This window comes from Microtus pennsylvanicus, chromosome 11, assembly GCF_037038515.1.
Source record: "Microtus pennsylvanicus isolate mMicPen1 chromosome 11, mMicPen1.hap1, whole genome shotgun sequence".
NCBI lineage: Eukaryota > Metazoa > Chordata > Mammalia > Rodentia > Cricetidae > Microtus > Microtus pennsylvanicus.
In genome coordinates, this window is record NC_134589.1 from 89232394 (window position 1) to 89354289 (window position 121896).

General features: G+C 49.3%; 6 protein-coding genes and 1 pseudogene across 13 annotated transcripts; 4 read left to right on the top strand and 3 right to left on the bottom strand.

Moving 5' to 3' along the window:
* The first annotated feature begins 13256 nt into the window (after positions 1 to 13256).
* LOC142831639 (small ribosomal subunit protein uS5 pseudogene) lies at positions 13257 to 14008 on the top strand (annotated as a pseudogene).
* A 6715-nt stretch (positions 14009 to 20723) lies between these two features.
* LOC142831379 (interleukin-9 receptor-like) lies at positions 20724 to 30891 on the bottom strand. The gene is made up of 8 exons (XM_075941394.1): positions 29798 to 30891; positions 29369 to 29472; positions 29097 to 29278; positions 28208 to 28353; positions 27656 to 27866; positions 27109 to 27214; positions 26126 to 26210; positions 20724 to 25402 (listed from the first exon to the last, which is right to left on the bottom strand). The coding sequence occupies exons 1-8, from the start codon at positions 30089 to 30091 to the stop codon at positions 24965 to 24967; spliced, it is 1566 nt and encodes a 521-aa protein (XP_075797509.1). The 5' UTR covers positions 30092 to 30891; the 3' UTR covers positions 20724 to 24964.
* Positions 30892 to 39871: 8980 nt separating this feature from the next.
* On the top strand, positions 39872 to 42982 carry Snrnp25 (small nuclear ribonucleoprotein U11/U12 subunit 25). Its single transcript, XM_075989668.1, has 5 exons — positions 39872 to 40105; positions 41108 to 41198; positions 41672 to 41777; positions 42332 to 42406; positions 42696 to 42982. The coding sequence occupies exons 1-5, from the start codon at positions 40064 to 40066 to the stop codon at positions 42751 to 42753; spliced, it is 372 nt and encodes a 123-aa protein (XP_075845783.1). The 5' UTR covers positions 39872 to 40063; the 3' UTR covers positions 42754 to 42982.
* Positions 42983 to 43838: 856 nt separating this feature from the next.
* Positions 43839 to 56526, bottom strand: Rhbdf1 (rhomboid 5 homolog 1). 4 transcript variants are annotated; one of them, XM_075941396.1, is made up of 19 exons: positions 56422 to 56526; positions 50316 to 50455; positions 50116 to 50246; positions 49754 to 49858; positions 49095 to 49308; positions 48591 to 48800; positions 48383 to 48505; positions 48153 to 48310; positions 47453 to 47710; positions 47259 to 47370; positions 47082 to 47156; positions 46835 to 46996; positions 45986 to 46086; positions 45794 to 45857; positions 45346 to 45440; positions 45079 to 45154; positions 44960 to 45010; positions 44651 to 44770; positions 43839 to 44475 (listed from the first exon to the last, which is right to left on the bottom strand). In XM_075941396.1, exons 2-19 carry the CDS (start codon positions 50430 to 50432, stop codon positions 44056 to 44058), a joined length of 2592 nt encoding a protein of 863 aa, XP_075797511.1. In that variant the 5' UTR covers positions 50433 to 50455; positions 56422 to 56526; the 3' UTR covers positions 43839 to 44055. The 4 variants fall into 4 exon arrangements, with proteins under 4 accessions (XP_075797511.1, XP_075797510.1, XP_075797512.1 ...); XM_075941395.1 differs by having other exon boundaries at positions 44651 to 44804; positions 44910 to 45010; positions 56422 to 56525; XM_075941398.1 differs by having other exon boundaries at positions 44089 to 44475; positions 44651 to 44804.
* A 4270-nt stretch (positions 56527 to 60796) lies between these two features.
* On the top strand, positions 60797 to 66802 carry Mpg (N-methylpurine DNA glycosylase). Its single transcript, XM_075941404.1, has 4 exons — positions 60797 to 61040; positions 62079 to 62276; positions 64197 to 64401; positions 66365 to 66802. The coding sequence occupies exons 1-4, from the start codon at positions 60855 to 60857 to the stop codon at positions 66751 to 66753; spliced, it is 978 nt and encodes a 325-aa protein (XP_075797519.1). The 5' UTR covers positions 60797 to 60854; the 3' UTR covers positions 66754 to 66802.
* A 451-nt stretch (positions 66803 to 67253) lies between these two features.
* On the bottom strand, positions 67254 to 107136 carry Nprl3 (NPR3 like, GATOR1 complex subunit). Of its 4 annotated transcripts, XM_075941399.1 has the most exons (14): positions 106888 to 107136; positions 100025 to 100094; positions 96374 to 96412; positions 92899 to 93028; positions 91217 to 91291; positions 87097 to 87250; positions 84632 to 84713; positions 78650 to 78787; positions 76561 to 76717; positions 71685 to 71791; positions 71181 to 71310; positions 69269 to 69458; positions 68418 to 68610; positions 67254 to 67754 (listed from the first exon to the last, which is right to left on the bottom strand). In XM_075941399.1, exons 1-14 carry the CDS (start codon positions 107003 to 107005, stop codon positions 67589 to 67591), a joined length of 1749 nt encoding a protein of 582 aa, XP_075797514.1. In that variant the 5' UTR covers positions 107006 to 107136; the 3' UTR covers positions 67254 to 67588. The 4 variants fall into 4 exon arrangements, with proteins under 4 accessions (XP_075797514.1, XP_075797515.1, XP_075797516.1 ...); XM_075941400.1 differs by lacking the exon at positions 96374 to 96412; XM_075941401.1 differs by lacking the exon at positions 78650 to 78787.
* A 10612-nt stretch (positions 107137 to 117748) lies between these two features.
* On the top strand, positions 117749 to 119237 carry LOC142859505 (hemoglobin subunit zeta). 2 transcript variants are annotated; one of them, XM_075989669.1, is made up of 3 exons: positions 117749 to 117843; positions 118796 to 119000; positions 119109 to 119237. In XM_075989669.1, exons 1-3 carry the CDS (start codon positions 117749 to 117751, stop codon positions 119235 to 119237), a joined length of 429 nt encoding a protein of 142 aa, XP_075845784.1. The 2 variants fall into 2 exon arrangements, with proteins under 2 accessions (XP_075845784.1, XP_075845785.1); XM_075989670.1 differs by lacking the exon at positions 117749 to 117843 and adding an exon at positions 118073 to 118086.
* The last annotated feature ends 2659 nt before the right edge of the window (positions 119238 to 121896 follow it).

Below are 121896 nucleotides of genomic sequence, written 5' to 3' on the forward strand. Positions count from 1 at the left end.
GAGAAGGCAATTTGACAACAAATCTGTCCTGGCTAATTTTATGTCAACTTGACACAAGCTAGAGCCATCAGAGAGAAGGGAGCCTCAATTGAGAAAATGCCTCCATAAGGTCAGGCTATAGGCAAGCCTTGGGGCATTTTCTTAACTAGTGATTGATGTGAGTGGGCTCAGCCCTTGTGTACGGGGCGACCCTTGGGACCGTGATCCTGGGTTCTATAAGAAAGCAGGCTGAGCCAGCTATGGGAAGTAAGCCATAAGCAGCATCCTTCTGTGGCTTCTGCATCAGCTCCTGCCTCCAGGTTCCTGCCTTCTATGTGTTCCTGCCCTGGCTTCCTTTAATGATGGACTACAGTGTGGAAATACAAGCCAAATAAACCCTCTCCTCCCTAACTTGCTTTCTGGTCACGGTGTTTCATCACTGTGGTATAATCCCTAAGACAACGTCCATCTAGCAAAACAACACTCGGTAGGTTCCCACTGGGAGTATGCCCTCCACAGCCCTGGGCTTTGACCAGCCTAATAGTGACAAGTATGAGTCCCTCCTGCGCAGCGGCCAAAGCGGTTGGTTACCTCTGAGAAGGGCCGTGCCTCTGCTGCACCAGTGGGTACATCCTCCTGGCATATTGATACTGTAGCTCACAGAGTTCAGCCGACACTAGAGCGTCCCCCCGACAGGCTGTGTAGCTCCTCTGTCACTCTGAATGCTAGCCAGCCGAGAAGAAGGTTCCTGCTCATTTTCTGCTTAGCTTCTCTATATCTTGCAACCAAAGCAGGTGATGTCTTCAGCAACAGGGCCTCATCATGAAATTCTGGTGGCAACCAAGAAGAATGGCAAGTGCCTGCATTGCTTTGAAAGGTTTCTCTGACCCCCAGCTGGAAAGGAGGTGACCCACTCCTGGCCCTGGAGTCTTTTTTATTTGAATGCCCAGGTCTTGCAGAAACAACATGATTCAGTCATGCAGCTACTCCCTTTTGATTTTAATTTTTATTCTTTTTTCCAAATATTTATTTATTTATTTAATATGTACAGTGTTCTGCTTGCATGTATGCTTGCAGACCAGAAGAGGGCACCAGATCTCATTACAGATGGCTGTGAGCCACCTTGTGTTTGCTGGGAATTGAACTCAGGACCTCTAGGAAGAGCAGTCAGTGTTCTTAACCACTGAGCCATCTCTCCAGCCCCTAATTTTATTCTTTTTTTTTTCCTGAGACAGTTTTTCTGTGTATCCCTGGTTGTTCCTGAACTCGCTCTGTAGACCAGGCTGGCCTCAAACTCAATGATCTGCCTGCCTCTGCCTTCCTAGTGCTGGGATTAAAAGTGTGTGCCACCACCACCCAGCTTAAGTTTTTTCTTTAATTGGCTTATAGATGGCAGGTTTCCGTAGGGCTGAGATATTTGTTTTTTTTAATTTATTTATTTATTAAGGATTTCTGCCTCCTCCCCGCAACCGCTTCCCATTTCCCTCCCCCTCCCCCGATCAAGTCCCCCTCCCTCATCTGCTTGAAGAGCAATCAGGGTTCCCTGACCTGTGGGAAGCCCAAGGACTGCCCACCTCTATCCAGGTCTCGTAAGGTGAGCATCCAAACTGCCTAGGCTCCCACAAAGCCAGTACGTGCAGTAGGATCAAAAAACCCACTGCGATTGTTCATGAGATCTCAGTATTCCTCATTGTCCGCTATGTTCAGCTAGTCCGGGTTTATCCCATGTTTTTTCAGACCTAGGCCAGCTGGCCTTGGTGAGTTCCCGATAGAACATCCCCATTGTCTCAGTGTGTGGGTGCACCCCTCGTGGTCCTGAGTTCCTTGCTCGTGCTCCGTGGGCTGAGATATTTGAAACCATGAACCAAGACAAATGTTCCCACCTTTACGTTGCTTTCCTGTGTTATCTGTCATAGCCACTCAAAAGTCTCACTAATATACATGAGAAAGCGATCCAGCCATTCTATGAACTCCAAGAGTGCATGCCTACACTCAGCTATCAAAAGTCTCTGGTGACCATACTCCCTGATATAAAATGGCAGAACATTTGCATCTAAATACATCTTCCTGTACATCTTTAATCATCTCTGGGTGACCTGAGATACCTATAAAATGGAAATAGCTGTTATACTGCATTGTTGGAGGGAGGGGTGACGTTGGGGGGGGGGGGAGTCTGTCCATGTTCTGTAGAGGTGTGCTTTTTGTTTTCTAAGTATTCTTGTCATTGTTGGTTGAGTCTGCGGCTGTTAATCAAGAGGGCTGATTGGAGTCATACATTGTATCCACCGGGTAAACAGCAGTGGTGGCCAGCTGCAAAATAAAACACCATCCAATTGTAAGGGAAGAGAGGACAAAGAGCAGGTTCCAGGATGAAGCCGGGACCCTGGAAAACCTCCCAGAGAGAGCAGAGAAGGTTCCCCAACTGGGGCCTCTCAGTCTCCCCCAGTGAAAAGGACATGGCAGGGCCATTTGAAGATGGCACAGCAATGATCTCCAGGAAAGAGGACAGCTCCAAGCATAGCTAAACCCAGGGTGAGATGGACTCTCTGTGATGGGGTTTAGTGGATGGCGGGGACTCAGGTGTAGCGGGCCAGAGGAGAAGGGGCTCACCTATCCTGAACTCCTAGGACCGGGCTTTCCAGTCCAGGAGAAACGCCACTGCTAGAGGACAGACAGACAGAAAGGAGCCTCCTGGCTCTGGAAACGCACACAGGCTTAGCCAACAGGGAACAAGCTGGAAGCAGAGACGTAGTGCAGAGAAGCTGTGCTTCTGGTCATGGGGTGAGAGGTGATGGTGGGAGCTGAGGGTAGAGGTCCGTAATGAGATCAGTACGCGGCACTGGCCTTTGTCCAGGTGTAGGAAGCCCAGATGCCTCTGAGATTCTCCAAGTTTCCTCTGTATTGTCACGGGCATACTCGGTTCTATATTCGCATGTTACATTTAACACTGGAAAACGCCATCACAGCGGAGTGGGAGGCCCAGATTCGGGCAGGCGGGACTGGGGCGGAGGCACCCGGCAGTGGCCAAGGATGCCTGGCTCTGTGTGTACAAAGAAGGAGGGGTGGGCAGAAAACGCCGCGAGCTAGAAAATCAATTCTTTCGCTTTGCAAGAGAAGGAAGACGGCCTAGGGAGAGGGGCGCTAAGGCACCAGCGACAAACGCGTACTGACGCCGGTCCACCGCACCCAAGGCGACCGTGCGCTTGCGCTGCCCCCTGGTGGCGAAGTGGCTCTGCTCGTGCAACGCGCAACTCCTTTGTTCTGAGACTGCTGTTGTGCTGTTCGCAGGAAGTTCCGCAGGGCCTGGGCAAGCAGGACCGGCTCGCAGCTGTGCCGGGAGCGTGTGCTATACAGCCCGTGAACCTGAGTTCCAATCACCCCTTCTTGTTCGTTGACTACAAGCCTTGACCTGCTCACCTGTCGGCTCAGAGCCTCGGTTTCAGCAAGAATAAAATAGGGGTGAAGAGCACAGGGTTGTAGGGTAGGCAGGGAAATTGTGTTACAAGAAGCTGGTAGCAGTCACCGCGCTGCTTGCTCCACCCAGTCACAAGGCCATTCGTGAGCTTGAGTGTAGCGTTTTAGAGGGCAGAGGATTCCCCCAACCCACCCTCTGCCAGTTCATTCTCATAACTGGCTCCTCTGCCTCCTTCCTTTGGAAGTCAATTTAGTAAGCAAAGAGCACCGTTTGCAGCTTGAGGATGCGCCTGGGGCCTCACAGACACCTCCAAACACTGTTTCTAAGCAATGCCCCGCTCTTGAGAGGCCTCTCAAAGAGTGACATATCTCCTAACTCGCTGGCATCCTGTGAGGTGTGTGAAGGTGGGCTTGCCTTTCATCTTTTTCTAGAGACAGATCTGCCACTAATCCACCCTGAAGCCATTATTTTCTTCTTTAGTTCGATTACTTTAGGTTCTATTCTGACTTGGGAGGGTGGGAGGATGAAAGAGGAAAAAGAAAGGAAGGATAAAATAGGAAACGAAAGAAGAAGAGAAGAAAAGACAAAAGATACCAGCTTCTCAGGGCTACCAGAGCAAAATACTGTAGACCTAATGACCTTGGGGAAGCCGGTTCTGACCACCGAGGCTGAAAGTCTAGCTTCGGTGCAGGCAGCCTGGGTCCTTTTGAAGCCTCTTGGCCCAACTTGCAGATGATGTTGTCTTTCTGTGTCCTTGCATGTCTGCCCCGCCTCCTTGCACTGCCTACCAGTCTCCTGTCCTCATGAGGAGGTCAGTCATGTTAAATAGAACTCAATCAACTTTTTTTTTTTAATTTAGCTGCCTGCTTGAAGGACCTGTGTCTAAATTCAGTCACATCTTGAGATGCCCAGATAAGAACGTTGGCACCGGACATTTCGTTGGGGGTACAACACAGCCTATTCCAGGAAGGGAAGCAGGGAGGGGTGGAGAGTCGAGCCCAAACCCATATTATCTAGTACTGCCTCTTGCCAGCACTTATATGACCCAAAGACCAGAAATCTCTACCTGTAAATGTCACTGAGAACCTCAACATCAGGAAATTCCTAAAGAGCATCTGGAGTTGGTTCTGTCTTGAAAATGATGCGCTGGATCCATTCACGTTCCAACCCAACGGAGCTCACTTTCCACTGCGTATTAACACTCCTGTCCTCACACTGTTCACTTCCTCCCTCACTGATGTTGATGACCCGCCTGAGGCCTCCAGGTGACTGAGCTGGAGATCTCTAGGATGTGAAAATCATGCAGCCCTCTGGAGGAGGCGTGTCCACAGAGCAGTGGAGAAAGCTGGGGTTTAGGTAGAGCCCCGAGTACAAATCCAAGGTATGCCATCTAGAAGTTATGTGTTGTTAGGACATGGAGCTGTGTCTCCTGAACCACAGGGTGTCTCCCTTTGTGGAACTGCCATTGTAATGCCTGCTTCTTAAGATTAAACTTAAGGAAGTGGAGCTGAAGAAATAGCTCAGCAGTTAAGAGCACAGCCTGCTCTTTCTCAGACAACCCAAGTTCAGTGTCCAGTACCCAACAGCCTGGAACACCAACTCCTGGTGCTCTGACGCCCTCATCTGGCCTCTTCAGGCACCTGCACTCATGTGCATTTACATGGAGACACACACACAAATACATATCATTAAAAAGAAAATATTTGCTTAATTTTTTTATACAAAAAATAAATCTAAACCAAATGAAATTATTTTTGACCCAAGAGCCTGACCCAGGAAGGCCTCAATAAGTATTACTCTGTGAGATGACTCTGATTTCTGCAGATGGCACAGAGTCTGTAATTCAAATTCAGTCACAGTTCTCCTCACCACCCCCAGAGCTCACCAAGGAAACCAAACACAGGCAGTCTTTTCCGGATCACGCTGGCAGTGGGTGGAAGTAGGTGACGGTGGTGGTGGTGGATGGGTTTGGGCCTGAAAGTCAAGAATTTGAGAGTCACCAGCTTCTGTGTTGCAGTTAGCCCCTCACGTGCAGACAAGAGGGTTTGCTCTCTTGCCTGAATTCCCCACAAGGGGCAGCATGGGGCCTGCAGTGGAGTGAGAAATGTATGTTTATCAAGTGTTCCTCGTGACTGAGTACTCTGTGGCCATTCAGCCTGCAGAAGGCCACCCCCAGAGGACCTACCCATGGGTCACATCACCACAACCCATCCTATGCTGGTAAGATTGGCTCTACCATGCGCGGGGGAAACTGAGGCTGGGACAGGTAGATGCTCACACAGATGAGAGACCAAAATCTGAGATCTGAACCCAGGAATGTCCCTGATGAGTTTTTCATTTTCTGTCAACAAGCCTGCTTTTGAGGGAAGAACGTTGCTTCTATGATGATCACGGACTCACCCTCTGAAACTGCAAGCAAGCCCCTGGTTAGATGCTTTCTTTGGTGAGAGTTGCCGTGGTCATGGCATCTCTCAGCATCAACAGAACAGTGCCTAAGACAGTGCTCAGAATCTGAAGAACGGCTTTCGTCTTGCAGTCGTTGGTGGAACCTCCTTTGTGGTAAATCCTAGATCTTGTCTCAACACTCAACGCCTCCCATTTGATAAGCTCCCTTTTTAGTGACTCTAAATCAATAATCTCTGTGTGAAAGGGAAGAGTTCCGTGCTGAGACGAGAATGACTTTCTGGTAAGTTTTGAATTCTTTATGTACAAATAAGAGAGAGTGGGGGCCTGAAGAGACGGCTCAGTGGTTAAGAGCACTGACTGCTCCTGCCGAGGACCCGGTTTCAGGTCCTAGCCTCAGAGTGATTCACAGCCAACTGTAACTCCAGTTTCAGAGGATCTGATGCCCTCTTCCGAACACGTGTGGTGCACAGATACACGTGCAGATCAAATACTCATGCACATAAAGTAAATAAATCCTTAAACAAGAGAGAAAGGATAGCAAATGTTCCTGCGCATTAAAGCTTGTGTTAGTTATGTGAAAAGATGTTAGGAAAAGTGGGTGCTCAGGAGACACTCAGAGAACTCAGCCTGAGACGAACATTCTGTGTAGCCTGAATAAGTCTTTTCTAGACACATATCCCCCTAGTTCTTAGAAATGAAAGAAAGCATGCTAAAGCCATGGGAAATTCATGATTAAAATCCATTTTTTCTTAGGTTAACACATGTATATGACACATTCTGTCACATGCACCCCTTCTCTCTTCTCCCCTCCTTTCCTCCCTCTCCTGCCCCTTCCCCCTCCTCCCAAATCCCCATCCCTACTTTTCTTTCTTACTCTGTCGCACCGTGATGTCCCAAGGGACCATTGTGACGTCACAAAGGGGCGCTGTAAGGTCAAAACGGAGCTTTGTGGTGTCACAGTCGAGCACTGCGGTGTGACGGTACAGCTTGGCGATCGCACAAAGGCCTCTCCGTGACACGCCGACCTGCTCCTTAACGTCACAGTGCTCCTTAACGTCACAGAGCTCCACGTCGCCCGCACCGCGCTGCACCAGGACACCAAAGCTCATTTGACGCCATGATTCTGTTTTTCATCTTCATGCTTAACTGTAACACTTCAAAATGAACTGTGACATCACAACGCTGTTGCTGCCATTGGTACTGCACTATGACATCATAATGCTTTGCTTTTACATCACAAGCTCGAGTGTAACAATGCTGAATTTGCCACCATGGCTCCCCACTACAGCGTCACAGCACTCTACTGATAAGACCTAATGCCCCATTGTGACGTCACAATACTGAAGTGTTACAGCGCAATATTCCCCTGTGACACACAGTGTTGATTTTTGATATCACTTTGTCTGACTGGCACATCATTGTGGCCCCGTGTGCCACACTGTGATCTCAAAATACTCTATAGTTACAGTTCCCGTGCATGGCAGGTGAGGTGTCACCAGGCCCCAGCCACCCAGGCTGCTCTCTCCAGCCTGCCTAGGCTCTGCAGTTGACAAGTGAGGGCCTGCGAGGCTCCAATCATCTGGCCCAAACTTCTAGAGCTGCCCAGCTCCAGCTGCTGATAGGGGACGGCTCCGCCAGGCCCAACCACCCAGCCCATACTTCCCAGTTGTGGCGATCTGAATGAAAATAGCCCCCATAGACTCGGGAGTGACATTATTAGAGGTGTGGCCTTGTTGGAGGAGGTGTGACCTTGTTGGAGGAGGTGTGTCACTGGAGGGGGGGGGATGAGCTCTGAGGTTTCACACTTTCACACTTTCTCTCTCTCTCTCTCTGTCTCTCTCTCTCTCTCGCTCGCTCGCTCACTCGCTCGCTTCTACCTGCTGATCCTTCTTCAGCACTATGTCTGCCTGCATGCTACCATGTTTCCCGTCTTTATGATAATGGACTGAACCTCTGAACTGTAAACCAGCCCTAATTAAATGTTTTCCTTTGTAAGAGTTGCTGTGGTGGCCTGGAGAGATGGCTCAGAGGTTAAGAGCACTGCCTGCTCTTCCAAAGGTCCTGAGTTCAATTCCCAGCAATCACATGGTGGCTCACAAGCACCCTAATGAGATCTGGTGTCCTCTTCTGACCTGCAGAGACACATACCGGCAGAACTCTGTATACATAATCAATAAATAAATCCGAAAGAAAGAAAGAAAGAAAGAAAGAAAGAAAGAAAGAAAGAAAGAAAGAAAGAAAGAAAGAAAGAAAGAGGGAGGGAGGGAGGGAGGGAGGGAGGGAGGGAGGAAGGAAGAAAGAAAGAAAGAAAGAAAGAAAGAAAGAAAGAAAGAAAGAAAGAAAGGAAGAAAGAGTGAGTTACTGTGGTCATGGTGTCTCTTCACAGCAATAGAAACTCTAGCTAAGACACCAGTCTACCCAGCTCCTGATAGGCCCAGCTCTTAGTGCTGGCCTGTAAGTGGTCCCTGATCAAGAAACCCTTTCCACAGCTTCTCCTGGTGCTAACAGGCGAGCCACCTCCAGACTGTCAACATCAGGCTCACGCTCTCCATCAATCAACTAGCTAGCTGCAAACACACAAATCTCAGTGCAGAAACACGTCTTCTCAGAAATTACCATCTCTATCCTGAGGGACCTGGAAGAACTTCCAGACGAAGGATTAATAGGAATGACTGAGTATAATCATGTTCAAAAAACACAAAGAAGATGGGGAGGGGGACACTGGGGCTGAAGAAATGACTCAGTGGTTAAGAGCACTGGCTGCTCCTATGGGGAACCAGGCTCCATTCCTAACACCTACATGGTGACTCACAGCTGTCTGTAACTCCAGTTCCAGGGGATTCGATGCCTTCTTGAGCCCTCTGCAGGCACCAGACATACACATAAGGTAAAATAAATCAATCTTTTTTAAAGGTTAAAGAGTAGGTTCACCTAAGTGGTTATAGTACAGTTATAACACCCCTTAAGACGGTGGTGGCACATGCCTTTAATCCCAGCACTCGGGAGGCAGAGGCAGGCGGATCTCTGTGAGTTCGAGGCTAGCCTGGTCTACAAGAGCTAGTTCCAGGACAGGAACCAAAAGGTACAGAGAAACCCTGTCTCGAAAAATGAAAAAAAAAAAAAACAAAAAAACAAAAAAAACTAAGACAGCCGGGTGGTAGTGGTCCATGCCTTTAATCCCAGCACTCAGAAACAGAGGCAGGTGGAGCTCTGTGAATTCGAGACCACAGAGTGAGTTCCAGAACAGCCAGGGCTATAGAGAGAAACCCTGTCTCAAAAGAAAAAAAAAAGGTGAGACAATTTTACAATTTTTGCAGAGAGACAGTGAGCGTGGCTGAGAGGTGAGGAGACGTTCCTGGGTCCGTCCCGGATGCTGTAACTAAGTCTACAGCCAACTACATGCACCCAAAAAATGGGATTGACCGCTTTCACAGGACGCGTGGGTATGGGTACCGCCGGGTCCGTCCTGTACAGGACTGTCTTTCACAGGACACATAGGTACTGCCGGGTCTGGTCCTGCACAGGACTGTCTTTCACAGGACACATAGGTACCGCCGGGTCTGGTCCTGCACAGGACTGTCTTTCACAGGGTGCGTGGGTACCGCCGGGTCTGTCCTGCACAGGACTGTCTTTCACAGGACACATAGGTACCGCCGGGTCTGGTCCTGCACAGGACTGTCTTTCACAGGACACATAGGTACTGCCGGGTCTGGTCCTGCACAGGACTGTCTTTCACAGGACGCGTGGGTATGGGTACCGCCGGGTCTGGTCCTGTACAGGACTGTCTTTCACAGGATGCGTGGGTACTGCCGGGTCTGGTCCTGCACAGGACTGTCTTTCACAGGACACATAGGTACTTCCGGGTCTGGTCCTGCACAGGACTGTCTTTCACAGGGTGCGTGGGTACTGCCGGGTCTGGTCCTGCACAGGACTGTCTTTCACAGGACACATAGGTACCGCCGGGTCTGTCCTGCACAGGACTGTCTTTCACAGGACACATAGGTACTTCCGGGTCTGGTCCTGCACAGGACTGTCTTTCACAGGGTGCGTGGGTACCGCCGGGTCTGTCCTGCACAGGACTGTCTTTCTCAGGGTGCGTGGGTACTGCCGGGTCTGGTCCTGCACAGGACTGTCTTTCACAGGACACATAGGTACTTCCGGGTCTGGTCCTGCACAGGACTGTCTTTCACAGGGTGCGTGGGTACCGCCGGGTCTGGTCCTGCACAGGACTGTCTTTTGGTTCCCAGTCTGCCAACACCTCACTGTCCTCAGATAGGGGAGAGGGAGGCAGGTTTCAGAACCCTGTAAAGATGCTGAACTCCACCCTCACGATCTAATTCCTCCTCAGGGTCACTTTCAGCACACACCAGCACGTCAGGGTTTGGACTTCAGCACAGAAACTCTGGACTAAGACAAGCACGGGTGGGCGCCTCGCCGCGGCTCCTTTCTGTCACATGTGGAGTCTACAGTTGCCCCCCAAAACTGAGTCCACAACAGAGAGCTTTTCAGTAATGTGTCTTTGTTTTATTTAGGAGTAATATTCTCGGGCTAAATAAGAAATTTGCCAATATCCTCATCAGAGATATTTTCCATTGCAATAATCACATTTCATTCATTGGCTACATGACTGGCGGGCCTTTCTGTTAGCCGACAACTAGAGATTTGGGGTCTCCCAGTATCATTGCTAACTTCATTATTATTATTATTTATTATTATTATTATTAGTCATTCTACTGCTCTGTAGTCAGTAGGCAGATCTGAAAGAATCACACACTGAATTCTGACCTGAATCGCAACTCCTTAGACTTTGTATACACGTACATTAATATTCCATTTATTTTAGCCTGTCACAGAAGGGCTGGGTCCTCAAAACTTTATGCAATTTATCCTGAGATGGTCAGCAGGACATCCCAGGCCCTTTTCCCACCACAGAAACCTGCATAATGAGAATATCAGGGTGAATTGTATTTTTTAAAGAGCCAGAGAACTTGAGAGGGTACAGAGGAAAGGCTACAGGCAGTCAATGGCTGCTGGAGGAGGAACAAACTTCGGGCAGGTTTCCCCATCTGAGGGGTCAGCCTTAAACCTATGTGCATACCGGCAGGATAAAATGTATTCAGTGGATTGCATCTGACAATAACAACAGCAAAAAGTGATCATGAGCCCTAGAGGGCGGTGTGGGGTACGGAAGAGGTGATGGAGGAAGGACGGGTGGAAGTGATGTAAATACAGCCGAGTCAGTTGTGAAATTCCCAAAAACGTAAATTTTTTTTTTGTTTTGTTTTGTTTTTCTCTTAAAAGGGAGTTAACAAGGCCAATCGAAGCACCCCAGAGCCAGGGAATGACGCCGAAGTCTGCTGGAAAGTTCCCTGCGTTTGTGCACTAGTCTCCTCTTCTAGCGAGCAGACTGACGTTCCACCTCGCAGCTCCTTCCTCGGAACAGAAATAGGGTTTGACGTGCAGTCAATGCCCTGTACTTGGGGACCGTGGGAGGACACAGTCTCTGTCCCTACACAACTGAGCTCATGAAGGAGCTCGCAGAGGTTGGTGGTCCGCTCTGTCCCCGGGGCCCAGGGTGCTGCATTACCACAGGGAGACACTAGAGGGAGACAGAGATCATGAGTTAAAAATTAAAAAGGCTGGGAGAAATTAGACAAAAAAATACAGAGAAGACCCAACTCCACCACGAATCTGTGGTCCCCAGAATCTCTTGCGTGTCCCTGTGTGAAGGACAGAAAAGACTGTTTTCTAAATCGGAGATGCCCAAATATCAGCAATTTTATACACACACGCACGCACATGATTTATCCTGAGCTCAATGGAAACAAGAAAATAACCATCCAGAAACTTACCCCAAACACATTAACGTGGCAAAACAGTTAAAATACCTAAGCAAATGAAAAGAATCGTGTTTGCAAACCAGGAACATCACTTCACAAAACTAATAAAATTTTCTACTGTGCTGAGCCAAGTCCATCTAGAGTTTACTTTTTACAAATGTTATGTAGACATATTTAAATATTAATATAATAAGTGTTTGACTGACTACATAGACAGATACGACATGGAGGTTTGGGGGGGTTGGTTGGCTTTTGTGTTTGGGGGGTTGGTTGTTTGTTTGGGGGATTTTGTTCTATTTTTTGAGATAAGGTTTCTTCGTGTAGCCTTAGCTGTCCTGGAACTCACTCTGTAGATCAGGTTGGCCTTGAACTCACAGAGATCCGCCTGCCTCTGCCTCTGCCTCTGCCTCTGCCTCTGCCTCTGCCTCTGCCTCTGCCTCTGCCTCTGCCTCCCAAGTGCTGGGATTAAAGGCATGGGCCACCACCGCCCGGTCAGACAGGAGGTTTTTAGATGTATTTATTTGACGAGTATGAGTGTTTTGCCTGCCTGGTGCCCACAGAGATCAGAATGCATCTGGTCCCTGAAACTGGATCTATGGACCTTTGCAAGCTGCTATGTGGGTGATAAGACCCAAACCTGGCTCTTCTGCCAGAGCAGAAAGGACTTGTAACCTCTAAGTCATATCTCCAGCCTCACGATTTGATTTTTACATGTTGTCTATCTCCTAAAGTGAGGTTTTTGATTTCCTTTTAAAATTAATTTAAGTTGGAAAAAAATCAATGTCTCAAAAAAAATTTGAAACACATTGTTATGGATTACCCAACAAAGAATTCAGAATAATTATTCTCAGATGCACAATAAATCTAAAAAAAATCATGTATCTAAACAAAATCAAGCAACCCATGCTGTTAATAAGAAATAAACACAGAACAGTGGTAACACCAACATCAGTCCCAGCACTTAGGAGGCGGAGCAGCTAGATCTCTGAGTTCAAGGCCAGCTTGGTCTACAGGGTGAGTGGCAGGAGTAGGGACTACACAGAGAAACCCTGTCTCGAAAGAAAAAAAAAAAAATATATATATATATATATATATATATATATATATATATATATATAACCTTACAAAGTCTGTGTCCCACCTGAGACATCCCGTGGACCTTTCTCGCAATGTTGACTGATTGGCTACATGTTGACGCCGTTCCGTTGTATGGTGGCTTTCTGCTGACTGTCCCATTCCCCCGCCCCCTGCACACCATGTACAAGATGCTGCACTTCTTAATGTCTTGCTCTCAGGAGCCATCAGCTCCTGCAAGGCCCCAGAGATGCTGTCGTCCTTACTTCTCATCCCCCAGTCCCCTCTCAGGACCCTGTCACGGAAGAACCACCTGCTGTTCCGTGTCATGGCTGCATACATCACCTCACAGTAGCCTTGTTGTCTGCACAGGCCTTCACAGGATGCAGGAAGTCAAAATTCCAACAGGGCCTTCTTCTTCAGGAAACACCAAATGGCAGGTGACGCCTGTCCTGCAGGAGGGCCTGGAGGATGGGGCGCAGAACTAGGAGGCCACGGTGGCTTCCACAGAGGATTTGGCAGTGGTTTGAGGGGCTGCAGTCATGGTCAAAGCTGTGGCTATGGTTCATGCTGCAGGGCTCATGGGGGTAAAGCCAAAGATACCTGCCATCTCGCTGGGCCACTTGGTCAAGGACGTGAAGATCGAGTCCCTGGAGATCTACCTGTTCTCCCTGCCCATCCAAGAATCCGAGATTATTGACTTTTTCTAGGTGCACCCCTAATGGATGAGGTTCTGAAGATCATGCCAGTGCAGAAGCAGACATGGGCAGACCAGCGGACCAGGTTCAAGGCTTTCGTCGCTATTGGGGACTACAATGGTCACGTAGGTCTCGGTGTCAAGTGCTCCAAGGTGGTAGCCACTGCCATCCGAGGGGCCATCATCTTGGCCAAGTTTTCCATTGTCCCTGTGCGGAGAGGCTACTGGGGAAACAAGATTGGCAAGCCCCACACTGTTCCTTGCAAAGTGACAGGCCGCTGTGGTTCTGTGCTGGTGCGTCTCATCCCTGCCCCCAGAGGCACTGGCATAGTCTCTGCTCCTGTGCCCAAGAAGCTACTGATGATGGCTGGCATCGATGACTGCTACACATCAGCCAGGGGCTGCACTGCCACCCTGGGCAACTTTGCCAAGGCCACCTTTGATGCCATCTCCAAGACCTACAGCTACCTGACCCCCGACCTCCGGAAAGAGACTGTGTTCACCAAGTCTCCTTATCAGGAGTTCACTGGCACTGACCATCTTGTGAAAACCACACCAGAGTCTCCATTCAGAGCTCCAGCTATGGCCACCACATAAGGGATTTTGGTTTGGTTGATTGGTTGGTTGGTTGGTTTTTTGGTTTGGTTTGGTTTGGTTTTGGGGGGTGGGGTTTGGTTTGGTTTTTTCAAGGCAGGGTTTCTCTGTGTACATTTGACTGACCTGGAACTCACTCTGTAGACCAGACTGGCCTCGAACTCAGAGATCCGCCCGCCTCTGCCTCCTGAGTGCTGCCACCACCCGGCCACATAAGGGTTTTTGTAGAAGAAAAGTAAAGTGAATTAAGTTGGTTTTTAAAGATTTGCCAGGTGGTGGTGGTGCACGCCTTTAATCCCAGCACTCCAAAAGCAGAGGCAGGTAGATCCCTGTGAGTTCAAGGCCAGCCCAGTTCACAAAGTAAGTTCCAGGACAGTCAGCTGTTATACAGAGAAACCCTGTCTCAAAAACAAAACAAAACAAAACAAAAAATTCTGGAAGGCATGATAGTCCACCCCTCTGTCTTATAAAGAAAGAAAGAAAGAAAGAAAGAAAGAAAGAAAGAAAGAAAGAAAGAGCAAACAAAAAATCTTTTTTAAAAAAATATTTATTGTATAATATTGTATACAATATTCCGTCTGTGTGTATGCCTGCAGGCCAGAAGAGGGCACCAGACCTCATTACAGATGGCTGTGAGCCACCATGTGGTTGCTGGGAATTGAACTCAGGACCTTTGGAAGAGGAGGCAATGCTCTTAACCACTGAGCCATCTCTCCAGCCCCCAAACAAAAAAAATCTTAACAGGCCTGTATCTGAAGAGAAGCAGAAGAGGAATAGTGGGCTGGGTGGGGGTAGATAGAGAAGAGGTGGGGGAAGGAATTAGAAAGAGGGGAGGGGAAACTTTGGTTGGAATATAAAAATAAAAACTAAATAAACAAACAAAACTACCAACAGGGATGGAAGAGGAGGCCTCAGCCCCATTGGAGGCACTGTTGGCAGCCCCTGGGAAAGTGAGAGACATTGTTATTTGATGTGGCTATGAGAGGTTGCCCACGCCCAGTCAGGGGCCCCACACGTGTGTGCACAGAGTCAACACTAAAAGAACTCAGGGAGATATTAATAATACACACAAAATAGAGATGTGAAGTTGGGAGGGAGACAGGTTGGGGGGATCTCATAAGGAGCTAGAGGGGAGTAGTGGGGAGCTGATATGATCAAAATACATTGTCTATATGTACAAAATTTTCACCGGATAAATAAAAAATTGTTTAATTATATTGATTCCAGAAAGGAAGAGAGAAGGGGGTCAGGAATTCTAGGAGTGGTTGAAACTTCCACAGATTTTAAGGAAGATGTAGACACAGTCCAGAGCGTGGGGGTCTCCAGAGAAATAAAGCCTCGAGGCATTCAACAAACTGTCCACAGTCGGGAGAAAGCAAATGGCTCAGGAGATCTCACCTCAGTGAACGGAATGGTTTATTCCTGGTTACAGGGAATGCACTAAGAGGCTATCTGTAAAGAGGAGAGAGAACAGTAACAAGTGTCTGTTAATACCCCCAGCAGTGCAAACCTCAGCTACACCCACAGCTTGGAGTTTAGGATACATTTTTGCTTTCCTTTCCTTTAGCCTCTGAAGCTGTCACAGCAGGGATGATGTGTCCTTTGTGCCGGGAGGGCATCCTGATGCAGCTGAGAAGGTCACTCTCTAGTTAAAGCGCTCCCTCTCTCTCTCTCTCTCTCTCTCTCTCTCTCTCTCTCTCTCTCATCATAACGTGGGTGCACCTTCACGTCCAATACGGAACCCCACTGTTTAGTTTCTCTGCTCAGAGAACAGAGGATCTCCCACAGGGCTGAGATACAGGCTTTAGGACTTGACTGTCCGAGATGGACCATACTGCCGTCGACTCCACCTCATCCTACCTCCATATCACAAATGTGTATTTTATTACTATCTTTCGTTTTCAACCAAAAATTTATATTCTACCAAATGTATTAAAATTAGAAATTAAACCGCCAAAAAATGATAAAAAGGAAAACATGGAAAAATAGAAAACTATAGCTTTTCTTTATTTTTCTCTTTAAATGTGTCTCAATAGTGTCATTTTTAAAACCACAACGACATCATCTCCAAATATATGCATGTGTTTTGCACAATTGGACAGATTTTTTGCGTGTGTAGGCGTGGGCATGGGTGTTTTTCCTCTCTGTGTGACTGTACTCTATGAACATGCCTCATACTGGTGGAGAGCAAAAGGAAGCCTGGGTCTCCTGGGACTCGAATTAAGACTGTTCTGAGCCACTGTGTGGGAGCTGGGAAGCAAAGAAGCAGCCAGTGTTCTTAACTGTGGGCCATCTCTCCAGCCCTCTGTTTAATGCTTTATTGTGTGTGTGTGTGTGTGTGTGTGTGTGTGTGTGTGTGTGTGCGCATGCGTGCGTGTGTGTGTCCACACTCTACCCAATGAGCCATCCTGCTGGCCTGGGACATGTCAAGACTCTCTCTGACTGTGACTTGTAGAACCTTAGGTATAATATGCCTCTGCCTCACTTTGCATCTGTCTTTAGCTACAGATAAGCGATCTCCTTGAATTTCTTTAGATTTTAGTTTGGTTTTAGTTATGTGTATATGAGGGACAATGTGGTAGTTTGAATGGGAATGGCCCACATAGGCTCATATACACAAATGATTAATCACCAGGGCATAGGGCTGTTTGGGAAGGATTAGGAAGTGTGGCCTTGTTGAAGGAAGCATGCCATTGAGGGTGGCTTTGAGGTCTCAAAACTCCACACCAGGCCGTGTCTCTCTCTTCCTACTGCCTGTCCAATCAGGATGGAAAGCTCTCAGCCGCCGCTCCAGCACCATGCCTGTCTGATTCCTGCCATGTTGATCATAAATTAAGCCTCTAAGCCAGTGTTTCTCAAGGTTCATGACCCTTTGGTTAAAAAAAAAAAAAAACCTTTCACAGGGGTTGTCTAAGATCATCAGAAAACACAGACATTTACATTATCGTTCACAACAACAGCAAAACTACAGTTAGGAGGTAGCAACAAAAATAATATTATGGTTGGGGGTCTCCACAACATGAGGGACTGTGGTGAAGGGTCGCAGCTCTAGGGAGGTTGAGAACCACTGCTCTGAACTGCAGACAAACCCCTGCTCAAATGCTTCCCTCTGGAAGTGCTGCCTTGGTCTCTGCACAGCAAGAGTACAGCAGCGGCATGCACACCCGGCTGCAGAAGCCCACAGAGAACAGAAGCATCAGATCTCCCTTCAGCGGGACTTACAGGAAGCTGTAAGCATCTGCTGCGGGCGATAGGAATCAAACTGTGTCCTCTGCAAGAGCACGAAGTCCTCTTAACTGCTGTGCCATCTCACTGGCCCAGCATTCTTGCGTTTTTATTTTCTCCATCACGTTTCCCACTTTGTCTCTCTTATTTCTTGCTGACTTATTGTCTGTACAATTAATTACTGCTTGCCTCCATGTAGACTGTTTATTTCCTTGCTTATAGTCTTCGTTTTATTCCGTTTCCTGTGTTTCAGCTCTGTGGGCATCTTTCAAATGGCTATTTTCAATTCTTTAAGCAATTCATAAACCTTAGCTTCCTGCTGACCAGTCTCTAGTGTTTTGGTGTCATGGCCGCTGTGCGGTTGTAGCATGAGTCTCTGCTTCTTTGTGTGTTGCGTTATCCTTCATGAAAATGTGTGCATTTGAAAACCAATCAGCAGTATATCCCATGAGGAAAATTAAGGATAAGATAGAAATTTCTCAAAGCACTCAAAATAGAACGGCTGAAGTCTGGCAAGGCTGAATTAGACAACAGACATTAATGGTCACGGTTGGATACCTGTTATCCATCTCAGTGTCAAAGCAGTAGACGAGAGGCCGCCACAAGGCATTTGCTCAACCACGTTCATAGCGGCATTACTCGTAACCGCCAGAACCTGGAAACAACATAGATGCTCCTCAGCCGAAGAGTGGAGGGAGACAGTGTGCTGCATTTACACAATGGAGCACTGCTCAGCAGAAAAAAACAATGACAACTTGAAATTTGCAGGCAAATGGACGGAACTAGAAAAAACATCCTGAGTGAAATAACCCGGACCCAGAAAGACAAATACAATATGTACTCACTCATAAGTAGATACCAGACATAAAGCAAAGGATAATCAGCCTACAGCCCACAACCCCAGAGAAGCCAGAACCCTCATCCAGAAACAGACGGAAGCGGATGCAGAGATCCACAGCTAACCACAGGGCAGAACTCCCAGAGTACAATCAAAGAGAGGGAGGAGGGAGAATATGAACAAAGGGGTCAAGACCATGATGGGGGAACCCACAGAATGAGCTGGCCTGAGCTAGTGGGAGATCACTGACTCTAGACTGACAGCTGGGGAACCTGCACAGGACCGAACTAGGCCCCCTGAATGCAGGTGACCACGGTGTGGCTTGGACAGTGTGTGAGGTCAGTGGCAGTGGGACCAGGATCTAACTCTAATGCATGAACTGACTTTAGCGAGACCATTCTCTATGAAGATACCTTGCTCAGTCTAGGCACGGGATGGGGGTGTGAGGTAAGAGGGTGGCAGGAGATGGGGGGAGAGCCTTGGTCCTGTTTCAACAAGGTGATGGGAGGCTTAGACTTCCCAGGGGAAGCCTTACCCTCTCTGAGTAGCTGATGGTGGATGGGGTAGAGGAAGGGAAAGGAGTGGGAGGAGAGGAGGGAGGGGGAACTGGGATTGGTATGTAATAAATAAATAAATAAAATTAATACTTATAAGGAAAAGAGGAAATTTTTTCTGTTTTTATTTTATTTATTATTAAAAAGAAAATAAACTATCTTTTTTATTATACATACCAATCCAAGTTCCCACTCCTTCCCCTCCTCCCATTCCCCCCCACACCTCCCACTCCACTGCCGTCTAATCCTCAGAGAGGGTAAGGCACATTGCCTTGTGGAAGGTCCAGGACCCTCCCTACTATATCTAGGCTCAGCAAGGTATCCATCCAAAGAGAATAGGCTCCCAAAAAGCCAGTACAAGCAGTAGGGATAAATCCTGGTGCCGGTTGCCCCTCAGTCTGCCCCAGCCATACAACTGTCACCCACATTCAGAGGGACTAGTTTGGTCCTATGCTTGTTCCTTCCCAGTCCAGCTGGAGTTGGTGAGCTCCCATTAGCTCAGGTAGACTGTTTCAGTGGGTGAACCCATCATGGTCTTGACCTCTTTGCTCATATTCTCACCCCTCCCACTCTTCAACTGGACTTTGGGAGTTATAAGGAAAATGTTTTAAGAGATGAGCCAGTTGACTGGGAGCAGCGCATTCTAAACACCGGGTGCTAATTATAAAGTAAGGGCCAAGTGGCTAGATTTAGCTTTTATAACCACTTATATGCTCTGAACGTGCTGCATATGGTAATTTTTCAATAAAATCGATACTTGTTTAATCTCAAAAGAAGTTATTTGACCCCCATATCTGTGGGTTACCTTCATCCAGGCAAGACTGCTAGCATTCATCTGCTCTGGAGACTGCTGGTCCCTCTCATCCAGTCTTAGGTCACACCAGTCCTCTCCTCTTACCGTTGTGCTAGGGCAGACGCAGACGCCCCATGCCCACACTAGGAAGCCACGGATGTGTGGGAGGGCCTCCCTTCCGTGGCTCCTGAGGAAGTGGGAAGTTCAGAGATTTCTCCTACTATTAGAAAAGAGCCCCAGGGACAAGGGCTGCAGGCTTCAGCTCCCTTACGCTTCCCCCGCCATCCTGGCCACTGTGAGTTCTTGACCGGCTCTGGAAGCTTTCAGGTCACATTGGCCTGTATGCTGTGATGTTCATGTACCACTTAAACCACGGGGCCTTTACTTTACCCTCTTCTGCTGGTGTCCCAGGCATGGCACAGCTCTAGGTGTTAGAGCATAAAGTGTACCCACAGCCTACTGAGTGGGATAATTTTCACAAGAACAGAGCATAGAGCATCTCTTCCCGAGACCTAGAACAGCAGCTTTGCCAGGCACACTGAAAGGTGAGCAGTCAACACTCCCTCTGTGGTGGACATAACCTGTGTCCGGCTGCTAACAAAAGCAAGTGTCACTGCTAATAGAGACCAAGAACAGAAAATCTGAGACACACGCTCATGTCTGGCCAGTTTAGCTTGGATGAGCCGTGTCACAGCCATTCTGCAACTGCTCCTCCTTTAAAATGGAATTTCAGGAACCCACAAAAGGATCCCAGTCCCTTTGGCTAATAATCTGAACAACGTGTCGTTGGGAGGAGCTTCCACTCAAGCGTTTCTGTAGACAAGAGCTTTAGAAACAAGGGCCAGTCTGCAAATGTGATCTGTTGCTTCTGCAAGGGAGAGTTCCCAGCCTGCGGTCAGCACACGGGTCTTCCCTGTGCCAAGATAACAGTGATGGACATTTGCAACACACCCACTATCAGTTCCAAACTCAGATGTTAGACAGATGGCTCAGAACTAAGTCACTGGCTGCTCTCGCAGAGAACTGGGTTTGATTCTCAGTGCCCACACAGTGGTTCACAACAGTCTGTGACCGCAGTTCCAGGGACCTGATGCCCTCTTCTGGCCTCCTTGGGCACGCTATTCAACCATGGTGCACAGACATTTGTACAGGCAGAACACACACACACACAAATAGAAAATTAATAATGATTTGGATTTTCAGAGACACGGATACTCAGAACACCCAATATACATACAAAGAAAATAATGAAGCTTTTGTTTTATTTTTTAAATATTTATTTATTATACATACAATATTCTGTCTGTGTATGCCTGCATTCCAAAAGAGGGCACCAGACCCCATTACAGATGGTTGTGAGCCACCATGTGGTTACTAGGAATTGAACTCAAGACCCTTGGAAGAACAGGCAATGCTTTTAACCTCTGAGCCATCTCTCCAGCCCAAGGAAGCTTTTATTAATGGATCTAACGTAAATAATTTCAGAATATTTATATTGCAAAGGACACTTATCAATGTAACAAAATCTATAACAACTTTAACAACAGCTCAAACCCTAAATACTAGTGTATTAAAATTTCAAAGAACAACTACAGAAAAAAAAATGCTTCATCAACCTTCAAAATGTATTCTTCTTCAATAAACTCACACTGAAGGCCAGCCTCGCTAGAGGGGAGATTGAGACAGAGGATTTTTCTTCAAAGTTCAAACTTTATTGAAGAGTTCAATCTGGACAGAAACTGGAGAAACGCAAGGTGTGTGGCCAAGTCTCCAACTACTGTTCAGCCCTTACAAGACAGCAGAAAGCCCACACAACAGAGATACCTGCAGGGGTAAAGAGTGGCAAAAACCTTAACCAGTGTTCAGATCTGACAGAACTCCACAGGATTTATACTGGAGAGGACCCTACAAATGAGAGGCTGTGGCTTTAATGAGAGTGTAAATCTTTCGACATCAGAGTTCATTTTAGAAAGAATTCTTATAGATATGCTGACAGTAAAGGCCTCTTTGGGGCTGGAGAGATGACTCATCACTTAGAGACACCAACTGCCCTTCCAGAGGACCAGGATTTTGTGCCCTGCACTTACATAGAGCCTCACGCTTGGGAGACCTGATGCCCTCTGCTGGCCTCTGAGGGCACTGCACAAACATTTTTTTAAATGGAAAAAAAAGAGACTTTTTTCAAATGTACACATAAAAAAGCAAAATATACATTTATAAGACAAAATAATTATTTAAATATATAAGGGTATAGAAAGCCTTTGTCCACACCAGACCCTAAGCTAAGGGCTACGGGAAATGAACCGTGCACACACACAGGACTCTGGGATCACGCGTCTGACTGCGCTAACTTGGGCTTCCCATCTGACAGGGCTAACTCGGGCTTCGCGGCTAGATAAGCCCTCTACCTTTGAGCCACACCCAGCCCAGCAAAACCTCCACTGCTTTAACTTTTCTAGATACCATGAGTTGATGTAAATAAGCCTCAGACTCAGAGAATTATGCAGACATTCCCTCTAAAATGATCTGATTGTATTATGTATCTGAGGTTTCTCGATAGCCTTGCTCCTTGTCACTGGAGGAAACTCTGACGTAGGCTCTTTATAACCAAACAACAAGATTCATCCCTGAGAATTTGCCGTCTGTATGCAACACAGCCCAGACAGTGGATTCTGAAATGCTTTTATTCAGATTATGTACAGCTTCACTAAATGAAGATCAACCTTTCCTCTTCTGGGTTTTTTGTTTGGTTTTGTCATTGGTTTTTGTTTGTTTGTTTTTGTTGTGTTTTGGGGGGTGGGATGAGTTTGTTCATGTTAGTTGTTCTTGGGTTTTGTTTTGATTTTGGGTTTTTTTGTTTGTTTGTTTGTTTGTTTTTTCTTATGTTTTTTGGTTTTTCGAGACAGGGTTTCTCTGTGTAGCCCTGACTGTCCTGGAACTCGCTCTGTAGACCAGGCTGGCCTCAGACTCAGAGATCCTCCTGCCCCAGCTTCCCAAATGCTGTGATTAACGGTGTGCAGCCACTGTGCCTGGCAGAATAAATCTTTCCAATGAGTTGTTACCTTTGTGTTTTGAGTGCATTGACATGGGCATCAAGTTTTTCCATCCTTCTTCAAACTTCTAAGTCACATATACTAACCACACACCCAAGCAAACGGAGTGATGGCTGTCTAGTAACCATTGCTAGGGTTAGTTACTACACCTTGAAATAATTGGTGACTATTATTTTCATCAATTACAACTTGCTTCCTTTTGTGAGAGTAGTGACAGTCATGGAAATGTTATTACAGAGGTACAATAAAAAGTCCCGATTGCCAGGTGGTAGCACACACCTTTAATCCCAGACTCCAGAGATAGAGGCAGGCAGAGTAAGGCCAGCCTGGTCTATAGAGTGAGTTCCAGGACATGCTCCAAAGCTACAGAGAAACCCTGTCTCAAAAAACCAAAACAACAACAACAAAAAAAAATCCCAGATTCCAGAATCTTAAATTATCTTTTGTGAAATTTTAGTAGTTAATTGTTTTCACAGATCATTCCATGACCTATAAAACACACAAACCTTAGTTCGAGGATTGCCTGATCTACAAAGCGAGTTCCAGGACAGCCAGAGCTACACAGAGAAACCCTGTCTCAAAAAAAAAAAAAAAAAAAAACCACAACAACAACAACAACAAATAAATATATAAAAAGAAGAAGCAGATGGTAGAGGCCAGAGTAGTATTTATGTAAGTGTATATGCTGTGTCTATTCAAAAAGGGTAATTATTGAAATGAAAAAATAAATTTAAAAATAAAATTAAAAGGTAAAATTAGAAATCTCCTCTACCTGAGAAATTGTTATTCCGCTGAAGGATTTATTCTAAATCGGAGCCTAATCCTTGATTGAAAATCTCTGCACGCCAGCACAGGTAAGGCAGGGAACCAGACTGGAGGGAGATCCCAGCTCTCTGAGCTCTAACTAGGCCATCATGCCGTGGAGGATCCAGTGAGCCAACAACACTCCCTGGGTCAGCTGTGTGAGCCCTCCGGAGCACCAGCTCTGACCCACAACACCGCGTTCCTACCCACTCACCACGCCCACCACGCAGTAGTTTCGCTCTCTCGCACATTGTTATGGCCTCAGAAATCATCCTCGCGCTACCATTGTTTCTAAGCTTATCCCTTAAAAATCTCAAAGGATCAAGAGGGCTCCTGTTGGGTCAGTGCTTTAAGGTCCCAAAGCTGTGCAAACGCGTCCACCAGCTCAGTTCTGCTCACTGGACCACAATCTCTGCTCACTACGAGGGTCTCAGGCAGACCCCGCCCTTCCATTGGGGTAGCATCTCATCTCAGTACGGAAGAGGTCGCTCAGAAGGAAACAAGACTTAAAGCAAACTCTTCCCTCCAAGGGAGCACAGCGCTCTTGGCATCTGCAACCCAGACCCCTGAACTTCAGTCAGCGAGAAAGCAAATCTTTAGCCGTTGGGTTCCTGCTGCTCTGTCAGGGCAGGCCTAGGAAAATAACAGCCACAGTCTGGACTGCCCGTCATCTGTCCGTCATCCCCTCTGGAGCACTCCACAAGGCAGTAGGGGATTGGTGCTCCTCTCAGGCCACAGTGGCTGAGGAGTAGCCACTTCCAATCTGTCTAGTGGCTTTGGTCTTTCTCCTAGGAACAGTGAGGTGGGTTGCATGAGAACGTCCCCCATAGGCTCACTCATGTGTGCAAACACTTGGTCCCCCCGCAGGAGGCACTGTGTGGGTAGACAGCAGAATCTAGGAGGCAAAGCCTTGCTTGAGGAAGAAAACATCACTTCCAGTTCAGCCTGATTCGCACTTTTAAGATGTGAGCACTCAGCTTCCTGCTCCTGCTGGGACGTCTCTGCACTGATATATTCCTCGGCCTCTGGAACCTAAAACCAAAATAAACGCTTGCTTCTCTTAGTCACTTTTGGTCATGGCGTTTTAACCAGTGACTAATACAGATGGTAAGACTTCTTGGAATCATTCAGCAAAACTCCATCTTGCTGATCTCAGAGATGGACAGCCCGCTCGCTCAGAGTTCCACCGTTCGCCCCAACCCCCGTCATCCATAGTCTGGAACAGTCAAAAATATCCCTTTCAGTCCTAGTGGAGAAGGCACCTCAGGAAGGGACAAAAAAAAGGACACTTCACCTGTTCATACTGTCTCAGCAGGGTCCCCTTGGCCCAGGCTAACCCTTAAAGGTTATGAGGACAGACCAGTCTACCCACCACATGCTCCTTTCCGGACTGAGACAAAGCCAAGAAGAGAAGAGAAGGAAGCCTGACTCAGGGGCCGAGTGTGGAGGCCTCCCCACCACAGGGCAGGGCAGAGTCGTGAGGAACAGTCTGCTGCTTCCATCCACATGGCCTCTGACCAATGCACAGCTGCCTCCTCTCTGGGGTCCCACAGACACCCAAGGGTCAGTCCCAGGGTCTTTAGTTCACCTCCCCAAAGCAGAAATGGCTCATCCGGCTGAGACAGGCTGAGACTGAATCTAGTGTCCTCCCAAGATAGGAGGAAAGAAAATGCCCACACCCCTCGGTAGGGGTCAGGTCCTGCTGGACACAGGAAGGGCCACAGGCTGGGGTTGTGTGAACTCAGGGCTCTGGGTGTGTTCTGGGAAGGCTGAGGGGCGGAGCTCCTCACAGGAGTTCAAGATGCAATAGTCACTGCCGCCCCCGTCTGAGTCCAGAGGAGGGGGCCGGACAGAGACCACCGGAGAAGCCCAGCCCTCCTGGGGTAGGTAGGCAGACGGCTGTCCTTCCAGCTCCAGACACACTGCGGGCAGCACATGCGCCAAGCCTGGTGGCCCTGAGAAGCCAAGCCCTGCGCCTTCCCACGGCAGGCTGGAAAACTGCACAGGGCACGCTGGGCTGTAGGTGAGGGATGTAATGGCCTCCCAGATGCTGGACTCTGAGCCTCCTGATGGAGTGCCGGCATCATTCCGTCTTGGTTGCAGTCCGGTTCTGTGGGCCCCTGTCCAGGTCTGCATCAGAGCAGGAGGCAGGAGAAGGGCTTAGGTAGTATGTTCTGGACTTACCCTGGGAGCAGCAGAACCCCCCCTGACAGCCCAGATCTCCTCCTCCAGGAAGTTCTAACATGTGCTCCCAAAGCCAAGGCGTGCCTGGGCCCAGAGCATTCTACCTTTCTCTCATGCATGAAGCACTGAGTCTCTCCAGGCCCCTCAGGTCCCCCCTCAGCCCGAGGCCACAGAACCAGGTGCCAAGGAGAAAGGGGAAGAGTGACAGGTGCCAAAGACAAAACCATGGCAGAACTATCGTACAGGGCCACACAGCAGGGGCAGATGGGGGACACCACCACCCCCAAAAAAATGCAGCAACACACAAAACTAGAGACACAGTCCGGAGCCTCTGCAGAGCCACAGGAGGGCTGAGCCTCCCGAAGAATGCTGTCTCTCAGCGGGACTAGAAGCCTCCCCTGTGTCTCACAGTCCACTACTGCTGTGCCAGGGAAAGCTGGCCCACAACACCATCCCATAAATACAGCAAAATATGTGCCCATTAGAGATGGGGTACAAATGTAAACCTACTCTATAGACAAAAGAGACTCGGAGCATAGACAGGCCCCCACTGCTCGTGCGCCCCAGTCTAGGCCCAAACTTTGCTTACACAAGGCAGACTTCTAGGCCATATCCTGCCCCTGTAGTGCCAGACTTGGCCCTGCTTCCCTGAAGTTCCCCGGCACACACCTGGAAGTCCCCATTGTACACACTGTAGAGAGGAAGGAAGAAAGGTGCTGGAGAGGGAACGTTTTGGTAGATGATCCTCTTCACCCTGAAACCAAAATAGAAAAGTCAGGACCAAAGGGACCGAGATAGAAGCCTTTCCTAATGCCACACTCCAGAAGGCTTAAGGTCACTGCCAAGACTGGAACTTCTACCTACCAGATGCCAGCCCACTACACACAAACCTGTCCTCAAAGGCCACTAAGCACAGCAACACATGACTATTGTTTCATCTGAGATCACTTCAGCCCATTTATTAAGGGCCAAAGTCAGCAATGCAATAATATCAATCAAAAATAAATACATAAATAAAACCTCTGAATGAACCCCAGAACGGGAGCCAATGTGGGTCACTGTGACCTCTTTGCTTAATGCCCATATTTACACCACAGCCTGTGTGTGTTCTCCAATAGTGGGTTCAGGGCCTGGAAGCAACCAGCTGTGTCCTTAGCTCTCAGATGAAGCCAATAGCTCCAGAGATAACATCTGTGCCATCAGCAGGCAGCCGTGTTTCCCCAGTCTCACATACTAATACATGTGTGCTGTGGGACAACGGTCTTGTATTGCTTTAATAAAATGCTGATTGGCCAGTAGCCAGGCAGGAAGTAGAGGCAGGGTGATGAGAACAGGAGACACAGGGGAAACCAGACACAGAGGAAGCAAGATGAGAATGCCTCACTGATAAAAGGTACCAACCCACGTGGCTAGTACAAACAAGAATTATGGACTATTTTAAGACGTAAAATTAATTAATAAGAAAACCTGAGCTATTAGGCCAACCAGTTTATAATTAATATAGACCTCTGTGTGTTTCTTTGGGGCAGGACCAGGTGGGACACAAACCTCTGGCAACACTCGTGTATCCCAGCACACTTACATGCATGTCCACAATTCATTCACACACACACACATGTACATGCACACACACACACACACTGGCTACCTACCTGGGTGACAGCTTGAACAGAAGGCGAATAAGGCCGGTCAGCAGAAGAAAGATGGACACAGCAACAAGGACACTATCTGACCACCGCCAGGATGGGAGCAGGAGGTCTGTGGGCAGAAAGGTCCATGGCTGTGAGTAGCCTAAGTGCCAGGACGTTCCCCTAAGACCACATGGTGTGTGTGGGGGGGGAGTCACTGTTAGTTCTCCGAGCCGAAACAGAAAGAGTTTAGGATGGGCCTTGGGGCTTGTGTTGTGAACCTCTGATGTTCCTGGGATGACCTCATCTGTACCCCTCCTTTCCCACTTGCCATATGGCCAGTGGTCACCACTGCACAAAGGAAACCCAGGTCTTGTCCAGCCTCAGACAGAAGCAGCCAGTGTGCAGTCCCAGACACCCTTGCTCCTCATGGTGGCCACTAGCTATGAACTAGCACATCCGGAAACAAGGGGAGGGGCTGTAGGTTGAGGAAAGAGAGGAGAGGCAGAAGGAACCAAGGAACAGAGACTCAGCCCAGGCTGTGACGAAGCACCCACCACACAGCACCTACCCTGTCTCCATCTCTGGGGAGAAGGAAAGGACACAGGCTGACTCCACTCACTCCAATGGCTCTTATAATATCTCTCCTCTGCCATGTCATCCTCCTCCAACAAAGTCATCTGGACACGCAGTCTGGCCTCGTAAATGGAGCCAGGGTTCAGCTCGACGGCTTCAAGGCTGAGCCAGGTCACTCCAACAATACGGTCCTTGTGCCGGGCCTGCTGCAGGGTTGGGGGCATTTGACTGAGCGCAGGGCCCTAAAGAATGGACATACATGTACCCACAAGCCCACATATATACACACACACCAGTGGGTACATGTACACCTTTACCACATTTACACACTCTCTCCAGTTAAACATTCAGCCAGAGACGCACAAAGCAAAGCTACTCACACATGTACAAATGGGCACACACACACTATGTTCAAAGACACACACACAAACACGGGTTTGTATGTAGCCAGCACCTACATGCACATCTGATTCTGACTTCCTCTGTCCTCACCACTGACTCGAGCCAGTCCCAGGAGAGAGACCTCAGAGATCTACCACCAAGTTACCTCCCAGGGCTCTTCCTGCTTCTTGAAGGCCAGCTCATAGTTGAGGTCTGAGCTCCAGGGCTCCAGAGCAAAATGGATGCTCCAGGTCAGGACACAGCGCCCAGAGCTGATGTTGCTCTGCAGATCCGAGGGAGGATCCAGCTTAACTGAAACAAAGAGGGGCCCAGTGTGGCTGCAGCTACCATTGTGTCCCTCAGCATGGCCAGAACCAGGACCAAGGACATTCAGACCGGGGACCTCATCTGGAGACTACGTCAGGAAAACTGCTTGGTGAAAGACAGTCAATGACTTCCTAAGTCCCTGCAGCAAGGTAATTTCCTTCACAGTAGGCTGCAGGAAGTTCTTCCTGGTGTCCTTCCGGAATTGACAGGAGTGCTGGTGTGGAAGTCCCCTCTGTGTGCTGCGATTACCATTAATGAATAAAGAATCTGCTTTGGACCTGTAGCAGGGGAGAACTTAGGAAGGTAGGGAAAGCTAGGCTGAATGCTGGGAGAAAGGAGGCGGAGTCAGAGAGACACCATGGAGCTACTGCCAGAATCAGACATGCTGAAACTTTGCCGGTAAGCCACTGCCACGTGGCGATACACAGTTAAATTAATATGTAAGAGTTAGCCAATAAGAAGCTAGAACTAATGGGCCAAGCAGTGATTAAATTAATACAGTTTCTGTGTGATTATTCAGGCAGGAAGAACAAGCGGCCCTGCCTCCAACAGAGGGGCATTTCCAGTAGCTCTCAGGCTGCATCTCTACCCCCACCTAACCACGTCTTCTTTGCCCAGACCCTGGCTCTGCAGCAGCCATTATGCCACTTCCCAGGGTCCTATCTGCTTCCAGGACTATGTGGTAAGGATTCTCACAAGGGCACTGGCGGCAGGGCTGTCCTACTCACTGTGCCTCCACGGCTGGAACTGTGAGTCCACCAAGCTGACCTGCTCCTCCTGCCCCATGACACGGCGGTGCAAAGTGATGTTGAAGACATCAGTGGGCACCAACACCTCCTCAAGGGGCAGCGTGAGGGTGCACACACTGCCCTGGAACGGGCACCTGTGACTGATATCTGTCACCTGGTTACTGGAAAGGCTGTGTGTTAGCACCATGGATGCTGCTACCACCACGGGGACCCTGTACCCTCCCTGAGCAGGCCTGGCCCTCCGTCCTCACTTGGTAAAGAGGAGCCAGGCCCTGGATTCCAGGCCCACTTCTGGAGCCGACCAGTGACAGTCAATCCTGAAGAGGCTGTTGCTGAAGCAGGTGAACGTCCCAGCCTTCGGCCCTGGGGATGGGGATGGGGGAGCACACAGTAGGGCCTCAAGGCAGAGCTGAGGTAGGTGGGGGAGATCTAGCCAGAACGTTTCCAAAAAAAGTACCAAGAGAATGTGTCAGGGGCAGGATGAGAGGCTTAGGGACGGCTGGGTTGTAACCACGGTAGCAGGGTCATTCAGACCTGAGACCTTTGTGGGGTGGGAGGCGGTGGGACACTAGAGGACAGGTTCCAGCAGTGTCTGGGCCCATGTTTCCCCTAGGTTGTCACAGATGACAACTTGTCCCCAAATCCCCTCTCTATCCTGTTACCTCAGGGAGATGTGGCACCAAACTCTCACCTGCTCCCTGCTCTGGGACAGGGACTCCCCAGCAGATGCAAAAGCAGACACAGGTGTAGATCAGGAACCAGGGGACCAGGACCTGCTTTACTGCCATCCTCTGCAGGGGCCAACCTGCAAAAGACTGAACTGTAGGGCCTGTGGGAGGCGTCCCCTGTGGGAGGCGTCTCCTGTGGGAGGCGTCCCCTGTGGGAGATGTCCCCTGTGCTGGGTGTCCCCTGTGTGAAATGTCCTCTGTGCTGGGCACCCCTGTGGGAGGTATCCCCTGTGCTAGGCACACCATGGGAGGTGTCCCCCATGCTAGGCACCCCTATGAATCCCTTGTGCTAAGCACCCCTGTGCAAGGTGTCCCCTGTGCTAGGCACCCCATGGTAAGCCTGCTTACCGTGTCCTGTGGACAGGACTGAGCACAGCTCTGCAGCTTCAGTGATTAACTGAAGCTTAGAAAAGCCAGCTGACTCAACCAAATACTGGTGCCTTCGGCACTAAACTGTCCCCTCAGACTCAGATCTCCTGAATCCTAGGCTCTGACAGCATCACGTCCACATTGCCAGCCATCCATCTCAGAGTGGTACCCTGCAACACCTGTGCTTTGTCTTGGCTCTTGTTGGTCTGTCTATCTGTATGTCTGTTTTAAGATGGAGCCACTCTATGTAACCCTGGCTGTCCTGGAACTCACTCTGTAGACCAGGCTGGCCTCGAACTCACAGAAATCCTCCAGCCTCTGCCTCCTGAGTGCTGTGATGCTGGGATTAAAGGCATGCGCCATCACGCCCAGTTCTGCCTCGGTTCTGACAACTGTCCAAGGAAAGGCTGCTCATTCACAATGCAAAAGTGAAGTCACATAAAGGGCCAGGGCTCTTCTCAGGGGCACAGGACAAGCCTCTGTGCATTTTCTGGCCTGCTACTCCTGAAACAGACTTATCCCGGGGTTCTGCCCTGGGGACACAGACGAAGACAGCAGCAAATGTCTATATAACAGACAGCTCTTCCCAAACAGCATGCCACGCACTGTCCTCAGCTGTCCCACAAAGGGAAGTCCCTGAGAAGAGCAAGACCTTGAGCCCTGGGATCCCTGAGGAACCAGAGCGGATGGGGACCAGAAGCTGTCTCTCAGGAAGTGCCTGACTTTGTGACTCTACTGAGGCCCTGTCACCCCATTTACATCTACAGATGGCTCCTGATAGCCCCTGAGCAGGAAGCAGGGCCACCCTGGTTATACAAGCCTGATTAGCGATAAGAAAGAAGAAAACATCCACGCACAGAGACCACAGTGCTGGCCTCCAGAAGCCAATGCCACCTCAGCAGACAGCACCCTGACCCACAGACCCAGAAGCCTGTCTACACAATCCAAGACAGACTTCTTTTTTGTTTGTTTTTTTGTTTTGTTTTTGTTTTTCGAGACAGAGTTTCTCTGTAGCTTTGGAGCCTCTCCTGGAACTAGTTCTTGTAGACCAGGTTGGCCTTGAACTCACAGAGATCCACCTGCCTCTGCCTCCCAAGTGCTGAGATTAAAGTACCACCACCACCTGGCCCAAGACAGACTTCTATTAACTCCAACCCACCGCCAAGCAGTCTGTCTGTCTGTCTGCACCTCTAGACAAACGACTGAAGCTTTAGGACGGAGCATGCAGCCTGGGTCACCAAGGACATGAAAACGAAACTCCCAGGCACTGTATGTCTCCTCTCGTGGTGATTATTGGCAAAGTGGGGACAAAGTATATATTCTCATATACTCCCAGGGTATCTGAGAACAGGATCCTAGACTCACAGAACCTGGAAGGAGAATGTGGGATGCCCTTCTGTATGCTGTGAACATGTCTTTATTACCATTGGTTAATAAAGAAGCTGATTTAGCCAGTAGTAAGGCAGAATAGAATCAGTAGGGAAAAAGAAGCAGAGATACAGGGAAAAAGAAGGCAGAGTCAGAAGGACACCATCCAGCTGCCAAAGGAGAAAGATGTCCGAGCATCACCAATAAGCCATGGCCACATGGCAATACACAGATTAATAAAAATGGGTTAATTTAAGTTGTAATAGCTAGTTAGTAAAAGTCTGAGCTAATAGGCCAAACAGTTTGAAATTAATATTAAACCTCACTGTGGTTATTCCGGAGCTGGCTGGCAGGAGAGAAACCTTCCGTTACACAGTACTGCCACAGAACTGGCACAGAACTCAGGGACTTGCCGCCACTGGAGAGAATCGGCTCATTGCAGCTTCAGGTTGGCCCACGAGCAGATGGCTTGAGAGCAGGGAGCAGAGTGACTTCCAGCCCAGTGTACCCCGTTTCTAGCCAGGGACACCAGAGGCAGGTACACCAGAATTGATGTATCTGGATCCGCCTGATACAATGTAGCTATTGTGTGGCCGGGGAGTGTTTCCTCTGCGCAGGGCATCTCTATCTGCACTGGGTGACTCTGGGAGGGTGGGATCACTACCCTTCTAATAATGAGAAAATAGACCCAGAGAAACCAGAGTCTAATCCAGCATGGGACTATAGGCCCCTCTGTTTTAGGAAGGGGTCCCACAAACTGCCACAGCACCCATGAACTTTCTGAGTGCACTGTGTGGCTCCTGGGGCTTGGCCTCACCAAGGAGGCCAAAGTCTTGGGCATCACAAGCCTCTCTCTCCCGAAGCTCTACCAGCACAGGCTGGCACTGACAGGAGGTCTCCCCTCCTTGACAGACAGACCTTGGGCCAGGTACTTAGGACTGAGGTAGGCAACTGAACACTCACTGGTCCTTGAGCCCAGGCTGGCCTGGGCCCAAAAATATCTGACCACAGCAAAGGTTATAGAACCTGTGAGAACCTAGAGGAACCAACACCCGCCATCTTGGATGGATGCTCCCGGGCATGTAGCCCTGACGTGAAGCCCCCACCACTGCCCAGCACACCCCACCACATCAGGTGTGAGGATATAGCCCTAGCCTCCCAGACTCTCAAAAGAACTAATATTGAGCTGGAGAGATGGCTCAGAGGTTAAGAGCACTGACTGTTCTTCCAGAGGTCCTGAGTTCAATTCCCAGCAACCACTTGGTCATCTATAATGAGATCTGATGCCAACACTGTATACATAATAAATAAATAAGTAAATCTTTTAAAAATATATAAAAAAAAGGTAATATTAACAACAACAACAATATAGCTATGGGCAAGAACACAGCTAGGTAAGTACTCTACAAGAAGACACACCCAAGCCCTGCTCTGTGTGCGTCTGTGTTTGTGTGTGCGCGTACATGCCCTCATGAGGTACTACCACTGAGCTGAATTCCAGGTCCCGTCCCCCTCACCCAGACAGGGTTTCTCTGTAACAACTCTGACTGCCCTGGAACTCAGACCAGGCTGGCCTCAAACTCACAGAGATCCACCTGCCCCTGCCTCCCAAGTGCTGCAATTAAAGGTGTACACCATCACCGCCCAGCCAGAAGCAAGTGTCCTTAACCACTAAGCCATCTCGCCATCTCCTCTTTTCTTTTCTCCCCAGCACTGGGCATTGAAGGCAGGGCCTTGGCATGCTAGGAGGCATGCACCTACCAACTGAGTTACATCCCGAGGCCCTGTTTTCTGTCTGACAGGGGCAGGGGAACTCCCTATTCTCCTGCCCACTCACAAAGCCCACAGAAGAGGATGGTAGGATTCTGCTCTTTAAGCAAACCTTGTCCAGTAGTGTCTTCTCTTCTCTCTGGAGGGAGACACCACGCTCTCCAGCAGCAGCAGGAGCCTGTGGCGTATGGAAGCTGTGCCAGGAAACGGGGCTAGAGGTGGACACAGCATCGAGTTTCCCCTTTGGAAAACCCCACAGAGTGTGAGGACCTCCTCTCTCACCAGGGGGATCCCAGAGCCTGCTGTGCACAGGGTGTATGAGGGCACTCACGATGTTGATGGAGTAGGGACGGTAAGAGCCGGAAGGAAGGGGGCCAGTGGACCAGCTGGGTGACAGCCAAGGTGACAGACTGGAAGGAGCAGAGACATTGAGGCAAAGAAAGAAGCCCCCCAGGAGCACCTTCCCGCATACTTCCCGCAGGAAAGGCAGCTAGTGGGCAGGCGTCCGTGGCACACTTGGCTGGACTCATACGAGGCTGGATCTAGAAGCAGTGGGTGACTAGCACAGGGAAGCTGTTGGGGAGGTGGCTAGGGAGTTCCTCCGGGAATTCTCACTCTGTCCCTCCAATGACTTTTTTACCCATCCGAAAGCACTCACCCACCCTCTATCTTAGCTTCCTCGCCCCAACCCAGGCTCGGCCAGCTGTGTCTCTCGGCACCCGAACCAGAGGTCCTGGCTAAGGCGGGTTCAAGCAGATGTACTGACACTGTACACTTGAAGGGTGAGTGGGTGGGTGGGTGGGAGGAAATGGTGCCCCACTACTCCCACTGCCTTCATGAGGAAGTGCCTCTGTGCCCTGCAGCAGGGGCCGCCCCTGAAGCCACCTGCAAGCAAAGCCAACTAAGCCAAATGGGCAGCTCGGGGCGCCTGATAATGCCCCAGCCCAACTCCTTAACAAAGATGCATTCCCACATCACTACTAAAGCTACCCTGCCCCAGGGGGTATCCAGGACTTTTCACCAGAGTGGAAGTCATGGGTTCTAGTTCACTCCTAGGAGGCTGAGGCCTGGCCAAGAGTAAGCCCAGAGGAGCATCAGTGTCCTGGAAGATCAAGTTAGAGAAGAAAGGCAGAATCCCAGCAAAACAGCCTCCTGCAGCCCAGTAACCCAGAAACAGAGAATGCTGCTCACCCCTACACTCCTCCTCTCCCTGCTCCCAACCTCAGCACCAGCCTCTCCCAACCCTGGAATTCCACCCACATACGCTGCCTCCCATACCTTCTTCTGCCATGAAGCTTTCAAAAGATCTGGAGGTCTAGGGGACTTTACCAACCCTGGGCCTAGGTCATTCAGTTTTGTTCCCCCAGAAAGTTAGCTCAATCGAAGAAGCTTGAGAAAGCAAGGCTTCTTCCACAAGTACCAATACTTCCTGTCCTTCTCTCTGTTGCCTTGGGGCCTGGACACACTGACACCACCACCACCACCCCAGCCCTGAACACTGCAGTGCAGTTTGGCATCTCACGATTACCTCTGCAAAAATGCCATCTCTGGGAGATGGTCAAGACCAATGCACCAGACAAGATCAAACGAGGGCGTCACCCACGTCACCAGGGACACAGCACCTCTCTGCCTCCTGAAGCTCATGTTAATTTGAGAAGAGGGGAGCCCCAAGCACGACTCACCCTCTGAGGCGCATCTTCTCAGGGCCATAGAGCGTTGCAGGCAACCCCAGCCAGGAGGTGACTTACTGCCAACTGTCTCTGTGTGAACTGCAAAGCCCCTTACCTGATCCAGGAGATAAGTCTGAGCAGGCGGACACGGGCCACCCACATCTGAAACCACAAGCACATCACAGAGCTACTGTCCTCCACGGAGCTCAGAGGTGCCTGTTGCCACCTGTTGCACGCCAGAGACTGGTGAGGAGGAATGAGATTTCACTCCACGACACCGAGCATCGCCAAACAGGGGCGGTAGACATGCATCTAAGGACGGACAGCGTAAGCGGTGTCCTCCCAGGAACCCCACAGGAGCAGCACAGACAGCAAGGACGTGGGACAGAGCAGCGTTTGCGCAGAAACCTTCTAGGTTTTTCCCCTTCGAAGTTTTCTGAGACACAGCACTGGCAGCGAGTGTGAGTACTAAACCTAAGTAAAACCTCAGTCAAGAAAAACAAACAGTCTGGGCGGTGGGTGGGGGCACGCCTTTAATCCCAGCACTTCGAGGTAGAGGCAGGCAGATCTCCGCGAGTTGGAGGCCAGCCTGGTCTACAAAGCGAGATCCAGGACAGCCAGGGCTGTTACACAGAGAAATACTGTCTCAAAAAACAATACATAGGTAGGTAGGTAGGCAAAAAAATTTCACAGAAATACAAAGAAAACCAAACAATACAACAGGCAACAGGGATCTCAAAACATGAGATCTTTACCTCCTTCCTCACAAGTGCCCATGTGAGAAAGGACACTTTTGTAAATTTTATTTAGCTTTTGTTTTTTATTTTTATTTGTTTTTTGAGACAAAAATCTCTTTATTTATGACTCTGGCTGTCCTGGAACTCACTGGAAGCAGGCTGTCCTCAAACTGACAGAGATCTACCTGCCTCTGCCTCCTGAGTGTTGGGATGAAATGTGTGTACCACCACACTCGATTTTAGTGGGGGTTTTGGTTTTTGTTTTTACGTGTATGAATATTTGCCTGCACATTTGTCTCTGCTGCATTTGTGTTCCTGGTGCCCTTGGAGGTCAATCAAAAGAAGTTGGATCCCTGTTGTGAGCCACCATGTGGGTGCTAAGAATCAAACCAGAGTACTCTGGAAGAGCAGTCAGGGCTCTTAACCGCTGAGCCATCTCTCCAGTCCCCAAGCACAGTAGGGCTCTTAACCGCTGAGCCACCTCTCCAGTCCCCAAGCACAGTAGGGCTCTTAACCACTGAGCCACCTCTCCAGTCTCAAGCACAGTAGGGCTCTTAACCGCTGAGCCACTTCTCCAGTCCCCAAGCACAGCAGGGCTCTTAACCGCTGAGCCACCTCTCCAGTCTCAAGCACAGTAGGGCTCTTAACCGCTGAGCCACCTCTCCAGTCCCCAAGCACAGTAGGGCTCTTAACCGCTGAGCCACCTCTCCAGTCCCCAAGCACAGTAGGGCTCTTAACCGCTGAGCCACCTCTCCAGTCCCCAAGCACAGTAGGGCTCTTAACCGCTGAGCCACCTCTCCAGTCCCCAAGCACAGTAGGGCTCTTAACCGCTGAGCCACCTCTCCAGTCCCCAAGCACAGTAGGGCTCTTAACCGCTGAGCCATCTCTCCAGCCTCAAGCACAGTTGTTTAAACTCACACAAGATTATTAGAAACCAGAGCTGGAGAAGCCACCCTGAAGACAGTGGGCCAGGTATGGTGACTTGTGTCTGGAACCCCAGGAGCGAGTCAGGAGGCTCAGAGTGCAACCTTATTCTCCTCTACAGAGTGAGTTCAAGACCATCTTAGGCTGGCCCTGAAATAAAACCCTGTCCCAAAAATAAGAAGAAAAAGATCAGAAAAAGGGAATAAATCATATTACACGAAGCATTAACTAAAATAGATCTTCTGGAATTTTGCTATAGGCCTTCTGTGAGGACTACATTTGTTATTATTTTTATGAATTAGTATTAGCATCGTTAGTTTGGTCCTCCTTGAAAACTCACAAAGAAAGAGCAAAGCCATTTGGGCTCTCAAAGCCATTTGTTGGCCAAATGGATCGGTACCATCTCTTTGTTTTATTTACTTTTCTACTGTTCATTGCCTAATACATAATAGAGTTTTTATGCAAGAAAAGGTGGCATATTCATCCATATCAGTCAGGGCTCTAGAGGAAAAGAACCAATAGAATCGATACATAATAAAGGGAGTTGTATTAGCCTGGTTTACCCAGTACCTTCCTGGTATCCAACAATGGCTGCCTGCACACTGGAGAGGTGAGAGCCCAGCAGATGCCCAGTCCTCAGGGCTGGATGCCTCAGCAATTCTAATCTGATGCTGAAGGCCAGGAGAATTCTTGGAGGGTCACTTGTCTTAAGTCGATATGGGGAAGCTGAAAAGGCTGAGTCCCAGTGTCCCTGGAATAGTGACAGCCACAGAATAGACAAACTCGTGCACAAAACACAAAAGCAAGCAGGCAAAAATCTTTCCCTACAGACTGCTTCATATGAGCATCTAAGCTGCCACCAGAAGGTGTGGCTCACATCCCAGGGAGCCTTCCCATCTCAATCAGTGTAACCAAGAAAACCCAGATACCAGAATGGCCAAATACTTAAGGTATCAGACTTAAGAAAATCCATCACAGGCATGCCCAAAGGCTGACCTAATCTAAATAAGACCTCACAGATAAACCAAACCTGTCTCACAGGCGATTCCCTGTCCTGTTAAGCTGACAATCAATATTAATCATTACAAGGCCACCCTTGTCAACTTGACACCCAAATACATATCCACCCTTACACCATGCTTAATTTCCAAGCGAAGACAAGATTGTAATTCTGCCTGACGTAACAATCCCAGTACAACCACAAACACACTACCTTTCTCTCAAAGTAGGTCAGGGTCCCTTTAATGCTTAGTCTTGTAGTGTCCCAAAAGGCAAATACAATAATAAATATTTACAAGACTTAGTAACGGATACTGACTCTGCTTAACAAATGTGTGTGGATGTGGACATATGGAGATACAAATACAGACATGAGGCAGGACAGAAGGATATGAAAACTATGGTGGCAGAGAAAGGAAAACAAGGAAAGAAAAGAAGCCACCATCTCAAGATCTGTTTGGTCTTTTCTGATGATAAAGACAGAAAACTCAATGCTGGGCGGTGGTGGTGCATGCCTTTAATCCCAGCACTCAGGAGGCAGAGGCAGGGGGATCTCTGTGAGTTTGAGGCCAGCCTGGTCTACAAGTGCTAGTTCCAGGACAGGCTCCAAAACCACAGAGAAACCCTGTCTCGAAAAACAAACAAACAAAAAGACAGAAAACTTGACACAACTAACAAAGCCAAGATTGCTGGCCCCTTACAGGTTTGAGAGGAGACATTGCAAACGAAAATGTCAAAGACAAGAAAGAAATTGTGCTTCGTTAGGGCCAAATTACTCTATAATAGAAGAGGGTTTGTTTGGTTGGTTTTAATCTGGTTTGAGACAAGGTCTCACCTTGTAACCTTTTTTGTTTTTGTTTTTTAACTTTCTTCATATCTGCTGTGCAATCCTGGTGGACCTTGAACAGATTCCACTGCCTCAGTCTCTCTAAGGGCTGGGATTAGGGGTGTACAACAGGCTTGGGACAAGGGCTGGAGTTTCTTTTTTGTTATATATTGCTTTTTGTTTTCCAAGACAGGTTTTCTCTGCATAGCCCTGGCTATCCTGGAACTTGCTCTGTAGAGTGGTCTGGTCCCAAACTTACAGAGCTCCTCATGCCTCTGCCTCCTGAGTACTGGGATTAAAGGCATGTGTCACCACCACCCAGCAAGAGCTGAAGTTTTAAATAAGGTGATCATCATTTTAAAAAAAAAATGTGAAGAGGGGAGATAGCTCAGCAGTAAGGACCCAAGGCTGCTCTCCTAGGGAACCCAGAGCCATTCCCAGGACCCACATGATGGTTCATAACTGGCTATAACTCCAGCCTGAAGGGATCTGATATCCTCTTCTGACCTCTGGCCACTGAACACACAGTGCACAGTAGAAATAAATGAAGACAAAGCACCCATACACACGTGATCTGACAGAGAGAGAGAGAGAGAGAGAGAGAGAGAGAGAGAGAGACAGACAGAGAGAGAGAGAGACAGAGACAGAGACAGAGAGACAGAGAGAGAGACAGAGTTGTTACAGGGAGACGGGAGAAGGTAGCGAGCAAATGAGAGCCTGGCACTGCCACCATGCACGAAGGACTAAGGGTTTCGCCTGGATTTTTTGTTTTGTTTTTCGAGACAGGGTTTACTCACTTCTTGTAGCCCTGGCTGTCCAAGAACTAGCGCTGTAGACCAGGTTGGCCTAGAACTCTGCAATAGGGAGAGATCTGCCTGCCTCTGCCTCCCAACTGCTTGGATTAAAGGTGTGCGCCACAACGCCCGGCTCCATCTCACTAGGTTTCTGGCCACTTTTTGGCATTGAGCCTGAGGAGGAATCCCTGAGTGACTGAGACCTGGCTGGGGCAAAGACACAGAGGTAGCGACGACTGGCCCCGAGCAGCAGGAGGCACCCACCTCCTAGAGTCACATTGTGAGCAATGCTGTGCTTAGGGGCAGATGTCGGGGGCGAAGGGATGGCAGTGCCGTCCCCTACTGATGACCAGCCCAGAAGAGCAATCTGGCTGCAGCTCGACCACTACGGACCCGACTGAATTGTACAACAAACGACCCGCGCTGCCCACACCACGCATGTGACCTGCCCATCCGGCCAATCGCCTGCTGTCCGCGCGCTCCCAGCCTACCCCGTATCTCGCACGTCTCATTGGACACTGAAGCCACGCAGTGCACCAATGACCGAACTGCCTTGCCGGGGGCGTGGCGCAGTCACTGCGCACGCGCTGGAAAGCAGGGGCGGGCTGGAGGAGCGACGGGAAAGCCAGGCTTCCCGGTAGCTGGCAGCCCTGGAGGACCCGGAGCCTGTGGATCGGCCGGAAGTGCCTGAAGACGACGAGGACGATGAGGAGGCATTGCCACACTCCGAAGCCGTGGACGTGTTCCAAGAAGGTCTCGCCATGGTGGTGCAAGACCCGCTGCTCTGCGACCTTCCGATCCAGGTACGCGACAGGTCTCTGAGGTGTGGATGGGCACCCATGGTCCCACCAGCGAAAGACGCTTCTGCTCAAAAGCCGAAAGTTCTGGGTGAGGGGACTCCAAAACACTCCCTCGCAGCGTAAAAAGTTAGAGTTAAACAAATACTAAGATTTTAGCTCACGAACAGTGTGACCGGTCTTTTCCATTTGCTTCAAGCGTCAATATTCGTGGGCACAATTCTTTAGTGTATTTTTTAACCTCACCCCTCAATGGTTGTTTTAATTTAACATCTGTGTGCACAGAGAACTAGGCATCAAACTTGGAGCCTTTTGAATACTAAGCAAGTGCTCTACCACGGAGTTACATCACTTTCTCAATTTGCACGTCCCTCAGTGCTTTTGGTTTTTCGAGACAGGGTTTCGCTATAGTTTTAGAGCCTGTCCTGGAACTAACCCTTGTAGACCAGGTTGGCCTCCAACTCACAAAGATCCGCCAGCCTCTGCCCCCCAAGTGCTGGGATTAAAGGCGTATGCCACCACCGCCTGGCTTCCCTCAGTGTTTTATTAAAACATCTCTTGTCGCCAGGTGGTGTTGGCGCACGCCTTTAATCCCAGCACTTGGGAGGTGGAGACAGGCGGATCTCTGTGAGTTCGAGACCAGCCTGACCCACTTAGAGTTGCAGACCAGCCAGGGTAACTAACATAGTGAGTCTCTGCCTCAGAATAAACAAACAAAAAAGATTTTGTCATCACTGCTTTTTGGTAGCTGGTAAATTTTGCACCCCTGCCCTTACTCCACCTAGTGCTCAATGCTCTTTATGGAGGGCTCTCAGAATTATAATATTCTCCTCTTGTGAAACTCCATCTCCATGCCTGTTCCTTTACCCCCTTGGGGGCCTTTCTAATAGAAAACCCTATTGCATAGCAGGCAAGAACTCTTCATAATCCAGGGCACCATGAGCTTGGTTTCTGTTGTTGTTCGGGTGGTAAGAGTCAGTATCTCTCCCTCCCTTTGGTCTTTCCCAGGTCACTTTAGAAGAGGTCAACTCTCAGATCGCACTGGAGTATGGCCAGGCAATGACTGTCCGGGTGTGCAAGATGGATGGAGAGGTAATGCGTAAGTACCATGGACGTCGTTGCTTTCCTCTCGCTGTAAAGAGGCACCGCGATCAAGACAGCTTAGTGAGGAAGATGTTTGTGAGGGCTCACAGTCACAGAGGGCTAGAGTCCATGACCTTCGTGGCAGGGAGCATGGCAGCAGGCAGGTATGGTCCTGGAACAGTAGCTGAGAGCGAGCTAACTGCAGTGGTGTGGGCTTTTGAAACCTCCAAGCTCACCCCCAGTGTCCCCTCCTCCAACAAACATTCGAATACATGAGCCCCTGGGGGCTATTCTCATTCAGACCACAGCCATCCTTCTCTCTGTAAACCTGAGCATTCACAGCAGCAGGATAGTAGCGGAGCTCGTCTGTGAGAAACTCGGGCCATGCCTGGGTGTGTTGAGCCAGAGCAGAGCCCTGGGTGTCTCCCATCGCCCGGGCCTTTATGTGTGCGTCCCACACGGATCTTTCTCCTGTATGTGTTCTTGCAGCTGTGGTCGTCGTACAGAATGCCACGGTCCTGGACCTGAAGAAGGCTATCCAGAGATACATGCAGCTCAAGCAGGAGCGGGAGGGAGGCATTCAGCACATCAGCTGGTGAGAGGGGCAGCTGTGCCTTCCCTGTGCCGTCCCTGGGATTGCGTGGGGGGCACTCCAAGGAGGCAGCTTCAGCTCCTTTGTGTGTACCGCCAGGGCTCCGCTACCAAGGAGCGATGGTTGGGCGATTCTGTGCCTAGGGGTCCTGCCCCAGTTGTCCTTTCTAGACATAGCCTTTCACAGACCTTACCCTATCCGCACTGCTGGATATCTTCATTGGGAACACCTGACGCCTCAATGTCTCCCTAGTTATAGATGGAATACCTGTCAGTGGCCTCCTTCACTCCTCACCAAGGCGCTGTTGGCCCTGCCTCTCGTATTGGATCAAATTTCCCGTGCTCTGACTCTCCCCCTGTATCACCTATTTCATTAGCCAGATGAGTTCAGTAGTCCTACGACTGCCTCGGGCCGACCGTATCATGTAGGGAAAACGTCCAGAAGGGGAATAATCTGTCCTGGGTGCCACAGGCTGTGTGCCGGAGCCTCTGTCATCCCAGCTGCTCAGCCCCCCCTCCTAGGGGTAACGTGTGCATCACTTAAGTCCTCCTCCGCAGGTCGTACGTGTGGCGGACGTACCATTTGACCTCAGCTGGGGAGAAACTCACAGAGGACAGGAAGAAGCTCAGAGAGTAAGTCTTGTCCACTTCCTGAGCTGTAGGTGGCCTGTGTGCCCCCAAAGGGCTCTGATGGGAAGGTCCCTGACTGGCCTGACTGTCCGGTGGACGTTTCCTTGGGGCCTCCCACTTAATGCTAGACAGGGAAACAGCCCTGCTGTTCTCACAGTGGTCTGGGGCTGCATGAAGGAGACCAGATTGAGGAGGAAGAAGGCTCTGGCCGTCTTCACCTGCTTGTTCCTGATCCGTCATAAGCCCAGGTGGTCCTTCTGTAGATCAAGCACTATACCTTTGTCTTTTTCAGTTATGGCATCCGGAATCGAGATGAGGTTTCCTTCATCAAGAAGCTAAGACAAAAGTGAACCCTGGACAGAGTGATCATCACATCAAGATGGCGCCCTCCCCTTGTCCTCACAGAAAAGGGTATTGGGTTAGCTGTATCCCTAGTTTGCCCGGGTGGAACTGTCAGCATGAGACCTAGAGCCCTCAGAAGACAGAAAGTTCCTCTGTCCCGCACTTTCCTGTGAACTCGGCCTGAAGGTCCTACACGGTTGTGGGCCTGACCTACTGAATAAATCTGTTTGCTTTGTATTTGGAAAAATCAGAAAGTCACTCCGTGTGGGTGACTCCCATACCAGAGGGAGGTGAGGGCAGACATACCTAAGCCCTGGGTCCACACTGCTCACCTCTCTGCCATGGCCCTCACATGGAGTGACCCAAGCTGAGTCGAAAGCTTTGTTTCTGGGGGTGGAGGGTGGACACAGGAACCTGCATCCCAGGGCCTGTGATAGGACCTAGCAGGTGACAGTGGGAGTGGAGGTCTCTAGCCTCCACCTACAGGTTCCCGATAGCCATGTTTCTCCCAGGCTCAGTGGAAAAAGACAGTGATGAAGAATGAATCACAGGGGTGCAATATGCTCCCCGCTGCAGAGATACAGCAGCACTCCAACACTGGCTACTATGGAAATTCACAGAGAGGTGACAGCCAGTGATGTCTGACGCAGGGCAGTGGTTCTCAACCTTCCTAAAGGTATGACCCTTTAATGCAGTTCCCCATGTTGTGGTGACCCCCGACCATAAAATTATTTTCGCTGCTACTTCAGAACTAATTTTGTGGCCAGGTGGTGGTGGCATGAACCTTTAATCCCAGCACTCGGGAGGCAGAGGCAGACAGATCTCTGTGAGTTCGAGGCCAGCCTGACTACAGAGTGAGTGCCAGCATAGCCAAGGCTACACAGAGAAACCCTGCCTCAAAAAAACCAAAAAAAATGATAATTTTGCTACAGTTATGAACCATAATATAAATATTTTTGGAGATACAGATTTGACAAAGGGGTTGCCACCCACAGGTTGAGAACCACTGACAAAGGGAATTGTATGTCCAAGGTCTTTGTGGCCTCCCCCAACAGCCCCAGCCAGAAATCAGGAAAGGCGACAACAGCCCTGGTCAAGTTAGTGGCAGCTAAAACGCTCCCAGCCCATTTATTGGCCACATGAAGTGGTCGTCGGGGACTAGTTAGAAGGTTATCATGGGAACTCATGTAGTAAATGTCCAGCCGTATAAGGGTTCAACAGGAGCGAGCAAGGCACAGAGGTCAGAGTTCAGGGAGCACCATGTGTTCAGCCCCGGGAGGCTGGGGTGTCCTGGGGCGCCCACAGCTGCTTCAGTGGAGCTGAGCGTCCAGTTCGTACTTCTCACAGAACTTGTCGGTGAAAGGGATGCAGGTGAGAAACTCGCACCACTCACAGCGGACCGGGTAGAAGTAGAAGAGTACCACCAGGCCAGCCAGCAGGCCCAGGAAGACCGCCTGGAAGACGATGATCTGGCAGCGCTTGCGGTACAGGTCAAACTTGCCAAAGCTGATGTACGGCAAGAAGGCAAAGGAAAGGAAAAGGCCACTGATGAAGCCTGAGATGTGGGCGAAGTTGTCGATCCAGGGCAGCAGGCCAAAGGCAAAGAGGAAGAGCACCACGGCCAAGAGCTTGAAGAAGGCACGCCAGGGTCGAGCCAGGATCTGCCAGCTCTGGAACAGCTCCACGAAGAGGCAGGCCAAGATACCAAACTGCGAGCCAGCCGGACCTACCTGGTGTTGGGGGTCGGAAGTTGTGGGCTAGTGGGCTGCAGCATCTCCCCACCCCCCTGAAGCTCAGGCCCTCATCTTCCCAGCCCACCCCTCAACATACTTTATCTCAACATAGATGGGTTCACAACAGCCACAGGCACACATCGAAGGTCCCCACCTTGGGAAGCCACCTTACCTCCGCCCGGTATGGCAGGAAGATGGCACTGGCTAGGTTGCCCGTGATACCACTCAGCAGGTAAATGATGGCTATGCGGTGCCAGCCTGCCAGCTTCTCCAGGTCCCGCAGGACTGTCATCTGGAAGCAGACGGATACCAAACAATGCAGGATCCTGTGGGGAGCGAGTGGCACTCAGCAGGAAGGTGGCTTCTCTTTCACCTCCAGCCCACCGCTCCTGGGGAATGAGGCCACCCACCCAGCCCCCAGTCCCACTTGCCCAGCGTGCAGGAAGAGGGACAGCCACAGGCGGTAGAACTGGTCAGGCACCTCGGGATTGAGGAAAGGCAGGAGGCCACAGACGTCGTCCATGCAGTGCACCTGTGCAAAGTGGCCAGTCAGCCTCGACAGTGGCCGGAGGTGAAAAGGGGCGTGCCCTCAAGGCCTACCTGAGAGCAGAGTGTGGCCTCCTCGTGGAAGTAGCCCCTCATGAAGTCACAGTACTCCCGGGAGGTGATTTCACACCTAAAGGGTCATGCCAGGGATTGGAGGGTGCCCAGAGTCTACGGGTACCTACCCAATCTACCCCAGGCAGATTTCAGCCCCACCCACCTCCACTGGCCCAGTCTTAAGTCCCGGTTGCTGGAATCAGATTATTGCAGGCTTTAGTGAGGGAGAAGAACGCTGCCAGAAGCCAGCTGCGCATGCGCACCCACCTGCCCTTGGTGCCGATGCAGCAGGGCCGGCCTGTTATGACACAGTCCATATGAGGGTGGTTAGTGTGGTTCCCAGCACTGTTTTTGGTGCAGATCTAGGTGAGAAAGAAAAACAAATGGGCCAGGGTCATTTTCCACACACACCCAACTCTTGGCCTATTGGAGACCAACACAGAAGCAAGACTCGGATAGAAACCAGCAGATAACACCCCAAGCCCGAGCTGGGCCGCCTGCAAACTAGATTAATGACACTTTGATCTCTCAAGTCTCCACCCCATTCTCTTGCCCTGACCCCTTGCTTACAGAGGCGAGCCTTGTCGGCCAGGTGAGGCAAAGGCTAGGGCAGTGCAAAGCTGTGGAGGATCCAACAATGAGAGTCTGCAGCACCATTAATGGCAGGTGCAGCCACCTCCCCCTTTTGACAAGCAAGCCAGAGACCCCAGCTCACCGGCCACTTGGTGATATCTTCTGGCCACTCATGAGGATCCTCAGAGGAAGGCTCGTCACACACCCTGCATGAGCCCACATGGTTAGAGCCTTTGTCCCACCGCAATGTCACCCTTCTGCCCCAAACTAGGAATCCTCTACACCCCTCAGACACAGCCAAAGGTATTTTAAGAGGGTAATCGGCAATGCTCACCTGGGGTCCTGGTGGCAGACAGAACCAAACTGCCTCTTGTTGCCTGCAAGGTCTGGAGCACTGGGATGAGTGGGCCACTTCACCCACACTGCCAGCGTAGACTGTGGGGACACAGGGTCAGCCCTAGTCAGATCCCATGCACTGCTCAGCTCAGAGCAATGTGCTGACTCAGCCAGGAACCAAAGACAAAGCCCCATGAGTGCTTTCTGCCTCCACACAGCTGTTAGGTTAAAACCCCAGACACACAGGGGAGTGTTAAAAGGTGCCCAGTGGCATAGCAGGGGCACAAGAGACACAGCCTCTGTCCTAAAGTAGGGAAGTGACATCAACTATGGTGCCAAAATCTGGATGAGTCTTGCATAGCCCAGGCTGGCCTGGAATTTAACCAACCTCTTACAGCTGCGCTTACAGGCATGCACCATCAAATAAGGCAACATTCACTTAAGATAGAAGGCACAGCCGGGCGGTGGTGGCGCACGCCTTTAATCCCAGCACTCGGGAGGCAGAGGCAGGCGGATCTCTGTGAGTTCGAGACCAGCCTGGTCTACAAGAGCTAGTTCCAGGACAGGCTCCAAAGCCACAGAGAAACCCTGTCTCGAAAAACAAAAAAAAAAAAACAAAAACAAAAAAAAAAAGATAGAAGGCACAGAGGTGCTGAAAGGGCAGACCCAAATCAAGGCCAAGTTAAAATCAAATGGCTATCCTCTATAGGAACTGAGTGTGAAGAGCAAGATGAGAGGGGCCTAGTGAGGTACCACACACTGCCAAAAGCCAGAGTAAAGATGTTGTGAGGCCTAAATCTGAAATAAGAACGGGCAGCTCAGACAGAGCAGGCGCTAAGACACCCACCGAGCACTCCTCCTTTGAAGTCTGCACGCAGCCAGAGCGGTCATTGCGTACACAGCAAGCTGAGTGCTTCTCACGCTCCCGGGCAGCAAGGATGAAGCTGTGCACCTGTGGGTCCTGGCGCATGCAGGGTGAAAACTTGGCCCCCAGGTGAATGAGGGCCTCCTGTGAAGGGGGAGACAGCAGCTGTGGCCTCAGGCCCAGGCACTGATGGGACAACCCCAAGCTCCACCTCCAGCCCTGTCCTCACCGAGCTGGGGCCGATCCAGAAGTTCTCCTGCTGAACGTATTTGACATTCTCATAGACGCCCCGCTTCCTTAGTACCTGGAAGGTAGGGAGTGAGATCAGATCAAATCTGAAGGGCTTCATCCTCCCACAGAGCCTGGACTTCAGTTATCTGGGTGCAGGAATTGTTGCTGAGCTCACCGAGTCCACTGTCTCGTGCTGCGAGAAGCCCACAGGCGCAATACCGTAGATGCACACAGCCAGAATGGTGACCAGTGAGTGCACAAAGGTGAGCCAGTAAGTGAAGAAGGGCCTGTGAGACAGAGGTATCAGGAGGGGGCATCCGTGACTTGGATTCCTAATCCTAGCCCAGCCTCTATCCCAACACAGCCTACCTGTGATCATCCATGTCCTCAATCTGCCGCTTGACATAGCTGTCAATACGTTTCCGGTAGGTGCGGTTGGTGAGCCTTCCCACCATTCCCAAACCATAGGGCCGCTTTTCCCGGGCGAAGAGCTTGCGTACTGGTACAGCGATGCGCTGACCCCTCCTGGGTCCAGCCGCACTGACCACCTCCTGGCGAAGCCGCACCTTGGGCTGTGGGGCTAACGAGCTACCCTCCTTCTGCTTCCGCCAGCCTCGCTCCAGGGGCCTGGAGGGGGCCAGCATATTAATTTCCTGCCTAGACCCTACAACTGCCTTCCCTCAGGCAGAGCCAGAGCACTGCTGCCCTCCCAGGGGTGGAGGCACCAACTAGCCACCCCTCTTCCTTCTCCTCCTTACAACAAGCCCGACAGCTTGGCGGAGAGGGAACGGGGAGCCAAGACTGAGGCTCTATATCTCAACAGTGTATACTAGACCATGGTCTTCCTCCTACCTAGACTCTAGCCTCTGGGCTCTGGAATTTCTGTAGCTGGGCATCAGAGTCTAGGGATGAACCTCCCCCGGGTCCTCATTCCCACAGTGGTCAGGCCATATTCCCAATTCTCTAGTCAGCCCCAGCTATGACCAGGGCAGCATCGCACCCAAGGGCCCAGCTACTCCCCATGAGGCAGATGCTCCTTCTGAGCCCCTCCCCCACTGCCCGTACTCACAGCATCAAGTGGCTTCGTTCAAGCTCGCTGCGGTCCAGGGCCCCGCCTGTGAGGTCGGCCTGCTCTGGGGCTTTCTCCCAGTCCTTGAGCGCTGCCTCTGATGGGGACTCAAACACCTCATCTGGGTATGTGGACAGCTCCTCATGGAGGACACCTTCCTGAGCAAATATGTGAGGTCAGGGTGGACCCAGAGACAGAGGAGATGGGGCGACACCCCAGGCTCCTCTTACCCGGGCGAAGAAAGACGTATCCAGCTCATCAGGGAAGTCCACCATGTCTTCCTCCAGGAAGCTGGCAGGGGTAAAGCTTCGACGCTGTCCCCTCCGTAAAGTGCCATCCCTAATAGACCGACCCTGAGGACAAGGAGGTGACCTTAGGATCCGGAAGTGGACGTGGGTGGGCTCAGCTCTCACACCTCCACCCGTGCCCGACACTTGCCTTCACCAGCGCCGCAGCAGCCCGGAAGCTCATCTTGGCCACTGATTCACGTTTGCGCCGCCGAGGGAGTCGGTTGAAACCTGAGCGGGAGCTGGAGAAGGAGCAGAGGGAGGCGGCACCTGGTGTGACCGGAGTGTGGGGGGCGCTCAGGCCATCGGCAGTGTCATCAGCCATGCGGAAGGCCCGGCCACGGGCCAGAGGGTCAATGATCTGGTGGGGTCAAAGACGCTACATCAGTATACAGACCCAGGCAAGCCTTCTGTGATAACAGACACTCCCAACACACTAAGCCTCACTCTCATCCACGACACCTAGAGGGGTCCCTCTCTCCTTGACGTTGGCAATCCAGAATCTAAACTGGTACAATAATCTTAGGACACTTTTCCTCTTACCTGGGAGTATCTCAGGAGCCTTCCTAAGCCCACAGGCTTGTAGGAATACTCTCTCCCAACCTTCCCCACCAGCTACAGGAGCAGAATAAGGAGCCAATAGGAGGCAGCACACCTTCTGCATGCCCAACTGGCATGGCCCCACATAGAGCGGCGGTGGCGTCTCAGTGCTGGTCAGCGACACATTGTCCTGGCTGGGCAGGTCCAGCTCCCGAATGACCTGTGGTTTTAGCTTCCCGTACCGCTGGCTGCAGTGACGGATGCTCTTGCGCTGCCACTTCTGGGTGCTGTCACTGTCCTTGCTCACTCCGAACCAGTCCGCTGTCCCCCTGGCATAGGAAGGACTCAGCAAGGGGAAGCCATGGATCCTGTCCCCCTACACCAGACAGCAAGCCTCAAAGGCCAACCCCCTAGGCAGGCCTCCAGTCACCCCAAGGACACGGTCTAGTTGGCAACATCTAATTATAAGGACATGGGAGTTCCAACTCTGGCCACCCCAATTCCCACGACAACATTCTTCATGCTTGTCAGCAGAAGGTTCCCAACCAATCCAGAGAGAGACCTTGGCCTCAGGCAGCCACCGCCACCCCAGGGCACTACAGAATCCAGCAGCAGGAGCTGTAAGGTGGCCATGGTCTCTGGACATGCAAATAAATACACAGCCAGCCCCTGGCATCAGCAGCCAGGGACCAACAAGTCAAGCGCTCCAACAGCCCCAAGAGGCTACATAACATGCACATGCCAGAGAGCACACTCAAGACCTGCGTGAGGTACCTGAGCAAAGACCAAGAGAGAGACTGGCGCTGTGGGAGGGCCTTGCAAGCAGCCCGGGACCCCAGGAGAGGCAGAGTGTGGACACGCCCAAAGCGTACCTGTCGGCTGTGAGGAGCCAGGGGATTAGGGTGGGGAGAAGGGAGAGCGCATGCCCGGGGAACAGAGAGGCAGATGGAGTGCCCACCATAGCCCCCAGAACAGGAGGATGATGAAGTGTTGCTGGGATTAAGATGGAGGACAAAGCTGAGAGAGAAGGGACCTTTGCCCCGTTCCCATCCCCAGGACCTAGGGGAATCCCGTATGCCTACCTCTAGACTCCCACCCTAGCCCCAGTCTGCAGAACAGCCAGGATGGTGTGGTACCTGCGGATGGTCTGCGTGATGGATGTCTGACGCTGTAACACCAGCCGCCTGGGCTCATGGTGGGGTGATGGGACACGGGCTGTCTCAGCTGGCATACTCACACTCCGCAAGAAAGCCTGCCGCCTCAGGGGCTGGACGACAGAGTCCTGGTGAGGAGCCTGGCCAGGGAATTCCCAAAGCCCCTACAGGCCAAAACCTACCTGCAGGAAGCTGGGATCTTCTGCTGCTGGGGGCGCCACGGCTGGGATGTCCAGCTTGAGCCACGGGGGCTTCTTGCGCTGCAGGCTGCTAGTACTGTCTCTTCGGGCCTCGCTCATGGTTCCAGCTGCAGGAGGCAGGCCTGGGGGAGGGGGTTCTGTTGAGCGACAACCCTGACAAGTCCCAAACCTAGAAGGAGCAGTACAAGCCCAGCAGAGGTGCTCACAGCTCTTGCTATATGCTGGCATGCTCTGTGCCCGATCTCATCACAGACAGGTCCCCCGACAGTAGGAATCCAAGGGGCGATACTGCATGCACCTACTATGAGCAAGACGTGATGCTTGGCACATGCTGGTAGAGGGTTCTCACCCTCTTGAACTTAAAGCCTGGTTAACAATAGCCTTATAAATAAGGAAATGCCTGGTGTGTTGGGCAGAAAGCAAATTACAGGAGCTTGGCAGGGGGTAAGGAGGACTCCCCAGCAGCTGGAAGCAGCAGGGAATACAGCAGAGAGTGTGCGGCGGGCACATACAGGAGCAGCAGAGCGCTAGCCGTCTGTCCCAGGCCATCTTAACCACTATGACCTCCACCTCCCACACTATGGGGTTTGTGATCAATTACACAGAAGACTCCCCATGTTTAGAGAAAAAGATGACTTTCTCGGACTACAGAGCAACAGCTAGGACACCAGACTCCTGTGTGCAAAGGACTTGACAAAACTTGGTGCTGGGTAATCCCAGTGCTATAGAGACAGGGCTAGACGGAGAGACCATGTCCAAGCAGCAGAAAACACGACGGATGACCATGAGGTGGCGCCAGCTGCCAAAAAAAGACTATGAAGTTGTTAGGCAGGGGAAAACTCCCAGAACACCTAAGACCCTAAACCTATCACACAATTGGGCCCTACAGACAGCTCAGAAAATGAATCCACAAAGTAATCTGATTATACACACACACACTCTCACACACACACACACACACACACTCACATCTGAGCCAGGCACACTGTTGCACACCCTTAATCTTAGCACTTGGGAAGCAGAAGCAGGCAGATATCTGTGCGTTTGAGGCTATCAGTGCAGAAAGGCCTGCTCAAGACTGTCAGGCAAGTCTTGACCTCTGTGGGACTCTTACTTCCCCCTCTACAAGGACAGTCACAGCAGATGTGCACCTGGCCCTGCTCCAAGTGAAAGGTCTCACGTGTCCGGAAAGCGGAGAGAAAGCAGGCTGAGGGTGCGGGTAAGGGCTCCCCGATGTAGGACTCAGGGCTAAGGATGCGAGTAAGGGCTCCCCGATGTAGGACTCAGGGCTGAGGATGCGGGTAAGGGCTCCCTGATGTAGGACTCAGGGCCGAGGATGCGGGTAAGGGTTCCCTGATGTAGGACTCAGGGCTGAGGATGCGGGCAAGGGCTCCCTGACTAGGACTCAGAGGGTAGAAGACACAAATTCTAGACCTTCTTATCTGCAGACCTGAGCAGGCTCTGGGCTCTGTAACCCACCTGCTTCAACTCAGGTCTCTCCCTCTCCATACCTGGAGGACACAGAAGCTTCATCCTCACTGTACAAACAGGGGAAATGCAGCCTGGAAGGCAGTGAACTCCTAAGGCTGGGCTGGGTCCTGTGAGGCCCACTGGGTAAGGGGCAGGTATCCGACAAGATTCAGGATGCCTTACACGAGCTACCTCTGGTTCATCCTGAGCTGCCACTCAGGAGCTCCAGGAAGGACCACGGCAAGAGTGGTCTCAGGAACATGGCGAATGCCGAATGCTGGGGACTGGCCTTTCCAACAAGTTGGGTACCTTTGCCAAGGTATTGAAATGATGCCTTTCTCAGGAACACAAGCTGCCATTCCCAGCAGCTACTAATAGCCAAGGCTTCCCCTCCCTGACCAAAGACTGTCCTCGACCTCCCTTTCTCCAATATCGAAGTCCTGTAACGTGCTTCATGCTAGCCTCCAGGACTATCTGTCCACTGGTGCTGCCTCACCTGAGCACAGATAGAGAGCACCAGCTCTCCTGCGTGGGGATGTGGGGATGTGGGGACTCTGGAAGGAGCTGACTCTTCAGCAAGACCTGGAGACAGCAGCTAACCAGTCTTGGTGAGTGTGAATGGGAAAAGCATAAGCTAAGAGAATCATAAGCTCTGGGAATCTGACCCCACAACCTGCTTCTGCCTGAGCATCTGGGTCTCCCGGGTCCCCATCTACAAATCTCCATGCTACAGCGAAGGAAAACACAAGGGAAGCCACATACAACTCCAGGCCTGCAGTCTGGGGAAAGGACACCCACCCTACCCGGGCAGGCGCTGAGTTCCCAACTTGCCCCACCCTATGCTCTGTTCTTACCAGGGCCTCAAGCTAGTGGGATTCACAAGGCCTGGGGGAGGGGCTTTCCAGGCCAGACAAAGAGTCTAGGCCAAGGAGCAGCACACTGCCAGCCCACAGTGGCTCAGTGTCTACATCTTCCCCAGGCACACAGTGGGCTCTTGTTCCCTCTCCTTTCTCTCTCCTCTGCTGGCCCCAGTGCAGTGGGAAACCATGGCCCATGGAGAGACTGACTGCCTGGGGTCACACACCATGAGTCACCCCAGAAGCATAAGGAGCCGCCCAAAAAGGAACTAGAGTTAAGTGGGAAGTGGTGGAAAGCAAGCGCAGTGGTCAGAGGTGGGATGGAGTCAGGTCGGGCAGCAGAGCCGTGTCAGGGCTCCAAGCACCTTGAGTGAGATGCCAGTCGAGGGGGATGGACAGGGTGGACCAGGGAGCTAAGGAAGCAGCGCACATCGAATCCACTCCGATTGCCCGTGGGAGGCTGTGGAGGAGACAGGGGTCTATCTAACTGCAGAAGAACTGGGGACCCTTCGGGCGAGCCCTGCTCATCAGTACGGTTAGAGCCAGGAAGTCAGAAGGCAGGTAGAGCAACGTGAGTCAAAACTATGCCCACACCATTGTCCCCACCGCTTACAAGCACGAACATGCCTAGACTCTCTGTTCGCGGCTTTTGAGACAGGGTCTCATATAGCCCATGCTGGCCTCAGATTCCCTCTGTAGTTAGAGGAATGCCTTGAAATGATCCTCCTGCCTCCACCTCCCAAGTGCTGAGAGTACCGATGCGCACCACCACACCTGGCAAGCCTCCATTCTCTCATCTGAAAGGAGTGGCAAAAGTGCCTGGCACACAGTAGGTGCTCGATAAGTGGCAGCTGAATCGACAGAAGGGGCGGTTGCCTGAGTGGGGAGAAGGCAGCCAGAGCTGAGGTGTGATTGCGGGTATGATGGCGGTACACACCCGCAATCCCAGCACTCAGCTCAGCAAAGGAAGATTCTGAGTTTGAGGCCAGTCCAGATTAAACGGTAAAAACCTGTCCCAAACAAAAAAACAAGATAGCAAAGCTGCAGGTGGGAGAGGGACCTGAGGATGCGTCCCGCAAAGGTAGACTGTAGGAAGACATACGACCCCACAGCTGGCGTGAAACTGCATCCTCAATGTGGGCTATGGCCGCCTCTCACTCCAGCATCCCACCTGAAACCTGTCCTCTCTCTAATCTAATACCCAGCCTCAAGCTGGGAGAGGGTTTCTGTGGTTCCTGGGAGGAGGTTCTGAGTTGTAGGCTATCGGGAGTCAGTCAGCAATTCTGGGGAACTCTGTGCCTCCTCCCTCCATTCAGAGACTCAACTGGACTGCAGATTGGGACCAGAAGTGTCCATCCTAGTGGTCACAGCTTTCTACAGCCTCTATGCTGGCCCATCGCCACTCACCACCATGACTTCCCTCACCCACATCGTGTGTTTGCTGGGCCCTTTGTGAACCCTAAGGAGACTGCGACCTCCACTCTGGCTTCTCCATTTTCATGTAGGGGAAACCTAGCTCAGCATGCGGCGGGGCAGACCTTTACAGTGCCCTCCCTCACCTGTCATCATCTCAGAGACGCATACACAGAGCAGGCAGCAGAGCAAGGTATTCTCCCCTGCAGACAGTCTGTGGGAAGCTCCTGGTCCTAGGGATGCAGGAAGCCCTGGGGACCAAGGGGTGGTGCAGCACACAGGAGGAAAGAGGCCCTCCTTGGGGAGAGGCACCAGCCATGGCTAAAACCACACACAGTCCAGGGGTCTCCGATGGCCAGCCAAAATCCCTAATTCAGTTGGCGCTCAGAGGGAAAGGGGGCCCTGACCAAGTCACCCAGTCATAAAGGGGCTTGGAGTCAAAAGTTAGCTGTGACCACTAGGATGGACACTTCTGGTCCCAATCTGCAGTCCAGTTGAGTCTCTGAATGGAGGGAGGAGGCACAGAGTTCCCCAGAATTGCTCTGACTGTCTCCCGATATCCTACAACTCAGAAACCCCTCCCAGGAACCACAGAAAACAGGACAAGACTAGAGAGGCTTCACAGGGGTAAACTGAGTCTGCAACAACAGCTTCATTCATCAAAAGTCTAGGACGCCTGCCTCAGAGCCAATCCTAACTAATCCTGTTGACAGTATAACCTAGGGCAGGAAGAAGTCAGTCTTGTCCATTTTACAGATTAACTCGCAGGGGCCATTCACACCCTGAGGTCATGGGGCCTCGAGGGAGTTCAGCACCTCGGCCAGGTCTGCCAGGGAACTGGGAGGGATCCAGCCGCTACAGAGCTTCTGGGGCTGAGGGAGGCTGCTGTGACTCTCTGGGTGAACCCCCATCCTCAGGCGAGGGAAGGAGTCACCCCTAAGCACAACAAACTCAAAAAAAAAAAAAGGTCAGAAGGCAAAGAATCTGATCCTGAGTGAGACGAGGGAGGGCTTCACGTCTGGGAGGAGGGTACCCTGAGGACAGCCGAGAGCTTAGAGGGATGGATGGGGCCAGGGAATTTGGAGGGGAGGGCTCTGACGGTCCTTTAACTGGAGACCAAGACCAGGGCCCCTAGACCACCTCCCCAAGGATATCAAGCGCTCACCCAAGAGGACTTCCCAGTAGGGCTCCTGCAGAGGAGCTGGCCAGCCATGGAGGCTGCCTGGAGGTCTGTGGAGGGTGCGAGAACCTGTACCTTCAGTCTAGGCCTATCCGACATAGCCTCTTAGCAGGTCTCTAAGCAAAGAACCCAGCACGCCCAGAATGACCTGGTAGCAGAGGACTCAGCCTCTGGAGCCTCTTGAGAACCGGCCAGCTGCTGAGTTCCCCAGCATCCTCCAGGCTTAAGGGCGGGGGCAAGGGGCTGAGGCTCGCCCGCCCGTGAAGGTGGGGAGCACCTAGCCTGGGACTGCCCCGGCTTCTAGCTGGTCTAAACCTGAAAAGCCAGTTTCATCCTAGAATCTTCTCCCAGCTTCAACAGGAAGTGGGGAGGGGGGGTTGTCCCAGGACAGAGCGGGGGGCCTCCAGATCCAGGCCCCGCCCACGCAGACAGACACGCTACCCCAAGAGGCACACGGAGCAGGAACTCTGATCGGGACAAACTGAGCGGAAAGAAAGCCTAGGGGGAGTCCCCTGTCCATTCTCCACCCAGCTCTTCAAGCATGCTCCCAGCAGGACAGACAGGCCCTCTCGCCTATCCCTGAGCACCTAAGGTCGGCGGTCACCCCACCGCGCCCAGGCCTACTTCAAGAACCCGACTGTGGCCCTAGGGGTCACTGCACAGGGCAGGAGCTGTCTTTGGAGGCAGTTCCCGGGTTTGTTGATGTGAACCGGGGTGGAACGGGCCGAGCAGGCCCAGCCGAGCTCCCCAGTCCGCAGCTGCTGCTGTTACTCCCGTGAGCTGGGAGGACACGGACCGGGTGGCCCGAAGTCGCGCGCTCTGCGCAGAGTTTTCAGATGCCACCCTTGGGGGGTCGGGGGCAAGGAGAGCATGGGGGAGGGGCTGGCAGCCGAGGGGCCGCTCGCTTTGGGCGGCTGCGGACCGAGGACCTCCGGTCCCGACGACCCAGCGGGGCCGGTGTCCGTCTGCCCCGCCCGCCAGGCCGCGCCGATCCGACCACGGGCTATTTCTGTGGGGCGCCGGGCTGGAATCCGGGCCGCGCCGCCTCCGCGGGCGCTCGGCAAACTCCGTGCACCGTCTGGCAGCGATCGGCGGACACTTGCGCCAGAACGCAAACCCCGCACCCGCCCGCCCTGAGCCCCGCGCCGAGAGCCGGGCCGCCACTCACCGCCGCGGGGTCCTCGGAGGGGTCTGCACCGGCTGCCGCCGCCGGCCGGGAGGGCGCCCGCGCCTAGTCCCTGCCTGCGCCGCCCGCGCGCTGGCCCGGCCCGTCCGCCTGGGAATGCCACGGGCCGAGGGGCGTGCGCGCCGGGGGCGGGCCCGGTAGAGGGGCGGCCGCCTGACTCAGGGCTGAGGAATGCGCGCCGCCCGCCCCGGGCACCTCCTCCGGGAAGACCGCCGGCAGCGCTCTACCAGGCGTCCCGCAGAGACTCCTGTGGCTGGGAGTCGAGCTCGCCAGTGCTCATTGTTGGTCCTGGGCTCGCCTTCCCCTAGAGCTGCCCCTAACTGTACCTGGGGAGGGAGGGAGGAGAGCTCCAGAGAGAGAGGGGGTGGGGGGTGGGAGGCACCTAAAGATTGAACGCCCCTTTGGAAGGCACTCACTGGTAACTCACTGAGGCTCGTCCGGAAACCCACACTTCCCTCATGCACACCCTCCTGATCCTTCCTAGTAAACACTCAGGCATTCGGCCCCTAAACACCTGTTTACACAGACACATGCGCACACGTGCATCTCAAATGTACTTTCGTGATGGGCTCATACTCTCACCCTAACGCATTTACTCATGTACACACTAACACTCCAACCCTGATACACTGTGTCCCGGGAATCCTAGCTCGGCAATTACCCCAGCCCAGCAATTACCCCTTCCCCTACTTCTTTCCCTGCAGGTACAAGGGCCAGACTGCACCTGCCACCCCTTAAGCCATTGTGCATAGTGACAGCAACATTCTGCACACCCTTCTCTTCCCTCTGCCTCAGCGCCCAACTGTAAATGCTCCTTTATCCTCAGCTGAAGCCACAGGCTGAGGGAGGAAGCTGTCCTGATGCAGGGTTCTGGACTCCTGTAGCCCACAGATGCCAGACCAGAGATGGGACAGTCTCCATACCTAGCATTCTTGGCCCCTGCTAGGAATAAGCAGGGTCTGGATGCCCAGACTGGGCTAGCTTGGATGATGTCCTTTCTGGACAATCAGGAACTGGCCACAGCTGGGCATCTGGTATCTGTAGGTCCCTCCTCCTGTCATGGATGCTTCAGGGGTCCACCTAGACCTATGTTGAGACATAGAAACCTATTCCCAGACACAAAAAGTCCTACAGGAGATCCACGGTAAAGACACACCCAGTTCCACAACTCAGTCATCCTTTTACAAAAAAAAAATATATATTCTGTTTATTTATATCTCTGTGTGTGTGTGGTTGCAGGTGCCTACAGATGCCAGAAGGGGCACCAGCTCCCCCTGGAACCAAAGTTACAGACAGTTGTGAGCTGCCCCATGTACGGGGGGGGGGGGGGGGGGGGATAAAATCAAACTTGCAGCAAGCTCTCTTAAAGGCTGAGCATCTCTCCAGCCTTTGAGTCACCTTCAATGCAGCCATTCCACAGAGAAGGCTGCCTGTGCACAGTGACAGAAAAACAGCTTTCCAGGATTCATTGCCCCAGAGGCCTTGCAGTTCCCACGCTCCAGGGGAGCCTCTTGCAAACCCTTCCATCTCCGTCCACTTACACAGGTGCTGTTCCCAAGAGCATGATTCCTGCAGACGAATGCCCACCTCAGCACTTGGGGAACCTCAGGATTTCCCAGACACAGCCCACCCTGGCCTTCCGAGTAAGGGCGTGAGCACAGTGTGAGCGAAGGAGTATGGACGAATGTCCAGTCCCAGTACCTCCTGCTCGCCTTATTGACCCGTGCTTTGGTGCAAGAGCCTAGTACTTGGCATCCCAGCCCCTGGCTTCTCTCATTCTTTCGTGGGCTATGCGGAACAGGAAGTTGGCTGCAATTCCTGAACACTCTGGGAGCTGGTGAGCAGGTGGTCAGTGTGGACACGGCCTCCAGATCTTGTATAGCACTCTCCCACACCTGTGTGGATCCCTGAGCAGTCAGAGGACTCCCAACAACTACTTCTGGGACCTTCAGCTAAGCTTCCAGGCCCTACATGGAGAGAAGATGTAGGGATGAACCCAGGACCCTGGCAATTTGGGGAGAAGGCCTAGCTAGCCAAAGGCCTGAAACCCTCAGCTATTTCTGAGGCAACCCCCTCCCCATAGTCCTGGACTTGGCAAGGGGGTCCTCTAAGGTCCTGGGCCTAGAGCCTAGCAGCCTGGACAGTGTACCTCCTCTTGGCCTGCCTATGTCTGCCCTCTGCCCCCCCCCATTAGAGAGAGTCACCCACCGAGGCCTGTCAGGATGTCAGCAGTCACTCTGCTGAGACGCTGCTGAAAGGATGCGAGTTTCCAAACGAAGAGCCAGCTGGCTCCAACCCAGCTCCTCCTTTATCCATGTGAGAAAGAGACCGAGCCAGTGTGTTGGGCCCCTGAGACAGTGAAACTGAAGCCTGGCATCTGTAGCCTATAGAGCTAGCAAGGACTGGCAGCCCACACCACCGCTGCTAGAAGCAGCTCCAACGTCCCCACAACCTGTGGGGGGCTTAAAACAGCTCACACTAGTGTCAACTCCAGACTTGACCCCTTTCAAAAAATTTCCCAAAGGCTTCTTTGCCACCGACCAGCAGTAAGACACACTGGGAACAGAAGAGGTCCCAGCTCCTTCGGTTCCTTCCTCTTGGACATTCTCCTACTCCTGGCCAGCCTGCTGGCAAAACACAGCAGGGAAGCCCAACCCCACACTTCCAGCCTGTGGTGGGAGCTTCACACCACAAACCAGGAAGTGGGGAGGAGGGGGCAGACCTTGCGCAATCCCACACTCAGGCCAGAACATCTGGAGCATAGGATGCTGGCAACACCCCCATCTCCTCCTGGGGCAGAAGCCAGACTGCCCACCAGAGAAGCTTGTCATTCACACAAAGGTGGGGGATGAGTTAGCGCCCTAGGAGGCTTCACAATGCCCTCTTCCTGCCCTTATCAGGGAACAAGAACCCAACTGGGGTCTCAGTTTTCCTCCTAGATTGGGAAGGGGCATTATTCCCACAGGAAGGGAGAGTCATTGTTTGGACAGAATGGCTGTAGGGGATAAGGAGGAAGGGGGTGGGAGCCACATCCAGGCCAATCTCATTAGTTCAAATTTACAACATATTGCCCCTACCCCACCCCCGGAAACAGCACAGAGTGCCACAAACAGCTGGATGACTTCCAGCAGGCAGCAGGCAGGCAGAGAGGCTGCCCCTCCCTCCCCAGGAAGTTCTGGTTGAGGCCCATGAGAGGGGATGGCTGAGCCCCAGCCTGACTGACCAGTGGAGAAGCAGTTGGGGACCAGAATCCTGATGAATAGCCTAGCCTTGGGCTGGGCTAAGTTCCTTGTTCATCTAAGGTTCACAAACATGCGACCTGTCCCTCTGTGCTGTCTAGATCTCCTGTTCTCACACCCAGTTAGTTGCTCTTCCATGCCAGGGTCAAAGAAATCAGACAGTTGTGACAAGCAAGCCCTCCAGGGTTCTGACAAGGCAGGGGCAGAATGTGAACGGGGAGGTAAGATTGTGTTTGCCAAGAAACAGAGCCAGACTACCCGTAGAATGGTAGAAGAGGGTGAGGGTGGCTCTGCTGGGTGTGGGGGCTGCCACGGAGCCGACACAGTAAGCCAGATCCTGGAGCATCTTACCCTGTCCTAAGACCTCCCTTCCCTTACCATTCCTTCCTTTGGGTCAGTCATTTCCCATTCGAGGCTCAAATCTCTGCCACCGCTGCGCAATCTCATTTGAGAGGCTACAGATAGGGTGGGTAGCAGGCCTAGGTCCTGGAGAGGGAGTCATTAGAGGTGCAGGGCAACTGTTACCCAGTTAGATGGGTATTCCCAGGTCCCTGCAGCCTTGGCCCTGCCCTACAAATTGGCTCAGTTTAGGTGGTGAGCCCTCTTCGCAGGAATCCCAGGCATCAATGGGTTAGGTATCAGGGATGTAAGCGGTGGTCTACTGCCAAGGCAGGATTCCCTTTCTTTCCTCTCTATCAACTGTGATGACCAGGGCAGGGGCCTCCAGATGGGGCATGCATCCACTTCCGTTCAGTTCTCCCCTATCGCCCCCCAATAAAGTTGGGGAAGGAGAGTTCCAGGATCAGAGATTCGTCTAAGGTTCCAAAGCCTCATGTTTTTTCTCCACACTACCAACCGCACCCGCTGTGACCCAGCCCGTCCCAAAGCAAGGCCTTCCTGCCCGGGACCACCGAAAATTCAGTCCAGGATCTGGTTTGGGGTGGGGGGGGGGGAGTAGACGGCACTCGGCCACTAGGATAGAACCGGACTGGGGTACTTGGGCTCAGGCCAGAGTGGTGAAGGTAAATTCTGACACCCGCCCCGCTCCTCCCCTAGACTCCTCGCTCCGCCTCTTCGCACACTCGCCCCACCCCCGAACTGTGTGCCTTCTGCGCAGGCTCCAATCTCCGCCCTCCTCGCGCTTCCGGCTGCGCGGCGCATCCTGTAGGCGGCTAGATGCGAGCCCGCGGCCGGGCCGGTCTGAGTGCGCGCCTGGGCCGAGGAGCTTTAAAACCGGTGTCCGTGACCCTGCCTCCCGACACCGACCAGCCTCTGTTTCCTGGACGAGCCCGGCGCCCTGGGAGTGCCAGAGCAGGATCCCGAGTGACCGGATGTCGTGAGGCCGGTCAGATGCCAGCGCCGGTGAGAGGGGGCGCAGCGTCGCGGAGTCTGAGCCCACGGCGAGCTGGCACAGCGGGTCGGGCTGCAGAGACGGTCACGTCAGCATCCATTCCTGGCAGCCTGGCAGCCTCGGTCCAACCTGGACGTCAACACAGCAGATAAAAATAATGGGTCTTACCCGGGCATGGTGGTGCACGCCTGTATTTCCAATACTTGGGAAGTGCATGAAAGCAGGAGGATCGGGAGTTCAAAGCCAGTGTGGTCTACATGGGACCTTGTCTAAAGAAAAGTAATGGCTCTTTAACCCAGCTACGGAGCCGTGGTCATAGCTGAAGTCCAGCTTGGGCTGAGGACAAGTCTTGGCTCTGGCCCCAGGTTCACGGCCCAGTTGTCCCTTTCATCTCCCGTCTGTTGTACCACAAAAGCTGAAGGATGTAGTCAGATTTCCCTACTTCGTTTATCCGGCTTTTGGTAGACTAAGGCCTGCTGTGTCTTACCCATAGACTTTTTGTTCCAGTTCCTAGTTATTCTCATATCCAGCCAGTCAGAGGTCAGTTGGAAGCCAGCAGGGTTGTACCCTGAACACTTAGAACAGGTCATCCCCATGTGTACTCACTTCCGGTCGAAACTGAGGGGGCCTAGTGACCTAGCTTTTGAGCGGGACAGGACAAAACTCAGTCTGTTTCTCAGCTAGGCCCTTCCCAGGTTCTGGCTGTATTTTAATTCCTGGCCAGGATTAGGAACAAGGAGTCAGGTTCCAGAAACAAGTTTCCTTGGGAATGGTGTGATGTAAGGGAATCAGAAAATGCCAGCCCTTCTGTATCAGACTCGGGCACCCAAGCTTCTGTGTGCAGCAGGTGTGGGTAGAGCATGCCCACCCACCTGGCACCACTAACGGCCTGTCATTACCCGCACCATGTCCCAAGGCCCCCTGAGGCTATGTTAGCTGTGGTATTCTGTTTATGCCTCAGAATGAACCACACAACGGGAACCCCACTCTACTGATAAAGAAACCCAGGCAGGCAGACAGATGCTTACCTTTTCCCCCCCCCATTACAGCTTTCCCGAAAGATTGGGCAAAAAAAGCAGCGACTAGCAGAATCCCAGCAGCAGCAGATCCCTAAAGAGAGGCCACCCTCAGCCCTAGGCCTGCAGCGGAGCATCTACTTCTCCAGTTCCGAGGACCACCCTGCCCGGCTGGGGCCAGAGTTTTTTGACCAGCCAGCAGTCACCCTGGCCCGTGCATTTCTGGGGCAGGTAATGTAAATGCTGGTGCGGGTTCCAGGACCCCTAGTCCTGTCACTACTTGTTCACATCCGTGATACGGCCTTCCTTGTGCTCACATAAGTAGCTGCTTTGTCCACATTGGCCTGGGACAGTGTGACTATTGCTTGGGATCACTACAAAGAGAAATTTGATAGTGGTGTTTCTTGGTGCAGGTAGCAGGACCACTGGAAACTCTCCTGCTTTGGCAATCAATTGTTAGCCTTTCCCATCTGTCTAAAATCCCCTTAGGACAGGTTGTTTGCAAGGACTATGGACGATATTAGGTAGGTAAACCCTGTTCCCTGATGGCTGGGACCAGGGATGCCATTAGGCTGCATGTCTGAATCCCTTGAAAGAGCTGGTCTTCTCGCTGCAGGATCTGGGCTGTGCCAGGCGCGCTTAGAGTGGGAATGGGGACTACTCCAGGTCCAGCCTGGTGTGCCCTATAATACAGCCTGTCACCTTCTGAAGTGCACATCATGGAGCTGGCCGGGTTCATCTGGAGCACCCACTATTCTTAGGTGCCAGAGCTTTGACAAGCTTCCCTTTAGGATAGCATGGCCAAGGACAGCCAGTTTCTCTAATAGAAAAGATGGTGCTGAGAGTCCATGTTAACAGGAACAGACCCTGACCTACAGCAGAAGGCACTTAATTCTGTTGCCAGGCTGTTTTAAGCTGCAAGGCTCTGTGTTCCTTCTAAAAGCACCAGAGTATTCAACATCTAAGATATAACAAAACATGGCACAGATTCATCCCAGGTTTAGGTAGAGGACCCAAAGGTGGCCCAACGCCACCACCATACATCTGCCACTATTCAGCATCTTGGGCATGTCAGCTGGCTCCCTGTCATTCCTGCTTGAGCCCACGTTGGTAGACCAGATGATGTCTAACAGGGCAAGGGGTATTTTAGCCTGTGTATCTATTCCTTTGTTCAGGGAAAACTCAGGCGTGGGTCACAAGCTCAGTAAAGGTTCTGCAGTGAGCTGCTGGGACAGCCATCTGCTCTGGCCTCAGGAGCATGTTACCTTCCCAGGCCCTCCGCCAGAAAAGTGCTAGGGGCTCCCTCCAGCTCAGCTGGGGTTCCCAATATGCCCCTTGGAGACATGGGAGTATGGTTGAAGGCACACTCCCTGACCTTTTTTCTCTTCCAAAACGCTCATCTCTGTCTTCAGTGTTTTGGGTTCCTGAAAGGATTTCCAGGCTTCCATGACAAGCTCTGGCCCCTCTTCCTCCACCCTGCCTGTTATACCAACCCTGAGGCACCATGGGTCTACCTGGACTGAGATAAAGGTGCCTTCCGACCAAATAATCCCTCAACCCTACGGATATGAAGCACTGTGGACATGGATCCTAAAATCTTCCTATGAGCCCTGGCTAAGAGTGCTGGCCATTCTTAGGCTCGTGGACCAGGCTAGGCATTGCATGAGCTGGCCCCACTGGCCCTGTTTCTCATTAAGGCCTTAGCATTCGTGGGCACAATCTGAGATGTAGATCCTTTGTGGCTAGCCTGTTTTAACAAGCACACCACAGAATCTGGAATTCCCAGGAAGCTGTGTAAGGACCCCTTGGGGCCACTGAACATTTAAGGCTCTCAAGGGAACTCTGGGAGAGGATGTGGGAAAGCAGAGAACACACTGAAGGAACTTTGAGGTCAGCCTGCACAGTGAAGCTCGAGATGTGGTCAGAACCCCGAGTGAACAACTGTAGTTGGTCAGGAATGGCTAGTCACCTTAACAGCGGCATCCAGGCTCCAAGCAAGAGCAGAAGAGGCAGAATGGAGAGCCAGGTGGCTAGGTCTGGCTGGGCCTGGGTTCCTGGTCCATCTTGAACTTAAGAGAGGAGGTCTAGGTAGGGACTGTCCAGGTGGGTTGACCCCCATCCCTATGGTCTGAGCAGGCTCAATGCCCACAGGTCCTTGTCCGGCGACTCTCTGACGGAACGGAACTCCGTGGGCGCATTGTGGAGACTGAGGCATACTTGGGGCCAGAAGATGAAGCTGCTCACTCAAGGGGCGGCCGGCAGACTCCCCGCAACCGTGGCATGTTCATGAAACCTGGGACGCTGTATGTGTACATCATCTATGGCATGTACTTCTGCTTGAATGTCTCCAGTCAAGGTTAGTGGTACTGGGCTTGGGGAAACAGACAGGGCAGCAGCTGGCCAACTCCCTTGGAAGACTGAGGTAGACAGGCATTTGAGCAGGGCGATGCCATTGCCAGGGGTTAAGTTGGGATTTCAGGAGCTTTGACTGCTCTTGACAAGGCAAGCCTGGCTAAAGCAGCTGAGTTTCCACAAGACAGAGGCTACAGGGACAGCTTGAATGCAGAGCAGTCAGGTTCTGTGGCCAGAGTTCAGAAGGATGTTTTTGATTCTGGGTTAAATTTGGAGTGGGCCAGCAGGTAGGGAAGGGGAAAGCAAGAGACTGGTTTGGGGTAATCTGGGCTCATAAGGGAACCTTGCCGAAAGTCCTGTTATGGGATCTGGCTCAGTCATTCTCATCCAGGAGCATTTCTGCCCCTTAGGAAACATCAGGCAATGTTTGCTGACATATTTGGTTATCATAGCTGGCTAGGTAAAGGCAGGGATGCTTCTAGAAACCCTACAGTAACCACAGAGGACCTTTTGGCCCCAGATAGCATTTGTGGAGGGTTACTGATGCAGTGTTCCTGAGAGAAACCAGCTCTCCTCTGGGGTCCAGCTCTGTCTTGACAAGCATGTAGCATTGTCCCCAGTGGTCAGAGTCTGAAGAAGAACCAGTATCATCCTACCAAAGCCACCACTGGCCAGGAACATGATTGGCATATCTCAACATATGTGCTTAATACCCTCCTGCTTGCCCACAGTGACCAAATGTTCTTGGTTTGCTGGACAAGTACTTGTACTGCAGGTTGGCCTTAGCAGAAGGCTAAGGTGTCCAGTGCATGGGGTTTGGACGCTAGAGGTGACCACAGAGCTGATACTGAGGACACTATGAGAGGAGGCTGGAGAGGTAGATCTGTGGTTAAGAGCATTGGCTGCTCTTGCAGAGGACCTGGGTTCTTTTCCCAGCTTCCACATGGCAGCTCACAACCATAACTCCACTTCCAGGAGATCCAGTGCCCTCTTCTGGCCTCTGTCAGCACCAGGCGCACAAGTGTACAGACACACATAAGCAGAATTTCAATACACTTCTTTTTTTTAATTAAAAAGAGAGAGAGAAAAAGATGACAGAAGCCTTCTTGGACAGAACCAACCCCGCTAGTGTGGCCTAACTAAGGAAACAAAACCAGAGATGTTGGTGCTATAGTTTCTGAGGGGGGAAAATGCAGGTTCCTGAGACATGGTGAACAAGGCAGAGGCAGGGGTGAACATGTAACTGAAACACCCCAAGAACATACAGGTTGGAGGCAAATTCCCACAAGGGTGTACATGGTATTGGTGAGGGTCATCCATGTTGAGAGAGGCTAAGGACACGGATACCACTGGCACTTGGGAGTTAGGCAAGGACATGGAAGTCAAAGGTGTTTGCATGAAGATGAGAGGGAGCCAGGATAGGGCAGGATGATAAAGTGGCCCTGGGAGCTGAGAGTAGGGATCATGTGCCCTGCACTCACAGGGACTCTGTGTCCTGCTTCTTCCTGAAATGGCAGAGGCGGTTCCAGTTGGTGAGCTAGGTACAGCACGGGACTGCACCTTCTAGTCTTTCTTGACTTACCATTTTCTAGTAGAATGGCGTCCCTTCTGCCCCAGAGGTGCTGGTTCTCTGGGGCTTCCTATGCCATCCTAATAGCCACCACCAGTCAAGACTAGGAGAAGCTACAGAAAGGACTGACTCACACTAGATGATCATAGTTCTGACTTTGGAGAGCAGTGGTGGGAGTCTCGCTGTCAGTCTTGCCAGGTAGAGGCTTCCCAAGGAACTCAGGGAAGGCAGAGCAGCCTAGCTGGTGCTACAGGGAAGGGAGTGCAGATGCAGAGGGGTCTGCATGTTTGGATGCAGTAGGTACAGGTTACATGTGCAGGAGGACGGCAGCACCACTGCCAGTGGGTGTGTGCAGGAGATCTAAAGTTTACTTCCAGGCTGTCTGTCTGTCCCACAGGGGCTGGGGCTTGTGTCCTGCTACGAGCACTAGAGCCCCTGGAGGGCCTGGAGACCATGCGGCAGCTTCGCAACAACCTCCGGAAAAGCACTGCTGGCCGTACACTCAAGGACCGTGAGCTCTGTAATGGTCCGTCCAAGCTGTGCCAGGCCCTGGCCATTGATAAGAGTTTTGATCAGCGAGACCTGGCCCAAGATGAGGCTGTGTGGCTGGAGCGTGGCCCTGTGGAGTCCAGCAGCCCAGCTGTGGTGGCAGCAGCTCGCATAGGCATTGGTCATGCAGGGGAGTGGACCCAGAAGCCCCTGCGCTTCTATATCCAGGGCAGCCCGTGGGTCAGTGTGGTTGACAGAGTGGCTGAACAGATGTATCAGCCTCAGCAAACAGCCTGATGGGATTTTTTATTTTTTTAAAGTAGAATAAATATCTTGTTTGTGGGAACTGTCCAAGTCTCAGCCAGAATTTGTGTGCATGAAGTTAATTCTTCATCTGGGTCAGGAAACTTGGGAAGCCCGTATGTATGGCACTGGAGAGGGGAGAGTCATCAGTGTATGGGCATATACACCTAGGAGCAGGAATGAGTTAAATGAGTTTCTGGACACTCTCAAGGATGACTGCAGAAGAGGCAGGTTGGGAAAGGGGTCAGAAAGACACAACTGTGTGTGTGTGAAGGACTTGGACTTCAGAGACACATCCTGGAAAATCTCCTCCAGCTCAGCAATGTTAAGATGCTGTAAGGACCAGACTGAAGAGATGGCAATGGTTAAAAGCTTCCTGCTCTTCTAGAGTTCCGTTCTCAACTCCACACCCAGGGGCTCACAATCTCCGTAACTCTAGCTCCAGGGTATGCTTTCTTCTGACCTCTGGGGACCCACACATACAAAACCATAAATAAAAATAAATAAACATATATTTTTTAAAGTAACGTTGGTGGCACATGCCTGTAATCCTAGCATATGGGGACAGAGGCAAGATCAGGAGTTCAAAGTCATTCTTGGCTACCTAGCACATGTGAGGTCTAGGCTACATAAAACTTTGTCTCAAAAAAAAAAAAAAAAAGAAAGGAAAGTCCAGCAGTGGTTGCCCCATAGCTACTTCTGACCAGATGGACAGCTGGAACAAGAACCGGTTCTGCTAGACTAGAGCTGCCCATCCTCCTAAGGCCAGTCAGAAGCCCTGGGCAGGGAGTAGGCTAGTTCCCATTCCCACTAGGCATGCTGCCTGGGCTCATGTGAGCAGTGCTTGGAAGACAGCAATGACAGGGTCCTCATGGGTGGTCACCACCAGCACACTGCGGAACTTGTCAAAGAGCGTGAGCAGCTGGGAACGCCGTGTGTTCTCATTGTACATGATCTCCTCCAGATGGTGACGGCCACGGAAGTAGTGAAGGAGCCTGGAAGAGAGAGGGTGGCATGAGCCTAACCCAAGACAAGGAGTAGGGACTACAAAAGCCATTGATGGGTGGATCTGTAAGCTGCCTGCAAGCTTGTGAAGAGCCGTGTGACCGGCGGTGGGCCTGAAGGGAGTCCACAAAGCAGCACGGCTGTGCACCCGATGAAGGGAGAAGTGCTAAAGGCTTCTTTATTCTCCTATGACACTGGGTTCAGTCTGCTCCAGGGAACAGGTCAGGCCTGGATCAGCACTTGAAAGAGTTGTAAATGGTCCTCCAACAATCTGCAGTGTGATTTTCAACACTGAACATGACAACCTGACCTCTCTCATAACACCATGCCCTTACCACAACTAAGTCAGGATGGACATGGCAGACATTAAGCTACTTAATTTTTCCCCAGGGCCAAGAATTAGGATATATTCGTGCCAAGCCCCAAGCGGGTCAGAACTTGAGAGTAGCTGCCTCTCAAGCAGTGACAAGGTACATCCAGAAGTTCTGAGTAAGCTGCCCACTAGACCTAGGGGCTTGGCCAGAGCCTGCATCCCCACACCTGGACAATAGCTCCTGCCCTTCACACACCAATCCTAGGTGGAGACCCACCATGAGCTGTGCAAGGATACCAGCGTTCCTATACTATGTCCCACTCAGTCGCCTGCTCCCTACCTGGCAAACATGCGGAGGTCTTCGGGGTTTTGGGCCGCAGGCACGTTGAGGATAGCAGCCCGCTCATGCTCGGAGAGGCTAGCCAGTAGGTTCTCTGTCATCCTCTTGTTCAGTGGCGAGTCCCCACTGGGGAGCAGCTCTGCACTGGAGTTATCCATACTGGGGCTGGTAAGGGTCATGTCATCACTGCTGGCTGTGGGTTGAAACAGCCAATTGATGTCAATTATGCCAAGATGGGGAGCATTGAAGGCACTGACAGCATCCAGATCCTGAGGTCACTGCCACACTCCCCTTCTGGTGCCCAACTGTACCATGTACCTTCATGCAAGAACTCACTGCCACCCCACCTCCTAAGTGTGTAGTATGCCTTTTATGTGGCTAACCTGGAACACAAGGAGCTGCCCCATAGGAACAGCTTCAAGGGCCCAGAATAGAAGAATGCTGCATGCTCACTATCCCCTAAAGCAGGCATGGGTATCATGTCCCACCTCAGCCAACATGGGGATGAAGCACTCGACAGAGTTCACATGGACCTAACAACAGACAGCTGTGGTCCTTGTGTTGACAGTATGAGGCCCTGCTTTGAGCACTGGCTGGAGTAGGGGAGTCCAGCTGTGCTTCAGTGGGCAAAGGCTGCCCCTAACTACAGCCAGCCACTTGGGGGTGAAGCCTTCCCCTCAAACCCAGGGGAGGCAGGAGGAAGAGGTCTCCACAGGCAGGGACAGAGACAGGTGAGTATACAGACGTGTAAAGACATCTCTTATTCCAGCAGTGCCCAGGCTTCCTGGATGCCATCACCAAAGTCTCCCAGCCTCCCACTAACAGACAGGTGTCCTGGATGGGGATCCTACTTGGGGAGCCGAAGCTTAGGGCATTGGGCGTGCTGAGGCTGCGGCCACCAACTCGGGCAGTGAAGGGGACATCATCCTCTCGCAGTCTGGGCTCCTCTTCACTGGGTGAGGCCATCAGACAAACGTAGGTGTGCAGCTGGATGAGGAGCCGGCGCTGCAGCATCCACACCACCATCTGGATGAGCTGGGTCTGTGGGTGAGCAGGGCAGACAGTGTGGGCTGGTTCCCTTACTCCACTTTTGACCCTGTTCCTAGGGGATGAGAGAGCTTAGGCCCTTAACAGCCCCAGTACCTAAGTATGAAGGCCTCCTGTTTGGAAGAAGGGACCCTCAGCTGCTGGGAAGGTCAGCTCAGCCCAGGGGAAGCAATGGGCTAGAAGAATTCCCAGACCACACTGGCACTAGCTCCCATCACAGGCCTGGGCTCCCTCCCTTCTCCCTACAGCAAGGTCCGTTCTTACCTCCCTCCTTCCAGCCCACTGAGACCTGCTGCCATTAGACAGTCCACTGCTAGGCAAGCCCACACACTGTTCAGAGAAGCAACTGCCCTATGAGTCCTTGGCTTTTCCTGAAAGTCTGCTCCGAGAACAGAGATGTTTCCAGAGAAAATGGGAAGGGGACCTACTGCTCCGGCGTGCAGCCAGTGGCTGGCTCTTCCTTGATAAGGCACATTCAGGCCTTGTGAGCACTGGCCAGGCAGTACCCAGCACCACGGAAAAGCATCCTCAGGCAGACACCAAGCTGCAAGGTGTGTGCAGACTGTACCAGTGCACTCATCTTTGGAAGGCCCAGAAGAGCTGCTGCTCAGGAGGTCACTCATGGGACGGGGCTGGGTTACCATGGTCAAAACCAAATAAAATTTTATTGGAATTCAAGCTATTGAAACACAAAACGTAAAAACTAAAACACAAAAGCTTTGCAAGCATTAGACAGTATTCCCTGGGATATGGCAAACCAAGCAGCTCCATCCCAGCCCCCAAAAAGGCCTGAAGCAGCTGCTCAGCATGGAAGATCAGCCGTTATCCAGACAACTGGGAAGTTTCTGCTGGGATGGGAGCACTGCCAGACCCTCCCCCAAGAACTGCCTGGGGGAGAGAAGGGAGGGTACAGATGTAAAGTGTATCTTTCATCCTCCTGGCTCAGTTCCTGGAAACCAAGGGCTCTGTGAAAGGCAGCTTTAAACTCTGGCACACTCAGCATGTAAATGAGCTGAAAACCCAGGATCTTATTCCCATTCACAATCTGAGAAGGGGAAGTATTTGACTTTAAGGACCGATTCTGCCAGTGTATCTGGCATCTACTGAAGATAAAGCACGGAGATCACCCAGCTTGTTTCAGACACCTGTCCTCTCCCCTGGGTCCCCTCCTAGAGCTCAAAGCACTTAATAGAGGGGAGGGGCAAAGCCTCTGCTCCAAGTCACCACTCCCCATCTCTTGAGCATGGGGCTGTGAAAAGTGACTGATCTGCAGCACACTGCACCTTCAGAAGCACCCACTACAGCCAGCCTCCAGCTACCAGCCCCTGCCCTGACCCAGGCCCTCCAGGCAAGACACAGTCCTAGCCTGATGTACTGTAGGTCTTAGGAAAAGGACCATAGGCCCAGAGACCCTAGGATTCCACACCAAGATCCCATGGTTTCTAAGCCCCCAGAGGAAGGGAAAGCAGGGCCTAGGCTTAATGAAAAACAAAGCCGTCTGCAGCCTCCATCTGTGAGAAGCCCCTTGTCCAGGGGTAGCACAAGGAAAAGCCAATGCTCTTCCGGCAAACTTAAGCCAGTCATGGACTTGAGGATACCCATGGTGGCTCCATGGACCACAGGAAGCCTGCAGTATTCACCAGCAAGTCCCCCAAACCAAGCCCAAGGTCAACAATGCTAAGGGCCTTTGAGTCAAGGGGGGCTGTAGTGACTCACCTCCTGTGCAGGGGGAGCCAGAGGGCTCCTGAACTCCGACAAAGAAACAGGCAAGGAAAACTTAGCCAGGATGGATGGCAGGTCATGGGACGGGAACTGGCGGGAGAACTGCTCAGCCAGCGGGGAGTACCTAGGGCAAACAACCGTGGTCACAGTGCAGTCTCATGCTCACAGCAACTGTCTGGGTGGGCATAATGACAACAGAATGAAGTATGGTGACCTGGCAGGCCTTCGGATGGACAGAGTTGCAGGCATCGTCCCTTAAGATGTGTCAGGAACCATAGAACCCCTCTGATCTCAGCCAGGAAGAGACAGCCTTAACATGGGCAGCACCAAACCTGACTGGGATCTATCTACACCTAAGCACGCCATTGGCAGCATCAGGATACAGTTAGAGCTGGCCTCAGGGCTTCAAGGCCTCTGGTCACTGGGGGTGCCACTAGAAGGGCCTGCTAGACTCTTCCTAGCTCTAGACTCTAGATGTTGGCAGCCAAAGGTACTCACAGGCAAACACTGGCATTGGGAGACAGGACATAGACGTTGTTCTCACACAATGGGTAGATGATGACCGCCTTGCCCCAGTATACCAGGTGAGCTGCAAGCTGGAAGACCTGCAAACCAAGGGGAGATGGCAGGACTGAACTTGGAGGCCATGGTCTTCCTGCCTAGAAAGGATGCACTCTGGAACTCCTCCAACCTAAAGTAGCACTGTACCACCCCAGCCTTGGGGCCAGTGAGTACCACCAGCACTGTGTTGTGCACTGTTTTGTACACTGTGAACAACTGTCATTCTGACTGCTTTAATAAAAAAGGGAATGGCCGATAGCAAGGCAGGATTTTGGGGGCAAAGAGGATGCTGGGAAGAATAAGAGAGTCACCAGCCAGATGGAGAGGGAGTAAGACATGTAGGACAAAAGGTAAATGCCACGAGTTACATGGCAACACACAGATGAATAGAAATGGGTTCATTTAAGTTACAAGAGCTGGTAGGACAAGCCTAAGCTATAGGCCGAGCTTCCATAATTAATAAGAAGACTCTGTGTGGTTATTTGGAAACTGGCAGGTGGGACAGAGAAAGACTGGCTATAGCATTGGTTCTGTATTCACAGCTCCCTGTGCTGCCTGGTACCACTGTTTTGCTAGGCAGTTGGCACACGAACACAGGGACACTGAAGTGCTGGGGAACCTGATCAGCCCACCCGGGTTGGATGATCCCAGAAGCATAGCGTTCCCATGTCAACTAGAACTCCAGCACCATTCTCCAAAGTAATGATTATGGAGTCTCTTATTGTATCCACTCCAGTGTACTCAAAGTTCCAACTCATCCCTGTGCACCTTGCTTTCCCCAGAGACCATCCTGCCCTGCTAGGCTCTCATATACCAGGAAATACAGACACCAGAAATCCTTTCTAGGGGTGGCCTCCAATACATGCTAACTTCATGAGGCCGCCAGACCTGCAAACACAGCACCTTAGCCCTTCATGAAAACATGTGTGAAATCCAAGCAATGACATTCTACCTAGATCACCAATACCCCACTCCATCCTTTCAGCAGATGGGCCCAGGGTGGTGAGTTCTCCTGCCTGAACACAGTGCCTGTTATATTGTTGAGGGCAGGTATCTGCCAGCAACCAGCTCAAACATGGAGGAAACAGTGAGATGGTTGTTTCCACACTATTTCTCCAAGTGCCACTGACATGAGCTCTCAGGCAAAGCCAGGCCCACTTTCTCTATTTCTGCCCTTCCCATCCTCCCTCCGCCCCTAAAATATTTTTCATTAGGCAGCCAGAACACCATTTTGGGGACTAAAAGTCCAAAATCAGCATGACAGGGCTGGAACCAAGGTGCCAGTAAATCTGTGCCCCCTTGGTGGGGTTCAAACAAACAATTTGTCTTTGTCTATTCCAGCTGCTGTCATTTCTTGGCTTGTAGCCTCCTTCTCTTTTGTAGTCAACTTTCCTTCAAGTCCCTTCTTAAAAATATTTTTTATTTTGTGTGTGTGTTCATGTACCTATAGAAGCCAGAAGAGGCTGTAAGATTCCCTGGAGTTGGAGTTACAGGAGACTGTGAGCTGACCAACTTGGGTGCTAAGAACCAAATTCAGGTCCTCTAGGAGAACACAAAGTACTCTTAAACCTCTAAGCCAATGAGAGGGTCCCAACCTTCCTAATGCTGCGACCCTTTAATACAGTTCCTCACGTTGTGGTGACCCCAACCATAAAATGATTTCACTGCTACTTCGTAACTGTAATTCTGCTACTGTTAAAAATATCTAATATGCAGGATATCTGAGGCTCAGTAGTAGAGTGCTTGCCTAATCAGTCATGAGGCCCTAAATTCAGTCTCCAGTACTGCCAAAAACCACGTGGGTATACATTAAAAACCTGAAGAGGGCTAGGCAGTGGTGGTGTACACCTTTAATCCCAGCATTTGGGAAGCCAAGGCAGGTAGATCTCAGTGAGTTCAAGGCCAGCCTGGTCTACAAAGAGAGTTCCAGGAGAAATAGGACTGCTACACAGAGAAACCCCGTCTCAAAAAACAAACAAACAAATAAACAAAAAACCCTGAAGAGAAGAACTGAGTGTGGTGACATACCAAAGAGGCTGGGCAGGAAATTACCAGCTTGCAAATACAGTAGGCAGGCCAAGCAGTGTGGTGCACACCTTTCACCCCAGCACTCGGGAGACAGGCGAATCTCTGGGTTCAAGGCCAGCCTGGTTCTAATGAGCAAATTCCAGGACAGCCAGGGCTATGCAGAGAAACTGTCTCTAAAACAAACAAACCAATCAAAAACCCTCAAAACCAAAAAACAAAACAAAACAAAAAAGTCCACCTAAGGCTACAGAGAAGACATCCTATCTCATCTCAAAACTACAAGTCTGGAAGGGCTTTTAATTCAGCACTCAGGAGACAGAGGCAGGCAAATCTCTTAAATTCTAGGCCAGTCCGAGCTATATAGGAAGATGCTGATTAAAACAAACAAACAAACAAACAACTTTAATACTGACAGGATCTTCAGTGTTTATCTCTGGAATAGAGGATTGTGGGGACTTTCTGATCTGTAATTTATGTTATATTTGAACTTTCATGACTGTTAATAATTTTTCATTTGTATTAATTACATGTATATGTGTGTATATTCAGGTGTCCTCAGAGACCAAAGGCATCAGATCCCCTGGAACTAGAGTTCTGGTCAAGCTGCCTGATCTGGGCGCTAGGAATGCAGCTCAGGTGCTCTGCAAGAACAACACAATGAACCACCTCTCCAGTCCTACTTATTAGTAATTTTATCAAGACAAAACTCCCAAAGTAATGGGAGGCAGTGGCGGGGAGGAGGCAGAAATCTTTAATAAATAAATAAATTCAAAAAAAAAAACTCCCAAAGTGTTTCCATTCTCTGGATTGATATGGTATGAGTGATTTTCTAATTGTTTTGTCTTGCTTTTTGGAGACAGGGTCTCCCTTTGTAGCCCAGGCTAGCCTTGAACTCAGATCCTCCCACCCCAGAATTATACACATGTACCACAAGGCCCATCAGAGTGATCTTATAGTATGTGTGACATTCACACCCGAGGCAGATGTTCCCCCAAAAGTCCAGCACCACCCTGGGGCTACTGTACTCACAGGGACACCTACAGGAAAGAGCAGCCCAGAGCACGTGAGGAGAACCACCAGGGCTAGAACTCATAGGGGTTCGCACAAGCACAGCAGCAGTGAACTATTTATATCAGGTTCAGCAGGGAGTTGGTACGGAAGGAAACAACACCCTCCTCCCTGATCCCAGACAAGGCCCAGGCAAGGAAATGGAGGAGACATCAAAGGTTTATCAAAGAGGACTGTGACGGTGAGGGTCAGGCCCAGTCCTAGCACAGACTCTATCCAAACTGGGACTAGGAAGTGAAAATACACCATCACCCATGTAGCCTGAACTCTTTACAACAGTAGCACAACCCCTCTCTGTGGAGGTTCAGAGCAATAAATATATTCAAAGTTCTGAGTCTTAGATGCTACAGAGGGAAGCAGAATGTGGTCCTTGCCAGGTCTTGTCCAGCTTAGGAGGCCAAGGTGAAATACAAAGGCAGGATATGCTAAGTGCTCTCACAGAGCCCAGGGAGAGCCAGAGATAGAGAGAAGGGATGAACTTATTCTGAGAATAGAAAGGATTTTGAAAAAAAGTAACCCAATAGGCCCATAAAGCAAAAACTACCTGCAGTGCCAACTCACTTCTCACACAGAGCTAGGAGGCCTAGCTAGAGGGGTCCAAGAGGGCCTGCCTCAGACCTGTGGCCACTTCATTCCACTGAGAAGTCTAGCCTTTGAGAAAACAGAGGACCCCGGGTGAGCATTTGCTACCCCCTGGTGGCCACAGGGTGCACACCACTACCAGATCTGAATATTGGCATCCATTCACTTGGTCCTGCCTTAGATCACCTGGATGGCACTTACAGCCCTGGCATAGGTAACCTGGTAAGCACTCCAAGCCCCTGGCTTCTTCTATGCTTTTCCTCCATCACACTTCAGCCAGAAACACAGACAAGACTGAGGGGCCCCCCTCTGAGCCCAGAGTGGGATCCAGCACGTGATCTGGGACACAGTGCTACCCTGCAGGTGGAGCACATTTCTGAGGACAACCTCATCAGTTGTTTCTCTCTTGTCTCTACAGCTCTGCCCACAGCCTCTTTGAGAATGAGGGTATTTTGATGAGTCTGGGACTGAATGAGAAACATAAAAGGGGGTGGGGGCAGTGGAACAAAAGGGATACATGTGGACCAGTAATGGGCTTAGAGACTAGTCCCGCAGGCATCAGAGAGTGAATTAAACAAATTCTCAGTCCTATAGGGAAGGCTTTCTCTGAACATCTGACTGGACTTAAATGATCTCTAGAATAAGGCTGAATCTCTGCATGTCTCTTTGTTAAAGACATACTTTATTTAAAAATAAATAAATAAAAGGTGGGGAAATGTGCAAAGGAAAGAAGCACACACAGTAGGACAAGTTAGCAGCTCAGGTCCAAGCTCTCACTTCCCACACACATGCGCATGTGTCACTGCGACTGTCCTGAGCTATGTGCTGCCCCTCCCCAAGCTGTCCTCCAGGCCTTTGCTGGGACCATCTCTCTCCTTCTCTCATAGCTTGTCTCACGTCTGCTCAACAAAGAAGGGAGTCATGCCAATGCTCACAAAGACAGCTCTAGCCAGGTGTGACTCAGAAGTCAGAACCCCAGGCCTCCCACCCAGACTACCCTGATCTGTGGCAGGTCATGTATGTAGTATCTATTTGTGTGCTAGACAAGGGTCCCTGGAGATTCAGCATGGCAAGCAGGCTGCTTCCCTAAATGTACCCATAGGCCTCTTCCCACTTCTCCAGGTCCCCGGCATACCTGCAGCAAGGCCAGATCAGCGTCCTGGGCTAGCTGCTGCAGGTTCTTCACAGCAGATGTGGTCTTGATGACCCGCACCAGAGCCGGAGAGCAGTCAATGGGAAGCTCACCCAGCAGAGACTTCTCATCACTGAGTAGCAGCAAGGCATGGTACGGGCTGAAGGACAGAAGTACATGTCAGCGGAACATGAAGGGCCATAGGCCCTGGACCACCAGGTAAGTGCCTGGAACACCAAGGCATGGTCAGAGTTCATAGGCACTGAACTGTGGGCAGGAGAGGCTAAGGGAGAAATCAGAGAAAACAGTGATGTGTCCAGGAGCTTTGACAAAATCTGCAAGGATTACTGCTGTCCTGGGGTAGGGGTGGGGATCAGAACAAAACTACTATGCCCAGCTCTCTACCTTATCTTTTGAGATAGGACCTCTCATTGAAACTGAAGCTTGCCAATTTGGCTAGAATGGTCAGCCACCAAGCCTTTGAGGAGATCTGCCTGTCTCTGCCACCTTATACTTGTGTACACACTCATGCACATACACATATAAATAAACAATATTGGGGCTGGAGAGATGTCTCAGAGGTTAAGAGCACTGACTGTTCTTCCAGAGGTCCTGAGTTCAGTTCCCAGCAACCACATGGTGGCTCACGGCCATCTGTAATGAGATCTGGTGCCCTCTTCTGGCCAGCAAGCATACATACAGACAGAACACTGTATACATAATAAATAAATATTTAAAAAAAAACAATATTATAAAGTAAAAAAAGGGGGGGGGCTGGAGAGATGGCTCAGCAGTTAAGAGCACTGGCTGCTCTTCCAAAGGACCTGGGTTCAATACCCAGTACCCACATGGCAGCTCACAACTGTCTGTAACTCCAGTTCCAGGGCTCTGACACCTTCACATCAATGCATATAAAATAAATTTAAAAAAAAAAAGCTGCCCGATGGTGGTGGCACACCTTTTTTTTTAATCCTAGCACTCAGGAGGCAGAGGCAGGCGGATCTCTGTGAGTTAGAGGCCAACCTGGTCTACAAGAGCTAGTTCTAGGACAGGCTCCAATGCTACAGAGAAACCCTGTCTCAAAAAAAAAAAAAAGCCAGTTGGTGGTGCACACCTTTAATCCCAGCACTCAGGAGGTAGAGAGGTAGAGGCAGGAGGACCTCTGTGAGTTTGAGTCCAGCCTACAAAGCGAGTTCCAGGACAGCCAGGGCTGTTACACAGAGAAACCCTGTCTCGAAAAGCCAAAAAAAAGAATTCCAATACCTGGGAGGCAGAAGCAGGTGAATCTCTGTGAATTCAAGGCCAGCCTGGTCTACATAGTAAGATTCAGTACAGCCAGGAAGACAGAGAGACCCTGTCTCATGAGGGAAGAAATATGTGTGTGTGTGTGTGTGTGTGTGTGTGTGCGCGCGCACGTGCATGCATGCATGTAGTGGTAAAGTGCTTGCCTAGCTTGTGAAAAGTTCAATCATTAGTACCACAAAAAAAAAGAAAGGGGGGATCTTTCTAAAATAGGAAAAACAAAGCATCCACCAACTATGAATAGAACTACACAAATATGCACAGTGAGAAAGAAGGCCATTTGACTCCAGCACAGATGTGGGAGGGTGGGAGGACTGGGCATTGCATGCTCTGCTTCTGCCATTTCCAGTGCTGAGGAATGCACCCAGATTTTTCTCCATCTTTTTCTTCTTTGTAGTGCTCATGTTCCAGATTGTCCTTGCAGGAAATCAATTAATCTAAGAAGCTACCTGGGTTCCCATGATTTCGGACTGAAATGCTGACCATTACTGAGTGTAGAGTACCATGAAGACAATCTGCTAGAGTCCTAGTTTAGACCCATGCTGCCCTGCAGGCCTGGGCGAGGCCCTTGGCCAGTTCTACTCACCCAGACTATGCTGGGAGGGCCCAGAAAAAAAACTGGGATGGGTCATTTCTGGGCAGAACTGGATATAAAATCATGTGGTTTTACTAACAGCAAAGTCCTACCTACCAACTTCTGTGGCAGGAAGAAGGGAATTTCTGGAACAAAGTAACAAGTAAAGTCCCAGGCAGCAGCTGCCAGGAAAGGCATGATGGGGTTGGCTCTCACCGGATGGCTTTCAGGCTCCGCTCAATAGCCTCAGGAGGGATCAGACTTGAAGCTGCATAGTGGATCTTGTGGGGCAGACAGAAGCTCACTTCCAGCCAGCTGTTAATGTGAAGCCGCACCACACCAGATGTGCAGAGGCTGTCAAGAGTGGCACCGTTAGTACAGCAGCCACCTGCCCATTCCCTAGAACAGCACCCTATTCACAGATGCGGGCCTTACACGCTGCCCTGCTGGCTATAGGAAGACATAAGGGAGAGCTCAGGGGTAAGAGAGGATCTTTTCAGATCTCAGCAAGCCTAAGTACATGTTAAGAATACACACACACACACACACACACACACACACGAGCCCCCGTTTCTTCCTCCCTCCCTCTCCCTTCTTCCCTCCCTGGAATATAATCCAATCAGCCTGTCAGGACTAAAGGAAAGTGCTTCTGTCTCTCCTGGGAATTCAATGTAGCAGAGCCATTGGCTGCCTGCCTGGGCCTATAGCAGACAGACACCTGGCATCCACAGCCCATCCTCTCTGAGATGACCCAGGCACAGGTGGGCAGTTGGACAAGAAAGGACCTATCTCCAAGGAGAAGAGATGGTAGAGGAGGGAAGCTGCCAAGTTCCACAGAACACTAATGGTAAGAAGCACAAAGCACCTGCCTCCATGACCCTTGCTGGTGGTGGGAGTGACGCAGGTTAGAAGAGAAACAAGGGACCATGCAGCCCCAGCATGTACCACCGCAAACCTTTACTGACATGTGCAGGTCAAACATGGCAGCACTGTCCCTAGCTCAGCATGGGACATGTCCCTAGCTCAAACCATCAATAAATCCTATGTACTCTACGTGCAAAGACATTCAAAATCCAGACCTCTCCAGTAACACCAGACCAGAGCTGCCCGGACAACCAGCACCCAGTCCACTTTCCTCACAGGTTCTACCTGGGTAGTACCATCCAAGGTCTTCCAACATAGAGGACCTGTGTCCTGTACACACTTCCTGCTCTCATTTCCTGCCCCATCACTCAAGTCTAGCCACTCTCAGGACCCTGGCACTCGCGGCTCTCTCATGACTTCAGTCTCAACTGAAGCCACTTTCTCCATGAGGCACTCCCTGGTCCCACCTTCACTCTAAGCCCTCACCCTGCACCCATGTGCTCATGGCCTGTCTGCTACCTAATGCTGTCCTGACCAACCACACCCTATACATACAAAGCACAGCACTCATGAGTAGAGGAGGGGGAATGGTCTTCAGGAGAACTGTCTGCCCAGAAAGCCCTTGCTGAGAACAGGCTCCACTATGGACATGTGGAAGAACCACACACAGAGGAGGAACGGGTTGTGCAAAGGGGGAGACCCGCCCCATGGCTCAGCCACACAGTCCTTGTGTTAAGCTCCAACAGCACGTGCTGATTAAACAGAATCTGTTCAGGTCTATATGCTATGTGGGCAAGAAGCATGATAGCACATTTCTGCAGTTAGCTGAATGACATAAAGGAAGAAAAGCAACTGCTTAGGCAAAGTCCCTGTGACTTTATTTATTCTGCATGAGAAAGCTGTTTCTGGTCATCCGCCCCAACCCAGTCAAGCTCAGAGCAAACCAGGCAGGTAGCCTCCTTCACCCAATGTAGGAAATACAACCTAAAGCTTCATGGTAACTTCAGTTCTCAAACAAGCATACAGGATACATCACTTGGTTTTCAAACTGCCAATTTCTATAGCACCTTCCCCCCATCTTGTTTTCTCTGCTGCCTCCTACCCAGAAGAGCAGCCAAGAAATACTTTCCCATCACCACCCACCCTGCTGCTATTCTCAGCACCCAGTATGGGAATGGCCAAGCCTAGGGCAGGCCAGCAGCTCAAGGAGGTGTGGCAAGAGTTCTTCCTGCCTAGGTCAAAGGTGTAAATGTTGGGTACTGTGGGAGAAACAAGGTCCTTGCTTCAGACCCGAGAAAACACACTTTTCTCCCCACTCCTAATTCTTTTCCTGAGACAGGGTCTCTGTATGTCCTGACTGTCCCAGGTCTCAATATGCAGGCTGGCTTCAAACTCACAGACTCTGCCTGCCTGCCTTCCAAGAGCTGAGGGTAAAGATGTGTGTGTCGCCATGCCCATGCCTTGTTTTGAGAGAGGATTTTGCTGTGTGACCCCGAGCTGTCCTCAAATATGTATTCCTCCTGCCTCTACCTCCAAAGTGCCTAGATTCTCAGCATGTATCATAATATAGCTGCGGAGGACTATTATAGCCTCTTCCCTGAAGCCTCCAGCAATAAACCAAGAGTCTTAAGTTCCTGAATTTCTCCAGGAACTCTAGCCAACAGTTTCAAAAGCAAACTACGTCTTTTCTCCTTCAAGCAGGGACTAAGCACGAGGAAAGGAAAATGGAAGAACATATCTGTGAGCCCTCACTCCCCCGGATCCCTGCAGCACCGACTGTTCAATGCAAAGCAGGCCATGGCTCCCAAACTTCTATGTGTGCTTCTCCCAGAGCCTCAGCACCTCTGAGGAAGGGTGGAGGATGGGTACCACGCTGTGGCTGAGGGCAACTGTGGTTCACATTCCCTCAGGGAGAAACAAACTAGATGGCTTAATAAGTGTCAAGATATGAGTCAAAGACCCAGGCTCTCTGAGGAACTCAATATTCTTGGTCTCTTCTAGAAATGGGCCCTGACCAAAGCATGTCTGAGTGCATGGAAAGCTCACAACCAACCTTGAGAAACCACCTAAGGAAACACTGCATTGTGATAAGATCTCGGCATCCATACACAGATGGAAAAGGAAAAAGAAGGGTAAGAGGGGAGAAGGTTAGAGTACGCTGCATGGAGTCACGCCCATGCAAACACTAGCCTGCCTCCTCCAATTAGCTTAACTCATGGTCATAAAGGGAAGAAATAATAGGTCCTATTTTTGAACTCTCTTATTTAGGGGATAGCACAGGGTAGCTGTTGGAACAACGTGGAATCAGAATTAAATGCCAAGACTCCTATCATTTCAAATACAAATGATTCTGCTCCACCAAGGACCTCAGTGGTGCTGTAACAACCATCTGGTAGGTGCAACTCTAAGTACTGTTTCAGGTTCCTGGAGTACAGCAAGAAAGGAAACAAATTACAGCCTTGCACTTGGGAGAATCTCTGGCTAGCACTAAGAAAGACAACCTTCAGCAAGTTGTATAAACCAAAGAGTTACAGAAAAAGGCACATCAGAGACTTGTGTATAGGCCAGGCTTAAATGCTAGCTGTAGGCATGAGGGAAACCAGGGACACATTAAGGCCTTCATAATACCTTCACAGCTCAGGAGTCTCTGCCATCCTCATGACAGATGACTTTGGATCCCCAGCCCGTGACTTTCCCTCTGAATACTTTGCGCTGAGCTGGAGCTGTGGGGCAGAGACACTGAGCGCTGCCATTAGGAGTCCCCCGAGGACCAGATGCACGTCTAGACAAACCTCTGGAGTACACTGGAGGATAAGGAACATCAGAAATGCCCAACTTTAGCCTGTAGCTCTGGAGAAAGTCAGGTGAATCCTTCACAGTAAGAGGGAAAACCAGGGAACACACTAGCGTTCGTTAAGAAGGGAAGAAACAGGACTGTCCCTACTTCTATAATCTGCAATTCAAGACAAAACCAGGGTCTACACCAGAAAAGTTTCCTGCTAAGTTTGTGTTTCTTTTTGCAGGTGTTTAATTATTTAGTCTGAAAACACTCTGCAGACAAACACTATCCCCAAGCTTATCCAGTCTTCACAGCAGAAGAACCCAGCCCTTTCTGTAACAAGAGATAATGCTTCTGCCGGAGCCCTGCATCTGCACACCATGACTGTGCAGAGCACCAGGACCCTGTGGTCCACACCCAAGATGGGCCCTGTGCAAGCTTATCTCACTCCTCACTCAACTCATCTCAACTCCTACCTTTGGCTAAGAACCAAAGGTCACTTTTTGACTCAGCTCAGCTCATCCTCTTCCTCCTTTGAGACTCTGCCATGTGTGCTGTGTCCTCTGACCCACACAGCAGCAGTCAATCTTCCTGCACATGTGGTAGGATGCTGCACAAACCAGGAGACATGGGTAGGCTTCAAAAGTCCTTGAGACTTCAAATGAAACTTTACATATAGGTACACTCTCATGAAATAAAGACTGTGACTCTCAGAATATCAGAGGCATCCACAGGCTTGCGCTTGCTCTTGAGCAGTGCCTGGCCAGGCCTAAGACAGAATTCCCAAGAGCTAAGCCGCCCAGACTCTACCACAGTCCGTTAACTCAGAGAATTACTCAACAGAACACTTCTTCACACCCCAAGGGATTTAAATCATCACTTCTCCTGCCATTACATATTCTTTTAACTCTCAGTGGATGATGAGCTAGGCAAAGGGTTATGTACAGAAAGTGAAGGGATACCCCTGCCCTATTGAGGGATGGAACCCAGGGGTCACATGGGCTTGTGAGTTCCGTAAGGAGACAGGTAGTGGGACAGTCAGGGTGACCTCCTAAGAGGTTCCTACTTCCAATCTATACTCACAGACACATAGGGACCCTGGCTTTGGATAGTAAATCCAGAACAATTCTGTTGAAAAGATGCTCTCAAAGCTCTACATCAATTAAGCCCACAGCTTCCTGTCCTTTAGGTCTTCTCTGAGAAGATCTTTCTCAGGAATCTGGCAGGAACCTGCTTTCAGGAGACAGCCAACGTACAGTAGCCACAACTTTTCATTGCTGAGGGAACAGGACCTTGAGACCAACCACAGACCTAGTGAGATGAGGCTGAGGGAAAATCAAGCCAAGAGGGCTACTAGGCAATTACAGAACTGTGCCAATACCAGATGGGTGGGAACAGAGGTTACACCTGCCACATCCTGCCAGGAAGTGTTGCTCTCAGCCTCCCCAAGGCAGCTTCTAGGACCCAGGATTGGCTGGTGTGGAAGTTCACCTGGAGAGTGAGACCTTGTGTACTAACAAACAGGTTATCTGGCTAGAAGAAGAATCTTGAGTAGCCTTTCTGGTGAGAAATTCCAAAAGCTCAAATTCCTGTGCTCCTCCAAATTGGTCCACTAGGTGGCGCTGGGAGGCATGAAGCCCTGAGCTGTGCCTGGTGGATGACAAAACTATGTGAGGTCTTATTTCCTTCCAACTTTCCACCACAATCCCGGTCCACTCTTTTTTCTTTAGAAACCTAAGGTCCCTGGTTTTCCTTTTACTTTGTTTTTTAGATGCTATGTAGCCCAGCCTTGTCTATATAAATGAGTTAGTTCCAGGCCAGTCAGGGCTACAGAAAAGAACCCAGTCCAACAAACGAAAGAGAAAAAGCTAGAGTCACACTCCTGTAACCCCAGAAGAAGGTTCTAAAGTATCAAACCAATTTAGACTACTTAGTGAGACTCTATCACTCACACACACACAATTAAGTATTTTGTTTACATTTTAATAGAGTATCCGGCCACCAATATAATCAAATCAACATGAGGTTTCCATCGTGTCCCCAATACTTGTTGACCCCATATAGTCAGTGTCTCAAACTCCAGCTTCCCCGGAGCCCAGATTATGACACCAGTTCTATCCACTGAACCTTGATTTCCTCATGTGTGAAGAGACTCACCTCATGTGAGACTCACCTCAATATAGATGGCAAAGAACTTGGTAGCAAGTTAAGCTCAATAAAATGTTTAATGGTTTTAAAAAAACCTTTCAGGCTTCTGTGCATAACTTTGCACAATCTTCTGTTTTAAAAGGGGTCCGGAGTGATGTATCCCTGCTGAGTACACACTACTCAACAAAGGGGCTGACGCTTGAAAAATGGACACCAAGGTGACTTTTCTGAAGAGTGGCCACACAGCCGTCCCTTCCCTGCCCTCCCTTGTTCTACCTCAGCAGAGCTCCAGCACACACACCAGAGCATCTCCCAGTCTATGGCAGCTCTGTGGGATGTTTCAGCTCTGGAGGCTGGGGGAAGGAGACCCAGGAAGAGGAGATTAGACAAGCATAATCCTGTCTTACCTGTCGTAAGCTTCTTTGAGGTCCCTAGCCAGCTTACACTTGGGCAGGATGTGGTGGAACGGGGACTGAGGACCTTCATTTGCTACAAGAATCACAATAGGTTAGGATTTACCTGATTTTGTTTTTTGTTTTTTTGTTTTCTGCTTTTACAAAGCAAATAAACATGCACAGGCCAGAACAGGAACTATCTTTAGAACAAATTCAACATTTCAACATTAACAAGTAATGTTAAAGCAATGTTAAACTAACATCAAGAAACCCCTTGCAGTAATAATAATAACAATAATAATAACAAATCAATGTATCCCTGATCCCTCTAAAATAAAAACAGACTCAGGTGATCTGTGAAGTTATTTCTATATGAAATATCTGCATTTAAACTTGTCACTGGCCTACACAGCCTTGCAGCCACAGGAGCCTGCCATGGAAGGAGTGTCTCTTAACTCATCAGACCCCACCTTCTGCTGCAGTGACCGGTACTCCCATGCCATATCCCACTCCTCTTCCCACACTTGTATGCTAGTGAGATTTGTTTTTATGACTGAAATATCTTTTATTAATCTTCATGAATCACTAATAAAAATATGAACAATTAAGATCTTTCTTTTGGGGGGCTGGAGAGATGGCTCAGTGGTTAAGAGCATTGCCTGCTCTTCCAAAGGTCCTGAGTTCAATTCCCAGCAACCACATGGTGGCTCACAACCATCTGTAATGAGGTCTGATGCCCTCTTCTGGCTTGCAGGCATACACACAGGAAGAATATTGTATACATAATAAATAAATAATTTAAAAAAAAAAGATCTTTCTTTTGTTGTTGCTGTTTTGAGACAGGGTTTCTCTGTGTAGCCCTGGCTGTCCTGAAACTTACTCAGTAGACCAGGCTGGCCTCAAAGTCACAGAGATCTGCCTACCTCTGCCTCCCAAGTGCTGGGATTAAATGTGTGTGTCACCATCACCTGGTGAATGTGGTTTTTTTTAACATTTAATTTTTTAACAGATTTTGTTGTTGTTTGTAAGTTTGTCTGTTTCTTTCCTTTTGAGACAGGGTCTCACTATGTAGTCTTGGCTAGATTGGGACTCACTATGTAGTCCAGGCTGGCCTCAAATTCACAGAGATCCACCTGCTTCTGCCTCCCCAAATTAAAGGTAAGTACCATCAAAGAAGAAGATGAAATAAAATTTCTGAATTGTTAACTATTATAATTAACGAAAATACAAAATATAAGTGGGGGCTGGAGAGGTGGCTCAGAGGTTAAGAGCACTGGCTGTTCTTCCAGAGGTCCTGAGTTCAATTCCCAGCAACCACATGGTGGCTCACAACCATCTGTAATGAGATCTGGAACCCTCTTCTGGCCTGCAGGTAGACATGCAGGAGAAACACTATATAGAATAAATCAATAAATCTTAAAGTGTGTGTGTTTGTTGTCATTTTGTTTTGGGTCCTGGGGCTGGAACCCAGAGCCTCACATATACTAAACAACCACTCTATAACTACTTTCAGGCCCACAATACAAGTGATTTTGTTTTTCAGACAGGGTCTCTCTATCCCTGACTGGCCTGGAAATCAGAGATCCACTGGCCGTTGTCTCCCAAGTGCTAGTATTAAAGGTATACACCACTTTAGCTGGGCAGTGGTGGTGCACACCTTTAATCCCAGCACTCAGGAGGCAAAGGCAGGTGGATTTCATTCTTTCTTCTGTAGCTGCTAACCTTATCGAAAGGAGGCCAAGGTCGTTACCAGTTTCTCTCCTGTATTTGATCTTTTGGGCACAACAAACATTACCATGTCTATCAGCAAAGACTATTTCTTATAATTGATTAGGAGATATAGTTATATTCTTCTTCAATTTAACAGCCAAAAATATGGAAATCACCCATTTTACCAGCTGACGATCTTAACCACTTCCTGAGTTTCCCAACCCAGGGCAAATTTGTCTAGCAGAACCAATGCCAGGCAGAGATTCACAGCAGGGTGGGGGGTATTTCCTATAGATATCAATTCAGACCCATCCATTTAGGGAAGTAGATCCATATGCAAATGCCTGGAAGAGCCTTCCTGTGCCCCTGGTCATGACCAGCTCAGTGTGAAGACACTGTAACTTCTCTGACTAGTTTCTGCTTACCAGATGTTGTAAGAACTTCCTCTCCAGTGTCCAGTTCACCAAAAGCCAAAGCTTTGGTTAGCTTCTGACTGTTCTGTTGTGGTATGGGAGAGGTAGAAAGATTCTCTGTTCTTAGTCCACAAAGAGAACTGGCATGTGCTCAAACCTGCAATCAGGCAGCAAGCCCGCCTTTTCTACATAGAAGTTCTCTTCAATAGTGTCCCTGAAACTAGAGAGCCAATTAGTAGCACTATCTGCAACTGCCTCGAATCAAAGCATAGTGACCAATTGGTCCTCTAGAGATACGACACCAAGAAGTCATCAGCCAGAGCAGACCCATGCTCACCAGGCAGCCGCACTTACCGTCAGCCATAGCAGATACCTCATCCTGAAGTGCTAGTATCAGCTTGGCCTCTCGAGTGAGGTACTGGCAGCGGCGCTCCTCATGCTGCAGGACAGTGGCAATGCGCCGGGACAAGTTATGTAGACAGTTTATCACTGATGGGTCAGCGTTGGCCTGTGTGAGAGAGGCCAAACGCTCAAAATATGTATACAGAGACATATTATTTAAAAGGAGCTTATACACGTGCATAGCAAAAGTGCAGACCACAAAGAAGGTCCTCTCCATTTCCTCCACTAGGTTCCTCCTCATAGTAATTACTGTCCAGAATCCCTGTGCATGTCTACAGCCTACCTACACAAATGCTGGCTGACACCCCATCTTATTTTTATATCTCAGGAACAACTGTAGTGACTCTATGGGAGTCCTCTAAGGGTAACACATTCCCACTATGCTAGGACTATATAGAAAAGAAGGGACAGCTAAGGGCATGTTATGTGATCTGGGTCACAGGTCATCTGAGGAAGGACACCCAACGGAGCAGAGAAAGCTAGTCAAACACATACAGCACTCAGAACAGAGGCTGCCCTGAGCAAAATCTTGGAGGTTTCTGTAATCACTGCTGTGCACTGGCCATTCAGGAACATGTCTGGCCTATAGTATATAGGAATTTATTAACAACAGGCTGCATTGTTACAGAACATGTAATACAGAAGTATTATGCTATTTTCTGAATATCTGTCAGGGGTGAGTTCTTCCTAGCAAAGAAGACCTAAGTTAACCAGAATACCAGTAGGCTCCAGGTCCAATCATCCTGCCTCCCCACCCCCCATTTTGCATCCACACTGACTAAGTCAAAGTGGCATGCAAAAGTTCTCAGGTTAGAAGTGTCCCTCACCCCTCTGAAACCTATCAGAGACTACAGTCAACCAGCAGGTGTACACACCCAGACCAAGGGTGGAGCAGGCCACTGTGGGATCTATGGAGATGCTTGAAGGAGCAGATAACTGAGCCAAGCATGACTCAGCGCTTCTAGGGGCCACCAGGATTGCTGAGTAATACTTTGGAGTGCAGGGTTAGAAGGAAGAGGGACAAATGGCACTACTGATTAGGCCCTCTGATGCTGTTTTCCCATCCTGTGTATTTTCCAGATGACTCTGTGCCTGTTACTTTTAAGTAAAAATCTTACCCAGACCACACTTTGTTCACCTGGAGTTGGAGATTTTCCATACTGTCAGTAAGTCCCATCTTCACAAAGAGAACTAGCACACGGGCATGCTTGCAATCAGGCTGTCTACCCTGACTCTGCAGGCCTACGGCATCCCCTGACCATGTCCTAAACAGGATGATTTACAGGATATATGCAACTGCCTCAAAATAAAACACACATTTAAGAGAGTCTGAGTGAAAACATTTCCACTAGAAAAGCAGGGAGAAAATAATCTTGGACACAGAAAACTCCTTTGAGGAAGGACTGAAGAGGAGCCACTAGCTGAGGCACAAAAGCATCCCTACATCAGCTGCTGGGGACCAACTGTTTATATTTCGCCTTTGTGCAAAGTGGCACAAAGTAAAATTTTTCTTCTCCCTACCCATGAAAGGCTCAATGACATGCACTGAAGGGATATCTGGTATGTCTTGTTTGCACAGGCTAACACTGAGCAAGCTGCCTTCAGCTCCAAGCTATGCAGGGACATGCTGAGAAAGCAGCCACCCAGAACATGCCAGACTTTAATACGAATGCTTATAAAGTACATACTTGCAGCTAGGTGTGATAGCTTATCCCTATAATGCTAGCACTTGGAAGGCAGAGGTAGAAGGATCAAGTTTAAGTCTACATATGAAGTTTGAGACCAGCCTAGTCTACATGACACCATCTCAAACAAACAAAGTGAACTTTCACAGTACAGAACAGGAAGCAGCACGAAGTGACTATGTCATCATCCATGGGGCTTCCTGCCAAAAGCTTGTATCCAAATGAAACACCTCCATAGTCACTTCCAGTCTGCAGGGTGCAGAAAGTCGGGAAGCAAGTCTCACAGTCTACTCAATGAGACAAATCTGGATGTGGAAAATGTGATGGGACAATGGGACAGCCAAGACTAGAAGAGAAAGATACACCACTCACACTGAGTGGAGTCTGCATCATGGCTCATACAGGCCAACTGGAAAACTATGTTCTCAATCAGAAATTTTTAATAGACCAGGTACTAGTTAATACCAACTTACTGTGGTGAATTCTTATCAAATTGAAAAGCGGATTACGGCATAAAATAAGAACCATTACTTTAGCTTTTAATCCCAGTCCTTGGGAGGCAGAGACAGGTGGATCTCTGTGAATTCAAGGCCAGCCTGGTTTATGGAGTGAGTTCCAGGACAAGCTCTACAGTGAAACCCTGTCTCGAAAAAACAAAACAAAAACAAAAAAAATTTTTTTACTTTATAGATAAGTCTTGTAGTAAAGGAATAATGAATAAAAATACAACAGACATGAAGCACATGCCTGTGATCCTAGTAGAAGAATCAGGAGTTCTAGGTCATCCTCAGATATATAAGAGCTTATGGCCAGCCTGAGACGTATAAGACCATGTCTAAAAAGAAACAAAAGGTAGGCGTGGTGGTACACACCTTTAATCCCAGGACTCAGGAGGCAGAGGCAGGCAGATCTCTGAGTTTAAGGCTAGCCTGGTCTACACCTGTCTCAAAATAAAAATGGATGTGGGAGGGGCAGGACAGAAAGACGGCTCAGTAGTTAAGAGCACTTATGCTCCTCCAGAGGTCCTGAGTTCTGTTCCTAGCACACATCAAGGGGCTCACAACTGCTTGTAACCTCAGCTCCAAAGGATCTGACTCCTCTTCTGGCCTTGGACAGATACCCATTTACTCATGCACACATAAAAATAAATCTAAAACAAAAGAATGGACATGAGACCCAAGACTTGCTTTAAGATATAGAGGCAAGGGGCTGGAGAGATGGCTCAGTGGTTAAGTGCACCGGCTGCTCTTTCATAGGACCTGGGTTCAATTCCCAGCACATAGCAGCTCACAACTGTCTGTAACTCCAGTTCCAAGGGATTCAATATCCTCACACAGACTTACACACAGGCAAAACACCAATAAAATAAAAATAAATAAATCTTTTAAAAAAAGATACAGAGGCATAAAAACTGCCATTGGACTTCTCATGGGTTTCCTGTTAAGAGGGATAAAATATAAATCTAGATAGCAGTGATAAATAAGATGAATGATACATAGTGGATTATATTATAAATGTATTATGGATAATTAAATTCTTTGTTTTATTTATGATTTGATGTTTTAGGTCAGGATCTTACTATACAGTAGAACACATGTGCAATTATGCCTGACATAAATTGTCTATTTTTTTATTTTTTTAGGGTAATAGGGCACTAAAACAGGGCTTCATTAGCCCACGCTGGTCTCAAGCTCCCTGTGACCTTGAATTCCTACTTGTCCTGCTTCAGCTCCCCAGGTGCTGGGCTATAGAAATGCACCGCCTGCTCTAGCTGAGTGCTCATCGGTCTTTTTCAGACAGATGGCACTCTGTGGCATAGGCTGGCCTCAAATCTGTAGCAATTCTCCTGCATCACCTTCCCAAGCGCTGGTGTGTGCCACCACATACTTTTTGTTTGTTAAATTTATTTAATTTTGTTTTATGTGCAATGGTGTTTTGTCTGTGTGAGAGTGTTGATCTCCTGGAACTGTAGTTACAAAGAATTGTGAGCTGCCACCTAGGCGCTGGGAATTGAACCCGGGTCCTCTGGAAGAGCAGCCAGTGCTCTTGACTTCTGAGCCTTCTCTCCAACCCCCGCCACACACTTTAAAATGGGAAACATTCAGGACTAGAGATGTAGCTTAATAACAGAGTGCTTGTCCAACATGCATGAGGCCCTGGGTTTCATCACTACTGTTTATAAAGTAAATTTTGTTATAAGTATGTATTTTACAAAAATGTTCAAGGAGGAAGAGGAAGGAAACACGATGAGCTATGCTCCACCTGCACACCAAAAGGGTAAGTACCATGCCCATGGTCTGAGCTCTGGGCCAATGAAAAACTCACTGGAAACTGGCTCTTCTCCCTCAGGTCCCCTTCCTGATCTAAACACTCATGTAAACACTCACCCTGAGTGCAAACACCACATTAAAAAGAATCATGGTGGGTGCTTCCCGCTTTGGAGATGGGTCTGTTTTGGAGACCTGTAAAAGAGCATAATTCTAATAAATCCAAAGACACAGCATCCAGTCTGTCTATTTGTTTGTGACAGGCTATCACTATGAACTGCAGGGTGACGCTAGAATTACTATGGATTCAAGCTGGTCTTGAACTCACAGTGATTCTACCTCAGGCTCTCTAACTGGAATTGGAGGGATGAGACACCACAGCCAGCAGACAGCTTTAACTTTCTACAGGAAGTTGTTAGATCTTTCTACTCCAGGCATGGAGAAAGGCTCCAGAGCAGGGTAAAATGAGAGAAAAACATTCCCCGGGGTCTTTGAGGTGCTGGTGCTTTTGCTCAGTCATCCATACAAACCGACGAATTTCATGTGAGGAAGGAGAAGAATGGCTGGGGCTAGAGTTCCATGACTGAAGGAATCAACTGACAATGCCCAAAAAAGACAGGACAGAAAGGGATGTAAGTGGATGGAGAACCCAGACCATGCCTCTGTTGCCATGGCAAGTACTCAGGACATTTAGAGATAGGACAGTGCTCAGCAGCCATCACTGATGAAAGGGGGCAGCCAGTCTTGCTACAGAAACAAGTTGCTCTCTCTTCCCATTCTGGCATCCAGGCAGCTCCAGTCACAAACACCAACAAACACCAAAGCATCCAAAGGTACCACCCTGAGCTCTTCGAGCCCAATTACAAGTGCTGCCTAGAGAGGGAGTTAGAACTCTCCCTATAACATCCAGGAACCGTACCCATCCCTGCCGGTCACCGCAATTCTACAGGAAGTGATCATCAACTCTCCTCACCCATAGACAGGAACCCAAGCCCGGTCATTAAATACCATTGTAAGGAGGGAAGGTATTATCAAAGGGGCAAGATACTTCTCGTTGCCCTCAGAAGCTCCTCACATTGATAAAGCTTACAAGTCACAGCACAGCCCTTTATACATTCCTGGATAGTACACCATACTGACACCTTCTGAATCTAGGTGATGCTGCTATGGATCCTGCCTGGATTTAGAGCTGACTGGCTCTAGTGGACAGGCTCCTTTGGGTAACAGCACATTCCACCTTGCTAACACTCCTCAGTACCCAAATACTCGTTTATCAGAAAACAAATATAAAAAGGTCAGCATGACAATACATACGTTGGCTATTAAAATATCATTTAACAGAAGTGTTTGCACCATTTTTTAGAAGGTGCAGGAATTAGACAATTGTTAGTTAACTCATTCTATTGCCTTTTCTGGACACAAATACCCTATACATCAGGAAAAGCCACAGAGGAGGCACAGAATGTAGTCAGCAAAAGCTAGTGACAGAGAGCTGGGGATGGAGCCCAGTGGGCCAACAACCGCATAGCACATTGAAAGGCTTGAGTTCCATTCATCACTAAATGGAAAAAAAAAAAAAAAAACCAACTAGTGGCAGGGACTATAGACAGGGCAAGTACCCCCTGTCATTCTCTACTGGATTCCCAGGACCTACAAAGGTACACAATTCATGGCAAGCAGCTGATCAGGTCTGCTGCCCCAAGGGCACATTCACCAGCATCGATGTCAGCACAGTCCTGACCCTCAGGGCCAGAAGCCAGCCCCTCCCACCCTAGAAAGATCCTACCTGCTGAGGGCCATACCTGCCCCAGACCATGCTGCAGCAGTGTCGGGTGCCCAACAAACCGTACGTTATCAATCTTCAGTTCAAATTTTTGGCCACACATTTCAGACTTGGTTGCCAAAATTGTTGCCAGAATAACATCCGAGAACCTTAAAATTTTAAAAAGGTAGATGGAGATGCATTAATGAAAATCACAGCACCATGCCCAGGTACCCGAAAGGGGGGAGTGGCTCAGGAAATGACAGTTCTGTGGAGCTACTTGTCCCCGGTGGGTGGCATTTCATCAGTGGCTCTCTTGCAGCAATCCCAAGGTTAGGGATGTGAAGTCACCAGAATTACAGGTGGAAGGCAGGAGAAGCACAGGCTGAAGGCACATGCTGTCATTTATTGCATGCTGTATAAATTAGAAGAAAAACAGCTGTGGTTTGCATTTAAAAGATCAGCTGGGGCTGGCACTGCCCTCAGGAGCCACTCATTGAGGCTCACAGGCAGAAGGGCCTCTCCTGACTGTACTTTGGTTTGTGGAACTGTGCTTCTCAATCTCCGTGACCCCAAACCATCCATAACAGGGCCACAAAAAGGACCAGGGGACAGAGCTCAAAGACGCAAGCAGTATGCTAACTATATCCCTTTCAGTATAGCTGCTCAGCCCTTCCCTTATCCTGAATACTTAAACTTCTCAGTTCTTCTTGAGGGAATGTGATACAAGACATGCAGACACACTGTTACAGGAACACGGGATGCACAGAAACAAGTGTCATGGGGAAGTAGGAATGGCTGGGGTGTGAGAGCTCACCCCTTCCAATATGCATCTGTATATCTGTGCCCCTGCTGGCAAGCCTAGTCCTCCATGTCTGGGGGATCTGGATAAGTGAGTTGCCTGAAGGGAGGAGAGCACTGGGGCCTGGTGTTGCCGCTTATCTCCGAGACCAGGGACTGAGGGCCTCCACTGTAGACACACGAGCACTGTTTCTGATCTAGCCCTGAGGAGAGCAAGCACCTACACTCACCTATCTACTAAGGAACGCTTTCTAATATCTAGGAGGGTAGTTTGGGGAAGACAGCTAGCTCTAGCACTATCAAGACCATAGTCTGCCCCGGCAGGGGGACCCTTCAGTCCTGAAAGAGTCTATCTGGGATGACATTCCACTGTGGGACCTTAGTCTTGTTTCTTCTAGAGACATTCTCAGTTGTAGGAAGGGAGACAGACTGACATCACAACTCCTCCATTGCAAGATGGAAAAGGTCAGCTTTAAGCACCTCATGTGGCTCAATCCAAAGCAGCAAATGACACTGAGATAGGACGTATCTAAGAGGGGCATCCATTCCTGGCCACCCTACACAGAGCAGGGCCATAAGAAGAGTGACCTGGAGACAATCGGGAACAGAAGCCTGGCCATGGCCAACATGTAAGACAAGCAGCTGTGCATTTCTCCCACTTCTACCCATGCCAGCAAAAAAAGTCCAGGCTGCTGTGGCCTGGAGGGCTTGCACTGGCTCCCTGCAGAATGAGCAGGATCCTCCAGCTGCTACAGGGCTTCTGGGCCCCCAAATACACCCACCAGACACAGACACTTGGTCAGAAAGGGCTTCTCTGCCCTTTGCAATGAGGGTTTGGTCAAACCTTTTAGCACCAGTCTCAACACTGACATTCTGGAACCTGCAGGACCCATAGCCAAGTCCTTAGTTCCTGCTTTTCTGGAACATTAGTGGCTGGGGTGAACAAACAGATATGGAAGACTCCAGCATCTCAGACCAGGGAGTCTACATAGCTCTCTCTGCCCTACTCCATCTGTTTGAAGGACACAACAGGATATTCAAACACTTCAGCTCTGATCCAGCCAACATTTCACATCACATCTAGACAAGCAACACCCGGCATTCTACCATCCAGTGACTTAGCACACAAAAGTAGCAGATGGGAGAATGACCTTAACTACTCCACAACAAAACTCCCTTCCCAGTCAAAAATCTCCACTAAAAACCCTGCTGTCATCAAGAGCCACAGACATGCCTTAGCTCAGGCCATGGATTCCCAGAGGAAGCAGTGGTATCCCAGCTTCCATTCATAAATACCAAAATCCAAATAAGCCCTTGAAGGAATCAAATCAAATCTTTCCCCAGTAAGAGGCACAGAGCTGTGTGTGCTTAAGTTAAGCCACAATGCCTTAAGGGCTATCATAGAAGTTCCTGCGTAGCTGACCTTTCTGTTCATCCAAGCAGGTCTGAGCTGCATGCTACCTCTTACCATTATACATTTATGATGAAAACTCACCTGCTTGGCTGTGGAATTCACATAGTGTTTGATGACATAATGTGCACAAAGATAAAGTCATCTTGAGGCCAGGAAAGGGGTACAATTTACACACAGCAAATTCCGAGGGACAAGGTTTACCGTTTCCAAAATTTACAAAAATCCTTTTGATAAAAACATAGTAAATGTAATATAAAACAATAAAACAGTTGCTACAAAAACGAAAAATTTCTACCTTGAACATCTAAGAAAAGCATATTTAGGAAGACATGACAGTCCAGTTGAAAACAGGCCAGGATTCTGTTTTTAATAAATCCTTCTGGAGTAGGGTTACCCAAAAATAGAGAGGGAGAAAGATTGGAAAGGATTCAACTCTATGTCCTCAACTTGCCCCCCCTTTTTTTTAATGTATATGAATGTTTCTTCTTGCATGTATGTATGTAACCAGTGTGTACCTGAGGCCTATGGAGGCCAGAACAAGTCACTGGATCCCCTGAAACTGAAGTTACAGATAGTTGTGAGCTGCCATATGGGTGCTGGGGATTGAATCCAGGTCCTCTCAAGAGCAAGTGTTCTTAAGCACTGGACCTCTCCTCAGCCTCTCAGCCCACCTATTGATGGAAACTCACATACACTGTCTGTGCATCCACAGCCCACACAAGACACCTGTTAGGGGGCAGGACAGTGCAGCCTGCAGAAGCTCCATATCACCTTCATGGGGACATTTTTGTCACTACTTAGTTTCATCTAATCCTGAGTACCTAACTAAACACTCAGAATACTCAAATGCTGTAAATAGTATGTCTGTCTGACTCTCTCCCTCCCTTCCTCTCCCTCTCAAAACTAAAGGCAAGAAGCAATGATCATGGCCCCCTGCTGTGGCAGTAGAACAGGGAGATGAGAAATCCACACCTGTTGGCCCAACACCACAGGGCTACTAGCTCCTATTTGGGGAGGAGGTTTGCACAGTACACCTGGTCCAGAAGTCTCTCTGGTGCCAGCCAACCATGCTTTAGGTTCTCGGGGGATGTGAAATAGCTAACTAATTCTGGGTGGGAAAAGGGCAGAGGCTGTGGGAAAATCTGGGCTTTTGAGAGGCAGGGAGGGTTCCAAGCTAGGGCCTATGCACCTCGTTAGTCATTCTTCAACATTGGGAGAAATTAGGCAGTAAGCACAATTACAAGAAGAGAAGGCAGCCAGAATCAAGACAGAAAAAAGAGAGGAGAGATCTTGGTCTTACCCTGCAACCAATTGCTCATCGGTTGGAGGACATGGCTTGCTGAAATGGGAACAGGACCATCAAGACCAAACAAAACATTGTTTCTTCAAAACCACCAAAAGTTATGTTACAAGGCTGTTTTATAAAAACAGTACTAAAGTCTAGCAGAAGCACCATTACAAAGTATTAGCTGAATTAAGCGACTTACCAGATGAGAAAGAAAACATACATACCCCAGATGAACACTTACATGGGATTTTTCTCACTAAAGCTCAAATTCTCACAAACAAATCCAGGCCAGGAGAGAATGAGAGTCACTGTTCAGAACCCAGGACAACATCAACAGGCTAGACCCTAGTGCCACAGACTCAACTGGACAGCTGGGGACAAGTATCTGATCTTTCCAAGAGACCAAATAAGATGCCCAGACAGAAAAGTCTTCCAAACTGGGGTGTCATATGAGTATGGTCCAGCCCCAGTTCCTGAAACACTGTGGACACCTGCATATTGACCTCCCTGAGCCTCTACCCCAGCTGGTAAGGAAGTCATAATAGAATCAAGCAAGCATGCTTTTGTCAGAAAACTGGGGGTTCTGTACTATCTGACCTGGGCTTTAGGAGTTTAATATTTCATGTTCCTATGAAGAGCTCTTTATTCTAGAACATGCTGTGTTCCAAGCAACCATGGAAAGCTACATAAGGGCCCTACCTGGACCACCCATTGTGGCTCCCAGTCCAGTTTGCTGGATGGCTAAAGACCCACATAAGAGAAACGGATATCAAAGGAGCCTTTCCCTAGCAGTTCCAAACTTAAGTTCATCAGATTAGATAGCACTGAGGGTGATATCTAATAGACTTCACCCAGGATCCTAGTAGCTCAAGCCTCACTCAGCTTTATCACCTACAACTAGACAAGTCACAGTGGGCTATCCAACAGAACTTTTTACAGCAACGGATACATTCCAAGCATGCATCTATAATTTGCTAGCCGCTGAATACCTGAAGTGGGGGTAGAGGGATGACACAGGGGACAGGACACTAGGAGCTGGACTCTTTTATTTTTCTTTAATTTCACAGTTGTTTATTGACTTATTGGTTTTGTTTACTTGTTTTGTTTTGAGACAGGGTCTCCCATATCCCAAAGTAACCTCAAATCCACTATAAAGTCCAGGATGACCCTGACCTTCTGATCCACTTGCCTCCAACTCTTAAATTCTGGGATTACAGGAACTCACCACCATGCCCAGTTTATGAAGTGCTGGGAATCCAGCCCCACTGGCCAGTGCCCATGATCCTGACTGAACAGCACAGTTCTGGTCCTTGATTACAAAGGCAGACAGCCCCACTGGCTGTTTGCACCTGGAAAGCTGACTGCAGGAATATCCTGTAGGTCCGAAAAGGAGAGCACGTCTGGGAAGAGCCAGGGGACAGAGAATGGCTTTGCTGCAGCACTGCTTCAAAAAGAAGCTGGGGAGTTGGGGGGGACCTAGTGCCTGGCAGAGAACTGGGCCCCAAAGGGAATTCATCTGCATCTTGTAATCACCGAGACAAGGGCCAGCAGATACAATAAAGTTAAAATTACCAAATGAAGCAATTCTCAAGTTCATTGAAGAATTAAGACAAAAGCCCTCTCCTCCCATGGTTTTCTCTTTTGAATCATGCTAAATACATTTTGAAATGAGTCCCTAGAAAACATCTTTGTAAATCTCTGAAATTCACTTGCAGGAATTAGATGCTGTTGTCATCCCTAGGAAATTTCTCTATGAAAGACTGTTCAAAGCCAGGCATGCTGTCCTTTGATGCCAGTATTCTAGAGGCAAAAGCAGAGGGAGATGGATCTCTGTGAGTTCAAGACCAGCCTGGTCTACAGAGATTACAAGACAGTTAGGGTTACACAGAGACACCCTGTCTTAAAAACCCAGGAAAAAAAAGAAAAAAATAAATAAAAGCAAATGAGGCTGTTGAAAGTCTCCTCTCCAATGAACTTGGGAGGTGACCGTGAGGGCAGTCCTGCTCCACAGCAGTCTGCGGCACCCGTGAAAAACAAGACACACCTACGCAGTATGTGGGGGCAAAGGGGTTTTGTTTGGTTTTGTTGTTTTGAGACAGTCTCATGTAGGCCAGTGTAGCCTCAAAACTTACTAAGGATTTGAGGCTGACCTTAAATTCTTTTTTTTTTTTGACCTTAAATTCTTGATCCTCCCTGTATCCACCTTCCAAGTGCTATTATCGCAGGTAGGTACCACCACAGTCAGCTGAAGCAAAAGCTGTGTGCCTGTGACACATTTATTTCAAACCACCATCCTTAAGCAGGAGAATCCCATAGGCCTGTCTATCAAAAAAATGTTATCTAAAAAGACCAGCAATTTTCTATCCCCAGCCACCCCAACCTGCCCCCCCACTCCTACCATGCGCACAGGAGAGAATACAAACCACACTTGGGACGCTGAGGATGTGGCTCATAGATCAACATGGTTACTGTGTTGTTCATGCCTAGCACGCATGAAGAACCACATTAAACTAAATATAGTGTCACATGCCTGTCACCCCAGGTGAGTTGTCACCCTACTTGAGAGGCAGGGGCAGGAAGATCAGAAGTTCAAGATCATCCTCAGCTGCACAGAGGTCAGCGTGAAACCTTGCCACAAAAACTAAAAGTGAAATAAAATAAAAACAAAGAAACAAAAGTCCACATACTTTGGGTACTGCAATCACAGAGGTGAATATGGTGCCTCCTCAAAGATCTGACAGGAAACAGCACTGACTCACTACATCCCAAAGACCCAGCGTGGGAGTTTCCTGGGACAGTAGAAGCCCTATCCTTTTCCCCACAGGCCTTGTCTATGCTTCAGGGGATCCAGGGCAAGTAAGTCACAATCTTTTCTGTTTCCTAGACTTATGTTCTCTCTTACTAACCTTTAAAGTGCACCTAAGAAAGCAGAAAGGGCCTGCAGAGGTGACTCATTGGTTAAGAGCACTGGCTGCTCTTCCTGAGGATCCATGTTCAATTCCCAGCACCCACATGGCTGCTCACAACTGTAGTAACTCCAGTTCCAGGGGATTTGACACTCTCACACAAACATTCATGCAAGCAAAACATCTTTAATAAAATAAATTTTAAAAAAAGAAAGGCAAAGCGGTTGCTCACAATGTAGACCTGACAGTCCTCCCAGACACAGAGAAAGAGCAAACACAGGGGGAAGGACTGGCCTTTCACCCAGGCCTGAAGGAGTGTCAGTCATGGCAGCCCCAGCTGGCACTGTCACCTGAGAAAGAATGTGCCCAGGCTGTACTGTCCCCAAGTAGGCATGGGCTAAGGAATCAGGCTTAGGACAACGAAGGGATCTGCCTTCCTCTCAGAGCCTCTCACTGGGAACAATGTAACCCGTGGACATCTCACTGGGAACAATGTAACCCGTGGACATCTCACTGGGAACAATGTAACCCGTGGACATGCCTCGGCCATCTTCTGACTCCTTTACCAGCCACAGCTGCCGCTGGGCTGAAATCTCTAAGTCAGAGACAGGCAGTACAACCCGCTCTTCACTACCCAAAAGCATTCACTACATGGAAGAGAAGGGCACCAGATTTCTCAGAGGCACAAACATCTGGGTCAACAGGAGGGTAGAGCTCTGGCCAGGCCTTCTGCCCAGAATGACTGGTGAGCCCTTACCTGGAGTCACCATCCTGGTCATCAACATGTTCACCCGTATTGTTGACAGCGTATCTGCTGCGTGGTTTATCTGAGTGAGGGCAAAAGAAGAAAGGCTAAGAAAGTAGGATCTCTCCACACACAGGATTGTGGGGCTATTAAAACCCATGGCTTCTACTGTCTACACAATTTTTTTTTTTACAAAAATAAATTTTTATTAAAAGCCGTAAAGTCTGAGCAGGAAGACAGTACAAAGAATGTAAACAAGGTACACATCACTACATTCAGCTCAGCCCGATCGAATGCTGAAAAACAAGTCTAAATGCTCTATTGCCCTTGCTAGCAAGATACATTAATTCTATTTTACAAAGACAACATATTCTAGTTTTCCAGGAAAAAATAGTTTATCGAAGTCGATCCCAATGCCAAATGCTGGCATCATCACAGACAGCTATGAGGATGCTGCTATCCCTGCTAAAGCTGGTTTGTCGGATCGCAGCCCCACACTTATGGTGATTCAGTGTCGTACACTTGGCTTTATGAGGATCTTCTACTTCTAATGTCTACACAATTATTATTCAGCTACAAAGAGGAACAAACTCATACATCCTGAAAACAGTAGGTTGAATGAAATAAGTCTGATACACAATGCCAAACATTACTTAATATGAAAACTCTATAATAAGCAAATTCACAGGGATACAAAGGCAACTGGACGTTAGCAAGGGCTGGAAACAAGGGAAAATGAACTATTACTTATTACAGAACTTCACTTTAAATGATGAAACATTTGGAAATGCATAATGGTGACAGTTTCACGATGGAAAGAATGTAGCTAATGCTACTGAAATCACGTACTTAACGTGGTTTAAATGGCAAGACTTGCATTATAATAAAAACGTTCAGGGTTAGGGATGCATGTAGCTCAGTGATAGCGCTTAATCAGCATGCGAGACCAGGGCCCATCTGGAGAACAGAAAAGATTGTAAGAAGGTTTCCAAGAAGTGATGACAATGTGAGAAAATGGCTTTGCTGCTCTTTGGAAGAGGGGACTGAGACAGGATCTTACTATGCAGCCAGGGTCAGCTTCAATCTCTATACAGCTAAGGCTGGACTTGAACTCCTAAACTAGCTCCTAAATTTTGAATATTACAGTGTTGGGATTACAGATGTGGGCTGTCATGCCCAGCTATGGCCCTTAATTTTCTTACATAAAAATTTATATAAACATAATTATATGCATGGGGAATATACATTTAAACATCCTAAATGTGAAATGGTGATTAGATAGGAAAGAGAAAAGAATTTTTAAAAGTAAATACCATAGCCTTCATACAATACACATAAACAATTCTTTACTAGAACACTTTGGTTTAAAAACTTGGTTTAAAACCCATATGATAAATCAGGGATGATGACGCATGCCTTTAATACCAGCACTTAGGAGGCAGAGACAGGCAGATCTCTGAGTAAAGGCCAGCCTGGGCTACAGAGCGAGTTCTAGGACAGCCAGAGCTGTTACACAGTGAAACCCTCTCTCAAAAACTAACCCCAGGGGCTAAGGAGACATCTCTGTGGGCAGCGCCTGTTATGCAAGTGTGAAATGGCAGCATGTGTTCATAGCTTTATGTTAGGGATGCAGACAGGTGAACTGCAGGGCTCCAGTCAAGCCAAGACATTAATCTCCAGATTCAGTGTGATCCTGTTAAGAAAATAAACTAAGAAGGGATTGGGAAAGACATCCCAATGTCAACCTCTGCCCTCTACAGATGCCAAAGTATGAACACATATGCACATATACACACACATGTATATATAAATATATATAATTATATATAAATTAAAAACAGGCAGGTGGAATGTGTCTTTCTTCTCTCTCTCTTTTCCCTTTCAAGACACGGTTTCTCTATGTAACATCTCTTGCTGTCCTGGAACTCGCTTTTATAGACCAGGCTGGCCTCAAACTCACTTGAGACCCACCTGCCTCTGCCTCCTAAATCCTGGGATTAAAGGCATGTGCCACCACGTCTGGTTTGAATATGCCTTTCTCTGATATCAATTTTTAGGAGGCAGAGGCAGAAAGAGCTCCATGCGTCTGAAGCCAATCTGATTTACACACTGAGTTCTAGGCTAAACAAAATATAGAGAGACATTGTCTCAAAAATAAAAATAATAAAAACAACAAATAGAGGCTGGAGAAACGGTTTAGCTGTTAAGAGTACTGACTGCTTAGGACTTATCTTAGATTCCGAGCACCTATAAAGTGGCTCACAACTGTCTGTAACTCCAGTTCTAGGTGATGAACTCTCCGGCCACATGAGCACTGCACACATGTGGTACACAAGCACACGTGCAAGCAAAAAGCCCAGACACATAAAATAAAATAAATACATTTTTAAAATAAAAATAAATAAATAGAGCAGGGTGACGGCGGTGAGTATCTTTAATCCCAGCACTCAGGAGGCAGAAGAAGGCAGATCTCTGAGCCTGAAGCCAGTCTAGTCTACAGAGGGAGTTCCAGGACAGTCAGGGCTATACAGAGAAATCATGTCTCAAAGAATATACATACATACATATGTATACATATACATATATATATATATGGAGAGAGAGAGGGAGAGAGAAGAAAGGGACTCTAAAGAGAGTCATATACTAGTAAGGGAGAGAAGAATGAACAGAATAGTTAGGATGCAGTTCAATGTTGAAACACTTACAAGGCCCTGGGTTCCATGTCACCACTGAAAGAAAAATAGGGTGAAAGAATAGAAAATATGCTATTTTATTGAATGGGAATATCCAACAGAAAGGTTTTTTTTTCCTCCCCTATTAATCAGAACATTTCAAAAGGCTACTTCTGCTCTTTGATCTCAGAGGCAGAAACAAGAGGTTGAAAGTACTGTCAGTGTTTGCAAACATTGTTACACAGATATTGTGCTGCCTTCTGAGGCCTACCACCTCAAGAAGTTAGCCTGTGGCGAACATGCCTACCCTACCAAGCACAAGTGAAAGTCTAGAGTGTCAAGACTAAGAGACAAAACATAGACAGTACTGGGCAAAGGAACCAGCCAGGCATGGTGGCTTGTGCTTTTACTCCACCACTTGGAAGGCAGAGGTAGGCATATCTCTCTTGAGGCCAGCCTGATGTACATAGCGCTTCTGGGCCAGGAAGAAGTCCCTGTGTCAAAAAAAAAAAAAAATACAAAGTATCTATTGCAGATTCAGGATTGAATTTTGTGAAGGAGCAACATCTCAACCCAAGAAGGGGCTATGGCAGCATCTGGCTTACACTACGAATTTCAACTGTCATATAATAATGTTCTAGCTCTAAAAACTAAGGGGGAAGAAAGCTGCCTCTACTTCTACCTCCAACAAAACACCAACCATTTGAAGGTAGAGGCTAACACAATTGATACTAAAGTTTCTGGTGAAAAATAGTCAAAATTTCCCAGGATAATACTGAAGCAGAAAAGGCAGTATCTGTAGTAAACAGAAAACAAAACGGTGAGAGACTCACATGTAAAGAGGCCATTAAAGAGAGAAGAAAGGGGTAGGAATGTAGTCAGTTGGTACGGTACTTGCTTAGCATGTACGAAGCCCTAGGACCATATAAAAGCAAGTTATGGTACATTCCTGTAATCACAGCACTCCGGAAGTGAGAGCTGGCGGTCAGCCTTGGATGCATGGAGGTCACCCTCAGCTACATGAGACTTTGTATCAAAGAATAAAATGAAAAAATAAACACTGGAATTTAGCGTATGGTAGAGGTGAGGTGAATTACTCAATAAGATGATATAGCCATATGGAAAATTGAATTATGTTGGTTTTTTTAGGGCCAACATCCAAGGAAATCCAGCAACCATATGGCCACATCCTGGCCTGTCTCCGTTTCCCTTCCATAGGGATCTAGAGACAAGCAAGCAGCATACGCTTAACTCTCAGCAAGTGCCCAAACTCTTAACAGCTCTTAGGAGCCTCTACCTTAGATCAAGATAAATAAATTTTAAGACCAAGAGTGGTGGTTCACACCTTTAATCCCAGCATTCAGGAGGCAGAAGTAGGAGGATCTCTATAAATTCAAGACCAGTCTGGTCTAACTCCAGGCAGTCAGGGATACACAGCAGGACCCTATCTTAAGTAAGGAAATGAATTCATTTTAAAGCAAGACAATAAATGTCCTAAAGAAAAACTCAGGAGCGCTTTCTCCTATTAATAATCTTGAAATGCAAAAATAATTTTGTGGGCGGTGGTATCGCATACAATCCCAGCACTCGGGAGGCAGAGGCAGGCGGATCTCTGTGAGTTCGAGGTCAGCCTGGTCTACAGAGCTAGTTCCAGGATAGGCTCCAGAGCTAGAGAAACCCTGTCTCAAAAAATTCAAAATAATAATAATAATAATCTTGAAATTCTCACTTGCAAACCTAGCACCCTAGAACCAGAGAGAAAGGGTGCACAGTAAATTCCAAGCCAGCCTGGAATACAGAGTTAAGCCCTGACTCGAAACAAACTGACATCACCCTCCTCCAGCAGAGCAGAAGGCCTTAGAGATAGCAAAACTCAGAAACCACAAGGGACTAGATTGAAAACCTGACTCTGTAAAAATCAAAATTCTGGAAAACTACACTGAAAAAGTAAACTAGCTACTTACTGTGATTATTTAAAAAAAAAAAAATTTCCTTTTTGTGTTTCTGAGACAGGATCTTACCTTGTAGCTCTGACTAATCAGAGCCTCACTATATAGATCAAGCTGGCCTGGGACTCAGAGATATCGGCCATCTCTGCATCTCCAGCGCTGAAATTCATGGCATGCACCACCACTCCTGATGCAAAAGTCTTACTTTGCTTTGTTTTGTTTTTCAAGACAAGGTTTCTCTATGTAGTCCTGGCTGTTCTGGAACTCACTCTGTAGACGAGACTGCCTCGAACTCATAGAGATCCGCCTGCCTCTGCCTGCCAAGTGCTGGAATTAAAGGCATGCACCACCACAGCCCAGCAAAATTCTTACGTTTAACTCAAATATATAAATAACTTAAGTCTATAAGGAAAAACTAAGTATTCAAGAGGAAATCAGGCATGGGATATGAATTATCTGAAAAGTAAATTCAAATGGCTCTGAAAAAAGGAAAACATGCTTGTTCTCAATAAGACAAACGCACAATAAAACTATCAGATACAGGAAGGCGGTGGAGGTGCATGCCTTTAATCCCAGCATTCATGAGATAGAGGCAGGAGGATCTCTGTGAGTTTGAAGTCAACCTGATCTACAGAATGAGTTCCAGGCCAGTCAGAGCTAAGCAGAGAAACCCCGTCTCTAAAAACCAAACCAAAACCAACACTATCAGATGCAGCTGACTAAGAGACTGAAAATGAACCTGTTTAGGACATGGCCATTAGCCCTCAGACTCAACCATGTGACTCGAGACTTGCTCACACAGATAGTCTACAAAAGAATAACATCCAGAAAGGACATGCACAGTTTGAGGGGGCTTTCCTGCTGCTGGTGGTGGTAGTGGGCATGGTGTGCCACCTAAAAGCACAGGCGGAGGCCAGAACAAACTGTGAAGTGTCTTCCTTTATTGGCATCTTACTGCCTTGAGATGGGGTCTCTCACTGAATCAGAACATGACCCTGCAGGCTAGGCTGGCTGGCCAGGGAGCTCTCGGGATCAGCCCATTTCTCAATGGCGACATTACAGGCATCACAGCCATGCCAGGCTTTTTATATCGATGCTGGGGGTTCAAAGTGACATCCTCATTCTTGGAGAGCAAGTGTTCTTACCCACTGAACCACCTGCCCAGCCCCCAAAAGACTGAAAAAACTGTAACGGAGGACCAGATGAACAATTCATAGACTGCTCATCTCGAGGACTCCGCTGCAGTCATTAAAGAACAAGGCCTCTACAAAGGTTGATCCTGTGTTCAAGATACAAAGTACAAATAAAAATGAAGAGTGTAGCTTCACTTCTACTTAGAACATACTGTGTGCTTATGCTTGTTTCCCAGAAGGTTCTGGAGAATGGTAAAGTTGGTACCCCCTTTAGGGGCTATGGGAGGGGGTCCTGAGAGCATACCAACTTTGTTGTTGTAGTTTAGCACCTCTGTATCATATTACCAAGTTTTAAGAATAACATCCACCCAGAGGAAGCCTACATTGTCATACAGAGGTGCACTACCACTAAGGATGTGTTCAACAGATGGAAGCAGATTCAAGGCAGAGGACACACAAAAACAAGCGTCCTGCGATTTGCTGGGGGTTTCAGGGAGCGACGCAGTATTTCATTGTTCGGTGGGTTCCCTTTTGGAGTTTATGTGCAGGGAAGGTGATTATCAAAACGGTGAGCGGTTGTCCCCGCAGTAAGTAAGGAGCAGAGCTCAAGGGCAACTTAAGACCTTACAATGATTTATATTTTTCATATTTATATTAATTATTATTATTTTTTTTTTTTTTTTTTTGGTTTTCGAGACAGGGTTTCTCTGTGGCTTTGGAGCCTGTCCTGGAACTAGCTCTGTAGACCAGGCTGGTCTCGAACTCACAGAGATCCGCCTGCCTCTGCCTCCCGAGTGCTGGGATTAAAGGCGTGCGCCACCACCGCCCGGCTATATTAATTATTATAAAATAATAAATTCGTGTTTGTGTGTAAAATCTTGTGTCTTTGTTTCTATTCGGAGAAAAGGTTGGCCTTGAACTCATGGCAATACTCCCGCCTCGGCCTCCTGAGAGCTGGGATTACACGTGTGCACCACTGCTAGCGCCTGCAATTCTTACGTATTTATAAACTGTTTCATAGGCTGGAGACTCCGGAGTCGTGCCGTGGCCCTTTTCCTCCTCCTCCTCGGCACGGTGCCCTGCCGTGCGGGCAGGGCGGGTGGCCGCCGGGCGCCACTTACTTGTCTGGGACGCGGGGTGCTCCTGGCTCCTCTGGAAGGGGTACCTGAAGAGCAGTTTATTGCCCCTGCTGCCCGAGCTCACCAGGATCACGCTGATGGGGCTGGTGTTGTCCCCCATGCTGCGGGGGCCGGGGGGGGGCCTGAGGTGAACACTGAGGGTAGGAGCCGGAGCCAGGCACCGGCCCCGCACCGACACGGAGGAAGCCGGCGCCACAGCCGGGACCCAAACGCGCGCGCGTCCTCACTCTCGCGAGACTTTCCCGGTGCCGGGGAAAAGAGCCGGAGAATACCATCAGTCAGGGCCTCTGCGCAGGCGTGGACGGCCGGAAGCGCAGGCTTCTCTGAGCTGCTTGGGTTCTCCATATAAGTGTCTGTAGTAGAATAAACCTCAAACTACTGTATCTCTCTCTGGATGGCTGGGGGGAAGTGGGATTTTTGAAGGATGGATTGATTTATGAAAAGGAGTTGGGTTTTATGTTTTCTCTATGTCAATTTCTATATTGTACAAATAATTTATTATTCCTTATTTCCTACTGGGTATTGAAACCAACCAGTAAGCTACATTCCTAGCTCTTCATTTTTTTCTTTAGAATTTTAATATTATTTTAAGGCAGGGTCTCCCAAAGTTGTCCATGTAACCCAGGCTGTCCTTGAACTTGGGATCCTATTGCCTCAGACTCCCAAACAGCGGAGATTTCAGGTCTATTTCATGACACATGGTTATTTGAATCTTTTGCAATAATACTATAAGTGTGTATTTTTCAAACTTATAAACAAAATTTAAATATATGTAAAAAAAAAAAAAAAGAAGTGTCTGTAGTTCATACGCTTGATTTGACCAGAGCGTATAAACTTAAAAGTACAAGAAGGAACCGGGTCTATGCAGAGAAGCTGTCTCGAAAAAACAAACAAACAAATACATACATACATTATATATATATATATATATATATATATATATATATAGAGAGAGAGAGAGAGAGAGAGAGAGAGAGATAGAGAGAGAGAGAGAGAGAGAGAGAGAGAGAGAGAGAGAGAGAGAGAGAGAGAGGTCGGGCTCATATCAGTCTGGGTATCACATAACAAAGATGCATTCGTTTATTTTATTTGTTTTCTAAAATTTATTAAGACAAAAAGTACTCTTATTACATTTTTTTCAACTATTACTCAGAGAGAAGATATCTGATTATTTGCCAGTGTCTGAGAATTGCGCTTACTTTTGCCCTTTGATGGTTTGGATGTGTGGTGTGAAAGGGATGTTTTTGCTCGCTTTGCAAGCCTTTATTCCAGTCTTGTTGAATTGTCTGTTACTGAGGTCTCCCACGTTACCCACCAGGGGTCCCTAGAATGGAAGTTAGGAGTCAGGAGTAGGAAGGGGCAGTGAGGTTGGGAGGGAAGCAGATGGGAATATGGGACTGGGTTCCTGGGGACGGTTAAAAGACAGTCGTGGGACCTTCCCACCAAGACAGCAAGAGTGACTAGGTGTCCAGGCGCTTGGGCCAGGAAGGGCTGTGGTCCAGGCTTTCCTCCGTTAGCCAGGGCCCTGGGACTCCAATGGTCATCTCTGGGACAGGAAGGGCCTTAATGAAAGAGCCCAGGGTTTCCACTGTTACTACCTTAGGTCCCGCTTTTCCCAGCAACTTTCACGGGAGCTTTCGTGGTTTACTCTTCTATGTAAATACTAGTGACAGCCAGGCTTAGTGGTGGAGACCTGTGTTTCTAGCTACAAGGGAGACCAATGTAGGGGGAAAGTTAAAGCCAGCCTGGGCAACTCAGAGAAACCTTCTGGAGGACAGAGAAGGCTGCAGGTGTTGCTTAGTAGTTAGCACGTGGCCATCACGCACCAAGCCCTGGGCTCAATCTTTTCTACCACCGCTAACTCTAAAATAGCGGTGGAAATAACTGGTGCTGAGTGCAGGGAAAGGACCAGACCACTGCAGCAGTCTGGTGTACTTCCTTCCCAGGCGGCCTCACCCAGCGCTGACAGCAGGAAGAGGAGAGCCCAGGACCACCTCGGGCATCATCTCAAGGTGCAGCATCTCACACACACACACACACCCCACACACACACCCCGCCAACATCATTGCTAAGAAACCCCATCTGCTATTACAGAAATCGAAACTATGGTCACACTGTGGTCTGTGGATCCATGAACACCACTGTGGACCCCGGTTCTCTCACCAGGAGTAGGACTGGAAAGTGTTCAGTGAAGCACCAGGGCCAGCCTACACTCTGCAGGGCATGGCCTCAGACTCCGCTGAGTTAAGTCCCATAGAAGTGAGTCCTCATTTTTTTTAAAAAAATGTGATTTGGTCTTTGGCCTGCATGTCTGTGTGAGGGAGTTGGAACCAATGGAACTTGAATTAGAGACAGTTGTGAGCTGCCATGTGTGTGGGTGCTGGGAATTGAACTTGGGTCTTCTGTTAGAATGACCAATGGTAAGCCATCCCTCCAGTCCCCGTGAGCCCTCATTTCAAATTTAAGCAATGTGCTTTCATAACCTCCTTTATAGAAGAAGTAGACTTTTGGAAACTCGAACTTTGGAACCTTACTCCCCAGCCCCCAGGGTCTCCCTTGTGCCGAGTAGGAGGCCATAGGGATGCCAGGCCTTATCAATCCTGTCACTTGGTCAGCCAGGGGGCTGGGTGGGGCTCACAGACACTATCTGGGAGCCACCTTTTCGACTGGGTGTTCCTGCCTCTCCAAGAAAGAGCCACTTGCCCAGAATTGCAAAAGGATAGTTTTAAATGCCAGTCCTGAATTCCTCTCACTAGAGGCGACCCTTCATCGCACTGAAGTGGAAATTAAGCCTATTCCATCATAGAGGTTTAAACAATGAAACTGAACTCACAAGGCTAATTTACCCTCCCAACACGGTCACCTTTCTTGGGGGCTTCTACAGATCCCCCAGCCTTCTATTTGATTGACCCGACAGACATCTCAGCCCAGTTACTCAAGCTCGGGATGTACCTGGAGCTTGCAATCTTGACGGCAGATCAGCAGCTTCAGCATCCTGGACTCTGCACAGGTCTGGGTTCTTTGTGTTCACAGGTGGAGAAACCAAGACTGGCTTTTCCCCAGGCAGCACCCCAGCCTACACCACCATACAGCTGGTTCCCTCCTCCGCTGGAACCATAGGCACATTTAAATCCCTCTGAGCTTCTATTTCCTTACCTTAAAAACCCCAGTGATGATAGAACTGCCCTTACAGAGAGAGTTTGGTGTGAAGAACTTGGAAAGCACTTGATAAATGTCACTGATCTTAGGTCACACAAAAGCAATCCAGTACAAACCTGCTGCCAAATACATACGATAGCATTGGGAAGCTTTAAAAAAAATGTGCTTAGAATCTCTCTTTTTTTATGATTTATTTATTTTTATATGCATTGGTGTTTTGCCTGTGAGGGTGCCAGACACCTGGAACTGGAGTTATAAGCAGTTGTGAGCTACCACGTGGGTGCTGGGAGTTGAACTCAGGCCCTCTGGAAGAGAAGCCAGTGCTTTTAACCCCTGAGCCATCTCTCCAACCCGCTTAGAATCTCTCTTAATCCTGATATTTGGACATGCTTTTATTCTTTTTTATTTGTCTGTTTTGTTTTGAAACAGGGTCTCTACATAGTTCTGGTTGTCCTGGAATTCACTGAGTAGATCAGGCTGGCCAGTTAAACTCAGGGAGATCTGCCTCCTGAGTGCTGGGATTAACAGTGTGTGCCAAACTCAACTACTCTTTATTTACTTTTATTTTATGTATTTTATAGTCTGATTTGCTTTGATACCTGAGAATCAGAACTTCAAGGCTGGCTGGAGAGATGGCTCAGCGATTAAGAGCATTGACCGATCTTCCAGAGGACCCGGGTTCAATTCCCAGCACAAACATGGCAGCTCACAATTGTCTACAACTCAAGTTCCAGTGGCTCCAACACCCTCACACAGTTACGCAGTTCACACATCAATGCATAAAAAAATAAAAAAATAAAAAAATAATTCAAGACCGTCCTTGGATATATAGTAAGTTTGAGGCCAGTTCTAGACACACAAAACACTGCCTGCCCAAAAACAAAAATAAAAGTGAGTGAATAAAAAAATAACATAGGCAGCAAGGCATGGTGGACAGCTCAGCAACCCCAGCATCCCAGAGGTCAGGGCGGCACAGCTCAGCAACCCCAGCATCCCAGAGGTCGAGGGGGCACATCTCGGCAACCCCAGCACCCCAGAGGTCGAGGGGGCACATCTCAGCAACCCCAGCACCGCAGAGGTCGAGGGGACACATCTCAGCAACCCCAGCATCCCAGCGGTCAGGGCGGCACATCTTAACAACCCTAGCATCCCAGCAGTCAGGGAGGTACATCTCAGCAACCTCAGCATCCCAGCGGTCAAAGCAGGAAGTGATGATTTTGGCTTCATAATGAGTTCTGAGCTAGTCTGGAGTAGACAGTGAGGATTTGTCTCAAAAAATAAAAATAAAATAAATTAAAAAGCCAGGCTGGGTAGTATCATGCCTATAACACTCAGAGGCAAAGACAGGAGGATCGCTGCAAGTTCAGCACCATTATGAGCTGCATAGCAAGTTCCCGGGGAGTCAGGTTTATATAGCAAGACCTCAACTCAAAAAGCCAGGGGGAAAAAAAAAATCAAACCACAGAAACAGGGTCAGTGAGATAGCTTCGTAGGTCAAGGACTTGCTACCATGTCTGACAACCTGAGCTCAATCCCAGGGAGCAGCATGGTGGAAGGAGCCAGTACCCACAAGCTGTCCTCTGATCTCACACATGTCGTGCAACAATACCCCTCCCCCAAAAAACAGTAAATAAGATAGAATTTATTTTTTAAATATAAAAATCAAAATAAGACATTTTAAAAGTAGTAGCATTTAATAGTCAGTACCATTTTGTGCATTCATGATAGTGTATGTCCATCACCCCTCTCTAGTGCTATAATATTGTCATCACCCCAAAAAAGAATCTTCCTATAAGCACCCATTTCCTCTCCCCCCTCCCCAGGCCTGATAACTATAATCTACTCTGTATGGATCTGCCTGTTCCAGACAGTTGCTGGACGAGGAATCACAAGGCATAACTTTGTGAATCTGTTCCTCTCACTTTTGATGATGTTTCCAAATTTTATCCATGTTACCATGTGTATCATCACTTCATTTTTATGGCTGAACAGTGTCTCATTGAATGGAAATATCATAATTATAATTTGTTTGTCATACATTGATGGGTAAGTAAGGTGTTTCCGGCCTCAGGGTATATCAGATAGAAATATGTGGCATTCGTCAACAAGTCATCAAATTCACAAATTTACTTCATCAAAATTACAAACTTATGGCTAGTCAGTGGTGGCGCAATTTTAATACCAGCACTTGGGAAGCAGAGGCAGGCAGATCTCTGTGAGTTCAAGGCCAGCCTGGTCTACAAATCAAGTTTCAGGACAGTAAGGACTACACAGAGAAACCCTGTCTTGAAAAACTTTAAAAAAAAAATTACACAAATTTTCCCCTTCTTCTTCTTCTTGGAGACAAGCTCTCTGTCCTGGAACACACTATAGAGCTCAGTCTGACCTCAGACTCAAAACAATCCTCCTGCTTCAGCCTCTACAATGCTTGGTGTTACAACTGTGTGCAACCACCCATGGTTTAAGATGAGGAACATGTCATCATTGCTCATCAGAATGAGGTAGGGCTGGAGATGTATCTCAGTGCAGAGCACCCACCCGGCATGGGCAAGGCCTGAAGCTTGATGTGCGGTTCTAGGAAGAGTGCTACAAACTACAGAGCAGAGGGGAGATAAAATGCATGCAAAACTGACGAAGAAAATATATCCATATGTATTTTCCGATATATAATCCATATGTAATTTCATATACTTTCCAAATTCTGACACATCAGTGAGACCAGCATAACAGAAAAATGAGCATCAGGATACTTGAGAAAGAGGAAATCCCACAGCCAGTGAAGGTGTGAAAAGGCTCAACCTCACTCACTACCAGGAAACCCACAAGAGAAATCACTGCACTCCTGACTAGAAAGCCTAAATCAAAGGAAACTAGAATACCAACAGTGCTGGCTATTTGGGAGGGAAATGCACATCACCAGGGGAAATATAAATTGATCAGTTATTTGGAAGAGTCCCGTGTTCCTTTCATAACTTTGGAAGTCCATGCGCCAGAGCTGGGGTGTAGCTCAGTTGACAGAGCACTTGCCTAGCACGCAGGAAGTCCTGGGTTCAAACCCCAGCACCACGTAAACTGGGTGTGGTAGCATGTGCCTGTGATCCCAGCACTCAGGAGATAATTCAGAGGTCATCCATGGCTACCTAGAAAGTTTGAGGCTAGGATACGTGAGATCCTGTCAGAGTTGTCGTGGAGAAATCAGGGAGGGAGGAAAAGGAGCATTTGGGTTGTTTCTACTTCAGATTATCATCAATAATAATGTTATGAAGGCCCTGACTGGAGATCAGCAGTTGGTTATGCTACAGCTGTTGGTTTAAGGGAGGCCTAATGAGCTGTCTTCTTATGGGTTGTTGACTGTTCTAAACTCAAAAGAGGCCTAATCTCAGCACTCGGGAGGCAGAGGCAGATGGATCTCTGTGAGTTCAAAGCCAGCCTGGTCTACAGAGCAAGTTATAGGACAGTTAGGGCTGTTACACAGAGAAACCTTGTCTCAGAAAGAAAAAAAAAACTATCCAAAGAATGACTATCATGTTTGAATGAAACAACTCACAGTTCACAAAAATAAAAAGTGAAGCTGTTGCTATGAACATACTTCCCACTGTTACTTTAGACATATGCTTCCTTTCTCTTGCGTGTATATGCAGTAATGGAACAGTAAGACCATATGGCAACACTACCTTTAACTTGTATTTTTGTTTGTTTGTTTGTTTGTTTTTCAAGCAGGATCTCTCTATGTTGCCCAGGCTGCCCTGGAACTCCCTTTGTAGATCAGGTTGGCCTTAAAGTAGCAGGGATCTTTCTGCTTCTGCCTCCCGAGTGCTGAATTAAAGGCATGCGCAGCCACCAGCCAGCTGCCTTAACTCTTTGAGAAACTGCTTTCCAGTGTGCACTGTCCTATTGCTCCCTGTTCCATTTTATCAAGATTCCAACTTCTTTAAATCTGCACGAGCATTTTTATTTTCTATATTTTTGCTTGTTTGTTTGTTTTCAAGACAGGATTTCTCTGTGTAGCCCTGGCTATCCTAGAACTCTCTCTTGTAGACCAGGTTGGCCTCGAATTCACAGAGATCTGGGATTAAAGGCATGCGCCATCACTTCCCAGTTTAAATTATAGTATCTATCTATTTTTTTGATTTATGTTTTTTTGAGGCAGGGTTTCTGTGGGTAGCCTTGACTGTCCTGGAACTTGCTCTGTAGACCAGGCTGACCTGGAACTCTTCAGAGATCTGCTTATCTCTGACCTCCTGAGTTGTGGGACTAAAATCCTGTGCCACCACACTGGCTTTATTTTGTCGTTTTAATTATGGCTGTTCTAGTAGCTATGAAGCGGTGCCTCTACAATGTTTGTTTGTCTGCTTGTTTTTGATACAATGTCGCACACTGTAGTTCAGGCTAGCTTGAAGAACTCACTATGTAGCCCAGCCTCAAATTTTGGTTTTGCTTTAGCTTTGGTATACGAACTAAACTCATGACCTGTTCATGCTAAACTAAGTATGGGCTCTATTACTGAGCTATACCCGAGTTCCTTAGTTTAGACAAGTTCTTTCTTAGATATATGATTGTCAAATATTGTTTTACCAGGCATGTGACACGCATCTGTAATCCCAGCACTTGGGAAATGGAGGGAGGAGGATCACAAACCAGCATAAACTACATACAAGTTCCTCTCTCTCAAAAAAAAAAAAAATAGCTTGGTAGTGATGGCACACACCTTTAGTCCCAGCACTTGGGAGGCAGAGGCAGGCAGACCACTGAGTTTGAGGCCAGCCTGGTCTACAGAGCAAGTTCCAGGGCTACACAGAGAAACTCTGTCTTGAATAATCAAAAAATTAAAGTTAAATTTTAAAAAACTAAAAATCAATTAGTAAATAAAAATTATTTTTCTCACCAGGCGGTGGTGGCGCATGCCTTTAATCCCTGCACTTGGGAGGCAGAGGCAGGAGGGGCTCTGTGAGTTTGAGGCCAGCCTGGTCTACAAGAGCTAGTTCCAGGACAGCTAGGACTGTTACACAGAGAAACCCTGTCTCAAAAAACCAAAAAAAAAAAAAAATTATTTTTCTCAATCTGTAGGATATTATCAAACTTTAAGACTTACTTAAAGCTGTAGTAATCAAGGCAACACATTGTGGTTAAACATAGACATGTAAATCAATGGGACAGAATAGAGTCCTAAAACTGTCTTATAAAAATATGACTAGCTGGCCGGGCGGCGGTGGCGCACGCCTTTAATCCCAGCATTTGGGAGGCAGAGGCAGGCAGATCTCTGTGAGTTCGAGACCAGCCTGGTCTACAAGAGCTAGTTCCAGGACAGGCTCCAAAACCACAGAGAAACCCTGTCTCGAAAAAAAAAAAAAATGACTAGCCGGGCGGTGTTGGTGCACGCCTTTAATCCCAGCACTCGGGAGGCAGAGGCGGGCGGATCTCTGTGAGTTCAAGGCCAGCCTCTTCTACTAGAGTTAGTTCCAGGACACGTTCCAAAGCTAAAGAGAAACCTTGTCTCAAACACACACACACACACACACACACACACACACACACACACACAAAGACTAAGTTGGGCCATCAAGATGACTCGCTGGGTAAAGGCACTTGCCACCAAGCCTGAGGACCTGAGTTCCATCCCTAGGATCCAGATGGTAGAAGACAAGAACTGGCTCTCAAAGTTGTCCTCTGGCCTCCAGCCTTGGCCCTTGCACACCCAATAAGTAAATGAAAAGTAATGAAAATACAGTTAATTAATGCTTATACTCTGTCTCAGCTGAGATGCCGAGAAGTGAGAGCTAATTAGCATGGGGTGGGGATACAAGCCTGAGGGTTGGATCCAGAGCTTTGCACAAGCTAGGCAAGCACACATCCCCAGCCTAGCCAGTCAAGCTTTTACTAATCAGTGTGAGAAGTGAATTTAATAGAGGGCTTAGAGGCTTTGTGACAGGTAACTGTGGAGCAGATGTCCATGATCAAAAATATTAGCATAGCCCTAACATATCCAACCACAAACAAAATTTCTTTAAAAATGAATCACCAATACAAACATAAAACAAACTATGAAACTTTTAGAAGAAAATGTAGATAAAAACCTTTGTGTTTTGTAGTTAGGTAGTGAATTCTTAAGAATTCTTTCTTAATCTGGGAGTGATAGCCCACATCTTTGATCCCAGCACTGGGGAGGTAGAGGTAGGTGTGTCTCTGTGAGCCTGGCCTCCATAGCAAGTTCTAGGTCAGCCAAAGCTACACAGTGAGACTCTTGTCTCAAAAAGAAAAAAAATCTAATAGAAGGTATTTGCAAACAACTGTACCCAGATCATACAGAATGCCCGTAAGCCACCAGTAAGAGAATAGCCCAGTTTAAAAGGGGACAAAGTACTTAGGCAAAGAGGCTACCAAAGATAGCATATGGATAATGAATAGTCTCATGGCGTGATCTTCCACATCACTGGCCACCGGAGAAATACAGCCCTCAGCCACAATGCTACATCCCTATTTACTGTCAAAACAGCTAAAATTCAAAATCTTTGGCAAAGATACTCATCGGAATACGGGACAGCAAAGACGCTCATGAAAAGCTTGGCCTTCCTTATGAGGCTAAATCTGCCCTCTGCATATGCCAGCAATTCTACTCCTAGGTATAGATATCTACAGACACGGAGATAGAGAAATAGAAGGCTGTGTTCATGCGAGCCTTCTCCATGCATGGTCAACGTGTCTGTTTGTAATAACCCCACACTAGAATCCGCAAGAGTCCTTCAGGGACTGCAAGGGTAAACGGCTGCATAGTCACATCCTAAAATGAGATGTAGCCAACTGCTGATACTGTAGATGAATCCACAGGATAGTAGACATGGTGAAAGAAGCCCGCCGTAAAAGATACAATGCTGTATGACCCCAGCCACACACATTTTTGAAAATGATGGATTAACAAGAGGATGATGAAACAGCAAATGGGTGACCGTGGTGTTTTCTGGGATGACGGGCTATTCTATATCCTGATTGTGACTAGGATACATAAGCCTATATATGTGCCAGTTCAGAGGACAATGAACAAATCGACTTCACTGCATGTTAAGTTAAGCTAAAAGAATCGTGCGCTTCATTTTAAAAAAAAATATGTGTTTCTCCATAGGGCTATGGTGCAAATTATTGATTTTATTTATTTATTTATTTATTTATTTTTTTATTTTGGCTAACCTGTCACTTCCCGGTGGGAACAGACTTCCATACTCTTCCCTCAGTGCCAAGTGAGAGGGACTCCTGCTTCCTTGGCGGAAACTCAAGAGTCACAGAAACTAAGTAGCAGAGATGGCACAGACAATTTTGTGATTCTGAAATGAGGAAAGGCAGTGTAGCTCTGGACACAGAGATGACCTCCTGACATGGCTGGGCCCCTATCTCTCCTGCATTCAGTGCAGGACTGTGACCAGCACCCCACCTCCCTTAGACCAAGGGGAATGGGCAGGAGCGATAGCTCTAGACCCCCTCAGTCCTACCAGGCCCTGATTCCCATTGCTGGTCATTGTGTCTGATAACAAGCCGCACCCTACAAGCCCCCTCCCCTCTACCAACCAGTGGCCATAGCCTGTCAGGGCCCCTGACTTTGTATATATAAGAGGACACTGGGGACAAGCAGCATCAGGCCAGCTCTGAGTGCATTCAGCTCCAGCACAGCCTCCAGCCCTCACCACCACCGCCATGTCTCTGATGAAGAACGAGCGAGCTATCATCATGTCCATGTGGGACAAGATGGCTTCGCAGGCTGAGGCCATCGGCACTGAGACTCTGGAGAGGTAAGTCCAGGCACGGTGGCTTGAGTCACCGAGTCAGAAGCCAGGGGTCAGCAGGAAGGGAGTGACAAGGAGAAGTTGGTGGGGAGAAGCCGCTGAGAAGAGGCCATGAGGAGGAAGACAGGGTGATGAAGGGGACGGAGAGAGCGGTGCTTGTAAGGAGGGGGTCCAGGAGGACGGATGAGCCGCTAGAGGAGGTGAACTGGCAGTCATGGTCCTCGCCAAGTCCTCCATGTGGCTCCACAAGTCTTTATTGAATGAGTAGGAACGGATGAATGAGCGAGGGACAGTCAGTGAGCAGGTGCAGTGGGGCCTGGGGCAACAGGAAATGGTAATATCTACTTTGGGCTACTTTTTTAAAAGAGTTATTTATTATTATTATTTATTATTATTATTGTGTTGCGTGCATGCCTGCCTGCCTGCCTGTGAGAACAGGTGCCACTGGAAGCCAGAGGCATGAGATTCCCTTGCACCTTAGTTACTGGAGGTTATAAGTTCTCTTCAAGGGGAGTCAGTGCTCTCAACCGCTGAGCCATCTCTCTAGACCTGGCTTTTGTTTTGTGTTTTGCACTATTCAATGTGCTTTTTTTGCATTTAATTTCTTTATTTAAATATATAATTTATTTTTATTTTGTGTTCATTAGTGTTTTGCTTGCAAGTATATGAGTGTAAGGGTGTCAAAAGCCCTGGAACTGTAGTTATAGGCAGTTGTGAGCTACCATAAGGGTGTTGAGAATTGAACCTGGGTCCTCTGGAAAATCAGTCAGTGCTCTTAACTGCTGAGCCATCTCTCCAGCTGCTAATTTCATTTCTTTGAACACTGCGGTAAAATACTGTTTTGTTTTGTTTTTCTGTCTGGTAAGTCTTTAGGACCCCTTAAATTTTGAGCTCAAGGCAAGAAGAGTCGTCCACCTAACGACCACCCCCAAAACTAATGCTTTCTCCCGACCCCCAGGCTCTTCTGCAGCTACCCCCAGACGAAGACCTACTTCCCGCACTTCGACCTGCACCACGGGTCCCAGCAGCTGCGTGCCCACGGCTCCAAGATCTTGGCCGCCATAGGCGACGCGGTTAAGAACATCGACAACCTCTCCGGTGCTCTGACCAAGCTGAGTGAGCTGCACGCCTACATCCTGCGTGTGGACCCGGTCAACTTTAAGGTGGGTTTGTGAGAATGGAAGGGGACCTCAGGAGGGAAGGACACAAGGGAGGAAAGCAAGCAGCGTCTCCGCTGCACTGTGCACTGAACCTCCCTTTTGCCTCCGCAGCTCCTGTCCCACTGTCTGCTGGTCACCCTGGCCGCACACTTCCCCGCCGACTTCACCGCTGAGGTCCATGAAGCCTGGGACAAGTTCATGTCTATCCTGTCTTCCGTCCTGACTGAGAAGTACCGCTAAGCGCCACCGTCATGCCTCCCAGACGGGCTACGACCCCTCTCCTACCCTTCAATGAACCCCCCCCCAGGTCTTTCCCGTAGCCCCCAATAAATGGTTGAAGACGGAAATAACTGGTCCTGTGTTCTCAGTCTTGGAGGAAAATGGGGATGGGGACACTATAGTATACACGGGGGCTTCTAAGGAACATTGTGGATCCTAATGCCACACACGGCCTGGAGGACATTCCTAGGGTGGTTGGGGGAGGGTCTTGCGCTTGAGAACCCCCAGAGTCACAGCGCGCAAGAAGCAGAGCATCCCGGGGCCAGTTTATGCAGGCCCTCGGTCAGACGCACAGCTGGGCTTCTCCTCGCCTTCCTAAACCGCTGCGCACAGAGTGGTGGGTAGGTGTCAGGAATTCCCCAAAGTCTGACATCACAGCTCCCGCCACCCCAGCAGCTGGGGGAGGGGGTGTCCCTGTCCTTAAAGAAGCAGAGGACTTCCTGGCCAGATTCTTTTTGGCTCCCTCCTAACAAGAGCAGTAACTCCCTTTCATAGGAGTAAATTACAGGTTCTGCGAGTTTGAAACAAAGGTACAGACAGACACAGGAGTGAGCCGAGCCAGAAGCCCATCCGCAGGCTTCGCTCGCTCTGGGCTTGTTTCTGTGGATAGGCAAAGAGGGTCTGCGTTTCTGCTGAGCTTAGCGGATCAGGGTCAGCTGGGTAGGGAGGCTCTGATGAAGAGACGGGGCTCGTGATCCCCTGAGCACCCTACGTCTGTGCCAAACTCAGCACCCAGGAGTGTGGTCACATTACAGCTCACTTTGCGCCACTCGAGTGGCGGGGGTTTCCACAGCCTCTAGTAAGCAGCTCAGGTCCGGCCCACACAGGTCTTTGGTTAGATCTTATCCCTCCGCTTTACCATGTCAGGGATGTGGGGCACAGGGCTCACCTGAGGTTTCCCCGGGGTGCTGAACAGTGCTGTGGTTAGTGGGAACCACTTGGGTTGCCCTGTGTGCTCAGGACCTGCTGAGGCCGGCTATTCACGTGGTACCCCAACACCAAGATTTCCCCACAACTAAATGCCTGTCAGATGGGTGCTAAGTCTCAGGCTGTGCATGCTCGCTGTTAGTACCGTCTGGACCACCCGTGCGCAGATCTGGCCTTAGTGTGGGCATATTTACTAAAAGAGACTTCAGAATGCCTTGTGACATTTTTGAGAACTAGACTGGTTACATCTCTGTTACAGGACAAAGAAGTTCAGCATCCCTCACAGAGAGAGTCTTCTAGAATTCTTAAATATCCATTCTGCTTTGGGCAGAGAGAGAGAGAGAGTTTGGAAGTGGGCAGGGGAGTATATTCTTTCCCAAGTCAAATCTGGCACCAAAGCTAGTCTCACCGTTCCCAAAGCAGATCTGCATTTTCTCCTTCATCTCCTCCATCTCCTCCTTCATCTCCTCCTTTGTTGGTACTTCCAGCAGCAAATCCCCTGGTCTTTTGCAAACAAATACCAACAAACAGAGCCAAGCCCCTGAGATCAAGCCATAATCTGATCCCTGGTAAAGCCGGCCTGGCCCAGGTTTCACTTCTGTCCCCTTCCACTCGGGCTCCTTCCAAGCATGCTCTCCCTGCTCCAGTCCTAGACCCGGAACAGGTGACCTTCTTCTCTGAACTTCATAGTGTGATCATTGGTGGCCACAATGTGGCAGGGAGAGATCACATCGACAAGCTGGTTGAGTCTGTGCATGCCTGAGCTATCAGGTGGACAACCAGGAACTTACTAGGTTTTTCAAATTATTTTGAGATCACAGCACATGGCGGGACACAGAACAGAAGCTCCCCACCCCATCTGGGGTACTTAAACTTCATGGCTCCTTTCCACAAGCTGCTTCAACATTCCCATGTTGGGGTGGGGGGCAAAGATCACGGGGCTTCTTTGGTTTGCTAGCAAAGAAGAAAAGTTAAAGAGAGCAAGATTCTGGAGCTTTGGGGTTGGGGTTTCTTGGAGTTTTTTGTTTGTTTGTTTGGTTTGGAGAGACAGGGTTTCTCTGTAGTTTTGGAGGCTGTCCTGGAACTCACTCTGTGGACCAGGCTGGCCTCAAACTCACAGAGATCCGCCTATCTCTGCCTCCCGAGTGCTGGGATTAAAGGCGTGTGCCACCACTGCCTGGCCATTCTGGAGCTTTGTAAACACTGAATGCACGCGGTCTCCAGGAAGATATCCCCTAGTGTGGGGAGCACTCGACCTGGTCCAGCACAATGCCAGATCTGAAAAGGAATGCTCTATCCATGGTTGCTTGAACTCCTCCAGTAGCTGGTGCTGAGGGCCTGTTTGGTGCCCCGAATTGCCTAAGCACTAGTTGAGCAAAGAGAGGAGGGGAAGTTAACATCCCCCTCCCCACTGCTACATGAACATGGAACAGCTTTAGTCCTTAGGAAAACATGATAGAAGATAGTATAGAAGATTGCCCAACCAGGGAATGGATCAGCCAGTCGAGGCACCAGCCATGAAGCCTGAGGACCCACATTAAATCCCCAAGACCCAGCGGTGGAAGGAAAAGACGACTCCCACGAGTTGTTCTCTGACTTCCACGTGTGTGCCATGGCACATGTGCATGTACACACACAGTAAACAAAGAAATACATAAATGTAATTTAAAACTGTAAATATTGGACTCCTCTT

Coding starts and splice junctions, on each gene's coding strand:
- Mpg (XM_075941404.1), top strand. CDS start 60,855: ATGCGAGCCCGCGGCCGGGCCGGTCTGAGTGCGCGCCTGGGCCGAGGA. Junction 61,041..62,078: donor CCGGTCAGATGCCAGCGCCG/GTGAGAGGGGGC, acceptor CCCCCATTACAG/CTTTCCCGAAAGATTGGGCA. Junction 64,402..66,364: donor CTTGAATGTCTCCAGTCAAG/GTTAGTGGTACT, acceptor TCTGTCCCACAG/GGGCTGGGGCTTGTGTCCTG.
- LOC142859505 (XM_075989669.1), top strand. CDS start 117,749: ATGTCTCTGATGAAGAACGAGCGAGCTATCATCATGTCCATGTGGGAC. Junction 117,844..118,795: donor GGCACTGAGACTCTGGAGAG/GTAAGTCCAGGC, acceptor CCCGACCCCCAG/GCTCTTCTGCAGCTACCCCC. Junction 119,001..119,108: donor TGGACCCGGTCAACTTTAAG/GTGGGTTTGTGA, acceptor TTGCCTCCGCAG/CTCCTGTCCCACTGTCTGCT.
- Snrnp25 (XM_075989668.1), top strand. CDS start 40,064: ATGGTGGTGCAAGACCCGCTGCTCTGCGACCTTCCGATCCAG. Junction 40,106..41,107: donor TCTGCGACCTTCCGATCCAG/GTACGCGACAGG, acceptor GGTCTTTCCCAG/GTCACTTTAGAAGAGGTCAA. Junction 41,199..41,671: donor GATGGATGGAGAGGTAATGC/GTAAGTACCATG, acceptor GTGTTCTTGCAG/CTGTGGTCGTCGTACAGAAT.
- LOC142831379 (XM_075941394.1), bottom strand. CDS start 30,091: ATGGTGTGCCTAGCACAGGGGATACCTCCCACAGGGGTGCCCAGCACA. Junction 26,211..27,108: donor CTGTTCAAGCTGTCACCCAG/GTAGGTAGCCAG, acceptor TTTTGGTTTCAG/GGTGAAGAGGATCATCTACC. Junction 25,403..26,125: donor TGTACAATGGGGACTTCCAG/GTGTGTGCCGGG, acceptor GCTCTGATGCAG/ACCTGGACAGGGGCCCACAG.
- Rhbdf1 (XM_075941395.1), bottom strand. CDS start 50,432: ATGAGCGAGGCCCGAAGAGACAGTACTAGCAGCCTGCAGCGCAAGAAG. Junction 49,859..50,115: donor ATCACGCAGACCATCCGCAG/GTACCACACCAT, acceptor GGCTCCTCACAG/CCGACAGGTACGCTTTGGGC. Junction 44,476..44,650: donor TCCTGCCATACCGGGCGGAG/GTAAGGTGGCTT, acceptor CCCCAACACCAG/GTAGGTCCGGCTGGCTCGCA.
- Nprl3 (XM_075941399.1), bottom strand. CDS start 107,005: ATGGGGGACAACACCAGCCCCATCAGCGTGATCCTGGTGAGCTCGGGC. Junction 69,459..71,180: donor TGGCTCCCCCTGCACAGGAG/GTGAGTCACTAC, acceptor GCTCACCCACAG/ACCCAGCTCATCCAGATGGT. Junction 67,755..68,417: donor GACCTCCGCATGTTTGCCAG/GTAGGGAGCAGG, acceptor TCTCTCTTCCAG/GCTCCTTCACTACTTCCGTG.